Here is a 144,179-nt window from a genome sequence, read left to right as displayed (position 1 = left end):
GGATAAATAGAAAAATATCATTTGGTACTATGTACTACCTTGATAAACAATTTGAATTCACTAATCCCCGTATCACTTAATCGAACCATGGATCAATTATGCTTCAAGAACCCTTTCTTGGACCATTTCAAGCGTTCTGTCTTTCAATCTCCCCTCCAGGATTTGAATTCAAATTTGCTTGAGTCCTTTCTATCAGTTATAGAGTATTAATAACTATTATCCTTAACAATAATCAAGAATTTGAAACAAATCTCAAATGTTATCTGTTTTGAAGTTAATAGGTACTATTAACCTTTCCTAAGTGAAAGTCTCTAAGTAAGGTCAAAGATCACAAGTATATTACTCAAAGACTCACTGGTTAAATCAAAATTGAGAGTACAATATAACACCACCAAACCGTGTATGTATTGAGTTTATTGTCATATTGCTAAATATATTGTCCTTCCCAAACCTTTCAATTATGTTCTATATTGCGTTTTTATGACCTTAAAACAACATATTGTATATGCATCAAATATATATACTAGAGGGTGTTTCAATGCAGAAGCAAGAATTTTTAAAGAGTTTTATTTGGGTTCACTAAATTGCTTACACACGCATATTTTCTCTCTCTTTTTTTTGTTTAATATTATTACACTTCACTTCATAGAACATTTCGGAAATTGTTAGCGTTACTGCAAAAGGATAATGTAATGTATTCGTGATTCCTTGTTCTTCTTCTTCTCGTCTCTTATTTTCTTGTATATATATGTATATGTGTTTAAAGTACAGTGGTTTAACTAGTATAAATAGTCATGTATTTTATGTATTTATTAGAGTAGGTTTTTGTATTAATGAGAATACAGATGTCCTTATAAATAACAGTTGTATTATTCCTCCACGCCTTTCCTTCTCCTCACTTCTCTCAGTTGTCCTGGATCTCTCCACCTTATAAATAGTTTGTATCTCCTCAACCTCGTCAAGACACAACAGATAATAACTAGAAATAGGATTTTTCAACTATTTATTTGAGAGTTTGATTGTGAGCGTCCTCCCAATCCTCCACGGGATCCAGTGCAGAAGGAAGGGAATCCAAGGCGGTTTCGATAAATATATTGCCCAATCAATCCGTATTCTAGGATACTTCCCTGATAGGGGAAACCGGCTTGGATTGGACATATATTCATAGGAAAGGATTGATTCTTTTAGGGTTAAATATTTAAAAAAAAAATTCTTACTGTTCATTGAACGCACGTTCCATGGAGCGCCGTTCAATTTTGCATTCCGTTCACAAACCTGTTTTAAATAATAGTTAAAAATACTATTTTGCTATTAAGGCCGTCCAAAGGATTATTTTTTAGAGGGGGATTGTATTTTGGAATTATTATTAAAAAAAGTCCAAAAATTAAAATTATTATTAAAAAAAAAATCCAAAAATTAAAATTATTTTGGAAAAAGTTATACAAATCCACAACTATTCATAAAAATTGAAAAATTTAATTTCAAAAATAAAATTAAAATATGAAATTTTTTGAAAAAAAAGGAAAATATTAAATTTTCTTGTAAAAAGCCAAAAATTCCTGAATTTTGTTTGGTGGGCTATTTTTTGATAGCATAGCAAATTAATAAATAATTAAATACCAGTAATAAATATGTAATATCCGATAACGATCCCGATTCCAGAAAAAACACCCGATTCTCCAATGCTCGATTACTATTAATCATCCTATCACTGATTGCCATATAAGGTTAATACAAGATCTTAAATATATTTAAAATAATGACATTGATAGTTTAAATGTAATTAATTTTATACAAATTTATTAAATTATTTATTTAATTTTTAATTTAAATGCACTGTCGCCGTGATGTTTGAAGTCATTAAGAAGAGTCCTACAACGCTCGTTATGGAATTGTTGATGCTTTTGAGTGAGGAATTGCCCCCTTCAAACTTTTTTGTCTTCTCCCTCAGCAGCCTTGATCATTTTAGAGACGATATACATGTCTTAACACTTATTGTTTGCAAATTCAGCCCTAAACATGGGCATGTTGGCCTCAAAAATAGTGTTAGGCAGCTATGGAAATTAGCTTGACTACTCACCACTTCAAGAACGACCCTACAGGCCGGAACCATCTTCCATACTCTCGCAAACGTGGTAGATGGTGCGAGGGTTGACAATGTCCGAGGTGTCACGGCTGACGAGGATCAAAGTTGCAATGCACATATTTTTTGTGGTAAGACAGATGACGTCACATTATCATTTTCTGCCATTTCCCTCATGGTGTATGCAACTTTTTCTTCTCCACGCAGAACCTTAATAACTCATTTAAAAGGGTGAATTCTTGGAGGATATTTTCTTAGTTTTATTGTAATATTTACATATTCTCAACACTCTTAGCGCACCAAGGGAAAAAATATTAGTACAACCAGGAATCTACTAAAGTTATCAAGCGCGTTTTGGTACTTAAAAAAAATTTAGTTCATGTATGTATACCTTGCTTTATGAAACACCCTAATATGCACACATTTGATGTCAGAGGGACTATTAATTTCTATGTTAATTAGCTAACTATTTTTGTACAGACAGTGCTCCATTGTCTTCTTTTTTTTCATAGTACTTTCAAAGGATAAAGTCACCGCATTTCCTCCCATTTATGTGTTAATACTTTCCCTTAAAACACTGTATCATTGGACTTACTTACATTGTTGTAAAATACATAGACAATGGACGATATCAACTTTTGTTTTATGAAGCCAAACAAACAAACAAAAAAGTAATTGAAAGAGAAAATATTTTTATTTAGGTGGCCTTGATAAAGATTTTTTAAGTAGGAATAATATAAAAAGTAATATATTCATTTCAAATACTTTTTTTTTAAATATAATAAATGCTTTATTATTAAATTAAAATTACTTTTAATTAACAAGATTGTATAGGCGTAATTGCGTCACATTTTTATTGTATAGAAATATCTGTAAACTTATATAAGGAATCGATATATTATATTATCACAGAACAAAAATATACCAGGGGCACATTGAAATCTAAAAACATACTAACTTAATAATTATTCAAGCTTGAGTGATTGAAATAAATTCATATTTTGACATATTAGAGCATAAAAAAATTAGTTAACAAGCAAGACATACTTGAGCTCTCTAGCTAATGTACAAATCGTGAAAATGACACTTGAAAGGGATCGAAGAATTTCCATTAATGCACTCCAGGTAGTTGGGCATCTCCAGGGCCAAGATTTACGCCGTCAGCAAGTCTAAAACGTTAGAGAAGAAGAGGGGCTCCGTCAAAAATGCCAAACTAAACCCAAAGGAGTTCAAAAAAACAGCCCAGGTCAATCCCCTCAAATCCACGAGGGTCTATACAACAGATCTCGGGGTCTAATACCAGAATATCTTGAGAGCTATCAAAAAGTGGGTGGAAATAGCCTTGTGAGGGTAGAGAGGCCACTTTTGAAGGTAGCAATGAAAGAAAACCATCTCCTCCGCTGCAAAAATGAGTGTTTTGAGTTCTTTTGAGCTCTTTTTTTTTAACTCTTTTGGCCCCCTAGAGCCCTGATACCAACTCCCTCGACAACACCTTTTGGGTACATGTCCAGGGGAAGGCCTGGGGTGTCCATCCAAACACCAAGGCTCCCGAAGCCACTGTCATCCAGCATTGGGACTCCATCACCTAGGACTACTTCTTCAGCGGGTCCCAGGACTTTCGCTGCCACCTGTAAGCCATCATTGCCACTAAAGGCGTCTACATTAATGATTAAGAGGGACTATTTTTGCAACTGTATCTTGGATCAAAAAGTTTCATTAAAGAAATTTGTAGATTGTCAGTCAATACTGAAGCTTTAAAACCTATTGACAAAACGCGACTACTAGCTTAATTAGATTCATGGTCGCGCTGATGTGAATCGATCGTATGTGTCATATTAAAAAAGAAAAGGGAACTTTGTAGAGTTGATATTTTGTAAAGAAAGAAAGAGCGCAAGGCGAAGGCGAGAGCGAGACATATAGTACTACTGAATTTAGACCATTGTTAATACCAGCTACCTGTTTTATGATTTTGGGTATTATATATTATAATGCATTTTTAATACAATTTATCTTAAGATAGGCAAGAATGCTTACTTCAGAGAGAAAAGTTAACGCCAAGACGACCTATTAAATAATGAAGAAAAACAAAGAAACAACGTTTTTTATTTCTCATTTTTAAACGTAATTTTTTCGATACAAACATGTCAGTTATAATTGGGCTTGTGTGTTATTTACCTTCATTCGATTAAAAAACATTAGCAGTGAGTTGCATCACATTGCGGAAAAATAATAATCCTCCCTGAATAATAATTGTGATTATCTGGCAAAGTAGACTAGCTATAGAAAGACTTCAGGCGAAGTTGAGGAACTTGTGGACAAGAGTTGTTTAATTTTATTCCTCTTTATTATTTCAGCTTTATAAAAGTGATCTTATTAAGGGATAATTAATTTAAAAATATTCTTGACTAAAAGTGGGTCTTCCAAAGATGAGTTCGACAACCCAAGAAGTTAACTTCAAGATTTAAGAAAAATATGAAGACATTCTCGCTATTAGTCTTTGAATTACAATTTGGATTTAAATCCATTAAAACTAATCCATCTATTCGTCAATGTATACTATTGCAATGTTAAGCAATAAGAAAATAGCTTTTTTTTCTTCGGAAATAGTTTCTAAATGAGTATGGAGTTTCTCTCTTCATCCTCTTTTCGATGCTAATGTCAAATAAGCTCAATCCTGGGAATCTGTTTCTTTAGTGAGGAAGGACTGACTCACCAAGATGAGCAAGAGCTATCATCCTTTTGGATAGAAATCTTTCAAGATAATATGAATATAGTCCATTCATGGATCACTCATTCTCATGAAGTCGAGGAAAGGGACCAACATTTTTTCTCGTGGAAGTCCAGATAATTTTCATACAATTTATAGAATTCTAAATACTAGTATGTTTATCGGAGCCCTCTTATTCAATGGAAATAAATAAATATGTTTCAATATTTTGTAATAAATATTTGAGCATTTTTGAATTAAATACTCATGACTGATAATTATCACATCGACTTTTCTTTTTTTATGTTAATATTTAATACATACATGGTGATATTCATATGGTCCTTTTAAATATCTATTTGAAATCCATTTCAATTTATTTATTTAGTATTTATCCTGTAACTTTTTTGATTAATATAGTTATTTCCATATTACGCATACAATTTCATAATTTAGGAAGATGAAGTGCATCAGGAAAGAGATGATGATGATTACAACAGCTCTTAAAATGTTTATTGGAAAAACCCCAACCATTGGTAGCTCTGATATAGAGTTGTATAAAAACAGTATGTAAAAATGAATTAAATCTCTCGGGTGTTTAGGTCAATTCCTACAATTTGCTCTATAAAATTTGAGTTGAGAACTAAGCACAGCCAGGAAGTATTTTAGTCTCTAGACTCAAATAATCACATGACGGTAAAAAAAAGTTATCAAGCTGTAATATTTGTTTTTTTATTCTTGATGAGAGAACATCTTAATATTTTGTAACAACGTGTGAGTGTGATCATGAAAAACAGAGAGTAACCAGAAGGATTTCTTGTGGAGTTATCTTCTACATTACTTAACCAAAGTGTGTCTATTTGTCGATACCAAGTAACTCTGGCCAATGCTGTGGACTACCGCTAGTCCATAATAAAGTGGATTATATATATGGATGAACTATTTTATATTTGAAACAAAAATGAAATTGCGTATTTCTTTTTTCCTTTTAGTAGCTTACAAGGATTGTGGCACATAGTTTTAATTCAACTTAGCATCCATCCAAGCTTGGGCTTTAGCGGATGTTTCCAGTTCAATCCGGTATGGATTTGTTGTTCCAGCACACTACTTCAATTATCCGTCAGTTGTATGCATCATAACTAACTCTTGTACTTTTATGCTTGCAAATAAAAAGAGGAAAAAGAAAGAAAGATTAAAAAATATGAAAAAAGGCATAAAATAAATGGCAATTTTTTTATCAACATCATCACTATTACCTAGATCACTATCTTGAAAGTTAATATGAAAGTTTTGTTTCTGAATGGCGCTTCAACTAATTTTTTTTAAATAGTTTCTACATTTCTGGTAACTCATCAAATCATGCTGAATAAGCGTTCATACTTACACTCAGTGGAAGGAAATACAGAGAATTTCCAAAAAGTGAGTAATTCTCGGAAAATTCCGTTGCATACCTTCCATCATATGGGTGGGATCCGAGGTTCTAAAGGGCACCTTAATTCAAGACCATTTGCTGATTTCTGTGTAGCTGATATCATTTTTATTTGTTTAGCGTAGCTTGTCAAAGTCTTCTAGAACGAGTGAATAGAAGAAGTTGACGCCCCAGAAGATGCAGCTTCACTAACTCCCTCTTAGGGTTGAAAAAGGTAATTTCAGTTTTGGCCATTCTAATGACTATGTTACGAAATATTTCCATGCCTTTTTTTATTTTTATTTATTATAATATAGATCTGATGTGTTATTAATTGCAGTGATTAGGTTTTTGCACTTAGGAATAATTCCTAACCTCTGGATTTACGTCTTTATTATATTATACATATACACGAAATTAAAATATACGAAAAAGAAAGACACTGCAGACAATGAAACGCAACTTATATACATAAATGATCACGCAAATCCCCATGCTTCCCTAAGATTTTAAAGGAATATAGATAAGGTTTTAAATTACATTAAATCTTTTCTAAAAATAAAATATATATCCAGAACTTAGAAATCAATATCAAATTTAATAGTTTTCTTTCTATTCTGGTCACTCCTTCTGTACATTCTATGTTTCATGTTTTCTTCTCTCGATTTGAGATTCCCAGACAATATTATTCATTTAGCCTTAGGGGCTTCCTATTTCGAATCAACCCACGATTGTTCTTAATCAATATATATGAGCTCCCATGATCAAGGATGTCTTTGATCACGGCTTTGTGTCCCAAGTTTTGGAAATAGGGTTTTGTACCTGTGCATTGTCCCCAGCTGAAGTTTGTTTCCAATTTTTACCACCCTAATTTATTGATATGAACTTGAAACTTTGTTTCTTATTTCCTTCAGACAAGAAAAATGATTTGAATGATGTTAACGAAGGAATGAGAAAACTTGGAAAATTGACTATCTCCCTTTACAATTGATCTTCATCATTCCTGCCACAAATACTGAAGCTGAAATATCTTTTAGTGCTCTTTCTGTACTGAAAACATATTTAAGAACTTTTATCTAAGATTTGGTGTTACACTTAATGTCAATGATGTCTGCAACGAGTTGTTATTAGAAAATAATCTCATAAAAGTAGATTTTGGAAGTTTAGGACTTCTTGACAAAATTAATTTAATCTTTTAACTAAAAACACCATGCACAAATAGATATGTTGCCATTTTGTAAGTACATCCAAAAAAATTCTGCTTCAGAATGAGGAACTTTCCCCACCCTTGTCCTCACCTTAGACGCGGCAGTACGTCGTAAAAAAAATAAGTTTCACGAATAAAGAATCTTTCCATTAAATTAAGTAATTGAACAATGGACTCGGTTAGAACACGGTATTTTAATACTGTGTATAGTGTTATTTCAACACTTATGTATTTGGTACAGTCCAGTCATAGAACCGGTTATATCAGTCGTTGGGACTGTTCCTTAAGACTATCGGTTCTTCGGACTGTCAGTACTAGAACTGATGAGAAAAAAAATAATAGAGTTAAGTTTAAGGACTGATATAGAGGAATGAACTGGACCGGACTGCATTCTTCAATCCTAAATAAAGACTAACACAACATTACTCACAAGTAATCTGTAGCTATTTAGCCTTAATTTCAAATACCATGTGTGGAAAAAATCTTATATTGCAAGTACGAGTCGAGTATCAAGTCTTTACTCACTTATCCAAGTCAAGTCCAAGTATATTGATATCTTCATCGAGTCCAGTTAGAGTCCTCATATGTATTTTGCGCACATTTGAAGTCAATAATTATAATATAGGGTCCATAGTCTTGAAGCTATTGTTGAGTTCACTATAAAATATCTCCAGTTGAGAGTTTAAGCTATCTAGTACAAGTCAAGTCTCGGTTCCAAGTCCCCAGCCCTGAAAATTAACCTACAGAAGTGCAGAATAATGCACTAATGTGTCTATGTTACTCAGAGGTGATGTGTACTGTCTAGAAAAAACGTAGAGAAAAATTGGATTTTTGAGAGTAGAAAAGGAAAATAGGTTGGTACGGACTGCACTGAGCCGGATAAATAAGGACCAATATAATACTATTCCAAACAGAGCCTATGTAAAGGAAGTAATAGAGCATGAGCGTTGTTTATTTATATTAGTTTGTAAACAAGGAGCCAGTGAGTAATGCCGTATTGCGGGAGAAAATAATAACTACCTGAATAATAATTACCATTTTCCGGCCCAAAACGTCTAGCTATTAGCTAGAGGAGTAATTAAGACGAAATTGAGTCACTTGTTGACAGAAGTCCTTCAATTTCATTACTCATTATTATCTTAAACTTTATGAAAGTGATATTATTTTGTGATAATTAAATCAAGAGGATTCCTTAACGTAAAATGGTTCTTCATGAGATGAGTTGGACACCCCAGGAAGTTAATTGAAAGTCTCTACTCTTTTGAAGAAATAAAAAAGGTTTGAAGTACTTCTCGCTAGTACTTTTTGAATTACAATTTGGATTTAAGTCCATTAAAACAAATTCATCTATTCGTCTCCTTGCCTCAGATTTCCGAGATGTGCATGAACTGGCTCTCCTCATCTTCATTTAGATGATAATTACAAAGAAGTTCAATCCTCAGAATCTGTTTCTTTAGTGACCAAGGACTTTCTCATCGAAACAACAAAAAGCTTACATCCTTTTTAATCAGGATCTTTTAAGATAATACGAATATAGCACATTCATTAATTACTCATTGACACGTAGTTGAGGAAAGTGAACAACATTTCTAATAAATATAATTTTGTTTGATGAATGATTACTTTCTAGCTAACTCCTAAATTAGTGCTTTCTAAAGTGGGCAAAACCGCCCCTGGGGTCGGTAATCCAAAAAAAAATGTAATTGGGGGGGGTAGAGTAAAAAAACGGTGATTACATATTATTACATTAAAAAAAAAATTAATTGATCTACAAAATTTAAAAAATGTGATATTCAAGGAAGCAGCAATGAATATGTTGAATATTATCTAGTGGATTGAATAGAAGTACGCTATATTGAGATTGTATGAATGTACTTCATTATTGGTCCCTTTATATTTTATCCTATACTCAGTATACTATTACTCTCAAATACAAACAGAATAAAAATATATAGAGTATATTTAGAATAAATATATATACTTAATTTAAAAACTACACTAAAACCCAAATTATGTACAGACTTGTACATGAGTCACCAGACCAAATTATAAAGTCTACACCTCTCAGTAATCATTCAGTTCAAGGACGAATTGATGAAATGCCTGAAGCCATGGAAAATAAATTGTGCAACATAATTTAACTTTCAATTAAATAAGTCCATTTTACAAGGAAATGAATATGCCTTTCTCTCTTATGTTTGTATTTGTAATAGATGAAAAGTTGGCTCAAGAAACTTTATTTGGAAGAAATCTGATAATAAATACTAAGGGAGAGTTGGTATTTGATATCATTTATAATTTTTTCCAAGAGAAAAACACTCACTTGCTAACATTTTTGCTGTGTAATAGATGGTGCAACATTGTATTATTTCGGGTAGAAAAAGTAAATAGAGTCTCAAATAAGGGTTTCCTTGGCCATTTACAATGATTTGGTTTTGGTTTATGAACCTACTCGTGGCCATATTGACACATTGTTTTGTACTCTAAACCCCCTATTTTTCAAACGTTATTTAGTACTAAGAAAATATTAATCAAAATAGAAAAATTGTTTTCTATGCAGAGGAAACTCTGACAAAGACGAAATTCTGACGGAGACAAAATCTGACAAAAATCATGAGAAAAACGAAACGTAGACAAAACTGTGACAAGGATAAAATTTTGACGTAGACGAAACTTTTACAAAGACGAAATAAAAGATAAAAATGACGAAACAATGACGATGTCTGACGCTGAACTTATTATGACGTAGTTGAAACTATGAAGAAGACGAAAGCTGACGAAATGATGACGAAGACTAGACGAGACGAAACTGAAAATAGCTGACGAAGTTAATACTGAAGCGGACAAAATGATCTGACCGTGCATGATAGTGTCATCGTTGTTTCATCAGTTTCTTAAAGGCCGTATCTGGTGTACTTGCAGTGCTGTGTGTAATCTATAGGCATAAAAATCTTAGTGGTAGACTTAACAAATTAATTAATACTGTTATTACAGCATTGAATAAGATCCAGGCTTATTGTTCCCATTCTAAACTGTTTCGAAAGCTTGGTATTGATAGTGATGAAGATTTTTAATGTTTATTTAAACTTCATGAAACTTTTTTATTCTTTCTTCAGCTTTAAACATCACCCTAATTCAAAAAAGCATATGATATGAGTTATTTTAAAATTGAATCTTGTAAGAAAAAGTGTTCAGTGGATCATTTTCTACTCGAGAGGATAGAGATCCGAAGAGCTTGATGGACTCTTAACAACTGGCAATATAATATGATTTTTCAAATTAATACACACCTTCCCTTACCCCTAATCCATATAAAAACCACGCCTGAGATGTCATCATTATAATTCAAAAATAAATTTGGTAACTAGTGAGTTACCAAATAACTACGCTCACAAGCAATTTTTACTTATGAGCAAACGTTATAAGAATTAAGCTTCGATGAGTTAGAATGTGAAACTTGTCTAAATCCTCGTGAGTATAATTTAAAAAAGTAAAACTATATGTAGGCAACTTTGATAGGCAAAATATCTGCTGAACGAGATCATTATTAAAACTCTAGTGATCCTTGATTGTAATACGTTTGAAGTATTAAAATAGAGAAGAAAAAAATTATAAGAGCACTTATATCTTACAGGTTACCAATTATTACTTACATCCCTATCGATAATGCTCATTTCTACTCACAAAATTAATTAAAACTTGCAATAATAATAATTTTCATTGACTTTGGTTATTAGCCATTTAAAGGTGATAATTTTGATAGGCAGAATTTTTTCTAACACTTTTTTCAATCAAATGAACAAGCTTAGAATGACCAAACTTAGTGATATACTTCTTCTTTTTAGTAATTTTAAACTGGATTAGGAGAAACTATTATTAATATCTCTAGACCAAATACAACCATCCCATTGTGTTCATTTTGGAAGAAAAATTTATATGTGTTTATTGGAGGGGGCGCTAGAAGTTTATATTGGAGCCAAGGAGGAGCCTGCCAAAAAGAGTTTGGTAAATCTTGTCCTAAATAAAGACAGCGACAACATCTATAAGGAATTTATCTTCAAATAATTTATAGAAATCTAAATTATATGTTTATCGTAGCCCTTTGATCTCTTGTGAAATGGAAAGAAATAACTATGTTTTAATATTTTTTTGTAAATTTTCTAGCATTTTTGAATTACATACTCAGAACTCCTATTTATCAATTTTACTTTTATTTTTTAATGTTAGTTCAAGCATGATGATGTGTAGATGCCCCCTTTAAATCAATTTTTATTTTTGAAATCCATTTCAATTAATTTTTTTTAGTGTTTATCCTACCTATAATTGTTTTTATTAAGTTAGGAGTATCAAGGCAATCATTTATACTTAGAATATATTGGTTGTGGCTTATTTCAAATTAGTTGATTTAAGTTTATTTAATCTCTTGTTTGAATATAATAGTATTACTGAAGATTAGTTAAAAATAGTGGTTCCACAAGAAGCATACAATTTCATAATTTGGGAAGATGAAGTGCATCAGGAAAGTGATTATGAGAATTCACAATTCATAAATATTTGATTAGAAACGTATAGTACCTTTTTTTGATAGTTACAAAGTTTTGGATCGAGAATATAGGTCGAAGCAAGGTTAATAGAAATACAAGGTTAGACCATCATGTAATCTGGATTGCTAGAATTTTCAATTTGATGTATTGTACCAACTGCTGGGCAAGAAGGCAGATTTTGACAATACACATAACTACTCATAGTTTATGACGTAACTATCGCTAGAATTTTCAATTTAATGTATTGACCGACTACTAGCCAAGAAAAACAGATTTTGACAAAATACACAGCCACTCATCCACTATGACGTCAATCTTAAAAGTGTGGGGAAGACAAACATCAGTCGTACACAGGTTATGGCTTAACCTTGGGTCAAAGGAGGTCTCCTTTGCCACTGGTAGTTTAAACATATTGATCATTTGTGGACAACGGATCAGATTGGTCATCTTTGTCTTGTGTTGGACTTAAAATACCCTCGTTGATGGTCCCAGGCATTCCCTTCTCTACTAACACATCCTAGTATTGACCAGGAGTCATAATCATGATGTTGTCATCTCTAATTATGTTACCATTCTATACAAAACTACAGGTTTATAAATTAAAATTTCTTAGGAAGATTTAAAGACCTAAAACTTGCTCAATATCTTTCAATATTGATCAAACGATGATTTTCCTCAATTGGATTTTGACTTGCTTATTACCAATGAAAAGGGATGGCACTTCATCTCGTTTAAAATGCCGATATGTTTTTCCTTCCAAGTGAGCTAGAGTTTGCCTTACCACTCGGAAATTTCTTGATTGAAGTATTGTTCACATAACAAAGAGTATGGGGTGATGGTCTCCAGAGTGAAGCATTAACGTCTTCTCATCTCAGAGCAATCCACTATTTAAGACATGTACTTTCATTTGAAGAGAATCGCAATTATTCTCTCCTTGAGCACCCAGATAACAACACAAATAACGACATATTTATAAATTATATTAATCACTAACTTATAATGTAAATAATAACTATAAATTTTATAAGTTATAATAACTCAAGCATACAGCGGGGGCCCAGAACATTGGGCGTAATCTTACGTGACTCTGGTACCCTTTACCAACCAATACTTATATTGAGCCAGACGACAATGAGTTACGCCACCTTGCAGATTATATATTATTTTCAGTTTGCTTGTGCCCTATTAGTTTGCATTACTAAAAATTATATCACTCTCTGACCGGTATAAGATTTATAGACGGGAACCTAACACTACTTTGTACAATATTAAATTTTCTCCCAGATGTAAAATTGGAAAAGTGCACCCTGGATATTTAATACTCAGCCTTCATCTGGTCACACTAATATACTTGTAAGCAACACAGTAATCTTTACAACATGCTACAATGTTTAAAAAAAGGGAGTTTCAACATCATTAAAGATATAAAAGTTTATTTTGCATACGACTCTCAAATCCTATTTGCTAATGCAAATGTTAGGAAGGAGAAAAAAAAACCCATGAGTCATATATATATGAATGAACAAAAATAGAAAAAATAACTGTGCACTATTAGAACAGGAAATGCATAAATTTATTGATCACCAGAATCAATGAACTTTTATTTATATTTAGTTTTCATCATTTAATTTTATACTTTTATTTAGCCTTCACTTCTTATTCAAGGTTCTACTTTATATTCTATTATCCGTACATGCAGATAAAAAAAAGCTTACGATATTACAAGTGCGTTCGCAGGATGTGGGCTGGTGGGGCTGTGGCCCTCCTCTCGAATTAAGGAATTTTGGCTGTTTAATAGAAAATGTAATTTTTAAATTTAACATTTAGAATTTAATCAAAAATTCCAAAAAAATTAATTTTCTGTGAATAGTTATGAATTTTTGAAATTGTTTTCAAAAAGATTTGCAATTCGACTTTTGATTTTTTTTAAATTTACTTTTCATGGAATAGCTATAATTTTTGAAATTTTACTACAAAAAAAATAATGTTTTAAATTTTTCTCCAAAAAAAATAATTTTAATTCTCCTACAACTATATCTTGATCAAAATTAGAGGTAATGAAAGTCTAAGTAGTACATAAGAAAATGAAATTTCATATTTCGACCTAATTTTTCAAATTTTCCTTTGTCGAAAAGTACGCTCTTGATTATCTTAATTGTGTCACTCAACGTTTTCTCCAAAAAAATAAATTATTTGTAAAGAATTGTTCACAAATTTGCACGAGCAAGAGCTGATATGACCATTGCTGTGTCTCAACGAGGCAACTAGACAGAACATTAAACAAGGATCCAAAGACGGAGAGAAAGATAATTAATACACCACAGCCGTCTACGAAAGATTTGTTAACCTTTGATCCAAGAAGAATCTATATAATACATAAAATTATATAGCAACTACTTGGAATGCACCAAAAAATCGGCAACTAATTGGGAAATGCTGCTGATTAATCGGTAAATGTTTTTATTGAGCTTAATAAACTTTTACCTAGAAACTTGCTTTTGAAGATTCCGAAGAACTAAGAAGTCCTCTGTTCTTCACAATCTCAGGAGAAATCATAGATTTGGAATTGAAGGCAATTACGGAAAAATATGAAAGTAGTGGTTCTCAAATGGGGGTACGCATTAGATACAAGTGGTAACTAACTAATGAATTAATAAATTTTTGTTTAATACTAGAAAATCGGATATTTGAATTTTTTCCAAATATTTGAAGTTTAATTTAATGTTCTGTGAATAGCTATGGGTTTTTTTATTGAAATTATATCAGATGCCAAGGGGAGGAGGCAGACTTTAAATATCTAACAAAGGAGGAGTGTCAAACTCCTCTATATATGAGCCAACTAGAAATTAATTGACTCTGAGTTCCGAGCAAGGAAATTTATTAACAACTAATTATGATTGATAAAGTTATGTGGTTGTTTTTTTTTGTTTTTTTTTTGCAATCCGTAACTAATAAAAAGTTAAACATAAAAACAAGTAAACAATTTAGTTTTTTGCTTATTAAATTCCTTCATACATAATAAGGAATCGTCCATATTGATAGTATCGGACCCGGCATTGACTGAAAATTTGGTATCGGTACATCTCTAATAATAATTAATAAATATTCACTATATTATAAACAACAGTTAGCAACAAGAAAAATACAGAAGGCTAGCAGTCATTTATTTGTCTTTTTTCAAATTTTTCCTTTCCCTTTTGACTGTTGAGGTTGAGAGTGGATAAAAAAGTAAGTTTGAATATTATATACATTGATTATTTGTGAGTTCAAAATTTTATTTGGGTTGCAAGAAAAATAATATGGAATACCCTTTTTAAATTATTTATGTTATATCCCCATGCCACATTGCAGGTAATATATTTTTTTCATTTGTTTATATCGAATTATATTACTTTTATATCATTTTTGAAGTCTTGAAAGTCCTGGCAAGTCTTTCAATTAGACTACTGGTGGTACGAAGTAGTAAACAGCCCTTACTCGATCCCAAGAGTTGTCCTAAGTGATTCTATAGGAAACTGGTACATTAAGCTTCTGGATCTCAGTTTATAGTCTTAGAGACTCAAAATCTTGATACCCATCCGGGAAAAAAGTGACTCACTATCATTTCAACTTTTGGATCATACATCAGAGATGCTTCAGTCCATCTTGTAGACCTGGCAAACACAGTTATAAGGAACTTATGTCCTTTTAATGGATACACTGGGCACACGAAGTTGTTGTGAACAATTGTAGGACTACAGAGATCTTGATTAAAAGCTGATGTTTTTTTTAACAGGCCATACAAACGACTTCGTTATTCTACAGATAGTCATCTTAAATCCGGAGTGATAATGTGTCCCCCAAAAAATCGAATTGGTAGAACTTATCAAGGATTTTGTAGTAAAAATCAGCAATGAGTGCAAAGGATATGAATTGTAATGAAGTCCAAGATGGATTATGAGACTAAAGGGAAGTACCACAATCTTGGCATCAGTAAATATTATAAGTTTGACACTTTCCATGGACCAGAAGAAACGGGATAACACTTCTCCAACAGCAAGGAGTTCCCTATTAGAAAGTACAATTTTTTTTTGTTACACCAGGGTGAGGCATTTGTACAAAAAAGCTATTTTTTTGAAAAGCATCATTAAGTTTGGTGTAGCAATAAAATCTTGCGTAATGAAGGACGAAGCTGGCTCGTATATTTTTTGAGGTTGAGAAGAAGTCTGGTGCAGTACTGAACCCACCAATATATGCTTGGAGCTCCTTTTGAGACTTAGGAGGAGGAAGGTCCATGTATAGCTTCTACTCAATCGTTTAATAGATAAACTCGTTTTTCAGCACTACTACCAGGTGTGAAAAAAGTAATGAGACCTTTTAAAAATAGAGTTTTGAATAGGTGTTATTGATTAAATCTTTAAGTTCCGATTATTTTTGAATAACTTAGATTCGAAAATTGGATTGATGTACAAGTTGTAAACAAAGGTTCTATATATGTTGCGATAGAGGCAAAAAGAGCCATCATAGGCAATTTAATGCGTTCCAGGAGGACCACCTAGGACATCATGAAGCCCTTAAACGTCAGCAAGGCAACAGTTTTTAGGGACAGAAATCTTTTGGCTGATGGGGACAACCTTAAGGACAAACCTAAGAGTGGAATACCCACTAAAGTGAACCCTGAAGACATCATGGAGGCCTTTCAGGTTATCCCAACGAAGAAGATATTAGATTACACCAAGAAGAAGAAATTGCAATCATACTAATGTGGGCAAGGTCATCTTCCAGCGTAAAAAAGAATAACATTTCTTGAATGATCGGAAGCGCAATAGTAACTTTATATATTTTTTTTCTATGATGAAAGGACCTTTACCGTTACTCTGTCTACAAAAAGCAATATGATAGGGAGCTATGCTTTGTCCAGGCTGACAACTTCATCAGGACAGTCACCAAGACCAAACATCCGGCATCTGTGAAGATGTTGGGGTGTAGGGTTACAATTGTTAAAATACTGTTAAAAATCTATCCAATTTGTTTCCCTGTTTATAACCGGTTACCTGCTGCCGACTTCTTGATAGTGCTAAAGGAAAATGTGTTCCCATAGATTGCCAAGATCATGAAGAAGTCCAAAAAGGCCACGTACGTATTTCAGCAGGACGGGGCTCCGTCCCATACTGCTAATATTGTACAAGAGTGAATGGGTAGCAACATGAACTTCTGGTCCAAGAACCTTTGGCTCCATCATAGCCCAGATCTGAATCCAGAGGATTACTCCATTTGGTGGTAAATTGAGAAGAAGGCCTGTAAAGTTTGCCATCCAAATTTTGATGCCCTGATGATCTCTGTTAACCAGCAGTGGAGGATCATGAAAAAAGAATACGTTGTCAATGTGTGCAAGTGGTGCCGGAGGCTGTTGGAGTCTGTCATTGAGGCTGATGGTGGCCAAATTCATAATTAAAGTGTATTATTATAGTAAAAAATAGATTGAATAAGAACTAACCAGAATTTCGGCCCCTGTGAGATTTTTTTCTTGTTTTAGTCTTAAGTGATTTTTTTTAAAGTGTGGGACAAAATTTATGTGGTGGACCAAAATTCAAATTATAGACCAAAATGCAAGCGTTGGACTAAAAAATTTCGTAGACCGAAATACAATCAAAATTTTCTTAGTCTGAAATTAAAATCATAGTCGAAAATTTCGTTTGTTTTAAAAAGAAAAAAAATAACGGGAAAACTGGATCAACATGGATTTTTTTTGTAGACCGAATTTGTTAAAAAATCATGTCCAAACAGAAGTTGGACCAGATATTAAGATTATAACAGTATAAAACTCGTCTAAGATTTCTAAAGCTAGGCCCAAAACTATCATTTATGTAGCTTACGGAATTAAAAATTAATCTATATTCCTCAAAAAATTATAAATTCATTTATTTGCTAATACATTTGTTTGGATAAAGGCTTTAGTCAAATTTGTCAAAATGTTGTCATTATAAAAATGGGGGAGCCTACATAATTTAAGCTTTAATTACACTATATAAAAAAAGTCAATAATACATAAGCCAAGGTGTTTGCTCAAGACACCAATAATGCATTAATAGTACGAAATTATTTGAGTTTCCCTTCATATTTTGTTAAAAGAGCAATTTATTTGAATACTTGACTGGACATTGAAACAGAATTTATAGTAAGCATTGAATCAAACAGTTGAGGATACTATATTATAAACTAAACTCAAAGTTGTTTATTTTTTGACAGTGTCGAGCAAAGATAAATGTGTGGGGGATCTTGATTTTTTTAAATTTCAGTTTAATTTTGTGTGTTATTATTAGATTAGATAATATTTTTTTAAATGAATAATTTCGTTCCTAAAGAAAGAAACACACATTTAATATATTACATATTGAATTTAATTTCTAAGGTCAGACGGATTAATTGTAGTATTAAAATGTCTACTTATAACAGATTTGGGCAATTCCATATGACAAAAAAGTGCACAAAATAGTAATAATAATTATAAATCTTCATGTTTCTTAGGATAATTTAATGTACAATTATTTTTTTACAATTACTATTATTAACTAATGGTAATATGATATCTTGGAATATAACAAGTTTAATGAATACAAAAGTAACGGACAGGGATGTCATTTTGATATCACTTATGTTATTGATTAATTGACGAACAAGAACAAATTAAACCAAAATGAACTTCCTTTGAGAGAGGATTGGAAACAAGTATTGAGGAGAAGGCCGTTGGGAAATAAGAATCAAGAAAAAAACAAGTAAAAAGAACTTTAGGGAGCCCAAAAGAGGAATCTAAGGAAAAAAACACGGGAAATCAATCAACAGCACCTTAAAAAGAAACCTTTTCACAAGGAATATTGAATTTAATGAGTTTAAAATCTGTATCTACAATTTTTATTTCGGTATCAAAAGTCTTGAAAAGTAAGCAAGAGTGAAAGTTTGCTAGTAATTTCTTAGTATATTTTAATATAAAATGACATCTGCTAACTGTGCAAATAAATCTACGGAAAAGAAGTTTGGCAGGATATGAACTATTTAAGCTACTAAATGAAGAAAACATTAAAATTGCATTGATAACAGAAGCTTTTATGAAAATTGATAATTTCCGACAAATTAATGATGGTTATAATGTATTTACTCCCAGGTGTCCCACACGCACTGCTGCAAGGGTGAGCATAATGGTTTCAAAGGATCAGGATGTTATAGAGCTTTTGGAATATGGAAGTCGAGATATAATAGCAATTACCATGAGAATTCAACAAAAGCAAGTAATAATGGTATTGTATTAGGCAGATATAAAACTTACGTGCAGCTTCCTATGCTAGAAAAACTTTTAACTAAGTGTAAGGAAGAAAATGTACCCGTAATAATAGGTATGGACACCAACACTCACAGTTCTTTATGGGGCTTAGAAACGATCAATCGAAGAGGTGAGCAAATAGAAGAAATATGTGCTTCATTATAAATAAATGTTTGTAATGAGGATGGAAAATTCACATTAGTTGGAGGGGTCTGTCTGTCAAAAAAAAAGAAGAACCTTTACTAGAGAGCAAGAAAGGATACTTACTGAGATAAGCATTGAAAGTTTCTGTAAACATGTTATGGGTAAAGGGCCATAACAATAATACGGGCAATAAATATTTGGATGCACTAGCTAAAATGGGATCTAAAATGACTGAAAAATCTACATTGGAAGTCCCACTGGTCACAGTAAGAACTGAAATAAGAAAAAAAATTAATTATGTCTGGTTGAACGATTGGCGTGGTGATCCAAGTTGTCGACAAACAAAGTACTTTTTTTTCTCGTCTTTGTGACGGATGGAAAATATATAAAAAGTGAACAACATCAATTAAAAAGGTTTTATGCTTTGTGACTGGTCATATTCCCTTCAAGAAACATCTAAAGAGAATGAGCTTGTTGAAGATTGCAGATTGTGTGGAGATGAACCAGAATCTTCTGTACATCTAATAACGATATGTGATACCCTAGAAAGCGTGAGGAGAAATATATGGGGCTTTAGTTGAGATCTGCAATGGAACAAGCAAGACATTTTATCTATTATTGATAAAATTATTGCCACTAGTCGTTTTGGAGATATTTTTATAGAAGTTTGTGATTTTGACAGTAATCGCGAACTGTCGTGAAATGACATTATCTGTGTTGATTTTTACTTTAACAGAGGATCTTATTTTCATTGTGATGAGTTTATGTTTAGTTTATTTTTAGTTTATGTTTTGGATTGGAAATGGTGTTTGTTTTAAGTCTTTCATATAATTTGGATTTTATTTTATTTCTAACAATGTGATGATTGTATTTTGATATGAAATATACCTCAACTTCTGGGGCATATGCTATACGCTCGCGTTGTTGCATTAAATTGGAGTTTCCGTGACCTTGGGGCGGCTTTCATTGCATATGCTCCAGGGGTAAGAATAAAAGTAAAACAAAATCCAAAAGTCACGGACAGGGATGCCATTTTGACATCACTTATGTTATTGATTAATTGAAATTTTTTAAGGTGATATCAAAGTCACATTACACCTGGCCTAGCGAGATGGTATGCAACCACATCCGTTCCAGTGTTAAAATATTAAAAATTGAACGAATCAAAAGATCTGTATACTCTAAAGCCGGCACTGGTCTCTAGAGGAATTACTATGATTTGTCATAATTTTATTTAAATCCTAAGGATTCCTAGAATAATTTTTATTTTCCTTTTCATCGTAGAATCTTAGCCATAGCTAAGTTTATTTATTGTTAAGTTATTTTATATTTATTTCTTAGTAAAATACATCTTGATTATATATCTCAAGAGGATTTTTATCCAGTAACAATTCTCACATATAAAATTCAAAATTATCACATATAAAAATGGAATCCTCCTTCTTAATGTCTTTGATATTTCGTTTTGGTATAAACTGAAAGTCATCTTAGCATTGTTTTATTTGACTTTAATGTTGATTCTCAAAGTGAGACTATCATTGAATAATAAGTACCTATTTTAATTATACATACTCTTTTGAGAAGGTTTGTGAAATGAAGAAATGTAAGGAGAAAGCCATTAGTTTTCTTGATGGGATTTTCATAGTTTATTTTTGTGTCTTGGGTAGAGACTCAATAGTGCCAAATCCGAAGCGATGTTCCAAAAGAACCTTGTTCTTCACAATGAGTTTATTTGGAGCAATTGTATCCTGGTCTTATAATGCTGATCTGATATCCTTACTAACCACTTCAAATCATGAAATCCCTATCAAAAAGTAACATTAGTATTTTGTACTGTTACTCACGAGAGGTTTAGTATTACAAAGGGGCATTAGCAAAGTATCAAAAAATTCATAGCTACAAAATGTGGTAAATATATTAGTAAACCAACTAATAAGTAAACAACACTCATTTCCTATTTCTCCCTAAATTAACTAAGAGAGTACACCCATTTCTTTGACTGAATACTATATTTTCTAAAATTGGCATTAACATGAGAATCAACTTAGATTTGACAGTATTAGAATAGTTGATCGGTATTTTTTTATTTATTTTTGAACCCCTGATCGGAAAATATTGAACAATAAAGGTGAAAAATCTTTGAACGGTGTTCAATTAGCCGTCCATTTCTCTGAATCTTTTTTATCGTTCTCGAATTACACCTTTTACTCAAGGACCAAACTAAAACCAATTAATGAAGCGACAGGCTCGTAATCAATGTTTCCCCAAATTTGTAGCATAGCCAAATATATTTTGACAAATATTGAAAATATTACCTTCGCTTCACCACTCAGTAACTCTTACTAGAAATGAAAAGATTTACTACTTAACAAAGTACCCATCCACACGAAAATGATTCCTGAGGTAAAACGCCGAATAGATTTTTTCTATAAAGAAAAGAACATTGGAAAAAAAGCCCCAGATTTGATTTACTCAAAAAGTAAAAAAAAAAAAAGGCAAAATAATCGCATATTTTTCCTTACCATGTGCCCACTCATGCTAAAACCAGCGTTGTATATGACACTCCCCTTTATTATCCATTTTTTTTTTCTTTTTTTATCTAGTCTCAAAAAAGAAACGAATTCGATTCATTATGACATTTGTCAAAATAGCATCTAGGATAATAAACATGAGGTCTTCTAATATATTCTATTACTTCACTATGATCCCCATTTTGATTAGGATATATTGTCGTAAGAAAGCATAATGAGCTAATGACGTGGTACAGTGACATTCGTACCGTACTTACTCTCCATTAGTGTGCACTTGTATTAAAACTGGTTTATAGGGAGATGGGATGAGGCCAGAGAAAATTGCGAAAGTTTAAAACAACTACCATTTATATATTCTATATATTTCATAGAGTTAACATGAATAAAAACATACTCTAAATACTTATTTGTACGTTTAATTTTTATTTATAGCGTCTTGTCTTCTCTTTCTTTAGAGTATCTGTATGCCAAACCAGCTTCAAGTAATTGAGGCAAACCAAAAAGGGTTACAACTGCTCTCAGTTTTCACAATCGATAAAAATTATAGAGATAAGTATATCAGGATTGAGACTCGGTCAAGTAGCTTTTTTTTCAGTTCGGTACCAAGTTATTTGTATAGACTGATCTAGACTGATATTTTGGACTCCTCGTTTCTAAAAGGAAAAAACATAAATTTTTCCTTGCAATTGATGTACTTAAATAACAAATACGGAAGGGAAATATAATCAACTCACTAATGATACATAACAATGATTTCCTGAAAAAATGATTTGACAGAATTATAAAAATAAATACTGGATTCGAGAACTTTAACTCAAAAAAAAAAACATCTAACTTAATACACCAATAATTAAAAAGGTATTCGGTGATGTATCTGCATCTTTAGACTTTAAACTCTGATATTCTCCTTATCCTATTCAATCCTCAAAGCTCGACAACTCTACGAATCCATCGGGCTCTTGTATTTGCCATTTATCAACCACTAAAAAGGATGTTTTATATCGGAAGGGTCTTGAAATTATGTTTTTCTTCCATTTGTTAAGATCCAAAGTCCTCACAGTAATAGGAAGATGATTAATTGCCACATAGAATCACAAAAAATACATAAGATATAAACACACAAGATTGCAAGATAATTTACTTCCGAGGCACAGGGAGGGAAGCACAAGTAAAGGGTCGACGTGAGCCCATCAAAATCTATGATTGTGACAACTGATCATTTAATGAATTACGTTTATATATTATAATTATATCATATTCACAAATAAATCTAGACTTTCACAGACGAGGTCCCCTTCTTGATCTTTGACTCTAGTACAATCCTTGTTGTAAGTAGAGATTTCAATATCTCTTCATGGCATTTTGATGACGAAATGGACTGCATATGAATGCTGATGATTCTTTGCAACAGAACGTAGCAGTAGTAATAATAATTATCCAAGGCAAATAAATTCTTGAGGCGAAGACGTTGAAAGACAAAACTGAACAATGCGAAAGCGTCACAAGGAAAAAAGCATAAAGTCGAAAAAGTCATTAGGCGAATACGTACAAGGAAGAAATGTTCAAGGCAAATCCTCCTTACACGATTATATTTTTACTTAGTTAGTTTATTTTATTAAATAAGGGAATAATTAAAAAGGAAACCCACTCTCAATGATATCACAAGGGACCGATTTTACTTTTTTGAAGGGCAATCAAGTGGAGTTAGATTGGATGGGACCGGAATGGACTGGGCCGTGTTCCTAAATAAGGACCAACACAACACTACCGAACAAGGGCTTACTATCATTATTTTTTGTAGACCCACTTTTACTACGAGACCGGTCGAAACCAAATTTAGGTCGAATTAGTTAAAATTATAATGGTATTATACTGGTTTATTATTTCTAGAGGGAAACCCAATACAAATATTTAGTTACCTTAAAGAATTAAAAATTCATAAATAGAAGAACAGATATATTTTAATTAAAGCTTAGCCCTGTTTGTGAAATTTCACATTATGTTGCCTTTTTAAATATGTAGGTGTATACAAGAAGGAAATAATTTTCTCTATTTATAAAAAAAATTAATAATACATATGCCATAGTGTATTCTTAAGACATATAATTAATATTATGGGATTACGGAAGTTTTTTCATAACTTTGTGAGAGCAAAGAATTTTAATACTTGACTGGACATTGAAAGATAAAGTAAAGTAAGTACTCTATATAATATTATTGAAAAGAACCAAATAGTTTTTTAATCATTGGCAGTATCGCTTTTAGAGGAGGAAGCAAGGTCGATTTTTCTGCAAGTAGGTCCTAGGGTAAAGATAAAAGTCCGGGCCATCTCTTTTTTTTGTTTGATTTGAGTATAATTTCGAATTTTCTTATTCAATTAGAAAAGAAATTCCCTTTTTAATAATAATAATAATTTTGTGAGTTTCTAATTTAATATTATAATATGTAAATTTGAAAAAAGTTTGGAATTTATTATCAAAGAGTACTTTTTATTTTCCCTTTTATTCATGTAAAAAAGAAAATAACCTTCAATTGTCCGAAAAAAAGGTGCTTTATGGATGCATTTTGATTAGAAAATATGTAAAATATCAAGAAAAGAAATAACTTTTTCATATGGTTTTAAAAAAAATTGAATTGAATTTTTTTATATTAAATAATGCAGATAAGCATTCAAAAAAAATTGCTCCAATTTGCCTAACGTTATGACTATTTTAGTCCTAAAGATGTCGCAAGTAAATAAATATAGACTTTTGGTATCTCTGATTACGCGCAAATATTATGATTTGTTTCTTCATTTTTTCTACTCAAATCTCCTTTTAAGATACTAAATGTATAATATATTATGATCAAATATATTACGAGAGTTCATTTATGCCAAATAAGAAACATAATTATACCATGTATCATTTTGTTATACAAAAACTATATTTTAAATTCTTAAAAATACGACAGTTTATTTATAATAGCTTCATTAATAAGAGTTGATTAGTTGAGCATGACATATATATATTTATTTTTTAATCTTGCAAAATAGAGTTATGGATGAATAATTGCTTCTACTTGCTTCATTGTTTCATTAATAGGGATTTTGATTTTTGTATGATACAAACATCTCGTCTTTCGTACCCATAAACTTAAGATGAGGATTTCGTTACTTCTTTTACCACTAACAACTTTATGTATTACATGTTATTTTGGAAAGCGGAAGCCGTAAAGAGAAAAAACAAAAACGTTGACTTTGAAGAAGGGGTGTCGTGATAAAAGGTTCATTAGGGTAGTTCCAATCCTAGATATGCTTAATAAAATAGCATTAATGTGGATTATTTGTGATTTGTACATTTACATCCACGATTGAATTTATAATTATACCATTTTTGATATTTCAAATTTCCTACTTTCTTGTTCAGAGTTTGAAAGTAAAGATAGGAGAACATGTTCAGATGGACCATGCCACGCGCCTTTCTCCTCAAGTTTCATTTGCTTTGGTTTTTTTATTAAAGTTTATTTATATTTTTTTGGGTCTGATTTAAGCGTATTTGATGTAACAGCTTGCCGTTGTAAGCCATCTTGAATGCAAAATCAGGTTTATTTTAATTTTACAAATGTAATGTATTAGTGTTTTCTTCCCCCTTCTTCTCTTCTCTTATTTTCTTGTATATGTATATATATATGTAAAGTACAGTCTTTTACCTGATTTTAAGTATAAATAGTTGTGTATTTTATGTATGTATTAGAGTAGGATATTGTATTAATAAGAATACAGATGTTCTTATAGACAAGCCTTGTATCATTCCTCCACGCCTTTCCTTCTCCTCATTTGTCTCTCGGTCGTCCTGGATCTCTCCTCCTTATTAATAATTGGAACCTCATCACCTTCGTCAAGACGCAACATTGGCGACGAGGATGGGATCAGGATTACGTGACCTTCCTGCAATGGGATCGTCGGCGAAGCTAGCCCTGCTGGAGTTGAGTAGCCCTTTTTTGTCGATAGGGAGAACGCTCGTTCGTCTACGGAAGGCGGAGCAATACGGGCTGTGCCTCAGTTTGGGCCTCGTGGAGGAAGGAAGAGAACCATAGTCACTTACAAGAAGTGAAGTGTGTGTCCGTGTCAGGGACCACATCATTCAAAGTGGATTTAATCCTACGATGTTCTGGTTCTCTGTTGTTCCTACTCTCCCATTCACATCATTGGCTTATGAATGTGCAATGGTTTCTCCTATGGATCATCCAGAGTTGGATGAGGGTACATCGAGTGAGATCGATATGTCTCTCAGGGACGAGCAGGGTGATCGTGTCCCTAAAACCTCTATAAGGGTGAACAATATGTCTCCCGGGGACGAGCAGGGTGCTCGTGTCCCTAAAACCTCTATAAGGGTGAACGATATTTCTCCCAGGAACGGGTAGTGTGCTCGCGTTCCTAAATTTCCTTTCTCCGGTGCGCATGCTGAGAGCACGGCACGTCTATGGAGATAAATTTTATTTATACAAGAGGAAATGGTTTGTCCGCGCCTGGATATGGATGGAGCGGATTAATAAGCTTCTGTTCATGGAGCGGAACATTTTTAAGCACCGGCATGGATTTGGTGCTTGGAGGGTGGTGTACTGTATTAGTCCCCCTTCTTCTGTTCTCTTATTTTCTTGTATATATATATGTATATAAAGTACAGTCTTTTACCTGATTTTAAGTATAAATAGTTTTGTATTTTATGTATGTATTAGAGTAGGATATTATTATTGTATTGATAAAAATAATTGTTTTATTCCTCCACGCCTTTCCTTCTCCTCACTTCTTTCGGTTGTCCTGGATCTCTCCACCTATAAATAGTTTGTGTCTCCTCAACCTCATCAAGACACAACAACAAAGATCTTCGTATAAAATTCCCGATGTTTTTGGAAGAAAATTGGTCATTAGACAAAGACAGAGAAGAAAAAAAGAGAGAGAAAAAGAAAATATATATAATACAATTTGTTATAACGTTAAGCCTCGTGTCTCAAACTGTATAAATACATTATTTCAAGCTTCATGGACACAAGATGACACGTAGCATACCCGTAGTGAGGGATTCCAAAAAACGGACATTCAAGGAAGCCCTCCGAGCAAATCCTTTTTATGTTTCTCTCTTTTTGTTTCTATTTCTTTTCTGTCGTTCTTTCTATCTCTTCTAGCTAGGGCATACGAATACTTATGCACTTTTATTATGAGATCAATTCAAAAATGAGTTTTTCCTTGAAATATTGTCGTGGCCTTATCTCGAATTAACAACGATATAGAGCGTTTTTGGATAGATTCATTTTTTTAAATCAAAAGTTCATACTTTCAGCTATCCAATGAGATACTTTTAAATATTTTGAATCTATTCGTCTTGAAGCTATGTGTCTCTGAATAAAAATCACCTATTTCCCACTTTAAACAAGATGACTTGAGTTATAAATATGAAGCAGAAACTTTAAAACAGGATTTATAATTTTTTAACATGTAGCTTTAAAATATATTAATATAATTTATCCCTATCTTCAACACCGAAGGCTTAAAACAGCTTTGAAACTTAAAAAATAACAAAAAATGAACATAAAGCCTTTTTCTGAAGGCAACGAGGCTATGAGAGAAAAAGTAAGGGCATATTTGGAATCAAGGTATCAAACTGTACAAAGTTGAGCATATGCTGTTCTTGTGCATAAAAAAAAGTGTGAATTGTTGGATAGTGTAATTTGAAGAGAAACCATTTTATAGCCTTTTATAATGGAAATGAAGAAAAACTTATAATTGTCATTATCGTAAAGGTTCGACAGATTTTATACGCAAAGCGAAGCTCCTCGTACAGTTACCTTTCTGGCGTATTATCTGTTATGAAGCTACAAATAAATGTTTTAAAGCGGATATAATGTTTTTAGCTGCTTTTATTTTAACAATTATTTCCCTTAGAGGTATTTTTACCCTCTAGTATTGTTTCCATATTTTTGTTGAACGAATTTTATGGCGTTATCTTAATATATTTCCTATTTCTTTTCACATTCTACTATAAGTATGTATCTGTTTAAGTAAATCTGGTTAAAAATGTACTTATTTTGCAGAGTAACTCTTGTTAAGTATTTATATTTTGGTTGTTTGTGATGATTTGATTTTAAAATTTGAAATATAAAAACGCCTACTGGCCAAGAAAAAAAAATCTATAAGGCTAATCTAAAATCGTAATTCGCATCCTGTCGCACATTTGTTACAAAATTTGGGTATACAATCAAATTTTCGATATGACATAGGAATGCCGTTCCTTTTCATATATTATTCAGATGAAAACTGCTTTGTATTATAAGGTATAACTACGTCAGTGTCTCCCCCTCTCAATCTCTTTTAATTTCTTAAGCAGTTTTATGAATACATACTTATATTTGTATTTATCTATAAATACTCTGACAGGCTAGATACTGGCAGGTAGTATGACGTTTGTAATAAAAGTTACACATACTAAGTCTCCTCCATACCTTTCACTATCATTAACATCACAACAAAAACATTATAAGTCACAATGATTTAAAACTGGCGTCCATGTTAAATATATCATAAAATGTCATATTTTAAGAATTTAAAATACAGTTTTTGAAGTCCAAGCTACGGATAAAATAGGTTATAATAATATCCAAAATAGGGATAATCTCATTTCTTATGTGGGATATATGAACCCTGCAAGTATATTTGATAATAATATATCAGACAATTGATGTAAAAAAATAGATTTGAGTAGTAAAAAAGAAGAAACAAATCCAAATATTTGTGCGCAATACGCGGTACCATAGGAGTATATTTATTAAATTGGGACATCTTTGGCACTAAAATACTCATAACGTGAAGCTCATTAGAACAATACTAATCAAATATTGTTGAAAATATGTTTTTAATCTCCATTACTGAATAAAAAATCCTGAATCTCGATTTAACTCGTTTGTTTTAAAGAAAAAAAATGAAAATAGCTTTTTTCTTCAATGTCTAGATATACATAATTGGGACAATTTTATCCGACAAATAGATGGTACAAATAGTAATAATATATATTTTTTTAATGTTCCTTTAATTGGTCAGATGGAGATGCACTGATTAAGTATAAGTAAACATTATAGTATTACAACTACTCCATCAAACCTAAATAATTTAAAATCATCAGTTTTCTTTTTAGTTTTATGTGAGATCTGTTTTTAAGGTTATTATTATTAACTAATGTTAACTTGGAATATAAAAGGTTTAATAAAAAAAAGTCAAGACCAGGGATGTACTTTGACATCACTTATATTATTGATTAATTGAAATTTTTTAGGAGTGATGACAAGGTGACATTACATCTGGCCTAGCGAGGTGGTATGCAACCACAGCCGTGCTAGTGTTAAAATATTAAAAATTGTATGAATGAAAAGGCTCTGTATATTTTGCCGCCGGCACTGGTCTCCAGAGGAATTTCTATAGATTTCTCATAACTTTATTTAAATCTTAAGGATTCGAAGAATAATTTTTCTTTTCCTTTTCATTGTAGAATCTTAGCCATGCCTAAGAATTTCGTTTTGAAGACATTGATGGCATTACTTTTAATAAATAAAATCCATATAAACAGTTTTGATTTAAATATTTCTATGACATCAGAGTGGCTTCAAACTCACTTACAAAACCAAGGAATTAATCATGTCATCGTAGTTTTGGATTTTCAAGATCAAGAAAAAAGTTATTCTTTTAATGAATTGTGCTTCTTCTTGAACCAACAAGGTGTATCTATTGTCGTCACGTACATCATGTTTCCCTCAGAGTCACTTTCTCAAATCCTTAGCAAAAATAATGACATTCGATATTTGGTCATTGTTGAATTCTCTAGGATATTTAGCATCATAATGAAGTATTTGGATAGTATGTACTTCATTCGCAACAATTGGCTTTTCTTTGCAGAAACAACAGATTTCTGGAATGAATTTGAGAACATGAAAGGTATAGTAAATTTAAATTGATGATACAGTTATTATTTACATGTTCTTCTTATCAAATGGACACAGGACTTCGACAAAATTCAAGATTATATTTCTATGTATCAGGAAAGGGTATATTTGAGATATACAGACCTCATAGTAACACATCCATCATATATAATATTCTCTATGACTCAAATCTACAAAGGATTTCCTTCAATCATATCCATGATCGGCGAAAGAATTTACATGGTCTAAAGCTACGAGTTGCCTACTGTCTCTCATTAAGGTCCAGTTCTTTCAATACGAATGGGGATTGGTATTATGCAATAATTGCAATGTCGAAACATTTAAACTTTACTATTGAGTTTATAAAGTTAGATGATCCTATATTTGGTTCCCTTGTGGATAACTCAACTTTTAACGGAGTGGTTGGAGCTATACAAAGGGATGAAGCAGATCTAAGGTAGTCGGTCTAACCAAGGTCAATATAATAAGATCTGAGAAGTTGCAAATATATTAGTAATTCCATGCCATGTTAAATAATAAGGACGTCACGTCGTAATAAGTTGGAAATATCCTAATAAATTCTTAATTTTAAGTATTATTAGAATACAAAACGTTGATAAATGTATTTATCATTCCAAAATAATATTTTGTTAAATACATTCATTATCAATGGTCAGTACGATTTCATTAAAAATATATTCCCAACTTCTTAACCCCGTGACGTCATTAGAATAGTGTTTTCTAAAAGACTCCATTAAGTCCTTTAGTGTTTTTTTAATGCACAGACCCTATAATTATTATATACAAGATACTTAGAGACAAAGTATTTTTCTACTACGACAGGCAGACCTGACGTTAGGAAGATATTTTTTTTTATTTCTGCGTTGAATACCCAATGACAGGCGATATATGTTGTCTTTGCATATTTTGTAAAACTTCTACTTAAACGTCGCCAAATTGTGTAATATTTTTTTTATGAAATAGTATTTTTTTATATCTTGTCTATATATCTTGATTATATGGACCTTGGATCCAATATTTGAAATCTGATATTATTTTTATATCGTTTTTATAGTCCCATGTATTTTACCATTTCGGAGAGTCGTAGCAAAGTAGTTGACTTTTCTATTGAAACCAAAGTATCCAGGATCAATTTGTACACCAAAGTAAAAAATAATCACATTTGGAAATGGAATTCTCTTCTTAATGTCTTTGATATTTCATTTTGGTATTACCTGACAGTCACCTTAGCATTGTTTTATTTGACTTTAATGTTGATTCTCAAAGTGAGACTATCATTGCATAATAAGTACCTATTTTAATTATACATACTCTTTTGAGAAGGTTTGTGAAACGAAGAAATGTAAGGAGAAAGCCATTAGTTTTCTTGATGTGATTTTCATAGTTTATTTTTGTGTCTTGGGTAAAGACTCAATAGTACCAGATCCGAAGCGATGTTCCAAAAGAACCTTGTACTTCACAATGAGTTTATTTGGAGCAATTGTATCCTGGTCTTATAATGCTAATCTGATATCCTTACTAACCACTTCAAACCATGAAATCCCTATCAAAAAGTAAGATTAGTATTTTGTACTGTTACTCACGAGAGGTGTAGTAAATACAAGGGGGCATTAGCAAAGTAACAAAACATTCATAGCTGCAAAATGGGATAAATACATTAGTTAACCAACTACTAAGTAAGTTATCCCTTATTTCTCCCTAAATTAACTAAAAGAGTACATTCATTTATTTGACTGAATACTATATTTTCTAAAATTGGCATTAACATGAGAATCAACTTAGATTTGACAGTATTAGCATAGTTGATCGGTATTTTTTATTTATTTTTAACACCTGATTGGAAAATATTGAACAATGAAGGTGAAAAATCTTTGAACGGCGTTCAAATAGCCGTTCATTTCCCCGCATCTTTTTTATCGTTCTGGAATTACACCTCTTACTCAAGGACCAAACTAAAACTAATTAATGAAGGGACAGGCTCCTGATCAATTTTTTCCCAAATTTGTAGCATAACCAAATATATTTTGACAAAGATTGAAAATATGATCTTTGCTTCAGCACTCAGTAACTCTTACTAGAAATGAAAAGATTTACGACTTAACGAAGTACCCATCCACACAAAAATGGTTCCTGAGGAAAAACCCTGAATATATTTTTTTCTATAAAAAAACATTGGAAAAAAGCCCCCAGATTTGATGTACATAAAAAGTAAAAAAAAGGGGAAAACCCCGGATATTTTCTTTAGCATGGGCCCACTCACGCTAAAACCAGAGTTGGATATAGCACCCCCTTTTATTATTCATTTTTTTCTTCTTTTATCTAGTCTCAAAGACATTTTGGTGTATAAAGAATATAAGCTACTAATAATTAAAGGAACTTCAATCGCTGATGAATTTAGAACAGCTCAAAAAGAAACGAATCGTCTTCACTATGACATTTATCAAAATATCATCAAGGATAATGAACATGAGGTCTTCCCTTCATTGAATGTGGCAAAGGAAAGATCATTAAATGAGGATAATATTCTAATACTTAACTATGATTACCATTTTGATTGGGATCTCAGATTTAAGAAAATAGATTGCGGCTTTGGTGCGGATCATATGGGTTGGATATATAATAAGAATTTCGAATATGCTGAATTATTTAATCATCATATAATACTCATGAAGGAATTTGGAATTCAGAATAGAATTTATAAGAGGTTTGAAAAGAATTACGAAAAGTCTCACTCCTCTGAAAAATTGTATTATGAACTAGGATTTCAAAATGTTTTCGCGGTATTTTTTATTCTTAATCTGGGAGTGGGGATATCGTTCTTTGTCTTTATCATGGAGTTTTTCTATTCATTTTATCAGAAAAGAAGAAGTCACTCAATAATTATTATGGAGTTAAGGAAATGACCATATGTGGCCCCTCAACACAAAAACAAAGTAGAAGTTTTTTTGGTTTTTTTTTAAATGAGTGTTTATTTGTCAATTTCTATCAACAAATATTTCTTACTAACCCATTAGAGGAGCCTCAAGTTGCATTCAAAGTAACAAAAATGGATCGTCACAATAAAAAAATGAGAAATTGATATTTATTTCATACTTAAAAGACCATATTGATGTTAATATAAGTCTTTTAAATCAAATATAGCTTTAAAAAATTGACTATTCTATCTTATCCCTGGAATTTGAATAAAAAACCTATTATTAACTCAAATATTTCAAATGAAATATTGGGCTGAGTGTGTGTATATGTATATGAAGCAAAATAATTAATGAGATTTTCTCCTTTTCGTTATTTTTGTTAAAGATTATTTTTATGTTATTTTATGTATATATATCGATATAAATACACATGAATAAATAATGATAATGTTGATTGTTTTATTAATTTTAACTAAATAACTCTACGCAAGGAAGAAAGGATTTAGTAGTTCTCAATCGAATCGAAATACCCCCCTTCTCTATACACATCATTTATATGTCACATTCCATAATGTGTATCTCCACGAAACCATCAAAACTTTAATACTGAAATAAAAACAATTAAACTCCTTAAATACGGTGAATTAGTAATTACATCTAATTGTTCAAAGTTCGATTTTCTACGCTATCCGTCTCTTCTAATACTCGTAATATTAAGTTTTAATATATTTCAGTAAATATGATATATCAATTATATGCATCAATATCAATATTTTGAAACTTTGCATTACGAATATGCCGTTGATATTACTTGAAAAGATTTGGGATGATTCTACTTGACTTTTGTAATGTTGAAATAATACATATATTAAAAATTAGGTATAATTAACCTATTTTAATATATATTTTTTGATATGTATTACTCAATTTCACCGTATCTACGAAGTTATCCAAAAATCCCTTCTCAGACATTTAATATAATATCCTGTCCACACTCATTTAAAAATCGATCCCTATATTCATCTTGTAAAATAAACTACTAAAACTAAATGTTTTGCTAATTTTTTGTCATGGGATTAAGTAGATATTTATTGAAGCTTATTTGTCATGCAATGGCGAAACAATCAGGCCATGTATCTATTTTAATTTGGAAAATGTTTTTATTTTAGTATTAAAATTTTGATTAATTATAGAACTCATAAATACTTTCCGATTCGAACTTGAAAGTCACATTGTCCAACAACCGTTCCAAATAACTATAAATTTCATTTATGACTTTGGTCATTTACTAACTTGATTTCTCAATAATAATTATTAAAAAGTAGGGGGGTAGATGGCTGGGGAAGTGAAATGCTAGGTGGTAAAATAAAGGGGGATACTCGCTCGGATAAAAAAGAAAGGGGGTAGATGTCCAGAGTAGGGTTCAATTTTTTATTAATTGATATTACCTATTTTGTCTCTTGTTCGAGCTCGTTAGCATAGATGGGATGTGTGTAAAGAAAAAAGCGATTATAAAAGGAAAAATGTTTAATGCAAAAAAAACATCTCTGCTCATTAGTCATTATTAGAGATGTTTTTTTATAAGAGCATGAAGAGAAGGGGGGAGTAAGACATATAGTACACCTGAATTAAGACGATAAAACTATAGAACGATGAAGAAACATCCTAGGATAGAACACTTCAAATATGCTGTGTAGGTGAACTGATGGGCCCCAAGGAAAGTTACATTTATCTGCCATCGCTTCCTTGAGCATCAAGGAACCCTCCTTATATTCCAAAATACACCTCATTCCTCAGATTGTACATGGGAAGTGCTGGGCTTCAAAGCAGTTTAAACTCCACAGCCCCCGCGTTTCTAAACACCAATGAACCCTTCTAATATGCTATAATTAAGGATGGGCGCTTTGGTTAAATAAATTACTTTTTTGAGATTAAAAAAAGAAAACGGTTGTTGCGTGTTCTCTTTCTTCTTCTTTATTTTTTTTATCCCTTATTTATTAATAATTGTTGTACAACATTTCCCTCTAATAAAGACTACATTAGCCAATTACCTTTGTACAATATAGAATATAAATAATATTATTAGCTAAGTGCCTTAAAAAAGTTCCCCCTCCACCTGGATTGAAATTTATTGGATCAGCATCAATCCATTTCCCCTAGGAGTTCATATTTTTCCATTTGGATATCCTAGCCACACGCCTTCTGATCCTCTCTTCCTGTTCTGTTCAAGGGATCTCGTCTCTGTCTGCATTACTCGTGGATCTCATTTTCTTTAATGGAAGGATCGTTCATTGTGTAGATGTCCCTTCGCATCAAGGTCTGTGATAGTTACTTTTGACATAGTGAATCATTGCTTCTAAACTTAAAAATACATAAATTCCTCCAAATCTTATAAGAAATAATTGTATACTGCTATAAGAACTAAAGAGTTCCATAAAAAGACAGATTAATCTACTGAAAGCTCAAGTGAGGAACAGAAAGAGTTCTCCTCCTCCATCCACTGCTCCTTCATTAAAATTCTGAAGTTCTTTTGTTCTTAAGTCAACTCTGCTTCGTGTCTTACTCTAAAAAAAATTATTTCATTTATAAAAGTCCTTCAGTTTCTTTTATGTATATGACGCAGATATAACTTATCTCAATCACAATTCCATTTATATGGTAGAGTTTGTGATGTATAATCTATGTAGATAATTACCTGTATAACCTGGACCTTTGATTTCTTTATTACATGTGTGCATCCTTAGTTATTGGAAAACGAGAAGAAAATAATTAGACTCCTAAAGAGAATGTGCCTCTCTTTTCTCGATAGTTTTATCTGCATTGCCAATGCATACTCTATTCTGCTAATAAGCATATTTATTTCTGTATAAAAATGTCTCATTTCATTTTGTATATGTACATATAATGTCACTTATAATTTGTTGAATCTATTTGTTTTATTTTATATTAATAACTGCTATGTCGTGTCATTTTCCCTTTTAAATTTGTCTGATTCTCTGCTTATGACTTCTAGTTATAATTAATAAAATTGTTTTTTTCGCTTGTATTTTTTTTTTTTTTACCTATACTTATTTAATATACTATTATAAGCATACGTTATAATACTTTAATAAATTATATAATGCTGTTCACTATTTCAATGTAACAATAAAAACGTCATGCTTCGTAATAATTAATATTTTTATCCAATACCGTGCTTCGTACAAATTCAAATAAAGTAAATTATAATTATATTTGAAATATTGAAATTTCCTACTCATTGTGAATGGATCTCTTCAATGTTGCAATCTTTTAATCGCATTTGCAAGGAAGGAGTCGAATCTGCTCACTTTAGATGGATGATGAAGTTAGAAGTATCTTTTTTCGATTTCCTCCATCTGGTTTTGGTCTTATCTCTTTAAGAACATATATGAAGAGTTTTCTTATTTTCGTCTCAGTAAAAATACAAGCCCTGATTTCTGAAAGTGTAAGTTCAGTTATATCTGGATTTACGAACAACTTCATGAATGGTGTCAACTGGGATCATAGCTTCAAATGATGTGCAAGGTGTTTGTCTAACATCCGTTTCTTAGGGGAAACACTTGGGTATGCGTCATGGATTCGAACATGTAGATGTGGAATTTATTAAAGATAATTTTAATTATTTCAGTGCATTTGAAGTACGATAGGATGAAGGCGGGCGGCTTTTATTTCTATTAATAATTAGTATATTTATTTCTTAGTAAAAATATCTCATTATATTTTGTATATATATAATTTACATTTGTCGCTAATAATTTGTTAAATCCATTCGTAATATGGTATTTAATATTAATAACTTATATGTCGTATCATTTGTCATGATTAATTTGTTTGATTTTATATGTATAACTTCTATTAAAATTTATAATTAATATTTTTTGTAATAGTTGATCTATATTTCAGTTGTTTATTTATTTTACCCATAGTTTTTTAACTTAATATCACAAATATGGTATATGTTACAATACGTTAACTTATCCATTTTATAGTAATCCACTGCTACGGATAAGGTATTAGCCATTAGTTTTCGATTACTTATTGTATAACATATCATATGAGCGACTTTATGGGAAGAAATTTAGGAAATCTCAATGTTAATAGATCTATAGTATATATATATGAAAGTTCTTTTGATGAGTTTTTACGAATTAAATCAAGTATTCAAGAATTTGAAGATTTCGACTACCTTTTATATTAACTGTTCTAGTGTAATTTGAAAAAAGATTCTCATTTCTATAGTAAATCACGTGATATTATATCCTCCAAAACCATAACTTTAATCAATAGTACCATATGTCTCGCTCCCCCTTTTTACAGGCAGTCACTCAATGCCCATCCAATACACCCTGGCTGCAGCTTGTGTAGGTGAACACCTGGGGCTCGAGGCAAGTTAAATTTATCCGTTGCCGCTTCCCTGAGCATAAAGTGACCCTTCTAACATCACAAACTCCACCTTATAAAATATAAATGGAATTGATATGAGGGATTTCTGCGTTATATATCAAACACCAAAGAGACTGAACGAAATATTATTTTAAAGTAAGAGATGAAGCAGAGTTGACTTAAGAAGGAATGGACTCAACAATTTCAATGAAGTACCTGTGGATGATGTATGATAACTCTCAGTTCTTCATTGAGTTTTTCAGTCGAATATTCTGTCTTTTTATGTAACTCCTTAGTTCTTATAGAAGTATACGACGATTCCATAGAAGATCAGGAGAAGTTTATTTGTTCTTGTATAAAGACAATGATTCACGAGGTCTGAATTCTCAATCACTGATCTTGAAGTGAAGGAATATAATATGCACAATTAACTATTATTTCCAGTTAAGGAGATGATATACACCGAGTGAGGCACAATGAGGCGAAATCCCTTAAACAGAGCATGAAGTTAAAGAAACTATCGAAAGGTATGTAACTAGGATATCCAAATGGCAAAATATGAACGCTTAGGAAGATAGGTGGATTCAGATACCTTTAATTAAAATCCAGATGTAGGATATTTTTTTAAAGACATTTACTAGTAGGAGTAGTAACATTAATTATATTGTTCAATGTAGGCAGCAAACTATAGAGCGTTTTCACAGTACGTTGGGTGCCTAAACAAACAAGTTTTATAGAAATGAAAACTCTTTTTCAATTAATATTAAAGAAAATAGTGAACAATTGGACGCCAAAATGGAACCAACAAATAAAAGGACCTTACTGTCTATAAAAACGTTATCCCTCGATTTTATTATATATCTGACCATTATATGTTTTAAAATATGTTATTACGCCGTTATACAATCCTATTTCCGTATTGTAGATAAAAATTAACAATTACAATGGTTTCTCGAATGAACTTGTACATCATTTCTTGAAAGCATGCTACTCCATTCGTCAAACCAATGCATAATCGTTTGAACTGGTACAATTTACCATTTACTTCCAAAGCTATAAATAGTCTGTCCCTTCTATGTAAAAGTACAAGATGGTAGGTACTTTTAAGGTCTAATGTTCTGCAAAATGAGTATTCCTAGATCTTTGACATAAGGTTTTTTCTTTTTCCTCTGGGACACAACAACGATTTGAGTCATTTGAGTTTTGAATTGTATGGCTAGAGGCTTCAAATAAAAAATAAGGAAAGTAAGGGATGTGTCAGGCTCAACCTCTATAGCTGCTATTCCACACACTTTTAAGGGAGGCAATGGCCCTTCCAATTTGAATTTAACTGCAGAATGTAGTTGAAAAAAAGGATTACCTAGTATGAATTGAGCAGAAGGGGTTTATATCACAAGAAATCTGACGAAATATTTTTTTCAAACAACGGATATTTAGAGTGTACTGTCTCCATAGCCACTACACTTTTGACAGATGCTTAGCAAGTCTAATTATCTTCCTCTAGAATTCTTGCTCATATCTCTTAAGAGCCCACCCCCACTATCAGTGAATCCACCAATCAGAAATACAAAAGGAGGTTCAGAAGAAGTAACGAGTCCTGCTTTGTAATTTTTAAGGAACTATCCCAGACTTGTTTCCACAAGATAAAAATTCTCCGAGCTACCAGTATCGACTAAATCCTTTAAGATCTTGCCTCAACTAGAATTAATAGGATTGATCCCAACTTCTTTGCAACTGCATTCAAACTGTTTAGAGCAATTTTTTGAGCAGCACATTCTGTCATGAAGAATAATGTAAACGACAAAAATAACCCTTGATAACTGGTTTATTTTTGCAAATATTGCAAAAATTATGTAATAAAATGATTCGGAAATTAAAAATACCATATCGTGTTTTTAGAGTCTAAATTTTTATGTCCAAAATGTATCATTTTGTGGAATTTCTTTTTTAAAAAATTGAAAATTGACGTTTGATAAAAAAATGAAAAAAAAAAAGAAAAATTATTCTGAAAAGGACAGATATTTTAGTTAAACATCAATTTTTATGAGTCAAATTTATATACAAACGAATCTCTAAACACATTTTTACAAACTGCTTTCTATTTACTAATCCAATATTTCATTGCAATTTTCAACGATTTCTTTTTTTGCCCATAACTTTTTTGACCTAGAATAAATTTAAAAAAACGTAGTTATTCGTATATTGGTTTTTGAAACGCCTATCACTTTTTGATTGTTATCTTAACCCCCTATCTAGTCTCCTTGGGCTGGACAAAACAGTTTTTGTGTTATGGTTATAGCATAAGCCCCCTTATATGACCCCCCCAATCGAAACCCCCGTCTCCAGGCTCAAAAGAGGGGCCTACGCAAAATTTCAATATCCTAGGTTCAACGGTGTAGTACCTATAAAGGACACGCACACATTCTCTTTTAAATATATTCAGATGTCCCTTTCTTAAGAATTATATAATAGTGAATAGTGATACTAGCTTTATAAAATAAAAAAGCTGATCCCGCTTTCTACGTTATATTTTATACATCTCTAGTTATATCTTACAGGTAAAGATGTTTTTTTTGTAAGAGCGCAAGGAGAAGGTGGGAGCAAGATATATAGTACACCTAAATTAAGACTTTTATCAATATCAGCTGCCTGTTTTATGATTTTAGGTGAGAAAATGAATTACTGGTATAAAAAGAAGAACCTTCCACATTTAAAATAGCACTAGTGCAGGGAAAATATTGTAATTATATTTAAATTGATATATATTTTTTTATTATACATTTTTAAGTCAATTTACAGCAAAAATAGGCGATAATTCTTCTTTTAGAGGGAAATTGCAGTAATATTCAATTATACTCAACTTTTCTCGAGTAAACAAAAAAAGTTTTGCTAAACATTGATCATGTTGTGCTTCATTTCCCACATTGATTTTTATAAAAGAAGAAGAAACATTCACAGCTGTCAAACAGATACATATTATATTTTGTGTTTGAGAGGTAACGCAGTGTTAAAACTTGAGTCGAAATCTGGTCAAAAGGTATTTTTTTTATTTTTAGAATTATTGACTCTAGTTTTTTTTAAGAATACTTAAGTTTTATCTTTCAAATTAGATTGGCAATAGACAAACACAGAGATACAAAAATATCTTTGAATACGTCATTTGGCGAATAAAAATTTCTTTTAGACAAGTTTTTTAATTCAAAAATAAATCAGTGACAACAAACAATTTTCGTATAAATTTGTGTAAAAGCTGAAAACAAAATGAGAAAACATAAATGTTTCATCTAGGGTAAAAATATGTTAAATAATTTAAAATAACCAACAACAATAAATTCCAATTACAACAACTATGAATAATGGCTTAATTATGCCCAGCATCACCGCCACCAGTAGGTCTAGTTTCATTATTTCTAGTAAGCATATAACTATCCATATCAATTGTTCGGCAATGTTTTATAGCATAAATTAACCTGTTCCTCATAATTTCTTTAGACGTATATGGGGGGAGACGAAGCTGAAAAAAACACGTTTGGGCAGTTGGAAGACCATTTTCTGGACGTTCTACTCTAAGTATTTGAAAGCGTTGACTAACATCAAAAGCATGAGTAGGTAAGCGGGATCTTCCTGACACAAATATCAAAAACAAAATTTTAAGGTCATTGTTGAACTCCTCGAGAATTTCCCAGAGCCAAACAATAACTTCATTACTAGGGTCCATGTCCCTGCAAAAAGAAGAAAAACAAATAAAATAATGCTTCAACTATTTTAACCCTATAAAGCCATAAGTATCATATTGAGGGATGTGAATAGAGTCAAATTCCGGTGAGTGTACAAACCAAGCTTGAGATAATGTCCTAAAAAATATGGTAACTTTTAAAGACATCTTCTACATCACTGGTTCTGAATCTTGTTGAAGGTACTTTACCCCAACAGTTGCATATGAATATTCACCGAACCCTTCTTAATTTATCAAGTGGAGCGTGTCATCACAAATCATGTGTGTTTTGACTCCACCAAAGCCCTAGGATTCGATTAAACCCAGTTAAGAACCACTGTTCTATATTAATAATAAAAAAGTGTGCCTGTCTGTTGACGCCTCATTTTTGAATGTGTGCTTAGTATTTTAGAACTGCGGACTACTTGATCTAAGAAATAAAAATGTAGCAACGAGCTAAAGTATGGCATGTCATATTTAATAAAAATAATAATAATCATGATCAGTTATACGTTGATAGTAAAATATTTAACACAATACGGAAGTACAAAAACATTGTTTAAAAATATGTAGTTTAGTATCAGTGCTTACAATTTTGAATCATTTCTTTGATATAATTAAATATTAATTTTTTCTATAATTTTTGTAAAACAATTAAAATTAAAATGCTTGCTTAAATTTAAACTTGTACATAATCATTGATAAAAAGAGTTAAATTTTTCAAATTGACTGCATGACTAATGTGGGTAACATAGGCGTTGCATAACTTGATGTTATCGTGACTAAAAATGACTACAAGTAATGCCGGATACTTCCGCTGGTATTCTAATAGAGATCATTAAAGGCTACAAATATATACTTATCAATGAAACAGTTAAAAAATCAGTTGTTTAGGGATTTTGAGTTTTTGTAATATGGAGGCAAATTAATAAGTCAGATAAAATTTAATATTAATATTGTAAAGTTTGTCTGTCTGTGGAGGACTCACTTATAAAAACAAGCGTGTATAACTATAGCTCAGTGCGTCGACATATTGGAAAAAAAAAATAAGAGTAAATTTATAAAATACAAAATAGTAAATGAGACTTTAGATGAGTTTTATCAACGACCGTGTCATATATCAAAAAGCATAGATTTAGAATTGTAAATCTTAAGCATTTTTTAAGGTACAAGGTTGTTTTTTTTGTCAACCTGAGCAATGTCTTTAGTTTCCTCAAGCTGTTATCCTTATTCATTCATTCTTGAGGAAAGAACATCTAAGGATTGAATAACCACGCGTGACTGTACTCATGAAAATGGAGAGTAACACTGAGAATTTGTTCGGGAGTTATCTAATATGTTAATAAAGCAAGTTTATTTGTTCGTCGACACCTAATTACTCCAAGTAATAATACTAGAGCATAGAACTTCACATGTTTGGATGTGATATTGTTTAGATCACTGTTTCTTAATCTTGTTGGAAGTACTGAACCCCACCAGTTTCATATAACTATTCACCGAACCCTTCTTAATTGGTCAAGTGGAGCGTGTCATCAAAAATCATGTGTGTTTTCACCCCCGCCGAACCCCTGAGACTGGCTCACCGAACCCCTAGGGTTCTATCAAACTCAGGTTAACAACCACTGGTTTAGATGGAACTTACTGAAAATTACCTTTTCAAAAGAACAAACGACTTGTCTTATATGAACGCCTGTCAAATCAACACTAATTAAACTATCTATATTGGACCTCTTCATGTATTGACTTTTTTCATCAAACATAAGCAGACTGATAATATTCCCATTCTTCTATGTCTAAACTAACTAACTATAAAAATAACTTTGATTTTGGACATTGGATATACCTGCCGCAAGAGGCATTTAGTTTAGTGTTTATGCTTTTAAAAAAATGATTTAATATTCTAGAAATTATATCTTTGTTTTCATATAAATGCACAGATATTAGTGCTATTGCATTGAAAGTGGTATCAAATGAAAGTTAAGAAAATTTTCTAGAATACAGAAGTAAACAAATTTGTATTTGTTATAATATTAACTATTTTTAATGAACAAACATACATATTTTTTATTCATGGAAAGGATAATATCATATGATATGTAATTTTATTACAAAAAAATACCTATTAACACACATGTTAACAGTAAACATTTAAATGACAATGCACACTTCCTACAAAAATCGTGTTTTAGAATGTAGAGATACATACCAATATGCAGCAAGAATAATTCTTAATATTTTACAGTCTTTATATGAAGCATAAGAGTTCAGAATTAATTTTAATTTCTTAATATCCCAGACAACGCTGGGCAAACATAGTCTATTTTACAGAAATTTTCTGTAGTGTTTCTAAACAATGTTTTACAATCTATTAAAACCTATTAAACAAGTTCTATGTTCTAGTATTATTTCTTCATTCAATTTTATCTAACTTATCCATAGCGATGAAAATCCATTGTATTTTTTTAGGTCGCCTGTTGTTTTTTTGAATTGGTAATCTGAAGAATAAATTTTCTTTTTAATTGTCATTATTATTTTTCTCTTGATGAGTAAAATTCCTATTCTACTAAATTCAATTTTGTTCAAAAATTATAACAAAATTCCTGTATATTTATGAAAAATGTATATTTTTTAAGTAGATCTTTTTTTAAATTATAGATTGAATATTTTTCTATAATATAAGCTATGATACTCCTCATCACTAGAGTTATAAATAAGTTATAAGGGCCTAAAGAAAAGTGTCGTTTTTCATCATTTTTCAGCCTAAAAATGGAAATATATCGAGCATGAACAAGATAAAGAATCAACAAAAATAATTTTTAATAATAATTGAATTCGTTTGTACAAAATCCCCTGTGTTATAAAAATCAGAATACATTATTGATTAATGTTAATGTAGAATGTAATTAGGGTTTGTTATTAGAATGTCATCAATAATCTAATTATAAAAAAATCAGAACTTTCTGACGAATAGTTGTTATAAATAATGGGTATTATAGGGTTAAGTAGTATTATAGTATAAATCAAGGTACTACTTATATATACTATTTCACTACAGAAATATATAGTAAATCATTCAACCTACCTATATCTTGCAATTTTTTTAAGAATCCAAAGAGGAAAAGAAGACTCTCCACATACTAAAGATTCAATCGTTTGACTGGGTAACAATTTTAAGATAGGGTAAGGAGCCAAAGCGGAAAGACCTTTTCTGACAGCAAGAACTTGAGGCATCATTTCTTTGAATCTTTGGTTTAGTGCAGCTTTTACATACTCATCTTTATTTTCATATGAAAGTCTAATTTTTTCTGATCCAGGATATAATGGAACTTCACGTCCCGAAAAAGAAATTCCCATGAAGTAATCAGTTGGCAGAAGTGAATCTTCTTCATTATCAGGATTAAAACTTGTGGCCACATAATGAAGAGACCTGGAGTAAGATAAATCAACATCTTCTAGATCTTTCCAAGTTGTTTTAATTTCGAGAATTAATTTCCATACGAGTGGTGCCAAATTGATAGCAATAGGTTTTCTTGTTCTCAAAGCCACTCCACATAAAACACCTTTTAAAAACAGATTTATGAGTGGTTAGTACATGTTATAAAGATGCAAGGAAGCATAACATAAATTAACCAATACCTAAAAACCAAAAATGTCGCATATCAACCTTTGAATTTTTATCTGAGTTAAGCAAATATTTGTCCTGATTAGATCCAATATCTGAGATTCCATTAGGTGTAGGTGTAAGTAAATTGAGAACATCCTTAGATAACTCTTGACACATTTCGGAAATGGTATCATCGAAAACACCTCCAGCATCATCCGCTGCCTCACCGACCAACTTTACTTTCCATGAACGATATGGTAATCTAAGTTCTTTAGGATCAATATAAAAGACCTGCTCAGCAATTTGCGAAAAAATGGAAGAAGATCCGATGGGAAATAAACGCCGCACTGTTACTTGAGGTCCATAATTTCTTAAGACATTGCTATTCGTCATGGTTGACATGAGTGTTTGCATCAACGGAAGCGTTGCAACAAGAGGGGAGAGAGATTCTCTAACAGCATCATTACTCATGGCAATGTAAAAATCTTTAATTTTGGGGGGCCAATAAAAATCGGAATCAATAACAGGGAAAAGGCGCCACACATTGACGATATAATTTGAAATTTCATGAAGAAGTTTCAATCTAGTGAGACATTCATCAGCCGATGTTGTAGGTAACAAGGATACAAATTCATCTGGTAAAGAATTAGGACGTCCAATGTTATGGCGGGGTTTGGTAGGACTGCTGTTATTAAAATTAGTTGGCATGGGTGGAGATGTCCATGCTGCGGAGTGATTTTTACCCGCTGATATCTGTAAAATCCCTTTACCAGAAAGTTCTTCAATAATGATGGGTTCCTTATAAAAATATCCTGATTCATTCCCTAACTGACCCAAAAAGTTACATCCCCAACCCCATACAAATCCAGACTTTGAAAGAGCTAAAACATGATCTCCTCCAACAGCTATGTCGACCATGTTTTCAAGTTTAGGTATCTGATAATTTAATTAGTAACAATGTACGGATTAATATTTTTACTATTCTAATTACATACCTTTTTTGGACTTTGTATGTTCATATTAGACGAGTTAATATCCATCCCCGAAAACTTAGAATTACCACAAAAAAAGACGTCTCCTGACGTTAAAAATAGAGAAAACGTTCTTCCAAGGCAAATTTTTGTCACTGACTCCCTCCATGCAAAATTTATTTTCTGAAATATAAATTTGAATAAAAATACGAGTATAATGAAAAATTATAGAAGAGATCGTCCAAAAACTGTTTACCTGTGGAACTGATCTTGAGCCTCCATAACCAAATCCTAATTTTCCATATTCTTCATCACCAAAAGACCAAACATTAACTAAGCCGTTGTGCCTTGTAATACACATCTAAATGAATACAAATATTGAATTAATATTAAAACTCAGTGGCAATGTGCATCATTTAAATATTATACTGTATGCTCTAATCCACAGGCAACATATGTTACAAAATATCCTCTCAAACTTGATATTTGCTCTGGGCTTTTTTTTGTTTGAAAATTTCCATGCCCCAGTCGTCCTCTATCTCCATTACCAAAAGTAAAAATTTTTCCTTTATCTGTAAGAACAGCAGAGTGGGATGTACCAACTGCTACGAATGTAGCAAAATTTCCTGACAGAGATGAAATAATTTTGGGACGTCTACAACGCTCCGTGTTTCCATGTCCCAATTTCCCATCCTCTCCATCACCCCAAGAAAAAACTTCACCAGATTGTGTGAGAGCAAGAGTGTGACCACCTAAATTAATGAATGATTTAACAATTATATTCTATGTAAATAATGATGAATTTATAAAGTAGCTTTAATATAAACTTACATCCTCCCTGAGTTGATGTTGCCACTTGAGTAATAACAAACCCTCTTAGTGCTGATACCGGAGTAAGGCTAAAATAATCGTCTGAATTACCAAGCCCTAATTTCCCGTAGGACCCTTCACCACATGCATACAAACTACCATTTGGTTGCAGAGCAAATGTAACTTGAAGTCCACAAATAACAGAGGAACTTCCTCCAAAAGAGTCTGCATATTTCGGAGGGATTGAAGATGAACCTATTTATTTAGAAATACACAGAAACATTAATTCAGAATATATGCAATATAAACATTCTATGTAATTAAATTTACAACATACCTAAGTCAGCCAATTGTCCATTTTGCCCATTTCCAACAAGATAAACTGAACTTTTTCCACCGGGTTGCCAATCTGAAGGATACACAATATACCACTTCATTAAATGTGAATCTGCTTCTGGAGTCCAAACAATATCCTTAAGATTAACGTCTTTCTTTATTTCGTCGAAAAAAAGACTCTTTAGTAACTCATGATCACTTTTTGCATTCCTTTTATTTAAAAGACTAATGAATGTCATTGACTGTGTAAAACTGGACAACCATTTCCATCTGGAGTCCGGAAGAGAACATAAAACTGTATTCAAATTCAAAACAAAAGCTAAAAAGCTCAAATTTTGTAGAAACTGTGAGTAAATTAGCTGAAAACCTTCGGAAAGGCAAAGTTTTTCGTATTCGTATTGTTCTATTATAAAATAGCCAAATTGTTTGATGAAAGCTCTAAAATAAGGAGCAAATTGTTCGAAAGGTAAATGTTCAAAAAGTTCTGCACGACATTTTGAGGCAATGATGACATTATCCATTTCATTAGGCAAATTCATAAGAGTGACGTTCTAATAAATTAATACATTGTAATTTTATAGTAAACATTAAAACAAAACAAAAATACCTCAGTATTACAAAATCCAACAGCCAAAGTCTTAGAATTAATCCAATGTAAGCAAGTGATACCGCCATCGCCAATGAGAGTTCGTATTACACTTTGAGATAAAATACTCCAAATATTGACAATACCACCGGGGTTTTTAGAGCTTCCAGATGCCAAAATATAGGGATCTGATTTGTGAAATAATAAATAACTCACAATTTGGGAACCATAAAGATGTATGGACTCTTTTCTTTGGTCAATTTGCAGTACTAAAATCTCTCCATTCTCGTAACCAATTGCTAAATAGTCTGAGTTGGAAGACCATGACAGAGTCGTAATTGAAATGGACTTTAATGAAGAATGAAATGAGAGGTTCATTTTTTCATTATTGATAATTTTAATATCATTTTCATCGTATGAGTATAGTGCAAAGTAATCTTCATGAACAGATACAAATTTCTTTCTTTCATACTAGAAATGCGAATTTTTTAAACATTAAATATTTAGTGAGTCAACATTAAAATAATCTTGAACAAAAATCAAGAAAACGAGACAATGCCAATTTGTATGTTTACTTCATATATACATACAGCCAATATGCCATAGGCCTATTTTAGTCAATTATAAGTATTGTAGTTAAACTTGTGGAATAAACTAAGATACTTTAAAAATGTATATATAGCTTAGAACCTTTATTTGATTTAAGAGATTTATATTTATAAAATCTTTCAACTTATCTTTCTTTTATGCTGAAAATCAATTTTAATTACTTTAAGTGTAATTTGCAGCGCCTACAAATAATTTGTAGATATAAATTGACAATAATTTGTCGAAGAATACACATTGATAAAAAAAAACATAGCTTGCTTTTCTGTTTACAGGTTTGATATATAAATATTGTTTTCTAGATTTATTAGACCATCCATACTCACGCTAAGTTCATGCGAAATTGTAACAGAAAAATCAATGATGGAAAATATTCTAATAGTTCCATCGGAATAAGAAATGATGAAACAATTGTCTGGTCGAGTGAAGGAGTCAAGACAACATATATTGACTATCAATTGAATATGAAATAAATAAATATATTGAAATTAATTTATTAATCATTTTTGGATTGAGATAGTGTGTTCTTGATTGATTTTACCTCGAGAAACATGAAAATCACTTTTATAACCCAAAATTTCTGCTTTTGAGGTATAAAGTGTTATTGATCTTTTGTTTTTAAATATTGTTTGTTGTCAAGAGATGACATACAACTTCATAATATAAAAAGATTCCCTAAAAGATTAATATTTAAAAAATGTATTTCAGATTTGTCGATTAGATTTGAAATGTAGCCCTCAGTAGACCACAAAAGTATACATTTTGAGTTATAAAGTTCGTTTGAATGTGTCTCGATGTAAAAACAATTTAAGAACAAAACATCTCAATCCAAGGGTAAAAATTTGTAGGTCAGTGTTATTATAATAATTACCTTGACTTATGTAGAGTTCGTCCAGCTCCTTCATTTGTAACAAAGAGGTTGATATAGAGAACACTGTTCCATTTTGGCGAGCAGCTAAAAGTATTTCTATTTCCGAATTTGGGGACCAACATAAGTAGATGATGGGACTTAGTTGAGGAATCTGATTGCAGTTCTCTTCTGAGTCTGAAAGTAATTAATATGATATATATATATATGTTTCCTATGAGAGATAGGACAATCTCTAATGATAATAATAACCTTCCATATCCCAAATATAAATAATATTTCCAACCGACAAAACCAAATACTTTCCAGATGGAGACCAAGTCAAAATTTGATCACTCATAACAGATATTTCTAAAGTAGATTCATCATCAAAATCTATAATCAGTATTCTCTTATATTCATTATCCTTCCAAAGACGAATTGTTCCATCACATGAACCAGTTGCCAAAATATCATTATAAGATGTCATTGAAACAATTTTATGTGCGTGTCCACTCAGTTGATATGAATATATATCCTCTGGAAGAGCTCCCAAAATATCTGAATGGTTTTTGAAGCCCTTAATAGGTTCATCGGATAAATGAAAGCCAATGCATTTAACAATCATTTTAGCAGCCCATGTTTTACAGCTTGTCATACTATCAAGATCGGATAATCTTTGACTGAGGATCACTGAAGATAATGCATCTATTATTTTTGTTGGAACAATATTCCTTTTATCTTCAAGATATGTTGAATTCGTGTGTTGAGGTGAATTCTCTGATGATAAATTCTTTAATAAAGTGTAAATTTCTAAGCTTTTATCGTATAATATAGAAACAACGATTTCTGTCAAAATCTGCGTGATGTATATGGCTACTTTTTCATTGACTGTTAATGTATGTTTATCCTTAGACAAATTCATGAGATTTGTCACACAAATATTACACAGAGCCAAGAATGAGGGCAATTTATTTTTGGCTTCATACAAAATCACTTTTAAGACTTCAATGTCAGGTCCAAAACTACAGCACAATTCTTTTTCATTTTTGAAATAAAGGCCTTCCATGGGATCTGTATGTCCCATCATTCTAGCAAATTCAAAGAGGAAAGGGTAGCAAAAGGAAATATTTATAATTTCCGGGATAGGAATATGCTTTACATTTTTAAAGTAAGCCAAGAGCAAATCCTGAGTACATTTTATTTGTATAATTTTTTTGAGGTATTCAAGAGAATAAAACATTTCCTCCAATTTCATATTAAGACTCAAAAAGTTAGAATATTGCAAGTACATTCTATTATTAATTTCTTCAGAAATGTCTACCATAGATGAAGTATTCAAATCCCTCAAACCTGTGGTGAAAAGGGTAAGAACATAAACGAAATAAAATAAAATGTAATCCATTGTATTTACCATTTTTTAAATCCTGTTGACCTAATGGATCAGCTTTCACATTTATGGGGCCCAACCATCTTAGATCTTCTACATTGATTTTTTCTTTGTCATGCTCATTGAGGCAGTCATAGTCATATATATCTTTTAAGTGTTCCATAAGATATATATTTGGATTAACTTTAAGAATATCAGAACGGAATGTCCTTCGTACAGGAACTAATAATAAATAAATGAGGTTAAAAAAAATTATAAGTACATTGAATAATTTAATTACTCAATGGATTTATATAATTACCACTATTAGAAGCTATATTTATCATAGTATCATCTAAAGAGGATCTTCGACTAGTGAAATAGCTTCTGATATCGAAATAACAACTCGATACATTGGAACTGCTATTTGCAGATTCAAACTCAGAGGAAGAGGCCAATGAATTGTCTAAACTTGACATTTGGCTTCCTAAATTAATACAAAGGGTATACAAAATATGTATGTGGAAAAAATGTTATTCACTTTAAAACGTACCTTGACGATTTCTACGGAGATTATTCAAAATAGAAAAAGTTCTTTCGATTTCACTTCTATTTATAAGTCGACTAAAGGAAATATTATAGGACGGAGTTGACATTCTCCGTATCATAGATACTGCTTCATAAAATTGAGATTCATTATACAAAGCATTCGATGCATTAGATTCATAGTTATTAGCCAGGTACGTCATTGCTTTAATGGATGAGAATTGAAGGGCTATGACTTTGAAAAATACTTCATGAAGAGTAACATCAGAGTCACTTTTTTCTATATTGCCTTCACAATTATTGACCTTATTTCCAGACTCGGATTTCCCAGTTACTTCATCAATAATACTACTGACCAGTGAATCCGTCATATTTTCAACAGCTTGTGATGTCGAAGCTGGATTTTCCTTATTTTTATTTCTTTCTTCTTCAGATTTGTAAGAACTGAAAACACTTAAATTTAACTTCTCAGAAAAGGTGTAAATAAGAAGTAGCATATCGATGAGTTCTGATGAGTACTTGTACATAAAAATTTTATGCACAGGACTATCTATCTTTTTGATCAGCTTTAAGCATTGAATACTCCGAAAAGAAGATGAACCATCATCTTCCCATCTTATCTTAACATTGATGGATTCACCCCATCCCATACCAATAATAATTCCACGCTTGAATTCTTTATACCTAACATATGACCCTAAGCATAGCCCCGAATCAACATCAGATAAAAGAGCAAGAAGTGGATAAATCGCCTCTAGTACATTGTCAATGGAACCTGAAAAGGCGATAAGAATTATAATCAACAGCATGCACCAAAAACGTATATGAATTTGTTTTACCCCGTAACTTTTCAGATTGGCTAATTAAGCTTGAGAAGTCTTTTAATAAATCTTTGACAAGTTCATAAGACTTTAAAACAATGTTATGAGAACATGAATCAATAATTGACCTCCACATTTGAGATTTTCCATTGTAAAGGGATCTTATAATTTCAACAGTTTCTTGAGCAATGGAAATAGATAAAGATCCTAAGTGTGGTTCCGTAAGATAAAGAGTAGATGTACTTGGTTGAAGCTCATATAGGTTCGATATTGATATCTTAGCCTTGGTTGAACTAAAGGACACAACTAGAAAGAGTATATATTTATATGTTAATGACTTAAGTTTATTGTTAAAAACCTCCTCAGCTTACCAGGGTATAACTCAATGGAGCTAGGTAGATCACAAAAAGCTAATAATGTTGGGCCACCATTTTTAGAAAAACTTAAACTAGAGTCTTCTTTATTTAAAATACAAACAATGATATCACCCTTCGAAAAAGAAGGAAGATGAGCAGAAAAGATTCCTTCTTTATGAGACAATTGTCCAGAAGACATATACAACCACATGTCTTTAATAGACCTATTATTTATTATCCCAGGAGTCACACCAATGGATATACCATCAACCCCTTTGGAATCTTTTAAAATTGATATTTTCCAGTATACGAGACCTCGACTAATGCATCGATTAGCCATACAATATCCAAAAAGTTCACCAGAACTAACAACAGTTTTCGTGTCTTGTAAAATACAGTGGTAACTATTATCCAAATTAAACTCCATGTTATAAGACGTTCTTTGGATATTTGTAAAATCCAAATCAGAGGACTTACTATTCCAGTACGAGGTATAGATATGAGAAAAAAGCTTACGAACAATATGCTCACGATTTCTCCCAATCTCAAAATGTGATAAAATTTTACCCAAGCATCGTACAATGGATAACTCCAGTATTGAAGGGCACCCAGTAAGGCACTCCAACAAATTATTCACCCAAAATCCAAATTTGAACTTGGAAAGAAATGATGGAACAACGGACTCATTTATAGAAGAAGTTAATACACAAATAAAGTTAACAATATCAGACAGTATTTCATCATGACCAAAATTAACTTTAAGTTGATCCTGTATAATCAAAGATATCTTATAGCAACATGGTTCATTTAACAACTTTTTAGACACATTTCTGAAAGAAAAATGTAATGTTATATCTGTGTAGTTCATATTTCATTATTGGTATCGATGTGAATGATAATTACACACCTTGCTAAGAGAATAGATTGAAAAATCAAACGTAATACACATGAACGTAAATTGTTAGATATGTTGTTTGCCAGAATATTACATAGAGCTTTAAGAAAATCTTCAGATAATACTATGTCCACCCTTTCCGAACAATATACTTCGATTGACAAGCAGCAAATTTTTAAGGTTAAAAAATCTTCAAAATCTATTAATAGATAAATTTAAGTTTATGTATTAAATTAACTATGGACCTATTTGGGTATATTAGAGTATTTATAAATGTATTTCTAAGAAATTTTAGAAGAATATAGTCCAAAATGTTCCTCTTGATAAAAAATGATGAAATATAAAGTGTAAGCTATATTTAGAGTTTCCACAGAGCCCTTGAAGTTTCTAAATTTCCCGATTCCCCGGGGAAAATAGCATTATTATCTAAAAATGTCAATATAATTCAAAATAGAGTAACTGATAAGAAGTAACTATTTTAGATGAATAAAAAATATTTCAAAAGCTATATGTAATTATCCTCAAAAATAATTCTTATTTTATATTAAAAAACGACAAATAGATTATTGTTTCACTACGTATAGCACGCACTTTGTTTGTCCTGTATGTATAACATTTTTTGAAGTGCTTTTCGAAGTGAAAAAGTGCATATTTTATTGAATACATCTCTTCTGACATCCATTTGGCTAAATTACTATTAAAAAAACCATAATAATCTGACATCTTTCATGTATTGTTATCAGTAACTTTCCTATGTGTTACTCGTGGAAGAAGTACTTCTATCATTTTTATTAAAAAAAAAAGCATATTTATACTTTAAAAAACGTTTTAAAAAAAAAAAAAAATGTTTCAATCTTGTGCTATACCAACACGAAGGACAAAAAAAGAGCGCCCTATACGTGGTACAACAATACTTTATTTGTCCTTTTTTTATAAGAAATAATACTTTGAGGGAAAAACTATACTGTAACTATTGAAATATTGATTATTATCTAAGATAGTTATTTTCTACCAATTTCTTTTGACTTAATTTAACTATTTTTATGTAAAAAATGTATTAATTCAATTTTTTTTTTTTTGGAAATTTAGAAACTTTAAGGGCGAGGCGCAACCCCTAAATATGGACCATTATGGCTCAAACTTTATATTTCTTCACTTTTTTTCAGAAAGGAACAATTCACAACATTTAAAAAAATACAAATTTAAGAACCACTCTACTGTATATGTAAGTACCTAAAATGGCTTCCGAACTTTCTGAGGAACATTGAATTAATTGGGCTAACTTTATTCCAAGGCTGTCCCTATTCGAATTATATCTTGAGGAAGAATACACTTTTTCTGATAGATTGTTTGGATAAATTTTATCCAAACTACATATTGGCCTAATTGACATAAGTTCACACAATATTTGAATTGCTGCCTAGTTAAAATATAATATGGTAACATACAATATGAAAAACAATAGGAATATTTACTTACTTCATGAAATCCATGTTTTTTGTCCATAAAATAAACTTCCGAGAGTAATTGTTCAGCCTCAAAAATATTATCCGACAATTTCTGAAATCATTAGAAATTGAATTATATTTTTGAGTAATATTAAGAATCATACTTTTTTATGCAAATGTACACTTTCAAAAAAGAAGAGAACATCTTCAATACTTGGACTATCTGATTGAAGAATAATAGGGATCATGGATTTAAATTCCAAAAGCAATGTTGAAAAGTCGAGTTCATCATGGGAATTAGAAAATTCTAATAAATTCAATAGCAATCCAAAGAAAAAAAGTTTCCAGTAATCTGTAATTTCCATTAATATATACATACATCAAAATTTATGATGAAAATCCCGTCCAGGATTCAAATACAAAACTTACTTTCAATGTTTAATTCATCAGATTCTTCAATATTAATAAACTGTAATAAATGATCTAGAAGTGAACATATTTTGGGTTGAAAGTCATCTTGACTGAAAGTAAAAGATATTGAAATAAAATAGCAATAAAGGAAAAATTAAAAGTGAATTATTACCTTGTTCCACATTCAAAGGCTAATTTAGAAAACATTCTATAATAGATTGCATGAAGAATTTTAATATTATTATTGGATATTTGAACTCCTTCAAGATCTAGAAGTAATGTCTGAACAGATTGAATATAATCTAAATTGAATGATGTAAGAATAGATTCGAGTTGATTTCCAGTAAAATGACTTCTAGCTAAAGACACTAGAGTACCCAGAGTCTCAGAATTTAGAGTACATATATCACAACAGACAACGTTCTTCATTTCTTCAAAACAATTACCTATGAAAATATGTATGCATTTAAAATAAAATAATCAATCATTTTTTAAAAGAATATCTTACTTATGCTACATCGAGATTTGTATACATGAGGTATTAATATCACATATTTAAAAAAAGTTTGACTACACATATACAACACGGAACATTCTTGAGGTTTAAAAAAACTGATTTTTGAACCGATTATATGACCAGATAAGATTGATATTAAGACATGAATATCCATTAAAAAAGAGTTTTCGTCTTTTAAAATGCAATTAAGTTTAAGGGAAGTTTCTCTCAATTTTTTTATACTTAAAGGTGTGTATTGAGGATTATTAATTAAGAATAGAAGAGTAGACTCAAAAACCGAAGTGAATTTGTGTGGTGGTTTTGTATGGCTGATGATAAAAGTTGAATCTACTTTTACTTTTTTTATAAAACTTTCAATCAAGCACTCTCCTAGCTTGAGGACTTCGATGATATACTGGCGTAAATCTTTGAATTCATTGGAACTTTTTTGTGAAATTAAATATTGCCAATGAATGGAGTAGCCTACACTCATTTCTAGGTCAAGCATTTTAGAGTCACATTCGAATAAAGATTGAACAAAATCATGGTGCATTTTATAAACTAAATGCTGTAGTAACTTTTTTGCTGCATCTTTCCCCTCTTCACTTTCACAAATGAGTCCAGATATTATTCCGGGCTCATTTAAAGATTCAAGATCCATTTTTAACTTATACTGCTGACCTTTAGATAAATTATTCATTTTTAAAAGCTTGTAACACCGCCTGACACGATCTTTCAATTGAGGTTGTAAGAATTGAGCTCCGACTTCAATACACTTAATGACTTTACAATAAATTTCGGGAGAAATATTCTCTTTATCAATGAACTTAAATATAATGTCCTCTAGTTTGACTTTTTCGGCACTCCAATCGCATGAACGAATAGATGAAGAAATTGTTTCAAAATAAGAAATTAATAGAGTAAAAATGTGAAGAAGGAATTTCTGTTGCTCATCTTCATCAAAGTGAGAATTTAGTTTAGCATTAAAATCAGACAGTCCAAAATTATTTAAAATGTCCGATACTTGACTAAAAGTTTTTGCATCTGGTTCATTAGAGTATGGCCAGTGGAAACAACCCTTTCCTTTACGCATCGTCCATGCATAAGACTGTGTTGGTCCAGCACATATACCATCAATATCATAAATATCCAAACGCTTAGGATTCTTTACCTTCAATGAGGTGAGACCAAGACCACATTTCCCATATGTGTTTAATCCCCAGCTATATACAGACCTATTTTCCAAAATAACAATGAGATGAAACCCTCCGGTAGATACGTTACTGATAGAAGAAATTGAATTAATCCATTTAGGAACTGTGGATGATGTATTCCAAGGAGTTTTTCCCCAAATCCATAGATCTCCAGAAACACTCAAAGCCAGGGAAAACCGATTACTTGCAATAACTTAAATAATTATTAATTTAAATCTCATAACTAATCACAAGCATACAACTTACCTTTCTTCATTATGACACCGTCGAAAAAATTTATTAATTTGGGTGTATACAAACATCCTGTATCCCCTTGGCCAAGTTCCCCATTATTTCCACATCCAAAGGACCAAACCTGCATTCCGTCTTTAGAAACAATTAATGTATGCTGAGCTCCACAAGATACGCTCCCTACATTATGTAAATTTTTGACTAAAGTAGGTACAAAATGAACGATTCCATCTTTATGGCCAAGACGTCCCAAACTTCCCTCTCCCCACGTATACAAATACCCATCTAAAGTAATGGCAGCAGCATGATGATGACCTGCAGATATACACATGATTGGAGGCAAGGAAGATATTTCTTTAGGAAAGTTGTAATCTTTTTTATCTCCATGTCCCAAACGTCCATGAGAGCCTACACATTTTCGTAAATGCATTATGTACTTTTTTTATTCAAGAAAAACAACAACATAAAACAAATCTTACCATTTCCCCATGAATAAACCTTGTGATCCTCGGTAAGAGCCAGGATAAAGCTCTCATTATCTTGAGATAAAGATACATCAATAATTGGGCTTGGAAAATGAACATTACTAAAATGATTATCTTTCCAACAGGACACCTTTCCATTGGTGTGTATCACATAAGTACAAGATGATCCCGTTTCTATCTTTTCAACATCATTGACATCATCCCAAATTTTTGGAGAATGAAGATCACATCCCCAAGTGTAAATATCTTGTTTATTTCTTGATGTAAAATGAACAATCTAAAAAAGCAATTTATATTTTAATAAAAATAAATGGTTTTTAGAAACAAGATAGGAAAAAAAACCGCACTTGTTCCGTAAGATACATTGCTGCTTCTTTAAGGTATATAGTGTGGCTATCATAGGTTCGTCCCTGTGCAAGTTGAACGGCTTTATTAAATATCACAGGATTGATTGTAAGTGATGGATTTTGAATAGCCACAGTTAAGGCAGTATTAATCCAGTGCAAAACATCAGAACATCTTCCTCTTTGAATGGCTAGAGAAAGAAGAAGCTCATAGCATGAAGTAGATGCTTGAGGAATTTGGGCGGATGTGTGAAGGAATGTGGCTACATTATCGAGAGCAGTTTCTCCAAGAGGGGGTACAGCAAGAAGACTCAAGGGAGGAAAAGAGAGAAGCATGTTATTCGCTGTGGAGATCACAGTGCTGGAGAGTGGGTGCTGCTCATCAGGACCACTCCAATTTTGTTGCAGAAGGGAAAAAAGTAATGAAAGACCCGTTTGAAGGCCAAGATTCAAAAGGGCTTCATTTTGAAGCGATTCACTTCTGCAAGTGTCCTCTTCAGGGTTCGAGAAACTTTCGGATCTCTGCTATTATAAAAATACATTGAAATATTATATATAAAGTGGCTCTATTCATCTATTATAATTATTAGCATTATTCAATGAGATAATTAATTAAATTAATTCATTACAAGGTCCAATTTTAAAATGTCATCCTTATTTTCCACTTCAGCACACTCCTTATTTTCAAGGCCCTGAAGTTTGAAAATCAATCTATTTTGAAAATAGGAGGAAGTTCGAATTTGTTGTGCTTGAGCAGATGCAAGTCGGAAGAGGTTCTCTGTCTGCAACTGGAAATCCACATCTCCAAAAGCAGCAAAACCAAGGCATTTCCACCTACACACCTCTTCCTCTTTTTTACTCATTTTTCCCTAAATAGGACACACATTCGACAAAAGATTTCAGTTCCAAAATGCAATTTATAGTTTATTACTTAGAATTAATTGAAATTTAGTATTAAGTGTTTACTATTGAATCCGAAATCTCTATTTTCCCTAATTTTTGATTCAATAAATGACATATGATGACGTCACAAACCCCCAAAAGCCGAGACGCTGCTCCTTCATTCTTTTTTTTCTCTCTCTGACGTCATCTCACCCCAATCAAACAATGACTTTTTTAACAAGAATCCTATTATTTCCTACATGACGCAACCTCGTTATATACTTATAATTATGTATAATCAATTGGTTGTGAATGGCGAATGCGGCATAATGAACAAAAATATTTAAAAAAAAATAAATTATATTGAATACATATTATACAATAAAAATAAGTAATACGTATGAACAAAAGAGGCAATTATATGACAAAAAATTCGATTGTGGAAATTCTATAGTGTTTACGATAACAATTTTATAATGTGAAATTAGATTTTCTATATAATTTAAATTTTTTAAAGTATCAAAATAATTTATATAATGTTGAGCTCATGACAATACCTATGATTATACTTAGAAATATAATAGATTCAATTTGACTTTTGAAGAAAGTCTATAAAATTGGAACTAAAAAGATGCTAATAAAAGAGAAATGAAAAATATATAAGTTATAACCTTTTAAAATGGCCAAATTAGGGACATTGGAGGGGGGAAATGCCACACCGATTCTGCTGATGAGTGGTTAATATCTCATATTTAAAAAAATTGCCTACTGTCTGATTAATCATGAAAGTAATAGTAATAATTATATTTTGGCAAGAGTTCAAGACTAAATTGAAGCGTGAGAGAGAGGTTGCGTGCGAGAGAAAGAGAGCATTGACAATTTGGCTATTGTTATTACCATTAAGGTATTTTATATTTATATAATATTTACTTCTGATGAAGCTCTGAAATTTGTATAATAAATTTGTAAAGCCAAGGGTTCGTTCATCGCTGAGTATTCAAACGAGTGATCCTCTTCATCCAGTGATCATTTCAATTGGTATCAATCCGCAGATTTCACCGAATCCGAGTTTCTGTCATGGCGTTATTTGAATTTTCGAATCCTTTTAAATAATATACTTTGGTTGTCCTATAATTATTTCTTAATATTATAATAATTATTAACTAATTAGTAGTTATTGATATCTGGATGTTGTGTTCGTCGTATTGTTTAATTTGGTAGAAGTGGAAGAAGAAGAGGAATTGTCGGAAGGCTGAGCATGTCTTGGTGCTCCGAGGACGTTTGGACGATGCTCATGAGCCGGCTCTTGAGCGAGGAAGAAGAAGAGGAGGAGAATGCGAGGAGTGGGGGTGGAGTGGGAGTGGAGGTGCTGCTCTCCAAAGTTCTATTGGAAATGGACAATGTCTTCTCGGAAGGCAAAAAACTCTTATCCGAGTGCCTTGAGAGTGATTTCAAGAGTGCCCAGTGCCGCGGAGAGCCCCTTTCGATTCCACAAAACCTTCTGCGTGTATATGACCTTAAAGAAGAGGCCTATTGGGTCAAAGAGGGCATTTCTTTAGAGGAACTCAAATCCTATTTCCCCAAGGCCATCGTGAATAGCACTCCTCATTCCTTCAAAGAGGAGCAGAACTCATCGCATGCAACCCATCTCAGTCGTGAGGAGGAGGAGGAAGGGATGGAATTGGGAGAGGAGGATGATGAGGAAGAGGAGGAGGAGGATGAAGAAGAAGAAGAATATGACGGGGAGATCAAGTCTGGGATCAAGGATGAATTAGATGAAATGTATGAAGAAGGCGATTCGAGGGACTCTGATGGTGTGAGTCCCTCCTCTTCCAGACACTCTTCGTACTATAAAAAAAGAGGAAGTCGAGTGTGTCAGTTATGTAACAAAATATTTTCTAAAGACTTTAAAAATTTTGATGTTCATGTGACTCAGTGTGAGCTCATTGCATCCTATGGTGACGTGCGTGATGGTCGAACTTGCCCCAAATGCCATAAAAAAGTATAAAAGAAGTTATTTAATTGGTCGTCATTTAGATTTGTGTCAAGGGGATATTATGGAAAATGGGCAACTCTGGAGTCGTGATGGTGAAGATGGCAATTTATTTAAATGCGAGCGTTGTCTCAAAACGTATAAAAGTCGACATCATTTCGCTTCGCATCTGGCGACATGTGAGCGTAAGAAAAAAGTCTTCTTGTAACAAATGTAACAAATATTTCCCTACACAAGAGGAGTTACATCGACATCCTTGCCCAAAATATTCGGGAGACCGTAAGTTTAGTTGTCAGCTTTGTGATTATGCTTGTTATTACGGTCCTCAATTAACAAAGCATTATACGTCCAAACATGGGGGAAAACGTGATTATTGCTGTGAAACATGCGGCAAAATGTACGCAGATCCAAGCGTTTTAGCGACTCATAGGCGAACACACTCAGAGCCAAGCCACAAGTGCCAAGAATGTGGCAAAGCCTTTCATCGAAGAGCTACGCTCACAAGACATATGACGATGCATTTTTCTTTGAACTTACCTTGTGAAACATGTGGAAAATGTTTCTCTAATCAGCTGTATCTTAATCGCCATCGAAACTCTCAGCACCCTCCAGATGGAATCATAGTGACCCATCCCTGTCCTCATTGCTCTTCTTCATATAGAGAGAAAAAGTTTCTTAAAAAAAACACATACGGGACAAGCATACTTTTGACTCTTCAGGGAACCCAGAAGGGATAGTACAACAAATCAATCACCCTCATGGTAAGGAGCCTGAACGCCAAACACCAGAAGACTGCAAGGCCCTCCTAGGAATTCCCTTCATGCACACAATACATTCTTAAAGTGTGAATGTACCTCAAATACTTAAATGCTCACAAATGTATATCAGTTAGACTGATTTATATATATATCTAAATAAGGAATGGAGAATTGAGCCAATTTTTAAAATGTTGATGAACAACTATCGTAGTCTCTTTGTCCTGAAATATAATTGAGCTCACTAATTTATTAATTATTATCATAGTCATTTGCCAAAACCTTGCCATTATTTCAGTTAGACACATTTATCAGGCACTTTATCAAACAGATTTGCCCTTAGTTATAAATCAACTTCACTTTTTTTATATGATAAAAATGTATTTTAAGTTTGTGTTATAATAACAATCTAAAAGAAATTAAGTTCAGAAACTTCTCCTTCCCATCGTGAACAAGACTTATGCCCTATATTTTTTTTTTAAATACAAAATTGATTTGATTATAACCCAAAAAGAGTTTTACTTTTATGTGAGGACTGATTTTACGTCATTTGTTTATAGATAAATGCTTATATTAACGTATTCATATATAATATATATTTATAGAAAAAAAGTTAATTTTATGATAGATAATTTCATTGTATCCTAAGGATACTTACATTATATTCATGTCAAATTTATGAAATAGACTTACATAATATGTAAAATAGTACCAATCAGTGTTTAACAGTGCTTTATTTTAGAGGAGCAGATTCCTCTTTATTATAAATGCTCCTAATAAATGTAAAATACTCTAATAAACTTAAAAATAATAAAATTCAACGATGAGAACAATTAACGAATAACTTGGAATTTAAGAACATGAACTAAAGTTTACATTAATTTGAAAAATTCTCGAAATCGTCCACTAGAGACAGAATTAACTTTCCCTTGGCTCCCTTTGATTCAATAATGTCTTTGTGTGCGTCTGCAATATTTTCCAAGTGATATTCCTTATCAATTATGGGTTTTAACACTTTATTTTTGAAACCCTGCTGAATGGCCTTCTCCATCAGGTCCCATTCATCATCAGTGGAGGCTGTAACTGCGACACCCATAATCCTTGCCTCAGGAAACATAAGTAATCGAGGATTGATCTCTATATTTCCTCTACATCCGACAATCATTATTCTTGCACCTTGAAACAACTTGGATAATGTCACGTGTGTTTAGATAAATACATATAAATTTTCATTATGCCATACCTCTGGAAATCATATTCAAATCTTTTTGTAGATTTATATTCGAAAGGTTTTCAATGATAACGTCAAACCCCTTGAAATTCTCAATACCTACAATATCATTGATTCTAGAGTAAGAACTAGGATCTCCATGATTAAACACAGCGTCAGCTCCTACCTCCAGTATGAGATCCAGACCTTCTTTACTCCCTGCTGTTCCAACAACTTTCATTCCCAGAGATTTGGCAATTTGAATGGAAGCAATGCCCACAGATCCTGAAGCGCCATGAATTAAAACAGTTTCGTTTGGCTTCGCCTATGTAATTATTTTAAAAATGCTAATAGGATATACTTATTCATGAAATTATTTTATATTAACCTGAGCTAATAGAATGAGTGCACGATACGCAGTAAAATATGGGATACCAATGGCAGCTCCTTGTGAAAATGAAAGATCTGTATCTAATGGTAAAACATTACAAGAATTTGCAATAAGGTATTCAGCAGATGCTCCACTGTGTCGTTTTCTTCCGATAACAAACACTCTATCTCTAACCTTAAAATGCAAAAAAAAAAAATATATATATATATAATTAAAATTACTCAGATAAGTTATTATAGAAGATGCCTTTAATCCATCTCTTATAATGTCGGGACCCAAAGCTTCTATAATTCCAGCAGCATCATTACCAGGGACATAGGGCAATTGAGGAACATAAATATGCTTTCCTTCGCGGATATATGTATCCACAGGATTAACTCCAGCCTTGCATACGCGAACTAGGACTTGATCCTTATCCAAGGATCCTCCAGGGAGAGCTCGATTTCGTACCAATTGGAGAACTTCTGGTCCACCAAATTTCTTTACTATCACAGCTCTCATTTCATACAATGAATGTCTAATCAATAAAATGTATATATCAATGTAAAACTCAGGTAGAAATGAAATATCAATATAAAAAACAACACCGCAATACGTCTTGAGCCCTAATTCGGAATTCCTAAATGACTTTACCAAGGACAAAGTTATATATAGTGATTCATATGCAATCATAGTATTTTAAACGCTCCTTCATGCAAATAAACAATGAAACAAATATTTAACAAATTTTGAAAATAATTGATTATAATGACGAAGCAATTAAATTAATATAATTATAATATAGCTATTATGCACGAATAAATTAATTGTAATTTATATTTAAAGAGCTTACATTTTGTATTATGATATCAATGGGAAAGATAGAGTAACTATATTTTAATCACTTATTAGTTGAACAATTAGTTTGTTAAGTGTCACAATCACGACATTTACAATCATTTGTAACTTTGCTATGTAAATTATTTCAAGCTTTAATGCAAGCAAGCCATAAAACTAGTATTTAAGGTTGTTTTTGTTTTTTTATTTTTTTGACTTCATCATCTAATATAATTGAATAACCTAAGGAGAACCTATTTTCTAATTTGTTATATAATATAAATAATTATCCTGAAATTAACAATAACTTATTCTTAAAAGTAGCGATACATTTTCATTAAATGGCAAAAGATTCCCGTTTATATACAGTAAAGCTTTTAACTAAGTCGCTAAACGAGGGCAATAATAACAAACAAATGAAAAATGTTTTGGTCAGAATTTACTTTTTTTGTCCGCCAGAGATATTTTGTTATTATTTCTACCTTCAAGAAAATAACAACTCTAGATACTAGCTATAAACTAGAATATATTCGTGTATTCATAAAATATAGCTAGAGTTGAGTCACAAGTGTAGAAAGTATATTATAAATTATAATTTATATTCTGCTAACGCGAACACGCTATCTTAAAGATAGCCAATGAAAAATTAACAAGATTTTAATTATATTTAATTCGTTAATGTTAAAATTCTAAACTTAAACGATCAACTATAAATATATAATAGGTAAATTTCTATTGTATAACTTTCATTTAAACAACATTTTTTGTTGGTTTCTCTCCATTTGATGTAAATGTAATCAAACCTACACACCCTCCTGAGAGTCTTGAAAATGCAACATAAAATTGACCTTGTGATTTATTTATTGTCATTGCTATTGCTAACTTCCTATGTTCCTTCTTCAACCATATTGAAGATACATACTAAGATTAGATTACTAATCCTCTTCATAATTCCCTCTTTTTCCATATTTAATATACGTCTTTCAGTTTTTTCAATAATTCGTTTTTTAGATTGTTAATTTTTTTGGTGCATTTTCAAATTGACAACCCATATCTTAAAAAAACTTTAAGAAACAGGAAATTGATGTCGTTTTATGAAAAATAATTATTTTTGTACGAAAAATCAAAAATTGCTTAACGTACGCGACAAAATATTCTAAACAAATTTTATTTGTCTGAAGTCTGTATTTGTCTCCATTTTTGAAATAAAGTGTTTTTATCATTCACACACACTTAAATTATTTTAATACTATGTAGGATTCTACTAATTCTAGTATTAATAAATAATTATTAGTTAATAGTGTTTTTTAGTGGGAAATTATGTAAGATGATAAGATGAATTTATGGGAGTCTTCCGTGAATGACCTACTTTGAAAGCTCTGCAACTTGGCCTTATGGGAGCAGATGAGTCTATTGACCATATCAAGAGTAATTACTAATTTTAGAGAGGAATTTTGCAAGTCAACTGACCCTACAAATAGCCTTGCTGCCCACTCTCGGATGATACCTACTGGAACATTCCTGTCTCCATGTTTTAGAGGAGTTCCATTCTAAAATTCACCAGGAGGTCCTTGAGGAGGATTAATTTATTTTTATATTTCTATAAATTATTACGTGGAGAAATTGATGCACATTTTTTCCCTTTACATTTTTCTCTTCCATTTTTTACCTTTACATTTTTCTTTTCCATTTTTTCCCTTTACATTTTTCTCTTCCATTTTTTCCTAAAACTGTTTATAAACCTATTTGCACATACAGAACCTGTAATTTAAAACTTTTCGTGAGTCGCAATTTTGCCTTTATTTAGAAAATTGATAGCATAAAAATGATTCCAAGCAGTATATGTATTGCTGTTTTTAATTTTAAAATATATTAGATCATTTCTTTGTTGTATTTTTTATTTTTTTCTTATATATTTGTCAATATAGACTTAAAATCTTTATTTTTGATCAAAATAGTCAAATATCATAAATTTTTATTATAATTTCATATTTATTTATAACATTACTATTTATAATATATAATTGCGAAAAATGGAACTGCTCCTTTAAATTGTCTTATATAATACTTAAAAAATTCTAATTGTCATGAAAAACGTCAAAAATCACTCCATTAATTTATCATACCACAAATTATTTACCATCTTGTCCTTTTTTTTTTTTTTTTTTTCCAACTTTCACATAATATGTTTATTTTGCAATGATGAAATGAGCCTTTAATTGGTGAAAATGGATTATGCTTTTGAGCACAATATAGAATACGTAACCTGGTTTCAAGATTTTTTTCCGAAAGCATTATAAAGAGTCCGGTCTAGATTTAAAATAAGTCGAATTATATAGAATTAACTCTAGTTCTTTCTACCTTCAAAGCCGCTTTGAAGTCTATGTATTCAGCGGAGTCTGTAGGATAATATATTTTTATGAGGGAATATTTTTTTTTTTTTTTTTTTTTTTTCAAAAATCCACAGTTGTTTGCAAAAAGTCAATTTTTTCGGAAAAAAAATTATAAAATTAATTTAATAACAGCTTCTCACCAAAAATTATTTTTTTTTTGTAAATTTTTTATAAAATTAAACTTTAAAAAAAAAATTCAAATATTAAATTTTTTGGAAAAATTTCAAAAATCAAATTTCAAATTTTTTTGGAGACAAAGGACAAAAATTGAACTTCAAATATGAAATTTTTTTCAAAAAAATTTCAACAATCCATAGCTGTTCAAAAAAAAATTTGAAAAATCAAATTAAATAATATGGCTCCGTAGAGATGATGAAAAGGTTAGGAATCCCTTTTCTTGACTATCTACGTAATCTATATAAGTTACCGATTACATTGAATTTATCAAAGGGAATTCGGCAAAGAGAAGACAAAAGTATTCACCTGCGGCTTATCAAAAGCGACACCTTGCGGATGGGAGAAGGAAACCAAAACGAAATCTCATCAAGCTATCACGCACGTTTCCCCACTTTGATTTATAGTTTTGACCCATGTAGAAATAAATGTAAAGAGAAGTCACAGGATTTTCGAATGTTAGTTCGGCAATGTAGGATTGTATTAGTCTGCTAAAAATGAACAGAAGCTGTGGCAATCTGTATAAAGGTGTAGTATAAGTTATAAAAAATCAAAAATCCTATCCCTATTTATAAGTTATAATTTAGGATGTGTTTTTTTTTTGTAAGAGCTCGAGGAGAAGGTTGGAGCGAGACATATGGTACTACTCAATTAAGAGCCCTGCTAAAATCAGCTGCCTGTTATATGATTTTGGAGAAAGAAAATGAATTACTGCTATTACTACATTTAAAGAAGTATAATAACTTTTTTCCCTTAAAAAAATGGCAGAAATATTAATGCAAGCATGCAAAAAAATCACAAATATCATATATTTTTTAGAAAAACAAAATAAACAAAATTCATGCTTTAAATCATGTTTTAATATTTTATAGCTAGTTACATTATGAATCGTGGGATACAATTAATTAATTATTTTAGATACACAACAACGGTTAATAAAATAACATAGTATTTGGCTGAATATAATATATTGTACTATGAATGGTTACTCGTGTTATACATCTGAGATCGCTCAAGGTATCAAAAAAGATTTGGTGCAATATAATATTGGTAATATATTAATTATGAATTATTAGGAAATGAACAAACAAAAATAAATATGAACAATATGACGTCTTTGATTTATATAAAATGACGTAACTATACATTAACATTGAAGGTGAGTTTCCAGATCTATCCTATGCAAAGTTTCCAGAAATAAAGTGTTCATTTCAGCATAGAGAAAAGGATTTTTACTTAGCTTAGGCAGGCAGATAGAGAACGAATGTCCATTCTTTTCGAAAAGACAAATTGAAAAAAATCATAATAATCCCCTCCCCTACCGAAGGCACTGCAGATGTTATGTTTAGAATACTATTGTATTTTTTTGATATTGAAAAAAACTACCTTATTATCATGATGGTTGTTTATACAAAATACAATTTCTAAAGTATGTTAAAATCTGTAAAATGCGTAAACAACATGTCAGGAAAATATGGAGGAAGAAAAATATAGAGGTGACTAGGTATGTTGTTCTTTTGTCTTTAGCTGTTAACTTTGGTACGCTTTAGGAAAAGTGAATTTGCAGAAACAGCCATCAACGTAATAGGGGGATTTTTTCCTTCTAAATTTTAACAGAATATATGCATGTCTACTATGCAGTGGTGCCCGTACCATAAGAAACAAGAAGCCATTTTGAAGAAGTTTGATAGTTATTGCAAGAATATTTTTAATTGCCTAAATTTTCTTTTAAATCACAATTTTGGGAATTTAAAAAAAAATAAAACTTATTTATTAATTCTGGTATTTATATGAAAACAAAAAGAATTTATCCAAATCGTAAACAGAAATATCTATTTTTACGTCCCCCCCAAAAAAAAAAAAAAAAATCAATCAATTGGACACCCTTGATGACGTTACCAACTTGCAAAAAACATTCCAGCGTCGGTGATGCTTTAATACCAACATAAGTAAAGCCAAAATCATCCCCCACCAATAGTTGAGATTTGATATACCTGCAATATATTTGTCGTGTTTTAAGAATCCAAACAGCTGCTACGGGCTAAATTTATGTATTTGCAGTTTGATAAGAAGCCCCTCTCTATATTAAAAAAAAGAAAAAAGAAGTGCAACCCATTTGTATTACTTATAAGGGATAAAGATTTTGGAATTGCTTAAGTTGGTTTTATAGCACACATTCTAGTGCACACGTACGACAGATATGGAAACTCACCTTTATAGAGGCTAAATGCGACTAAGGATACTGTAATAATAATATTTAATAAATACGTATTGAGTCAATCAACAGCTGAAAATGAATATAATATTGTATAAATAAATGTATTTAGTTGTACTAGGTATAAAGAAATCGCAACATCATGTAAAAAGATCGTAGATCTAGGATTGAAACATGTCACAGAGTAGTTTTTCCATTTTAGCATTTCCAATGATTCGGTCAAAATATAATTTCTCAATTTTAAAGGAATTGGATTGCCTCAAATTGGAGAGAAGAAGAAGGAGTCTGCCAAATCTGGAAGAAGAGAGTTGACCACGACCTCCTCCTCCTCCTGGAAGCGTCGTTTCTACATGATTATTCAACATGACGAGTGCTTGATCCTGTAGATTCTCAACAAGAGCGTGATCCTTCAAGCCTTGAGTCTCTAAAAAAATGGACACAAATATATTTAAAAAAATGTTATTATAATGTTTTCTTATTGATGCCATAAAAAGTTGTTTAATGTCAATGAATAAGATTTTCATGAAGTTAGTAACAAATAAAAATTGCTAGGAAAAGAATTTCAAAAATCCTCTAGGATTTTAAAAATTTTTTGGGGTAACTTGAAATTTTAATTTTTTTTGATCTAGAGACTTAAAATTAAAGTAAACATAAAAATAAAAAGAGTTCTTTATTTTAATTTAACTTTATGTTTATTTCTATGCAACGACGTAGCTCGGGAGAAATTATTATCGTGTCTCGGTCGTTCCCAGAGAAGAAAATATATATTATGTATATGGATTTCAAGGAAGATTTCCTAGATCCGAAGGAGTAATTGTAATACAATAAAGTTTCCTTTGACTTAATCAGTGCAACTCCATCTGACCAATTATAGGAACATTAAAAAAAAGTATATATCCAACGATTTGTTTATATTTAAAAACTGGACATATCATGAATTTAAAAAAATGTCCCTATCACAGGACGTAAAAAGAGGACATGTTCGGGGAAGAGAGGCGGTTGAGTAACCCAAATTTAAGTCCCCTTGAGTCACATAAAATAAGTCACTCTTTAATTTGAGTTAGAAAATGGTATTATTACATTTTGTTTAAACAAAAAGGCAAAAGGCTTGATGTCCTTTTATTATCCTCCCACCCCTAAGGCATTCATTAATTCGTACCACTTAAAGTACATTTACTACAAATGGAGTAGCATTGCTCCATAAAACTTGAGTCACCTTCATTAAGTTGATTGACTCGAGTCTCAAGCCAGAATCAAGTTGTATTACTTGAACGTAGTTCCTAGAATTGAGAACCAAAAGGCCACTAGCCCCTCTTTATGAAAAATAATAAAAATGAAATGAATTCTGATTCATCAATATGCAATGCCATTTTTATGTATAAATTGAGCTCTTCCCCTTCAATTATGAATAGGTTCCATTGACCTTGTTCACGAGTCTATTGAGTTAAAAATCATATATACAAACCTCTGATGTTTAGATATCAGACTTACCAGGCTTAAATAGTAGAATTGCTTTCATGCAAGCAAACTCTGCTGGATTGACTGCCGTTCGCTTATAACGCCCCAATATCCCTGTGAGAACATCCACATAGTTGACAATTTCGGATGGATATAGCTCTGGATTAGGTAGAGAGAAAAGAGAGGGCTTCTCAAGGGGCATGCTCCATTGAATGGCACAAAGTAAGAACAATTCGGACCAGCTCTCTTCTAAGAGTGTAACCTGTAATTGGTCAAATCTTTTCATTATAATTATGTAAATTACATAAGGAAGAAATGATTGATTGATGGGATGGGATGGATTTATGTGGTCGACTTTGCTTCACTGATGTTGTTGTAATCCCTTGTATAATTATTTTTATCTTACAGAGGGAGAGGAAATTGATTTTTCTTTAGTACATATATAGGGTTTGGGTAAAGAGTGTCTCTATGGGAGAGTATTAGAGGATTATCCATATTCGATTTGAGAGTGCAATTGATAGGGATTTAAAGGGAAAATTGAGGGTTAGGAGTCCTTTTGGAAGAGGGGAGGAAAAAGGACTAAAAACATGATCTGATTCGTGTGCACTAACGTTTTGTTGACTTTGTATTCACTAATTTCTCATTACATATATTGTTACATATCCCATCATTAAGTTGTAACATGACGTGATATTTTAAAAAACTGTTTACTTATCAATTTAAGATGAGCAAATAGTATATAATACTACAAAACTTAACTCTCGTGGGAAATGAAGTGTTCTCTCAAAAAGTGTATTTTAATCAGGTTCAATTTGACGAATACATATAATATTGAGAGACGTGAAAATTGACAGAATCCTCATGAGCGTATAATTATTTAAAAAAAAGTTGGGTACCTGCAACTTAGTTGCCAATCCAAAGTATTCTATAGTGTGCAGGATTTTTTCTGGTGGGCAACCTATACAGTGTTTTTTTTTTCTTTCCCAAAGCAATCATCATTGCTCTTAACTTCTTGTGGTGGTAATATATAAGTATAAAGTAACCACATGGGCGTGTAGTAAGGAATATGGGAATGAAACACTGATAATTTCTTGGATGAGTTCAAGGTGTAATTACTTGTTGAGCTCAGAGTAGTGTTGATGATTGATATCTGAGTAATTTCTGCCAATGTCCTTGCCAAATACGGAGTAGGATTTGTGTTTTTTTTTTCTTTTCACAGCAACTCACAGCTAATTTAATGAAACGTAATGGTAGGGAAGCTGCACTCTTCTAATACATTCTTCACATTGTCTAGGTCACTATATCACTTTTCTCTAAATTAATTAGTTATTTAATACTTCTTTTGAAAATTCAAACCTATTAGCGAGTAAGGCTCACTTTAGTTGTTATAAATGGGATTTCTGTCAGCAAATATTTTGTGTCTCAAAGATAACTACTTTTTTCTTTTCTTTTTATAAAATTTACGCTTGCGAGAATTCCGACGATTTTCACATCTCCCCATATATTGTAATAAATAAATTAATAAATGCAAAAATGGCTCACTTGATCCCTAAACGGAAGACTTGCAAAAGAAGTCAAATTCTTTGTCCAACGGACGGCCATGAAAAGTAATCGAGCAGCAATTTCATGATTACTCTCTGTGAGTGGATATATTTTCAGATCCGGTATACTTGAATGATCAAATACGTTGTTGTTACTGTTAGTGGGGGTAGTGATGCTGTTTGTACTTCCTTGAGTTGATTTTGGAATTTGTTCAGAATCATCATACATGAAGGATGAGGCTTCTCTTTTATCTTCTCGAGGCTCCAAATCAAAGACTGGGGCTGCAATAAGAGATTCAATAAAATATATATTGTGTACAAATTAGAATTTATGTACATATAATAACTTGTATAAAGAAACTGTACAAGTTACAATTTCTTCGACTCATTAAGATTTATTATATTGCAACATTTGCTTTAATTACTTACTTTTAATTTTCCTTTTTATATATTAAAATACGTATTTATTATGCATTTACGAGTCATTTGAACCACATAATGTGTCCACGAATGCTTATCAAATAGTAAAGTTAGGAATGTATCAGTCCTAAAATGTTGACGTCCCGCCCGGCCCATTCTAGATATAAAGGACGAGGCACAAAAGAGTTTTTCCATTCTTTGAAATCTTTTATAAATGACGTCATTTTATATATTAGGTAGTGGCGTCATACTCCATGAATATTCACCAATTTGTACATTAATAATACATTATAATCTAGTTTGACCTAAATTTAAAATAATGGTGAACTCGTCTTGTGTTTGAAAGTTTTACAACTTGAATAAAATAATATTAAAAATAATGCCTTGCAGAGAGCTATCTCAGATTTGAGCGTTTTTTTAAGGACTGAAGGCGGGACAATACTGGACTGCACTGATTGATTTTAAGGACCAATATAACCCTAATCATTTTCATTAGAAATAATAAACATTTACTATCCTCATCACAAGTCTACTCTTCAACTCATTTTTTTGGTTGCAACTTGTACAAAATCGCAAATTGTACACGACATATCAACAAAAATAGATTTTTTGTAAACTCCTAAGAAACATCAAAGATATCACCCTATGTATTTCGTCGTATCACTAATTCGAGGTGAATCATTACATCATAGAAAACAAATGAAATAAAAATATAATAAATTTAAAATAAAAACATGTCAAGAAATGTTTGTAGCAATTGTATGTTTATGATGTATTCTTTTACTTATATATAAAAATCCATCCACTATCTGAAGCAATATAGCTAAATACAAGGTTGCTGCAAGTACAAACAAATTATATATTTTTCTTTGAAAGGATCCATGTCTCTGCCAATAATAACTCATCATTTTCCGACAGATGAAAGGGAGTATTTACATGAGTGTATCTGATATTATCTATTAAGTCAATAATATAATATTTTCTTTTTGTTACGTTATTATTGTATTTGTAAGAGTGATCAATTTGGTTTTGAAGGTCCCGTGATTTCAATTACTTAGATACATTTCAGCCCCGTCCAATCGTTACCGTGACGCTAAATATTTATTTCCTTTGCACTTTCCCACTGTTACCAAAATTGGTATCGGTATTTTCAATATATTTTTGACTTACAATTTATATCAAGAAAGGACCATTCAAATTCAATTACAAGAGACTTTGTATTACTTTTTGGGGAGGAAGGGGATTAGTTCAGTAATTTGAAGTCTTTTTTTTTATAATAAAAGATAATTTTCACAATCTTATTTTTTTTAAATTCTGGGATTTATTTATCCATAAATAAATCATTGTAATGTTGTTCGGTACACAGATACTACCTATTGTGAGACCAAAAGAGACTCTAAAGAAAAGGGCGACAGAGAATAGGGAAGAAAGTTATCCACTTGAATACATATAACTATGAAATGGTGTATTTGCGCTATTAACATCTTTTGACGCTTATTTTTAGGCATGGGATTTTATTCTTCTGGCATTCTAACACATTTAAAACGTTTATAAACTAAATTGTGTGGCAACTGGAACTTGTAGTTTCATATATATAACATCCACATTTCGGAGCTTGGCCATTTTATGGGCAATGGGAAATCTTTTAATTTCTAATTCTTTCATTGAGATGATGAATTTTGACTGCTATTAGTGCAACTTGTAGTGCTTTCAAATGATGAATTACTATAAGTGGTTGATAAATAGTTTGTGGCTCACAGAGAGCAACATTTAGTATAATATCAATAATCCATGATACCTTAAAATATATATACACAAAGCTATTTTTTCAAGCAAGAGATCCTGAATAACTTTAATAATATTAATGTATGTACTCTTTTGCATTAGGAAGTTGCATGTCTTCACTTTACGACAAATGATGATTTTAATCATTGTGAGGAATAATGAGAAACTTATTAGACTTACAAAGAAATGATTCATTTATCCTCATTTTTTTTTTTTTTTTTGTACTTACAGAATATTTTCTCCAATTCAGAAAGTACTTCCTTAAATCTGTAAACATTTACTAACCAACTATTTTGGGTACTTTTTTCTTTCATGTAGATTTTTGAAGATGAAAAGCAGCTCTTGGTCACGTAAATTTATGTTTTAAAAAAATGTATTTCTTTAAGAGAAGGCTGTTGACCCCAAAAGCAGAGATTTTGGGGTTTAAAGGTCATTTTCACGTTTCTCAAAGTAAAAGTAATCAGAAAGACATCATTTGAATCGAAGGGAAACAATTTGTTAACCAGTGGCATTTGTTAAAGAATACAAAATATGCAATCCAAACTCAATTTTGAGAAACATTCTTCTAGCTTTCTTTTGTGATGACGGGACATTATAATACGGATAAAAATAAATAACAGTTGTGAGAAGAAATCTATTAAGTCAATTAAAAAAATGAAAGAGGAGGGAAACTATCGTCGTCTTCGTCGAATGGAAGGGGAGGGTTCAGATTCAATTTGGTTTGATTAGAAAGCCAAAGTGGAAAATCTTTATTTTTCCTCCTTTTTTTTTTGTGACTACGTGATACTACTCTAGGATTAAGAGATTTAGAAGGGAATTCCCTCTGTTTATGGATGTATACATATATACATTTAGAGAGGAGTAGGAGTGAGAATAATGAGGACAGAAACTATGTAGAGAGTAGTTTTTTATCTACTTCTTTTATAGAACTCTCTTTTATCTATTGACGAAAAAAAATTGTAATAAAATAAATTTCATTTAGATGATGGATGTTCATAGTTTCCACAAAATGGCATTAGGGGATGAGCTGTGATGTAATCAGGGCCGGTTTGAGAGTGAGTGGGGCCTAGGGCAAAAATAAATGTGCGGGGCCCTTTCTTGTCATTGTTTTTTTTTTAAACATGATTTAAAAAATATTTATATATCTGGAGCCCCTTTTTTTCAAAATGTCTTATTTTGAAAAGGAAAACAAAACTATTTTAATAATCGAATGACGTTTTATTTTGTCTAATAGAATGATTTTTTTAAAGAAGACCAAGCCTTTCTATAGTTTTCTTATATTTAGATATCCAAAAATTATATCCAGTGTGGGGCTGCTACAAGTAAAAAACGGGGACTGGGGGATGTTAGAGCTGTTTTTTCTTTCTTATCATAAGATTAGATTTATTTTTAAATGGGGCCTTTTCTTTTTTCCTAAGGATTTTTTTTGGATGGTCTTCTTCAATAAAGTTTTGTCAATGCCAAATGACGTTTAATTTTATTTCATTTTAAAAATTACCTTTTTAAAAAAGACCAAGCCTTCATGTGATATTTTTTAATAAATTGGATACATATCTCTTTTAATGGTGATTTTTAAAGAATAATATCTCTTTCTATTTAAAAAAAAAAAAGTAGATCCTTTTTCTGTTTGTATGGTGTTTAAAAAAATCTTTGTTAATAAATTTATACAAATTATTTCATGCACAATGGCTTCAAGAAAGAGCGGGGTCTTGGAGAAGTGTCCTCCCTAAAACGTGCTCTAGATATAAGGAAGAAAAATCTTACGCTGTTTTAGTTTATTATCCAGAGGTGGTGTTTTCATTCTTAAATGCGGCATGGGTGGTATTGGACTCCCAAGATTGCTGGATCCGAAATCTGGAATGATGTTTTGTGGCTGATGAAGCGGAGGGGGATTGGGCTGGTGGTGAAGAGGGATCGTAAAGGGTGAAATTGGAATCCTGCTTTTAAAAAATAAAAATAATACTTCAACATGATGAACTTTGATTGTGGCGCTTTATAGTACCCAAAAGCTCCTACAGCTACTGAGGCTTCTCTGAGGAATCGATGAGAGTCCATGCTTGAAAATGATTCGGGTCTAAGTGTTGCAGTATTCCGAGGTTGACGCTCATTTTGTACGGCTTTAAATGGGATACGAGTAAATTGATGAGATTATAGAATACTTAGGATCTTTGAACAGTGCCGATTTCGGAATTTGTAGGGCTCGCTCCAAGAAACTTATGTTTATCCGTGTAATTTTGTATCTTAAATAGCATACTGGGCCGATTTTAACGAGAGTGGTGCACATGGCAAAGATAAATGTGCAGAATTCTTTTTTTTAAATAAAAATTTAATTCCATTTTTTTTTCTCTAAATAATTTCGTGCTGGGCTCCTTAGTTTTAGGTTAAAGTTCATAACATAGGGAAAAGATAAATGTACGGAGTCCTTTTAATTTCTTTCCTTTTTTAAAGTTAATTTCTAATTGTGTTTCTTTAAAATAAAAAAAAATGGTATATACGTTAAAAAATAATGTGCAAGGCCTTTTGTATATATATTTCTTTCAAGTAATCTTTCTTTAGAAATTGATTTTTTCGAAAAAAGATGGCACTCATTAAATTCTTTCTGGGGACCTCATTTTCCACAGTCAAGTGCAGGGCCTAGGAAAATGACCTCAATATCCTCCTAAAATCGGCACTGCATTTGAGCTCTTACCATCCTTATTCATTCCCATATGCAAACACTTTCTGAGTCTACAGGCCTGACACTGATTCCGATGCGCCTTGTCAATGACACACATTCCAGTCCCTGCTTGGCATCGATATATGAGCTTACGCCTCACACTACGTTTAAAGAAGCCAGAGCAGCCATTGCAAGCCAGGATTCCATAGTGTTTTCCTGAGGATGTGTCTCCACAAACCACACAAACACTTGTTTCCTTGATTGTATTGTTCATCTAATAATAAATAATAATATATCGAAAAAAAACTTGAAAAACTAATTTCATTCAATTAAAAAAAAAAAAAAAACATTTTAATATTATACCGTACAAAACCTCGAACCGTGAAGGTTGTACAGAATTTCGTACCCACCATGGGTATAGAATACCATCCCAACCCTAGTTATCATATATATATTTATCTATTTTCTATTTTTCAAAAAAGCCAAATTTAGACTTCAATTAGGTCTAAGTTAAGAGTAATCATTAAATATTCATGAATATTAAATATACTTAAAGTTTTATTAAACAAACTCAAATGGTAAACTGGGATACTCTTTATAATATTAGTGAAAAGTATGCCATGTAGAGGGTACTTTTTAAATTTAGGAGGTTTTTCAAGGACAAATAACAGGGACGAGACTTGGACAGGACCTAATTTCGTCCCAAATTAAGGAGGGATACAACACAACATTAATGAATTCACCCTTTTAATTGAATGAACAAGGTACATTCTGTAAAGTGACGAATAAATTTCAAACGTCCTTAGGGAAAATGATAATGTAACAGGGGCGTTGCGTCACTTGGCTTATAGCTTCGTGTCTACCTATTTGTTGTAGACGTCATCGTTTATTAAATACGAACCTTTGAATGTGATCGATGATGGTGAACGTGATGTGAAAGGGATGCAGACATGCTTTCCACAGTTCCGTCATCTTCGGAATCCCTTCGTAAAAGCCCCGATGTGAGAAATGGATGTGAGGAGGGTGGTGTGGACTCCCTTGAGACGGATATGTCTTCTAAACAATAAAAAACAAAACAAAATCATCATTTAAATATAAATATATATACCATTTAAAATGCAAAATACATAGAGCACTAAATCCTCTTGGATTATTAAGAAATAACAACAGTTGCATGATCCTTCAAAAAACTAGACGAATAGATCCGAAATATCTGTATTTTCCCTCTTCCCTTTGATAAATTAAATTTCTATTTTAGAATAGCACCTTCAAAAATAGATAAAAAGAAAAATATTTTGGTGAAAAATCTAACAAGGACCGATTTCGTTTCATCCTTCTTATAAGATGGTGTTCATTAGGGGTAATAAAGTAAAAGGATTTATAAAGAAATATCATGATTTAATCCCCCTTTTCTAGAAAAAAAAAAAAATATAACGATTGTTATGCACATTCCCTCTCTATAATGAGATTTCAAAATAACTTTTTTGTTGGAATAGAATGAAAAGAGCTTTTCTTTAGTATTATTTTACCAATAAAATTATTTAAATAATATTTTCTCAATTTTTTGTTTCAAGAGCTTTTATAAAAGAATAATAACAAATGTTTCCCAGGATATAAACTCCCAATAGAAGGAGCTGTTGATTCTTATGTATCCGTCTTGTTTATTTGAGTTATTAAAAATGATTTCAACTGAGTTTATTCATCAATTATACACTCAGTTTTTTTAAAACAAATATATAGAGGGTGTTTATATGACGTCAGTATTGTTAATGTATGTCATCTTGGGGGTCTAAAAACCAAGTTTTAATAGAGTAGGAATCTTTTTTTTTTCATTCAAATTAAGGAAAATTAGGAATAGTGTGTTTAGATATAAAGCGGGATTGACATAGAACTTAATGTTTATCAAAAATCTACATCTTTAACGTATAGTTTTATTATATATCATATCCTTATATCCTATTTAGGGTATATTTGATTGCATTATTTGTGCACACTTGCGCGTAGTTACTCAATTCTTACATGTTCTCTTCTCAAGGATAAAATATTAATTAGAATAGCTTGAGAAAATTTTTATAGGGATTTTTAATAGTGTTGGGTTATCGGATATAAATCCTAGACTGGTCTCAACCGGTCTAGAATTTTTTAGAAAAGTAAATTGAAATAATGGTCCAGATCAGTTTTGAAAAAAAAATTACTTAAGGTCAGACAAAAAAAAAAAGATTTGGTCTCGGACCGAGTCTTAAAACTAATTTTACCATCGATTTTAATGGTTTTTTTTTTTTCCTTTTAAAGCCATTGGATGAAGTTTTTATTCTTTTTTTGCATATTTGTCAATTTTGTATGGTAGAAATATCAAGTGTTAGGCCAAAGATAGCGTCGCTTTTTAGTATGATGCATTTTTAGCGTCAGATGAATTTCCATTATACCTGATTCTTATACCTCCGCCATGGTTTTCAGAGTTATTAAAAATGATGTCAAGTAAGTATTTTATTGAATTATAATTCGTCGAAGTATTCTATTACATAATAATATATACTAATTTCAAGTAACGTTTTCATTCTGGAAGTCAGACATTTTCATAAGATATAGGCAATCAATTTTCAAGTATTTTCCAACTGTAACATTACATTTTCTAAAAATTAAATGATAATACATTGAGTATAGCTTATTTCTTAAATCTGTAGGAAATTTAGTAAGAAATAGAAATATTTGTAAATATATTTTTCACAAAAATTAATTCAAATAAAAATAGACTGACATTCGCCACTTTGACACAAAGCGGTATTGGTCGTCTTTTATATGATATTATGATAGTCTTGATATTTGACGATAATTGAGTATTTATCCAGCATTACAAACTTTCTTTATTTTCTGATAAAAAAAAGAAAAGAAGATAATCTGATAAACAAATAAATTAGTTAGATTGTACAAAAATAACAATTTTCTAAGACTAATTTTAGCCTATTTCTAAATAGATTAAGGTATTTTTTTCTGGGGACTATGACGACATTTGCTCATAACTAATAGATATACAAGTGTGTATGTATATGGTTATGTGGACAATGAGCTGAGGGTGGAGGGGATTGGACTGAGAGAACTGGTAATTTGTCATCCTTTATATTTGTTAACATAACATGTGTCAAATGGTGTCTAGAGAGAATGGAAATGTACTAGTACATTAAAAATCCTGATTTTATTCACGCATGAGGGCCTACGTCTATAGAGAAGAAACGAAAACTCAATTATCTTTCTTTCTTATTTTGAAGATACAACCACTTTAGGATCACTTGAGGAGAAAAAAAAAAGATGTGGGCGATTTGTATTCTATGCAAATGAATATTACATCGATGATAATGGGTGAGGAGAGACAAGAAGGAGGGGGTTGAATAATGAACCTGTTGAGAGAGACAGAGACAAATATAATTCTTTTCAAAATCACTTTAAAAAGTAACATTTGTTACAATTTGTTGAATCCATCAAATACAAATTAAGATATCTCATTTATTATGTACGCTTCCTGCCCAACTTTTGGTGTTTTTTTCTCTATAAAGCTCACCCCATCTTATGGAATAGATACAAGTCACGTCTAAAATATCCAGAGGTGCGGAAAAAGCCCGTGCAAGTCCAAGTCGAGCCTTACGTCTTTGCTCACAAGTCCAAGTACTTGAATATTTTTATGAAGTCCAACTAGAGTCTTCAGATTTCTTTTGATTTCATTTCAAATACATAATAATAATAAAGAGTCTAAAGGGATCAGTATAAAACAGCTTTCGAGTCGCCAGTCTTGGCTATTGAGCCATAGTCAAGATGGGAGTCTTTGATTGCGAGATCAAATTGAGACGCAAGGCTTCAAAATAGGGACTCAAATTCAAGTCGATTTACAAGTCTCGAGTTCAAGCCCCCTCCTCAGACAAGATCATAAATAAAGGATTAATACCAGAAGTTTCATAAGCTATGTCGTCAAGGCCAATCCATTAGAAACCTCTAAATATATTTTAATAAATTTATTATTATACATGAAAATTGTATTGAAAGTATATTATTACGAAATAATAATGATGCTTAGTCATGAATATGTCCCCTTTGGTAGCAATAATATCTTACAGGTGAAGGAAAAAAGCAGAACATGCCCTCTTGATAAAGTTGGCGTACCACTCCTGGGCAAGTGCATACTTCAGGGCTCCCGCATTAGAGTGTCATCTTCTACAACCCTGTTTTACACTTTTAACTGCACATTTAAATACATAGGGTCGACATTTAGTGACTGTAGCATCCACGAATTTTGTCCCACAATAGTACTGATAGTATGCTAACCCTGGACCATGTGTGCTCATACATTGGATCCTGACTGCCCAGAAGTATCCATAGTCTAAGAGATGGATGGCTTTATCTTTGAATATGTTCAAGTAGTTGATATTCCGGCGCAAAAGAGGGTCGCAATATCCAAACATTTACGCTTTTGATGAATCACATATAAATATTTCCAGGAAAACAAAGTTATCAGTTGTTTTGAAATTTCCATAAATAGAACATTTAAATTGCACCAATAAAACCAAAGATAAGCGTTTAAATTTTGCCGACAAAACTTTCTCATGTTTTCCTTTGAGCCAGGGAAAAAGTATTTTTTTCCCTTAAAAATTTGGCTATGGTTGCAGGCTATAAATATAATATCGTAGATGCGAGAGCAAAGAAAAGGGAAAAATTTATATAAACTTTTTTTTCTAACACTTTCCCCTGACAAGAAACTCACACATGGCATTGTATTACAAATACGGATAAATTATAATTATAATCTATCAACTAATATGTACAAAGACACTTTGACCCTTACACGTAATGTTCTTATAAGGTAAAAGTAAAAATTATTCTCTAAATGAACTTGCTGCGTCAAATCATGTAAATAATTATTGTTGAGTCAGACAACAACAAAATCTAATACGAAAAACACTATGAATGATGAAAGTTCTTTATAAAAGTAGCAATCCTCTGTGGAGAATATAAGTCCATTTATATCTGGATGTTGGAGAACCGCGGGAGGGGGGCTGTAAGGAAACTTAGCATGACTAGTAAATCAGTTCAGAATCCAACATTAGAAAGAGATGATATTTGTTCAAAAGGAATCTTATGAGAAAGATTGCAAATAACCACAAGACTACTAAATCATTCTTCACAAGACTCATTGAATGTCGGGGTTTTGTTAAACCCCAACATTGGAAGGATCTACTTTCGAATGACTGTATAAAAAGTATTCACAGATCTTATAAAAAATTTCAAATCCCTATATTTTTTGTTTTTGATAAGGTTAAAAAAAGTCAGGATTTATCTTATTAAATCTCTCTCTAGATATAAATAAAATTCCGAGCTATTTAATTATTTCCTCAATACATCGCTTATTTTCAAATATTAAAAAAATCCTTCCCTGGGCAAACTGTGATATTTTAAAGTAATACATATTGAGTCAAAGAGGATCTTTGAAGGGATTTCCTCTCATCTCATTCATTTCAATTATTTCGTCTAGGTTCTTTTCAATTTTCTTACCAAAAATAAAAATGACTGATGGAGATTAGCATTTGAATTGCGTATAAATTGACCCATTGGGAATTGAAGAGATTGGAAAAGAAGAAGAGAAGAGCGGGAAAAAAAACAAAATAGAGGAAAGGAAAGGAGGAATGATGATACTATTTCCATGTACATGAAAAGGCCGCGAATAACCATTACCTTATAGGCCACATGGAAAGGAGTCTTTTCCACCGTGAAGAGGAAGGGAGAAACTTTCATTAGAATATGTAATATTCATAGGATTCATTCTTTTCTACATATTTTTGAAGGAACAGATGTGATTCTCTCTGTTTTTCTTTACTCCTTAAATCCAGGATAATTCGTCTAAGGATAAATTCAAGTTTTATGTACATATGGAGCCCTCCTCCGCCCATTCCATTCCTTTTATTGTTATCAAAACCATTATATATTTTTCGTTTCTTTTTGAAAAGAGCCTTTAATATCAATTTGAATCCTATGCAAAGTATCAAAATGAATCGAGACAACACAGATGGTATCCATTAAGTCTTGTAGCTATGTGTCCAAAGACACATACAGGGATATTAATCGTTCTATAAATTATAAGGAATTAGACTAATGTATAATGTAATGTTGTACTGATATAACCAGTATTTAACTTTCATAAATATATATGAGTATATTATATCTTGCGAGGAGCCCATAGGAAAATTTATACCCCGCATATTGCCTTCACAAAATTACCCTGCGTAAAATTACCCGTAATTATAAATAGTATAGTGATTCATCGACCGATTTGTCCATCTTCAGATGGGGTTGACGGTTCTAGGTATCTTGTAGCGATCATTTTCGCCGCCGGTAATTTTACCGCCAAGTTTTTATATTATAGGCTTTAATTTTTGTTGAAACATTCCTTTCTTTCTATCGACGGAGTTTCTTAAATTTCTTCTAGCCTCAACTAAGATCATGGCTTTGAAGAAAAAGTGCCTATAGTCGTTATCTATACACTCCTATGGATCTGCTAGTCGGAAAAATGAAATATCAGATTATAAATTTGTAATATACTGTGGAAAAGACAGCGGTTGTCTTGATAAATTTAGAATATTTAATAACCGAAAATGAAATGTCTTAAAAAAAATCTTTCTCCTTTTTTTTTTATAAAGAAATAAGTTGGTCAAAAAGAAATCTTTTCAAAAAAAAAAAAGGAAAAAAAAATATTGAAACACCATTTTTTATAGTTTTAACAACTACGGCCCCTCATATAAAAATATATATCATATGTATATTAGTATTGTCACGATACTAGTATTTTCGAACCGTTTCACTTATCAAAATTACTATTGGTATGTCAATCTATTTTTTCATAAAATATAAAACAAGCAATTATTGAGGTGGCTGCATGATTTTTGGTTTATTATGTTCTTTGTGAAGTCAGTGAAAACACTAAATTAATTTTATGCTTACAAATGGTAGTATATTTGGATCCAATCAATGGTAAGGACCAGACTAAAAATAAAAAAAAACTGTATCTAGTCCTAAATAAGTGTGAAGCTTCCAAGGGAAGTCGCAATATAATAGACAACTTCAAGTCTATTCCTAGTCAATTTGAAAAGGGAATCTAAGAATTGAACCAAGAATAATAGTATAATTTCTCAATTTTAGCACCGAGAACCAAAAAATTATAAAAATTAATGAATATTTTTTTATAAAAGAACCGAAACACCCCAGATTTAACATTATTACCTATGTCCATCACTACAAATATATCTATGGTAACATTTGTGGAAATTGAAGAAACTTCCTGTCTATGAGGCCATGAAATTATAACCAAGATTTAAAAAAAAAAAAATGAACTAGAAAAAATAAGTAATAAGTGGCTTTCAATAATTACGCTTACATAAATAAAAAAATTAGTTTTGTTTTTACGTTATATCCTTCTAATTAATTTTTTTTGTGTGTGTTAATAGGATTAAAATCAATCAGCCTTGGCTACAGGTATGTAAATATTATATCTATCGTAAACAAAGGCATTATTTAATTTATGTGCTTTTTAGAGGAAAAATATGTGGCTAATCAATACAAATGTTTTTCAAAATTGAATCTAGATAACATTTGTATTCCTCAACAAACTATTCTGATCAATCCTTTGGAGGCACCACAAATTTACCACTAATTAACAAAAGTTTATCGTCACTCACTCTCAATTTGTACCCAAAAAAAAACCTTTAAAAACATAAAATCTATCAGTTTCAATTTTTCAATGTGACAATGAATTTTCACTACTTTAAGTTCAATTTGAATGCCTCCAAAGAATCAATCAAAGTAATTGGTAGGTAGAATTTGACGATAAAATTTAAGCCTACCTTTTTTGCAGATATTTTTTACGTTAATGTTCTGGGTCGATTCTAAGGTTACGGATATTTGTCTGGATTCCTCCCAACATACATTTCAGAGATCTAATTTGGTCAATTATATACTTTATATTCAAATTAAAAGGTTGAGTGAAAGATACATAAGAATGTTAGCTATAGTGATTTATGAGACTTTATTTTGCCCGGATATGGCTGCTCAAATAAAATCATCCCATCCCTTGACAATGCCTAATATTGACCAAAATATGTCTATGTAATATATCACCCTAAATATGATGTAAAAAAGTTAATCGCCCATATTTCATTTTCTAGATTTTTATTCAAGATTGTTTTTGTATTAACTCGCCTCAAATTATATTCTTGATTTCCATTATTCCTGATTACATATTAACGCCAATACGGGTATACCGGGTGAGAGGAAATTAATTTTAAAATTTAGTTTTGTTTATGTGTTATAGTCGTATGTAGATTATTCATATTGAATCACAAGATAAAATTATTTGAGAATAAACCAAAAGATACATTTTGTTTTAATCACTGTTTACAAAACAAAACCTACCTCAACAACAAGAAAAAATAATCAAAGTATCTGTTTTGTAGGACCGTCTCCAACTAAGATTACAAAGCAGAGAGGGCTCACCTGCACGACCATCTACATCATTAAAAAGTGATTGAATGAAAGTAAAGGCATTGAGCAGAACCCTGGTAAGGTTTGGAAGAGGTTACTGGAGCTGGATAATTTCAAGAAGGCCTTGGAAATAGAGCCAAGAAAATAAATTGCCCCCCCCCATGCACCCATATGGGACTGCCTGAGTGGACACTTCGAAACACTCGTGGAAAGACTATGATACATGTTGACACTTGAAATCCGTACCAAATGTCTACAACGCTGCCGATTCCTTCTCATTGATAAGAAGTATACCCCAGCTCTTCGTTGCATCATATTTTCAGTGATTAAAAAATTATAGCTCACTGACTGCATGTCAAGGGAAGGCATTCCAATTCTAGTTCTCGAACATTGAGGCCCTGAAAGTAGCAGTCAATGAGGAGGGAAATGCAATGGACAAGGACTATGTGAAGAAGGTGTGCGTCAACTTCTGTAAGCGCCTGGAGGCTATCAACAATACTGGATTTATTGAATAATTTAAATATATATGAATCATTTGTCAAAATTTTAGTCAAGTATGACTTATTATTAAGGAAATATGTCTTTTTAATTATAAATAATTCCCCTTGTACCTCGTAATTCATTAATGTATTTTCAAACCAATTTTATTTAAAATTTACTTTAATCTATTTATTTCCTTATTTATAATTTGACAAAAAAATATTGATTTTTATGGGAAGAAATTAATATTGATTAAATTTCCTAAAAAAATAGATAGAAAAATGGAAATTAAATGATAAATATACTCAAAGTTGGTTACGACCACCTGTTTTATACGTGTCACCGCACTGAGCAGTCACATCCAGTTTTGAGATTTAGAATCGTTACAAAATCGAAAAATTTCTTTAAGAGGTCGCTTGCACTAAGCGGTCGCTTTTTCAGTTTTCCGTGAATAACTGCTTAATATAGAATTGATTGTTTATGGAATTTTTGTAATATGAGTAAAAAATCAAATGAGTTACAATTATGGAATAATTATCATAGGAGATTATTGACAAAAAAAAATTAAAATACTTTTTATAAAAATCACAATAGATTGAAATTAATTTTTACCATAATAAGTTTATTTATTTTATTAGATGTTTCGTTATTTTTTTTTAAATAATTGTAAAAGAAATAATTATTTTTAACCCATATCGTTTCACAAATTTAGAAGTAAAATATTTTTTTCCTTAAAAAGTTGCAAAAAAATGTGAAACTATATTAGTTTAATTTTTTTTTAATAGAATTTTTAACTAAAAATGTGTAATAAAAAATACATATTTAAGTAGTTTGATTAACTGTTTATTAGATTTATTTTTCAAAAAAATATATGCTGTAAAAAATCAAAAAAATTCTTGTAAAATTAATACAGCAATTTTTTTAAATAAAAAATCCGCCGATTTTTTATTTAAAAAGTGCTTCAGCCCTTTTAACTTTCTATAATTGCTTCTCATTTTAGCAACAAAATCACCCTTATTCAAAAAGTATATCTATGGAAATCAATTTAGCTTTTGTTAAGGGGAAAAAAATATATAGTAAGTTAAAATTATTTTATTAGATTTGTATGAAAAATTACGAATAATTTCAAAAAATGGATTTTTTTAAAACATGAACAAAATAATTGGTTAGGTGAAAGTGGTTTCAAAAATACTAAACCAATGTTAAATCTGGAAATTTGTTGAATTGTTATAATGCTTGAATTTTTAATAAGATGTGGTCAAATTTACTGTTTTTATTGTTAGTGATTAAGTAAGACTGATGATTTTCTCTAGAATTTCTTATAAAAAAACCTGTTTTACAATTTTTAAATACATATAACAATATACAAGTATTTTTAACTGTTATGTGATTTCTTACTCAAAAGATTGCCTAAACTTTTGGCATTTGATACTTTCATATGAAAGGACATGACTATTTGGTTCTATGACAAATATATAATAATATTTGTAAGTGAAATGTTCGTGATTTCTTACCTTCTATCCTTTGATCTTGATCCATGATTGGTTTCTGATGCTGAGAAAAAAAAATACCTAGTTTTTCCACAATAAAAGTCAAAAAACTCTCCCGTCATTTTTCATTCCAGGGAGTAGAAAGCAAGGAGCGCCAACAAGAAAGCAGGCTTTTAATTCGTTTGATTTGTTCTGAGAGAAGGGGGAGTGAAGGAGGGGGAGGAGTTGAGTTATTTCTGGTTTTTGGTAGGACCAATGAGAGATCCTCATTGCTTTCTCTTCTTTTTTGATATAAAAGATGATAAAAATACGCAGAAAAACCCTGGTTTACCTTTTTATACAAGGGAGGGAGACAATTTTACTCACTCTTTGTCTTTTTTTTCTTGCTTCTTTTTTTTTTTGTCAAGGTAAAAGAAAGATGGTTTCCATCCTCTCTATTTTGAAAGTCTTGAATTAAATACATAGATTTGATACTCAAAGTAGTTGCTCTCTACATATATAGGGCTATTCAATGTAGGAATACATCGATCAATCGGTAACTAACGGGTTAGTTAAACTGCTAATTAAGCTTATTTGTAATTTAGCTACTACTCGTTTAGGACCTTTCCTTTTGGGATAATCTGTTAACATTATGTTGTGACCAATACGTCACTACCTTTTTTTTAAAATAAACAGAAAAAAATAGACTAAAATCAGTTGGTAGTTAGACCATACTTCTAAACTGCTTGAAAATAGCTCTTTTAAATTCAACCAATCAACGTTCAGAAAACTGATTAGGAAAAACGAAGTTTAAACATCAACACCTAAATAAAATAAACGTTTTATTTTGGTATCAGTCATGCAAGGCCTTGCAAGAAGCAAAAAACCAAGTTTAGAAACGAGACCACGTGATTATTATTTGTATTAGGTGTTGGTCGTAGCCGCATTGTTTTTTTTCCACTAAAGGCGTTGAGAATACTTGAATATTATGCTACAACTAAGTATGTAACCTACATTAATTCACCCTTTTAACTGAATAAACTAGGTGAATTCTGTAAAGGGAAGAAAAAGTTGTATGATATGTCCTGTGTTAGGAAAAAATATCAGTACGACCAGGAACATCTTAAACTATAATCTAAAGCAGGGCTCGACAAACTTTCTAGTAAAGGGGCCAATGAATTATAATTCTTAACATAAACATATTTTCAAAGTTATATTATTTAAAAAGTTATATATTTGTAAACAAAGCCTAAAATATAAAATTTATAAGAACAGAACTATTGGTTTTACAGAATGGATCCCCAAACCATCAACAATTCTTATATTTTTGTAAATTTGTTTTCGATTTTCTACTTTTCATGGGCTTTTTTAGTCTTCTGAATATTGTTGATTTATTGAGCACATATAAGCTTTTGTTAAGCTGCTGTTGAATAATTCATTTCTATTAAATGAGGAATAGTTCCACAATTGTTGAAAATTTTGCAAACTATTATATAATTTCAGGTCTTTTATTTTTTGGATAGTGCTATGCGGAGAGATGCATTAACGATTGATAAGTGCAGTCTATACTATTTAAATGTAGAAATTTCATCTGAATCACATTAGATGATAATTATTGTCAAGTCAGTAGGGTATAATGATTGGATTATATTTTAAAGGAAATAGTGCTGGGTATTGCTAAGGAATGTATCAAACATTTCTTATTTTTTTGAGATAAACACATTTAAACCAACTTTTATAATAATATTATTAAAAATTAATATTTCGGATTCCATAATCCAGTGACGTCATTATATGCCATTATGTCGAGGAACTACTGTTTTTCTTTTCCACTATCCTGTCATTATTACATAGACCCGGAATATCCTTTGAGAGGAAAATAAACGATTTTTGTAGAATTATTTATTTATATATTTTATTCTTTGGAGAAAATAATTATTACAAACATCAAAAATCACTTCACTAAAAATACTTTTCATTTTTTTTAAAACCTTCATTTAGACAGAAAATAATCTATAAAAAATTAAAATTTTCTAATGAAGATGCATTTAAAAAAAGATAATTAAGCATTATAGTTTAAAATTTCTTCACCAGATTAAGGCCTTCAAACATAAAATATTCATATTTCTAAATGAAAAACGTTAGCATCTAAATGACCAACAACTAGTTCGGTTTTTTTTGTTTTGTTTCGCTCCTTCGAAAAAGTTTGAGTATCTTCTGCAAAGTCCAAAAATGTCATGATGCGTTTGATCAAGGATATCTAATGATATCATAGGCCCAGTCCCAAGTACCCTCGATCGCCCTAGGTATCTTCAACTCGAACGCTCCATATCTTACCACTGCCAAAATTAAAATAGCACGAATATCCTCCACAACCATGGGGTCTTTTTCTTGTATATATCATGAATAATTATAGTCTATCAACTTTCGGGAATATCTTGTAAGGAAAGCATCGTGTGCGCGAATCTATAATGGGGTCATCCGTTGCGTCACTTCACCTCACTTAGCGAAGTTATTTCCTCATTATTAAAAGGTTGTGATAATTGAATTTCAACTTTCCCCTTACACAGTATCCAATCTCGAGATAGAAAGATACGGATAAAGTTTACCCTGAGTAAAACGCTGTGATAATTGTTATGAAATGAAATAAGGAATTGAATTCCTCTATTTTATAATAAAAAGTGTCCCATTTGTTTTGTATGTAAGCTTTTGCCTAAATAAAAAAGCCAATAAATCAATAGTAAGGCCACCACCCACAATGTCTACCTGATGGAGCCCAGCTAGTCAAATAATAATGGTAATGACTGTCATAAAAAATTAAAATATTTTTTCTACGTCATCAGAATAATATTTAAGTCCGTCAACTATGTTGAATTAAGGTTTTTGCCCCTGTTTATTTGTTGGTCCTAGGTTTAAGGGAAAAGTTAAGGATCGATTTTGATCAAACTTAGTATGAAGATTATAAATGGTCACAGATAGAGGCCATTAAATTTTGAGAGGTCAAGGTAACGCAAAACGTAAAAAATTGCACAATCGACCATAATTTTCGAACAAATTGAGATACGTAACTCAATTTGACTTTAAACGTAGGTTTTGCGTTCTAGCAATTGGCCCATTCTAGTTAATAAATAAAGCTATTCTAATTTCTTAAGACATTCATTACATGAACGTAATAAGATATAATTCTCTTTTTATTTCATAGCTATTCTACTAATAGAAATAAAACCTTTAGTTGGTCAAAAGAAGGAAGAAAAAAAAGATTGTGTTCCATGTGTAGAGTATTTGTTGGATTACTTTGGAGTCAAAGGAATCATGTCCTCATCGTCAAAACATATTTTAAATCTTAAGATAAACGTATTTATATAATACTCTTAAATCCACTGATTCTTAACTCATCAGAAGGAGTCATTCTAAATCCTAATAAAGATACTCCTTGTTAATAACATAATATGTTTCACTAAGAGATATGCATTCCCTCTCTGATCCTTTCCTCTTAAAATATAAGTAAAAAGGTCGCAATAATGTTCTTAGTGAAACAAAGATTACTCGAGTTATAAAAATGATTCGGACATTATAAAGGGGTTGTGGAATCTTTGATTATTAGGCTTTGAAGTATATTCATATCATTTACCTTTATTTTAAAATCATCAAGCTCTTAAAAAGCTTTGAATATTAAAAACTAGTTAAAAATAAGAAAAACTTTATGGTATTTTTATGAAGAATCTAAGACTAATAAAGAAAACTAAGACCCTATAAGGAATCATGTGAGTAAACTCTACCATCTTGAGCCTATTTTTATTGAGATACATTTTTTATTGTTGTATAATGTAATTAGCCAATTATAGCATTGTCTAAAAATGCTCCCCCCCCCATTAAACATGACCTTATCTTTATTGTATCTCTCAACCTTTTCTCGAAAAAGAGAGAGGAAAAAAACCCCCAAAATTTCCAACTGTGAACTATTCTTCATTTTTCAATGTACTTATGTAAAAGTTGTCAACAGGGTTGCCCTTCGGCCCCCCTGCTCTTTGTAGCTGCAATAGAAGAGCTAAAAACCGCCATGACAAAAAAATATCTAGGATTTGGTGTAAATTTTGGATCTATTCAACATCTTATAGATCTTTATCCCAATGATGTGACCGTGATGATAGAGGCGAACTCGGAAGCTCAATTGCAAAGAAAAATAGAAATTATCATATCTTATTTTACAACTTTCGAAAAAAAGTCGGGATTGGAAATCAATAAAACAAAGACTGCAATTCTTCCGATTGGCTAATGGCATCCAGGAAAAGGTTTGAAAATTTCAAATTGTTATACCAAAGAAATGGTAACTGTTTTAGGCATTAAATAGGTGGGCTGTGGTCCCTCAGAATTAAATTGGCTGCAACTAAAAACGAAAATCAATAGTTTGAAGGGTCTGTTTTGTTTTTTAGGATAATAAAGTTAATTTGAAAATAATTTTTCTAACAGAAGTGATAATGGGTGGATTAAGGAACTAAATTATCTCATAATTGGCATGTCATCAAAAAGAAAATTCACAGCTCAATTTCAGAAAGTGTTGTTTTTCAGCACTCCATGTAAAGATTGTGGTAAATTATTAAATATTATTAGACACACTTTTCCTGAATGTCCATAATTACATATTCTGACATCATTTTATTAGTCGATCTGGAGGATAATAAAGAATGAAACTAATTCTATTTAAAAAAAGAAAGAAAGTGTAAAGAGTTACCTAGCTATGAATATAAATATTGGAGAATCCGTGGTTGCGGAGGATATTCGTGCTATTTTAATTTTGGTGGTGGGAAGATATGGAGCGTTCGAGTTGAAGATACCAAGGGCGATCGAGGGAACTTAGGACTGGGCCTCTGATCTCATTAGATGTCATTCATCAAACACTTTGCAGAAGATACTCAAACTTTTTAGAAGAGGAAAAACAAAACAAAAAAACGAACTAGTTGTTGGTTGGAAACAAATTTGCTATTAGTATTTTATTGATTTTAGATGCTAACGTTTTTCATTTAGAAATATGAATATTTTATGTTTGAAGGCCTTAGTCTGGTGAAGAAATTTTAAACTATAATGCTTAATAATTGTTTTTTTAAATGGATCTTCACAAGAAAATTTTAGATAATTCCAATTTTTTATAAATTATTTTCTGTCTAAATCAAGGTTTAAAAAAAAGCATATACTTTCTGGTTACAGAATGAAAGGGGAAGAATAAACTTTTAAGTTATAAAGATATTGGAAATTTGGAAATGGCATTCCTGTTTGTGTTGGGCTGTATGGGATGAGTCAATCAGGGGAGGGAGGAGAAGGCGATGGAAAGGTTTTATTTTTTTGGCTCTTTCAACTATTATATCACTCCCCCCCCCCTTTCTTTTAATTTTATCTAAGAGTAACCGCAGAGAAGTTTACGTTCCTACATTTGCTTGTTGATAGTTCTACATAATGTAAGTAAACATCGACAATACGCCAAAAAACCATCTCTTTGACAAAAACTAAAAAAAAAAAAAAAAATACAGACTACTATCAGGGAAGAAATATACTTTTACAATTAAAGTTTTCGAATATTTTCTTGTTTAATTTGTTCATGTTAATTAATTTTGACTGTGGACTTTTCTTTATTTCCCTCTATTCTAGATGCTTGCAGCCAGTCTAATCAAACGATATGATAGCTAAGCTACTCTCCACCAAAGAGCCAAACATTATTCAAATTTTCAGGGTTACCATGTTAATTTTCGGTTTTTTTTTTTTTTTTTTTACATTTTAACTAATCTTTACTATGGAAATGCAATACTGTTTTGTAATTATGTACAAATAAAAGCCTTATCGACTAAGGTAGAAAAAACTCGTGATGTGGCGTTTTTAAATGTTTAGGAAAAAAAAAAGACTAAGGTTTACGATATAAATATTTGAAATTCACAAACAAAAGCTTTAAAAGAACTAAAATGACAGATAATAAGATATTTTTATCGGTAAATTTTGACTAGTTCAAATCCCATTTGTTCCGAAACGGCATAAAGAAAAGCTATCCTTCTTCAAACTATATTGTAAAGTTTAAAAAAAGTAGCTATACGCCCCTGTTAGCTTGTGGAGATATATTGTCCATATATATATATGTCGCTTTTTAATATACCAAATATGACTTCACCTTATGATTTTTTGTCATTTTCCGTCATACTATTTGGAACTTTTTCTTCTCTCCCCGAATTTACCTAGTGAATTAAGTTAAAAGGGGTAAATTCATTGAGACTACGAAGAGTGTTATATAGTAATTTTCAACGCTCCAAGTGGACAATAAAGTGTGTTGGTACAACCACCACCTAATACAAATATTGATGATGTGGTCATTGTTTCACTACTTGGTTTAAAGCTTTGGTGTAGAGTGGTTTCATGTGACGTCATCATTCAACGGAAACCTTTGCTCCTATACAACATTGGATTTTTTCTCATTTTTAAACCCATTAGATCAGTGGCTCTTAAACCACTGGTGGGGAATGGTTGAGTCACCAAGTGGGTAATGACTGATCGGACAGAAAAACCACTGCTTCAAAATTTCAATTATTTCAACCGAATTTCAAATCCCAAGCATTTATAGAATGTTTTAATATGAAAAATACAATGTATTAGGTATTGTAAGCCATGTTTGGGTAAAATTGTCAACAGCAGTTCCTTACAAATTCACTCCTGTCGCATCTCTCCTTGGTATAACAGTTAGATAAAAGAGATTATTACATATAAGTGTATATATTCCTATGATTAATTTGTTTCGTGTTCGTGCGTAGTGATGATTTTGTATGTTAGGTGTTAAGAATTGTGAATGTGCAGGAAAAAGCGAGATAAGTTCGAGACTAGCTGCAGAGTTTTCAAATGTTGGTGAAAATCAGTGGTGGTGACGTCATCGATGTTCTCAAGAACGAAGCAATTATCAACGTCAATAGGCTACTGGACGGGTTTTACTACTATTTGCGGACTTCAAAAGCAACAACCTAACGATGGAATTCACGACAGATCCCTTCAATATTCGAGAAGACAACTTCCAAATGGAAACAAAAAACATCAAAGACCAGTTTTTTGACCTGGTGCATGACTCTGCAGCATAGACTGTTTTTGCAGAGAAAAGCCTGAATACATTCTTGGCCACTATGTATGGTTCATATCCTAGCATAGGTATGAGGGAGCTTACAATAATGGTTACATTTCCCTCTACGTACCTGTACGAGTCGGTGTTTTTGAGTATGGTTGAGATAAAATTGAATCTTTAAATCTCCTTATTCATCTTGAATCTGATTTGTACTGCACCATTTCAAAAGTGGAACCGAGAATTGAAGCACTTGTCAAGGCAAACCAATGCAAAGGTCTCATTAACCTCTATGTGTCTAGTGTTGGATTTTTTGTATGTCTTTTATCGACTGTTTTATATTGTGAAAAAAACGACGAATCTTTTCTTTTGTACTTTATTTCCATATGATATCTGTAAATAAAAAATATAATATATGCATACAAAAATTAAGGACCAAAATACCAAAAAAGCAAAGCCTATATTTATATGCTAAAAATAATTGAATTTGGTAATGACCGATGCTGTGGTGGGAAATAGAGAGTTGGCTCACAAAAAAGTGGGGAATTGGAAAAAATAGGTTATATGAAGTTTTTAATGAAATTTTTCCACATGTTTAAAAACTATATGACCAACTAAGTCTCCATTATGCCGTCCTTTTCAGATTTTTTATGCAATCGATATATACAAAATAACAGTTAAAACTTGTCTTCATTTTCAAGATAATTAATTCTATTCATGGAGGTCAAAGAATGAAAAGTAAGTTCTGAAAATTAGTTAATAATATAATATACATTTGCAGTTGCAAAGCATGCAACATTACATTGTTAGTTGAGAAGATATAACTGTTTGAAATTGAGTGTACTCTACGTTTGGAAACAAATTGCAGAAAAACACTTTTTATATCTCGGTAACCAATTCTTCGATTGACGGAAAATTCCTACTATATTGGGTATTTTCAGGTAACAAGTATGTTAACATATTAAGATGTAGTCTAAATATGTCATAAAACGGAGCTAGAGAATACATTTATAACAATGAAAATCTTTAAACAACATAAGATGTAATGAAATAAAAAAATTGAATAAAAGAAATATCTTTTTTCTTTTCTTTTTTTAAATAAGGTTATTCAAATATACTCGTATGTTTTTTAGAGAGAAAAAAAGTCATAAAAATAAACATTTATATAAAACATCTTTGATATTGAAAACTTTCATAATCTCAAGTTTGTATTAATTGAAGTTGTACTTCTAAAAATTTTTGATCTCCTACGCCTTTGTTAAGTTCACCCACTCTTTTCACCCTAAGACGAAGCAAGTTCATCACAAGGAAAATTCATCAGCAACAATACATACCGTGCCCGGAAAACTGCCCTGGAGAAAATTGCTCGTGGAGGATTGCCTTGGATAAAATTGCCCTTATTTGTTAAAACTTCTAGATGAATAATTACCCCGTTTTAAATTCGCTTAATATTATTTATGACGAACATTTAAACATATTTGTTATTTCCATCCCCAAGGGTGTACCTTCAAGTGTGAGTAATATTATTAGAATATAGAAAGGGGGGGGGAATAAATAGCTAAGGACCTCTTAAAATATGGTTGAATACTCTCTACCTCGGATGGGCCAGCATGGAATTGTTAAAAACCACACCTAGTTGATCCAATACATCCAAGGAACCTCTCTAACACCACAACCTAGTTAAAAGCCTTCAGGTTGGCCAGGATCCCGGGGGTAGTGTGGGATAGTTATAAGTCACTGCCAGAGCATCAACTTACATCCAAGGAACCCCTCCAATATGAAAAATAGTTCGAAGGCCTCGGGTTTGCGCGTGGTAGTTAAGGTTATCCCTATTTTGGTGTAATTTTTAAGGATCCAGGTGTACCCCAATGTATACCTCGCAACCTGAGGGCTTGGAACTATTTTTTTCGTATTAGATGGGTTCATTGGATGTATTTGCAGTGATTTTTAGTAATCCCACACTACCCCGGTCCAATCTGATGGCGGAAGGTATTCTACCATATTTTAAGAGGTTTTAAGATATTTATTGTCTCCCCTCCTTACCAATCCTCTCGATCCATTTCTTTCAAGACTGGATTAAATTAAAAAAATTGTAGAGTAATTGTATTGCAATAATATTACTCATGGTTGAAGGAACTCCCTCCAGGGATGGAACAAATAAATATGTTTCGATATTTTATTTCGATATTAAAAGAATTTATTAGTCATTTTGAAGTTTGAACAAAATTCGGGCATTTTTCATAACTGACAATTTTCCTTCATGTCATTTTTGTTTAGAGCAATCTTCCAAGGGCAGTTTTCCTAGTACCATATATACATACATATATTTGAAATATATCTTTAAAAACAAAACAAAACTATGATGTAGAATTTTATTCTCCTTATCAATTGAAAGATTTAATCATTCAATAGTATCCTTATTATCCTAGTAAAAAAGTTCCTAATTTAAATAAGAACTTATTCTTAAAAAAAACAACTTCTATTTAACAATAAATTAAAAGGTCAACTTCTTCAAAAAAAAATATTTTAGCGTGTGTACTGGTTATCCAATTTTTAGGGTAAACTCTTAGTTCTATCTTTTGTTGTGCTTCAATGGAAAAAATATTTTTTGCAAAGTTTCAGTCTTCAAAGGGCGTTTTTTGACCTTTAGCCAATGACTTCTTTTCAACAACATTCTCTATTTGCAAAGGGATACAGATATTTCAATTTTAAAATTATGATGTTGAATTTCAGAAGTTTTAATTCTAAGGTTTTTTTGTTTAATTAAAGTCCCTTTTCTCAATTGATACATAAGAATATAATCCTTATTTTTCATTTTGAAGAAAAATAAATTGTTGCAACAAGAAAAACTTTTGATAATCAAACGATCAGAACCACTGTATTGACCTCCATATCGAATCAAATAAGGATCAAAGCTCACTCCTTTTGAGTAGATTCTTTTTTCTGGAGTGCTAAAAATATGATCTTGTATCCGAAAAGTTGAGCTAAAATTTAATTTGCTCATTTTCATAGATAAACATTACGTTTAAGTAGATACGCATATATAAAATAATATTTGTTTAATAAATATTGTTATCTCCTCTTGATATATTCAACGTTTATCTAAAGTCTATACATACAAAGGATGTATATTTAAGTATGTCTTTATGAACATAATTGGTGTATGAAGAAATTTTAAAGAGATACGATGCCTGCTATGTACGAGGTCTGATCAAAAAGAAACTGTTAATTTAGTTCTAAAATTAATTTTTTTATTATCTTGGTCCGTATTGTATTGTTACTCCGTTTTTTTTTATCTTTTGACAAATAAAAAGATTAGACGTCTTTTGGTGCGATCCTCATTTTTTTTAATGCTCACAAAAATGTGAGAATTTCAATATAAAAGTTTAACATTTTGTAAATAAAACAACTATTTCAGAAGAATAAACAATATATAAAAAGGTTTTTAAAGAATATAACTCCTAATTGATTTTTTTTTTTTTTTTTTCAATAGAAGAAAATGGCGGAGCACACCAAAAGACCTGTCACCCTATTATCTGTCAAAAATAAATTATTTATGCAAAATGGTCGCTACTGTTAACATACGTCGACAAGATGTGTACTAAAATAGTAATAATAAAAAATCGAGAATGGAATTCGAAATTAGAAAAAACTGTTTCTTTTTCATCAGAGTAGTATGAAAATTTTTGTTAAGTGTTGAAACTTCAACTTTTGTCCAGATCATTTTAGTACTAAATTCAATTTTTTTTTGCGTTAAGCGATTACCATATCCGTATTTTATACGCGAACAATTAAGAAGTATGATTTAACTGCCTAGCAGGTACAAATCGTTAGTTTTAGGGTAATTAAGGGTCAGGTAAAAGACAAATTTTGCTTTAATAATATGGAAAGATAACTCCCCAAGAAATCCTCAGTGTTACTCTCCGCTTTTCAAAAAGTAAACAAAAAGAAACAGTGCTACAAATTCGATCCTACATGCACAAGCCTGCAATATTTCATTAATAGGACTACATTGATATTTTTTAGATAAAAAATATGTATATGATATGCATTAGGTATTTATATATGCAGTGCATATGATACTAGAAATGGAGTAGAAGAGCTGAAAAACTGATTAAGTCATTTGTTATGCTTTTATAGAGAAAAAAACCCCGGGTTATTAGATTCTAATAGCAAAAAGTGTAATTATAGCTAAAAAAAGAGGCCTCATCTAAGCTTGATATTGGAATTATATTTTGACTATTTAAATCCAATAAATACTTTTTTGTATATAAAAATATGACAAATGGTCGAAATATCGCCTTTTAACCTTATGTTATGTCATATTTGTAATTTCTCAGTTCTTCTACCCAACAGCCATCTGTAGTTGGCTTACTTGAGCCTGCGCTTATAGGCTAATAGTATCATAAAGGAAGACAATTTTTCTTCCCAGTGAGCTTAACCCAAGAAGAAATTTATCAGGGTGAGTCATCCCACGGTGGCTTTTGGAGATCCACATACACACCCTTGGTTACAATTTATACTTATATCAAATATGTCCTCTCCTCAAAAATGAAAAAATTAAATAATTATTCAAGCTTAAAAAAAACACTGCTCAGGTTGCCATCAACACCCAAACTCGCACGCTAAAATTTTGCAATGCTAGTACCTCTTTAATCCATTATTTAGGGCAGTTATTCCCAACTTTTTAATCGCTCCGGAGCCCCAATGTGTATTTTTTTTTGAGGGAATATCTTATTTAGCCGAATGTTTGGGTATATAATTTTTTGTAGAAATATTTTTTTTTATATGCATTTTTGTAGAAAAGACAATTTCTTGGAAAAATTTTATGAGTTTTCTTTTTAGAATATACATTTCTTGATTATTCATAAACTCGAACAATGCACTGCAGAGCCTTGGTCTGGAATTAATTATTATGAAACGCTTATCCTTGTATGCAACCTGTCAAGTGCAATTAAAAAAACAAAAACAGTTACCACATTGAAGAGTTAATTTTGTAATAACAATATGAATATAAATTTGTGATAAGCATTTATGTTAACATGAAAAATAAAGCGACAAAATAAGTATATTTGTCAATTTAATTACATACTAAATGATGGAATTAGACATTCCTTCAAAAGTATTCTTGTTTTAACATTTATCATTGTCTAATAAATAAGAATAACGATTGCATAATTATAGGGTTTTAAAGATGAAATAAGTGGTTTTCCTATCTCTTAAGCAACAAATGTATGTTTATTTATAGCTTTGAACTTCCTGAAAACTAAGATAACACCTTAATAATATATTGTTCTTTTATGTGGAAGGTCACCACATTGGACTTTTAAAAAAGTGCTGATTTTAATTTATTGAATATTAAATAAATATCATCAAATCCTAAAAGAATCGAACAACAGCGTAGTAAAATTTAAAGTATAAGATAAGACGTTCGTTAAATGGATTAGGAGGGCGTTACACAGAAGTATAGTGATGTATTCTTCGTAATCACTCTTTCCATTAAATTTGATATGAATAAGGTATCAGAAACGGAGTTGGGCAGTAGTGAAGAATATCAAAGCTTTCGTTCAAGTGTTGCACTACGAAAATTTGACTTGGGATCGTCAGCGAATCCAAAAGTATAAGCAACTTATTGTTCTTATTTGCATATTCGTTAATTAATATTTGTTTTTAGACATGGGCTTATTTCGATTGTGGTCCACGACATACAAAAAAGTGTCGATCACCAATTATTTTTATCCCTTCCATCTCAGGAACAGCGGATATTTATTACTTACAGGCTCTAGGATTATCAGCAAGAGGATATCGCATAATACTTGTTCAATGGCCTCCCTATTGGAGTATTTCCGCATGGTGCGATGGATTCAAGGAATTTCTAAGTCGACTAGAGCTGGAAAAAGTTCATATTTTTGGAACCTCACTAGGAGGATTTCTTGCGCAAAAATTCACGGAGCATACAAACTCTTGTCCCAGAGTCGCATCTCTGATGCTATGCAATTCATTCACTGATGCATCCATTTTTGACTTTGGCGAACATTCATCTCTATTCTGGTTAATACCTTACTCTTGCCTCAAAGATTTGATTCTTTATGGATTTCAGACGGATACAGATGATCAACGAATCCATCAAGCAAATGATTTTATGATAGAACGACTTGAGGGCTTATCTCATACGGATCTTGCATCTAGACTGTTTCTTAACTGTTTACCAACCCATGTATCTCCTCAAAAGGTGAATGATATTCCCATTACGATCATTGATGCATGGGACGAGTCGGCACTCTGTCATCGAGTATGTAATTAATACGAAAATATGCATATTTCAAATATTTAAATCAACTTATTTAATAATTATAGATCAAAGAGGATTTGTACAAATATTATCCTGAAGCTCGTTTAGCACATTTGAAGACGGGTGGGAATTTCCCATTCCTTAGTAGAAGTGACGAAGTCAATCTCCACATAATTGTAAGTTTTAATAAATAAATATTCAAAGCACACAAACATTAATATATTACTAATTCTTACAGTTACATTTAAGGAACTATGACAATCCAGCTTAGTTGAATTCGAACATACTTCTAAATTTTATGCTATCAATCATTTTGTACTTATTAATTCATCAAACATAATTTTAATTTGTTTGAAAAGAGCGTAATACGAAAAACATAAATACATCATTTTAATTTATATGTGAATAATTTTTAAAATTTCAACTCATTTCGTAACAGCTTCTTCACTAATGCTCGTACTTTTATCTCCTAAACCATCGGAAGAGGTGTTCACTTGTTCATTAGTTGTGTCATTAAAGGACTTATTCAAAATAGAGTCTCCTAGTACAGGAATCATAGAATCAGATTGAGAAACATGATAGTTATGAGAAGTAGAGCCCTCATGCTCGGTGAATGATCCGGCCAGAGATAGAAGTGAGTCTGAGGAGGGTTTAAAGGAACACCAAGGATCTTCCACCATAGAAGGATGATAGTAAGATGGGTTAGAAGAGTTAGGGAAGGAAGATGAATTATTTTGACGGTATTTGGGAAAGAAATATCGATTTGGTCTTCTACCTTTCGGCCTATAACTATTTACGCTGACTTCTGGGGTACCAACATAGTTATATCCTTTATTATATCTTGAACGAATAGGGGTTGAGGAAAATGACACGAAATCAGATTCATTTTTGGCTCTTGGACTTTCAAAATAATTACCTTCTGTGGACATAATTATCTTTTTGTTACATAAATCTAAAATATAGAGAAAAAAAATGGTTAAAATTACAAAAATATACATGAAAAAGTATATTCAAAGAGTTTAGATAAATTGAGTGGGTATACAATGTGCGGAGATTGCTCTCCCAAGATTTATTCCGAATGATATAAAAGAAAAACACCACAACGTAATAAAAACATAAAAAAAGTTTATGGAAATTATTGAATTAATAGTCCTATGTAGGATCATCAACAAAAGAGCATTCAAACAAAAGATGTCTTAATTATCACTTTCCTCTTCTTCCTCATCATCTTGGAGATGACTTAACTTAAGTGTACCCGTCTTCTTCGAAGTCTTATAATCTTCAGAAGAGGAGGGCTTCTTCTTTGAAACTATTTCTCCAACGTGTACTTCAGGCATTATCTGTTTGGAATAGTTTTCTGAACTTGAAGAAGACTCTTTCTTATTTCCTTTAATGATACGGGGCTTTTTAAATGAAAACTTAGCAGTACTCAAGTCTGCTGGAGGAGGTTCATTACTAGCATTTCTTTTACGAATATCACTCAGGAATGAAAATGCGGCTCTTGTATTCCCTTTATCACTTGAAACTTCAACATCACTTAAATCATATTTTGTAAATTTAGATGGATCCTTTTTCCACGAGGGAGGGACTCTTGGCTGTCGATGATTATTATTTCGAGAATGATAACGAGGAGGGCTTTTAGGCTTTGAGAATACGAAAGAAGAATCTTGAGACTCCTCAGTTTTACTTTCAGACGTGGGTACAATATCAATAAGGTCCTTGAATGCTGTTTTGACGCGTTTTGAAAAGTCTTCATCACCTTTGATATTAAATTCTTTAGACATGTTGTTTGGTACTAATTAAAATGCGGGTTGGATTGGATTATATGATTGACTTTTGTATGTGTTTATGTAATTGTATTAAAGAAATGAAGATTTTTTGGATCAGTCAAAGTTGAGTCCAGTGTAGATTATGATCCAAACAACTAAAAACCCTGCAAATGAAGTCGCAAAGCCTTCTTTCGTCAATTCCCATACACCGCCGTACTCCTAGAATAACATAAAAGATTTATTATTAAGTATATGTGGTTAATTATTCATTTTCAAGGTGGGATTATTTGATTTAATAACATACCTCTTCGTCGATCCCTTGAAATCCCGCAAAATAGAAATAAACGATCCCAAAGTTAAGAAGAGCAAAAAGCGCGAGTCCAAGGATGCCGTAGAGAGGAATGAGTCCCCAAATGAGACCAAGGAAAAGACCTAGAAACTGTCGACCCCAATAGATAACGTCAAGAAATTCTTCTTGGGCACCTGTCCAACTCGATTTGGCCGTAATGGCGCGAGATAGAATATCGGAAAATCCTAGGGCTAAGGGTGAGGAATGAGTCTCGGATTTCATACCTATGGATGATGGAGCAATGTCAGCACACTTCAAAGAAGAACTCACTCAGTTACGTTGATGCCGGATAGAATCAATAAGTGAAGAGTTGTTGTAGTCTTGTAAGTTGTAACTTGAAGTACTAGTATTGTCGCACTCTATGTTGTAGTTTTGTTATAGACATAAGGCAAACGTCAGCTACAAGCCAGGAGTTGTAAACGTAAGGTGCCGCCATCTACATTATATAGCACAAACTAGCTACATGCTATAATTTCAACAACTTCCACCTGCAGTTAATAATAATATGTAATTCATCATGATTCATATAATATTAAGTACGTACATATCTTTCATAATTACGTTATTAGAATAAGTCGTTCCCTAGTTGTTAAATACTAATATATAATTTTATTATTCATTAAAGTCGTTACGAACAATATCTACAATTTGTGGGGAAAATGCTACTATTCTTGCTAAAAAGTGACATAAAAGATAAGAATCAATTATTTGAAATAAGATATAATTAAGATAATCAACCATCTTTTTGCTATCAATATTTTTACTCTTTTTACATCCTGTCCGGAGCGTTTGGGGACTCTAAAAAAATCATAATATGCCCGGTTTTATGAAAGACAATGGTACATGTTAACAACCGACTAAATAGAATATTAAAAACAAAACAAAATATATTTTTTTTAAATACAAAATCTAAAATATATTTTCTGAAAAGGCGTTAATTTTTAAATATTAATTGAGGCGTTTATAGGGGGGAGGGCAGTTTAAATTTTTTAATAAACACAATAAAAAACATGGTTTTTCTAAAAAATATTAAATCTCTAAATATTCTAAATTTCTTCCAATTTGTCTTTTCTAAAGAAAAAGAAAGGTTTTTCGTTCAAATTAAGTCTTTATAAAATATAGTTTCGTTTCTCTTCTTACAAAATTGGAGAGATTTTTTAAAGATGAGATCCCCCCCACCAAGTATGTTTTTTTTTGGCGATCAAAATATGGTCACCTTATAGATATGTGATTCCCAACTGGAGCATTGTAGTACATCGTCCTGGGCAAGAATTGTCTTTTCTAAATATGTTTTCACCAAAGTTTTTTTAAATAAAAACATCCTAGACCCAAATATTCGGGGAAAAAAACGTAATGAACAGGTCGGAATGACTGCTATAGATAATTAAAATATAAATATAAAATAAAGAATATAAATTGTAATAATTATTTTGCGGTAGATGTAAGCTGTGTAGTCATTCTTTTACGTACTAAGACAAGATTGAAATTTTCTCAACCATCACGTCGTTCCCTTTATTGTATCACGCAGCCTTTCATCTATAAACAAACAGAAAGAAATCCCGAAATCATCTGGTAGTTAGCCAAATAAGTCACTCACACCAAATGCTATTTATTTTTAAGTACTTCCAGACTTAAGGGACAAAAAGGAAAAGAGGCGTCATGTATCAAAAATGTTTTTTCTTATCTCTAACTCTGATTTGACTAAAATTCTGTATTTACACTTGTTTTTCTCTTGTGCAATTCATTGTTATATCACGTCTTTTGACTAAAATTCATCTAATGTAATTTAATAGAAGTCAAGGTTTCGGAATGGGTTATGTATTTTTCTTTAGAATAAACCAGAAACATAAACTATTAATTAAAATCCTAGTTCATAGGATCTTAATCATAAGTATGTATTTCACAATATTAAAATCCTACATAGTATTTTATTCGATACTGCAAGTATCGTTATTTATTAAAAGTGTAGCTATATATCTATATTTCTATATGATAGCCAAAATTTATTCATAGAAACAATAAAATGGCCTAAAGGAATCTAGGCAAAGAGTGGACACTCAAGGCAAGGAAGGTAGGATTTAGTAGTTCTCAATTCTGATTGGCTTAAAATTAGAAGCTGCTGAAATGAGTCTCCCACTATCGAGAAGAGAAGGACATACATAGTCTTTTTTGTTTTTAGATTGAATTGTTTATTTTTCACTTGACTGCTCTTTCACTATGGTCCTTTAAAATGGGTAATATATATATATTTTAGTGCAATGTGGAAAATCGGGCAATTTGCAAAATGCACATTAGAGTGGGCAATGTGGAAAATGCCCAGGCAATCTAAAAAATTTCCAATAGAGTGATCATTTTATGCTCTCACTTACATTGTTTGGTAAAATGAATGTGGGTAATTTGATTATTAAACAATTCATTGGAAGCAATTTGATCATTAAGGATGTGATTATATAATACAATTTCATTGCAAGCAATTGGATAAATATTTCAAGTGGCAATGCAATTCATTATATGAAAAGCTTGGACATCCCACTGGTCCAAAAGGTGGATCATTTCCCACCGCCACCGCTTTCCTGATCATCAAGAACCCTCATAATTCACTCAACTCATGAGGTTCAACTTTTTTTGTTATTATACTTAGAGGGCTCTGAAAAGTGAAACTGGGGTGGTGGTTAATGGTCGTCATGCAGCTCTTCTGCAACCGTATGTTTCAGTTGTTTTTTAATACTAAAATGTAAGCCAAACAGGTGAGCAATTTAAATGAACGTGATAAAATGTGGGCATATCAGAATTACTAAAGCAACAAGTAATGATCTAATAAAAATTTACATTTGAATCGTTGATCGTATCTAATAATATTTGAATACACCGTTGTATATTTCATAAGAACTTTCTAATTTCTACAAAATTGACAAAAACAATAGCTTATTTAACTTTTTTTTCAACATCAAATGTAATAATTTGAAAACATTATCCCATTGAACATTTCTAATAATACCTAATTTCTTACGTAAATATTTTTGCATAATATATCCTAAACATACACGCATTAACCAAATAAGTCATAATACTTTTGCAACATGTTCTGCTATTATTGCATTTGCTACTACAATGGTGTCCTTTTTTTTTTTTGCAGATTAACTTATTTGTTTGGAATTTATGTAATTGCACCGCTTAAAGGGACAAGCTGACTACCTGCACGACCTGTTAGTCGATGTACATTTTGCAAATTTTTTTTTTTCTTGAAAATTTCTGATCATACAATAGTTTGATTGTATGAATACAATATAAATTTAAATGAAAATACACTAGATCAGGGATGTCAAAACTTTTTATATAATGGGCTGCATTGCCACTTGAAATATTTTAATGGCTCGCAGAACCTATTAAGTTAAATATCATGAAAATAGCTAATAGCTATATCAAACAAAACTATTATATACAAGTTTATTTTATGCCAAATTTAATTTTTAAAAGTCTAACTGCTTAAAAAGAGCCAATCTAGCAACCCTGTTGGAGTCTGATAAAATACAAGATGACGTCAAATATTTTTCAGTCTTTGTACGTATTATGGGCGTTCTACGCGTTTTGATGATATTGTTACAATTTTGCTATAACATACTACTTGAAGTGAGAATTAGTAGTAGACTGCACCTAAACATGAGGCAGGAAACAAAGACAGAGAAGAAGAAAAGAGATAGAAACAAAGAGAGATAAAAAGAAAAAGGATTTGCTCGGAGGACTCACTTGAATGTCCGTTTTTCGAAATCCCTCACTCACTACGGGTAATCTTGTGTCCATGAAGCTTCAAATAATTTATTTATATAGTTTGAGACATGAGGCTTAATGTTATAACAAATTCTATTGTATTTTCTTTTTCGACTTTTTCTTTTTCTCTCTCTTTGTTTCTATCTTAATTTTTCTTCTCTATCTTTATTTCTATCTCTTCTAGCTGGGGCATATAAATACTTATGCACATTTATTATGAAATTAATTCAAAAATGAGTGTTTTCCTTGAAATATTGTCGTTGCTTTATCTCAAATTAACAACGATATGGGTCGTGTTTGGATAGATTCTTTTAAAAAAAATTAAAAGTTCATACTGTCAGCTATCCAATGAGATACTTTTAAACATTTTAAATCTATTCGTCTTGAAGCTATGTGCCTTTGAATAAAAATCCCCTATTTTCCACTTTAAACAAAGATAATTCTAGGTAAAAATATGATGCAGACATTTTAAAAATTTGCTTTAAAATTTTTTAAAATTCGGTTTTAAAGTATATTAACTTAATTTATTCCTTTCTTCATCACCAAGGGCTTAAAACAAGTTTAAACCTTAAAAATAACAAACCCTTTATGGTCTTTTTCTGAAGGACACGAGGCTATGAGAGAAAAAAATAAGGCAATATTTGAAATCAGGAGATCAAACTGTACTATATTGAGCATATGCTGTTCTTGTACATAAGAAAAACTGTGATTTTGTTGGATAGTGTAATTTAAGACATAAAATAAAAATGATACGTAATAAAAGACAAACAATGAAATGGATTTTTACCCTTTATGTTTCCACTATGTAAGTTTTAATGTCATTTTCTTATTATCAGGGCTCTCAAGTTTTTAAATCGATTTACAAGTTTTTATATGTATTTGTTGTATCATGGAATCAATATTATTCGAAAAGAAAGGAAAATAAGTCCCAAAATTAGTTGGTAGTTAGCAGTTTCTTCCCAACTTTATAATTATTATTTAACTAGTGGTAGTACCTGACATTGTCCGGCATTATTAAGCGTCAACGAAGGTATATATTTTGCCAAAAAAAGGGCCAGGTAAAAATACACACTATTTAAATCACTAAAGATAACTCCCCAACAAATCCTTGGTGTTAATCCTCGTTTTTCATGACTGCACTCAAAAGTATATTGTAACTCAATACTTTGACATTCCTGTCTCAATTTAAGTGTAAAAAAATAATAACAGCTTGAAATATATATATATATATATATATGATGAGCCAGGGAGTACTTTAGATTCCGGCTAAACCTCATGTAAAGTCACATTCATTTTGTAAATTTTATATAAAGTACATTATGCTTATTATATTAACTTTATAATGTCTCCAAGTTTTAACAATAATTCCCTGGAAGTAACTTTAGTAAAAATATCAGTTATCATATGTTCACTTTTACAACTATTTACTCTTATGGATCTTACCTCCACTTTCCTCCCATATAGGGATATCTTATATCCATATGTTCCGTTCTTCTATCGTACAGATGATTTTTAGTTAAATCTATTGTTGGTTATCTTTAATGATGTAAATCGTGTGTACTTTGCATTTTTACAGGATCTTTTGATACTATTTAATAAATCTCTTAACCAAATATGTTCCTGTAAAACAGTCAAAAGTGTTGATAACGTAGTTGCATATGCCTAAGCTCATTTTTTTTTTAAATAAAGTAAAATTATTTTCTATACAATTCAATGTTTTGATCCAGGAACATCACAATAACGACCTATTGTTCCAACTAATATTATACTAAATCAGTTCTTCTTCTAGTTGATAAATATACATTAGTGATTAGAATGCCGATAATTGATATATATTAACTTGCATTCAGAACATTTTCATCCACAAAATATGTAGTTAACTTGGATTGACCAACTTGTTATAATTAAATCCATACTTTTTGTAATATATATTTTGACAATAAGTCGATTGACTTATCCAAATAATCCTCCTCCTGATCTTGTACACCATTAAATTCGACTCGCAAATTGACTTGAACTAGACAGTTAAGACTGATACTTGATTGGATTTATTTTTGAAAATAAGAGATTAACTCAATTCTGCTAACAGTAAAATGGAATGGACTCACACAAATTACACAAACTTGCTTTGCAAAAAATGAATGTGTTTTGATTAATAGTATTTGGTTCGAACTACATCTTATCAGAATTGTAAGCGTTCCGCTATTTTGGCGTTCTGTTCATTTTTTTTCTTCGTTCAGACATTATTTCCGTTCTGTCCCAAGTTCCAATCATAAGGTAGTACTATATACACTGTTTCACTTTGATAGTGTCAGGGAGGCCTCATTTCATAACTAACGTTCCGGAATTTTTGAATACAATAATCCGGTGAATATTAGTGTTCAAATGAGCTACAATTAACTAAAATCAGTTTATTCATTGTCGAGATGGATGCCCAAAGGCAAAGTATAGCCGATTTTATTCACCCCCAGTACAACAACAAGACACGAAAAACTGGACCTGGGACTAGTCGAGAAACTCCAGAAACGACTGCTACCTCGTCAGGTTTCGCTACTCAACTAGACTAAGTTCCCAGCCTCCGGGATGCTGTTGCTTAGAATTGCGGCATCAGACGGGAAGATATATTACTGAAATTAAGGATGGAGGGTATACAGGGTCAACGGAAAGTTCTGTTATATGTTGATTAAAGTATTAATAATATAACTAATTATATACATAGGTTGACACGAGCTCTAAAAACATGTCACATAACTTTTATTCGAAATGGTCACCCTTAGCCTTGACCACAACCCGAAGTCTCTCTGGAAAGGACTTGTATGCTGCATGCACCATGTCCACGGAGATGAAGTCCGAGACAGCCACCAGTTTGCCCTTCAGATCGTCCAAATTCTTGCGGGTGTGATACAGGCTCTGTTCTCAAGAAGGGACAACATGGAGTAATACATGACGTTTAGGTCGGGCTGGAGGGGGGCATACCGTCTTGTCCCAGAAGCCAATCAAATTGGACTCACGCCACCGCTGCGTCTCTTTGGATGTGTAGGAGGGGGCATTATCCAGTTGGAAGTTCTATGGCTAATTCCGGAAGTGATGTTGGGCCAAGAGGACAAGACCTTCCTCCAGGATGGTGATAATGTATTCCTTGGGGTGATCTTTACTTTGGCCGGCACAAACACCAAAGGGGACTTCCCTGTCTCAGTTTCAGCCACCCAAACCATCACAGACTGTGGCTTCTGCACTCTTTTGACTCTATGGTCACCCAGCTCAACATTTTTGGATAGAATATGATCATTTTGGCGGTTAAAAGCCTGTTCCATTGTGAAATTCTTCTCATCACTGAAAACCATATTGGGAAGCGTACCATTCCTGAGCTTTTGAAGAATGGCATTGCTTATCTCAAGTCTTTTTAGCCTTGACCTTGCTTGCCTTTAAATTCGTAGTGATACATCCTAAAGTCATCTCGGATAAGTTTCATTATTGTTAAAGCCATGTTGATATCTTCGGCTATCTTGGTGAGATTCCTCCTGGGATTTCTTGCAATCCTTGTCTTGACGACTCCGGGCGTCCTTTTTGAACATGGTCTGCGTGATTTGTATCTCCCCTTGATAGATTGAGTCTCCTTATACTTCTCAATGGATGTCTTGACGGATATGGGGGTACCTCCAGGCTCTTCAGGCTTCTGAAGATGGCTGATCGAGATTTGCCCTTCAGCTTCAGGTACTTCTTGATTATAGCCTCTCTCTTGGCTTCCATTATGGTTAAGAAAACTGTTATATTATACCTTGTATATAGAAGTTTTATTGAATGATCATAATCTGCACAAAGATAGTATAGTAGCTGCGATTAAAGCTCTACTAAAATATGACTATCCACCTCATTTATCATTTTTTATATGTGAAAAATCAATGACCAGCAAATATGTAGAAATTGGAAGTAGTAATATTGATTAATTGGTCCTAAAATGTAATAATTATTTTATGTCTTAGAAAAAAAGATATTAAAAAAAGGGAGCTTTGAGGCTTACAAACCTTTTAGTTTATACTTTTTATAATTCATTGTGTATCAGGACATCAGAGAAAGAAATGTTTTTCTTTCTCAATGATTGGATATTGTTCACAACTTAACAAGGGATAATTTTAATTCCAATTTAACAATTCAACTTTCTTAACATTGATTAAAAGACAAGAAGCAGAAACATCAACAGCTGACAACTAAAATTTAGTGTTCGTTTATTCATGGGGGTTTAGAAATGCATTGTATTTTTTGTATAAGCCGTGTTGAGCGTAATATTTAATAACTCTATACAACCAGACTCTAAAGTCTTATTAACACGTTGACACCATTAACACTTTTTTTCAAGGCATTCCCAGCTAACATACTTGTTATATGTGATTTAATTTCGAACTTGATAACATTTCTTAGGGGGTTTAAAATTAATTTTGACTCCCTGGTTAACTATAACGCAACAATTATAAAAAACTGTTTATACACTTTTAATTTAAATATTGAAACCTTATTTAATCCATGAGCCTTTAAAAACGGTTATTTAAAAGCAAATGTGTACCAATTGTGGTACACTTAACCAGTTTTGAATAGTTATTGTGCACCACATGTAGTACACATTGCAATCAACGTTCTGAAAATTAATGCCGAGCAATACAGGCAATAGAAATGATTTATCGACTTCAAATTAATATTTACTGCATTTGTAACTTGTTTTGATTACCATATGTTTGGGGCTTGAAAGCATTAGGACTTACGTTTTTATACATAACATATTTTCATAACCGGTAAAGGAGGGGGGATGACCATTTCTTTTTTTGATAACATAAAATTACTATATAGCAGCAAGAAATCTTCTTTCTCGTTATCACAGATATTTCCACCCCACTTTTTAAAACGGTACGCGAAGGCTACATTATAGATGTTAAAACTTAAAGTAAAAAAGTTATTCATTGTAAATCTAGCTATTTTCATTTACTGACTAACATTATAGCCTATAGAAAGATTAGTCAGAAAAGAAAAAAAGAACCCTTCTTTTCGAAAAAATATTATAATTTCTAACTTAACATATCAGGTAAAAACCCCACTTATGTACTCAATCAATTCTTCTTTTTACAACAAAATAATGTACTAAACATTTTTTGGGGTATATCTAAAAACCATGGTTGTAATTGTATATAACATTCAATGATCTGCTGATGTGATATCCTAAATGAATGTAGTATTTATTCAATTATTACCACTAGTATATATTTTTGCTTCTTGCTATGGAAGTGAACAACCTAATTATATACTTTCAGATAAGGATAGCACCCTTGTTCTCGATCATTACATGAACTATCCGTATCCATATATAAAGCCAAAACAAGATGATACGAAATCCCCACCTCCAATCTATGGTGCAACCTTACAAGAAATAAATCATTATTTCTACAATGGATTTGGAGACCTTGGGAGAACTGGAACGTTTAGAATTCTCATTGCAGGCGGAGGTACAGGATCAAGTCTCTTACATTATTCCTATATATTTCGCAATTTAAACGTACAAATAGTATATTTGGATTTTTCTAAAAAATCCTTGGACATTGCTCGTGCAAGAGCTGAAAATTATGGATTTTATAATATTTCATTTATCCATAGTTCGATTTTCAATATACCAAAGTTGAATTTGGGTATATTTGATTATATCGATTGCTATGGCGTTTTACATCACTTGCCTGATCCAAATGTTGGCTTAAGAGTACTCAAGGATATTCTTGCTACAAATGGAGGTATGTTCTTAATGTTGTATGGATATTATGGTAGACAAGGCATATATTCAATGCAAGATACATTAAAAATTATGGGAGGAAACAAAAGCTTAACACTCAAAGATGAAGTTAAGATCGGCCGAATTGTTTATAATAATCTTAAAGAAGAGGATTGGATTAATGTATCAGGTTTGGGTTCTGAGGAAGCAAAATCGGATGTAGGATTCTATGATTTATATCTCAACAAGCAAGATCGAGCTTTTACAATTCCTGAGTTGTATGAATACATCGAGGATAAAGGTGGACTACATATTGTGAATTTCTATGGAGATCAGTATCGAGAATCATTAGATTATTGCCCAAAACATTTAAAAAAGTTGAATACAAGGGCAAGATATGCCGTGAATGAAATCATAATTGGACATGAATCCAAGCAAGTGATATTTGTGAGTAAGAAGAAATCATCTAATGCTTCTTTGGATGATTTGGACAACATTCCATTCTTTCAATTTTCAAAAATAGGACCCATTCTAGAGGTGTTATCTTCAAATATTAAAAATGTTGACATTCGAGTGACAATGAAGTTAAGATATACCATTCCAAGAAGATTTACTTTCCCTATTTCAAGGTTTAGTCTCTTATATTTGAAGCTTATACTTAGAAATACATTAACGGTGAAGGACATAATAGAATTTGGAATGAAAAACTTCAAATACAAAGAAATAGATCATCATAAGTTTCGTAAACGATTACTCAAGGATTTTAATAGGACAATAGGATCTCTAATACTACATGGTTTTGTTCTTTTAAGACACAAAGATTTTCCTGTAATGGAACAACGTGAAACACAAGATGAAATAATCAAGGTAGAGCTACTCAATACGTCGAACATTATCAATTAGTTTAATAAAAATGATAATTGATTGTCGATAGTCGATTTAAAGATACAATATTAATAAGATAATCCTCCTCTATGCACTATTTCTCTAATTTTCTTTAGTTAAAAAAGAATAAAATAAAAGAACTAAAATCTCCCAAGAATAGCTATCATATCCATTAATTTAACATATTATATACAATGGATTCCATCAATAAAGTATTTATTCGCAAAAATACATTTTCTATTCCCTTTGAGTTTTGTTAAATTTTATCACTGTTGAATTACAACCCCTTATTGTTTTAACTTGTCATTTAAGTTATGTATTAACTATTAATCAAAAAATTATTGAACCAATTCGCTTTTAGTTATAAGGAGTCAATAAACATTCAAATTTTGCTTTAATAAGATAACTCCCTAACAAATCCTGGGTGTTACTCCGTTTTTCATGAGCACACTCACACGTACCTACTCACTGAATACTTTAAAGTTCTCTCCTCAAGTATAAAAAAGCTTTTATTTTTTTAAAACATGATTTAATGAGAGAGGGAATACTTAAGCTTGTTGATAAACTTAATCTAAATTCACATTCAGTTTTTCTATTCTTATACAATACTTCATTCTTTTTCTTTTTTAATATGAGTTGAACTAAACGCTGGCAAGATTTAATTTGTTTTATACCGTGTTCCTTATATATTCTACTTTTTTTTACTGGAATAGTATACGATATCATAAACCATTACATTTAGTGCATTTGGTGACGTCTTTTTATATATACATAAATTATTTTATATTATGGCTCTTAAGTTGAATCAATCTTATTTTTAAAGACTTTTTCACAACAAATAGGAAGAGTTTTTGAAAAAATGATGTATTATACTCAATTCCCTTAATGAAACATCATTTTACTTGAAGGTAATAAGAGGGAATGTTATTAATTATTATTAATATCTATGAGTGAAGGATTAATGGAGATTAATTAAGATGTATAATGAAAAATCAAAATGATAAATAATGTAACAAGGTTGCGTGATACTTTAAACAAAAGTATTCCGTTTTCTAAGTTGAAAAGTTGAATGAATTATAAAATAATTTTAATAAGCTTATTACACACGAGAAAAATAGGAACAAGAGGATACATTTTCTGAGTGCTCTACATGAGGCGTCATAATATTTATTCGCTAGCACCGGAGTTATTAGAATTTTTCGACAGAAAATAAAACGAGGTAGACGAAATTTATGTATATTAAGAAAGTATGTTAAAGTATTCAATTTTTAAAGATTTGTAGGGGATAAATAACTTTGTTTAATTGAGTTTTTTTACCTAATTTAAGAAATACCAATAAATAAACTAAATTATAACTTATTAAAGAGGGAAACATAATTTCTGTCGAAAAATTCAAATAACTCCGTCGTAATTGAATATATTGGCATTTCTGAAAATAGAAGAAACATTTCCATCATATAAAGTTAATAATCACATACTAATCTTAAAACATAACATTATTTAACATACCTTCTTAATATTTACAGTTACCCATTGAATGTACTATGAATGGATAAGTAAATATATCATTTTATAGAGCTGTATCAGTCTTAAAGAGTAGTTAACTTTCGATTTTAATTTTTTTTTGAAGATGCTAGACCGTTTTTATGCTACAAGATGTAACCTTTAAAACAGGTCATCAGGGTTATGAAAAACCGACAATATATAATGTTGTCATTAGTTCCCATTGAATTTCAACGAAAGATAAATAGATAAAGTCCAATATAAGAGTTAAGGACATATAGACTAATTCTTTGAATACCAAGAAACATCTAATGGTACCATTACTATGGAATTTTAAGACTTAATAAATATAGTTGTCAAACAAAAATACAAATTTGGTAATAGTTTCCGTAACAAAGCAAGCATCATTACTGGGAATAAGTTATCTGTATTATCAAGTGACTTTGTTATAGAAAAGATGGATCATATTCAAATTTTTCGGTTATAACCGAAAAAAACAAAAAAATTGATTAGAAAGATTGTACTACGCACCAAAGAAAAATTGAATGGTGCTTTTTAAATATTTATTAGTACATCTCATATGAAAGATAAATGTAATATTATTTATTAAAATAGTTTGAATTAATATTGTTTTAACAGTTTTTTTTCTATATTATATATAATCGTTTATCTTTTAGAAATCATTATCGATCATATAATTGATCTCAATTCTCGAAAAATCTTCAAAATATACAGATTAAAAAAATCAACCATGATTTATTTAGTGTATGTAGGCTATGACGGCTGATATAGTTGTTTATTTTGGAAGTTATATACCTTGTAACTGGTAAATGTATCCTATGCTAATAAGTTAATTTAATAACCTTGCATGTTGAATAAAGAGGGACATCATATGGTTTTGGGAAGAAGAAAAGTATATAAAATGAAATCTGCGTTGTACGTGGACTATTTTATAACTGTTTTTAGTTTTTACGCTCCAGATAAAAATCGTATAACACGAAGCTGATATTAAGAAGGGTAAAAAATCAGTAATATTATTTGTCTAGCTCCTACCTTGCCAATGGGAATGAAATACTCAAAACAAGAAAATATTTTAATTTTGGTTAAACCATTAGAATTTCACAGAAACCATTTACTGTATGTAAAAGTATATTGAAAGTACTGTATGTTCTTCTATGCAAATATTTGTAAATTAAAATAACACATAAATTTGTAAGCAAGGCCAATAACAAAAACCCATTAAACTTATTATGTTGACGAAATTAAGATTAGGAAATAAATTATTGATTATGTTATTTTAATTTTTAATAACTTATAGAAACTAAATTTTTTATCAGAAGTCTAATATAACCCTTTTTTATGAAGTTTCAAAAGTGTTTCCCTTTAAAAGTACAACTTGAATTGAAGGTGTTTTTTGATTTCATTTCATGTCTTCTCTGGATACAATATTTTTTAAGATCTTTTTTTTCTATGATAACAACAAATTTATAATTCTTATGAAAATTGACACTGGATGGAAACAAATCCGAGTATAAAGTGACAATAATTATCTCCTCCAAGAAGTATATTGATAGATTTTACTAAAGGTTTTACAAGAGGCGAAACGACGATCCTGGCATCAATATGTATCTAAAGTTAACTAACTACAAGAGTACTCATTTGTCCAAGAGACACTGAGGGTATGACTTTACAACTAACTGCATCTATCGTGCGTGTACACGTTAAAGTGTATATACAGGTATATCAATACATATAATATATATATACTTAGACGTGTACACGACGATAGATGTGGTAACCCACCTTTACAATACCACCTGTATAAATTGACAATGTGAATTCTGCCAAACAATTTGCATATAATACTGGGGAAAATGATTAAGTGTCGTCATTTGTGTTAAATCAAAAGGACATCTCACCAGTAATTTTTTTTTTTTTTTCGTAGCCAACTAAATTTGGGCAAAAAATAATTTCGTGGGCGTCGTTTAATCTAAATAAAGCACCGTATTAAAAATGTTCAAAGTACCAAAGTTCATCCTTTAAATCATAAATTTGATGAATTTTTCTTAAAGACATTACAAAAAAAGTATCCGAATAATATTCTAAAGTGTTTAAACTATATTGGTATTGCAAAAATTCATGAAAAAGTGGCAATATACAGCTTCATTTAATAACTTAAATTGACCTCCGAATTGGCTTCGACGTTTTGGGCCAATAATGGCCCTTCTAATTAAAAGATAATTTTTTGTTTAAACGTAAGGAAGCTTCAACATTTTTCTATTGATTAGTGAAAAAAATATAAAAATTGATTGAGAGCATCACTTTTTATGAGATGAAATAGTTTGTAGACGCTAATGAATAGAAAATGTAATGAACTGCAGATTTTTTTGGTAGTTTGGGGCAAAAAATTACCCTTCCAGCTAAAAAAGAAATTTTTTAAAAACTCCTGATGAAGCTTGAATATTTATCGATTCATTTGTGATAAAAAAAAATGATTTACGGAATCCATTTTTATGAGATTAAGAAGTTTGTTGTCCCTAATAAATAATAGGACTATTTCTTTATCTACAATTTTACTTAATAGACAATTTTTTTTAAACGTAAGAAACCATGAATATTTTTCTATTCATTAGTGAAAAAAATCTAAAAATTGATTTAAAGCATCAGTTTTTATGGAAATTTGAAATTTGTAGGTGCTAATAAATTATAAGAGGAATGCCATGTTTGTGTTATGCTTATTCTTTCTGGTCACTGAACCTCATACAATTCACATCTGGGAAAGTGTAGGGTTCGTGGTTCAAACTACGACAGTCCTAAATGTAGAAGTTCATAATTTGAGTGAGATAACAATAACAAACTCCGTGCGTCATATTTAATATATCAGTCTTAAGAAACCAGTTCTACGTACGTACAATTCAAGGAGAAGACGGATTAAATTTTCGACCACGAATCTCCAGATTTCTCAGTGAATAGCCATACATTAATATTATACGTCCCGATCCCGCCTTTTTCTCACGCTCATACACAAATCCCATCTCTACTCATATGATATTGTAGTCTGCCAAACAAACGATGGCTCCGATTTCAACCCCATAAACTACTGCAATAACATACTGAAAATGAGATAGGGGTCACTTTATAGGTATATGATGTATTAATTTCTTACCTCTTGTCATTAACTAATTATCATTATCATAAATTGGAGCTTAATTTTAATATACAATATATAATAAACCAAAGCTACACATTCACGAATTATTTTCTTCAATTAAATAAATAAAATGATCAGTGAGATTATGCATCTTATAAAGGTATAATCGGATGATTTATGATCCGCTATCCATAAAAATGTAATAATGGAATAAAAATACTGAATATGTATATGAACACTCCTTTAAATTGCTAATAAGATGTACTATTGATGAAGTTACTTGGCTATGTAAACAAGATGGATTTGTTTATTTGGTGTTAACACAATACTAAATATCATTAAAAGAGATTGGAGTGAAATTATCATTTTTTTTTCATGGGAGTGTTGGTATCTAATGCTTTGGATGTAATACGCAAAAGAAAAATATATCTAAATATAACATATATCCGTTCATTTTTATGTACCTGAACGGAAATCAATTTAACAATTAATCACTAGAAAAAAATCTTTGAACGAAGAGTACTTGTTCGCTCCTTTTTTTATTGGTATTCAAAGAAATATTCTACACCGGGACGACTAAAGATAAAAGTAGTGATGTGTACCGAGCTGAATATTACTACATGAGTATAAAAGAATAGGCATTTCTCGTTTGCGGATGGTCCACGACTCAATATTTTCATATTCTTTAACTTCAGGCTGATTGATGTAGTTTTTAGTTTTTGCCACTCTTTATTTACTTTGATGGTTGTTTCATTTTGAGGAACATTGTCTTTTTAGAAAAAAATCGTTCCAAACGTTAATAAGGGCCTCTTTACAAAAACAAATGGCATTTCATCCATACCATCAACGATCTCATTGATTTTTTGATTTGTGAGAGTGTAACAGATTTAATCATTTTTTTTGCATTCAACAAAAATTTCGTTTTTCTTTGTTTCATGTTATGGAAAGTCTTTTAAAAATCACAGAATCTCAGATTCTATAGAGATTAGCATTGCTCGCCGTGTTTAATATCTGTTTTCCCATATTGATAAGCATATCACGGACAAACTTTCACACATATGGTTCTTCAGAAGAACAGGCATCTACACAGAGGATTATGTATCGAGTTAATAACAGCTTTGAGAGTGGGACAAATGTACTTTTCTCAAGTTAGGTCTTTGACTCACCTTTTCTGGAGCTTCTAAGAACATTTTGAAAGAACTTATAAACTGTTCTCATCGAAGATAAAGAGTCTCCTTAATGTTTATAATGCTTCTTTTGTGTCTTCTGAGGTGTTTTACCTCTCATAAAGTAATGTTTAATCAACACACGAAATTATTTTTCGTCCATTTTTTTGAAAATCACTCCATATCCTCGATTCAAACGAATACCAAACAGAAAGAAATATACCGATCTGGCTGAAAATTGGTGTGTGTTCTTCCAAGACATGCTACTAACTAAAAATAACCTTGATATACGCCATTAGTGCCATCTCCTCGACTTTACACGGACTTTTCAATCGACCTTCGTAGAAGTCGATTTTTTCGGACGGCAAATTTTCTAATGGCAAATTTTCCAAGATCCATTTTGCTAGTATGACAAGTGGCACCACTATATTTGGGGGACAACCCAAACATAATTTGGATGAGTCCTGTATCCAGTTTAGGATCTTTTTCAATAATTTAATGTATCCATCTGAATTTAGTATTTCATCAATACAGACCGAAGTAATTCTTCCTATTAGATGGTATTAACCAAAAACCATCGATTTGGACGTGTTAATTTTTGCCCCAAAATTCTATGTTGTACTGCTGAGGTATCAGTCATAAAGTCTGTTTGGTGCATACAAACAAACAAAAAAAAATCGCCTGACAAATAAATACTTACAGTTTCTCTTTTTCAATGTACAAAAAAATTAAATAATTCTCTTGAAATTTACGAATTTATTAATAATTTCATTTATTTTTTTAATATACAATTATGTTAATTCAATGAAAACATGTATATTGTGTACCTTAATATATGGGTATATAAGTGTATTAAAATATATAATTGTGTATATTTACATATATCTACCTTCCCTAAGTATATAATGTTGCATGATTATCTTTTGTACCAACAAAATATATATATAATTATTTTGTGAAAATGTTAGATTTTTTCAATCAAGTTATACCAACATAATATGCATGAATATTTTAAACTTAAAAAAATATTCTCGCAATTGTGTTACGCCAGAAAGTTTGCGGACAGTCTTTGAAATTCATCTAAGATTCCCTATAGTTCTTAAATATACATATTTATTGACAAATATTTAGAACAAACTTATTCCTTAAAATATCATCTTCCTTTTTATCCCTCAGTTCTGGAACCTTGGGCGGAAATTACCTTCTCCAAATGTCCTCTAAAGACGTGGTTAGCAGACATCGCCTCCTACCCCTTTTCAATGTACATACTTAGCTCCGCCGCCACAGATATGTATCGATTTTTGCAAGCCTTCCCCTCAATTTGCGACCAAATTGTGTAATCGAAGGTATTCAGGTCTGGTCTGTAGGAGGCATCAACTCCTCTGACCAGACTCATCGTTCAGAAAATGATTTTCCAACAATATTTGCGTCGTCTTTGTGATATGGGTGGGGTCCCATCTTGCTGAGAGATGAAGAGGCGGTTCTCAAAAACTTGCTGAGTATGTGGCAGCACCTCCTCCACGACCATGGTGATTTAGTCAGTTGCATTCAGGTGATAAAAACTTGGTGCATCTTTTCCCCAGCAGATGCAGCCATTCCGAGCATCATGATGGCTGATGGGTGATACAGCTGCTCAACAAGCTCTTCAACAAATTAGATAGTGCTTTATTCTACACCTTTTTGTCCAACAACTTTAGTCGGATTTAGTTCAGTGGGTAGTAGTTATCTCCATTCATTTTGGCAACATTTTGTAGTTGTTGTTGATCAATGCTAATTTCTTATTTTTTTAAAGCTGTAACTTATATACAGTACTCAAATTCATATTTATTAATCGGTCTCACAATATGCTAAAGAATGAGATATATCGTGCTAAGTTGTGGATATCCGAGAACATTCTGTCAAGTCAGTATTGATCTATAAGGGTTTTATTTCCCAGTTTTTTGGGATTTTGGGGGATTTCCCCTGGGAGAAACACCTTTTTTAATTATTTCAAAATATAAGATCATTTAAATATTTATTAAATTAAACCTTGAACATATATAAAATGAAGAAACGCAAGGATTTAAATATATCAGAGTGATGCAAGAGTAGACTCAAAGTATTTATTTCACAATTATACAAAGAGGTTTAAAAAAATGAAATTTGAAGATCGTGCTATTTTTGTAATTGCTAGCTGAACATAATTTTTATTTATCAAAGCTGTCATAATTCCGAACGGGCTACGGAGTTCCAAATAGCAGGACCCACAGATTCTAACAAAAAACAACGGGCTCACTATTAGTAATAATGATAAAATGAGAATATATGAATAAGACTAACTTAAAGTTTCTTCTTTCTTCTTAAAGTATACAAAAGAAATACATAAATCTCAGAGTATTCATTGTCTACTAACATGATCCTGTAATTTCCCGGGATCTCAAACTATATATAAAAAAATTTCTAATTATTCCCCTCAGCGACAATGTCCCTGGAAATTAGAAACCCTTGTAACTATTATGATGGCAGCACTCGAACATAAAAGCTAGTCACATCTAAAGGGACCAAAAAGGAAAGAGTAGAATATATGGTTAAAAAAAAGTAACAAAAACTATTTATATGAATTATGTTGAGGATTCACGTAACCTCGATTAAAAAATACAAAATATATAAATACGTTTCGTAGATGATTAGGGTTTTGATATGGTTTTAGTAAAATAGTTAATGTTTCTGGTTTTCTGGAAAAACGCAAAACCCTGTCCAAAAACGTTGACTTCTGTTAAATTATACTAGATGCATCTCGGTCGAAAGACGTGATAACAATAAACTGCGCAAGAGATGAAAATAGCGCATTTACAGAATTTTGGAGAAATTGGAATTAGAGATAAGAATAAACATTCTTGATGGATATTCATGATGCCTTTTTCCCTTATAGTCTCTTTAGTCACATCTATCTAGCATCTGTTGACAGTTACTCACCAAAGTTTTTGTAATTTTGGACGGGAAGTTGTTATGTAAGAGTTGTTTCAATGAGTTGATGTGAGTGCTTTGTGAAAGAAATTCGGATTTAAAAAAAAATAGTCTACACAATTCTCCCACCACGTTACAGACGGAACGAATTACAGAGATGGAAACATTGCTGGGAGACGTGTTTAGAGTTACAAGGAGATACATTTCTTAACAAAATAGAGGGGGCTTCAAATATTTGTATCTTCGATCGTTACTCTATTTTGCATTCGATTACATTTTTTTCATGAAATTTTTCAGTTTTTATAAGAGTATAGGATGATTAGATAAAAGATTGGGAGTGATTGAAGTATAAATAACTATATTTTCCATTGTTTTGGTCAAATAACTTTCGGCTTAAAAAAATTAACTTTCTTTTGCTCAGCGTAACTACTTTATATTTTTTTATCTCTACGATCAATAACCCAGTACCACTGATATAGGTACTAATATAACAGTGTACTAAACAACACTAATAAAATACAATCTTAAGAATGTGTTATTTTTTAAAGGTAGGGACAATTAATTATACTCCCACAATGATTTGAACCATTTATTCAAAAGGCAGGGGATTTTTTTATAGTATTTAATAAACTGTTGATATTATTAGTTGCTTTCTTTTAACACCCAAAAATACATTTTATCATATTCTATCAATTGTAAAAAAACTACCAATGCTTACATTTTTCTATTTACCTATATTTTAATATATTAAAATTTAGAATTAGAAACTGTTTAATGATAATAAAGTTAATACATATGTAGATGTGACAAATAGTGGTGCGATTAAGACAGAAATATCTGGACACCCATAGAAATAAAATACATAGAATTATGATACTGAGTAATAGCAAGGGAATTTATTTGACGTCGCAACAGCAGACGAGAAAAAAAAAAGACAATTGACCAGAATAATCGAAAACATAGTATTTCCTGCTATAAGTTCCAACAAGATTATAGTATTAGTATTGTAAAAAATATCCGATATAAGACAAAAAAATAAATTGGGTTTTCAATCTATTAATGACCATTCATCTCCTGAATCAAATCATATATTGACACTAATTAAATCAAAATGTTATGCAGGCATAAAATTAGATCTTTTTGGGAATGTGAAAGTTAGAGGATTCAAGGGACCGAAGGTTGGAGCAAAGCGACGAACCTTATTTAACTTATGAATCAATAATTATATATTTTTAAATGGAGACTAATCTAACAAATCTATCATTAATATTTTGAAAAACTAAATAAAAATATATTTAAATGTAAAGATTGGAATAAATATTAATATACTTCATACAATAAGGTGTTTAAAAATCTATATAAGCCTATTGATGTTTCTAAATTCAAATAACAGGTCGTCGATAAAAAAAATTTCAAACAAATTTGTACCCTTATATTTCGGTTTAAGGTTAAGTAAAGAGGTTATGTGAATTTCTGCAGAAAGTTCCAAGGATTCTGATTTCTTTTTGTCCATTACGTTAGTACGATTCGCTTTCTTATGGAGTCCCGATGATCTCCACTCTCCCCGACACACACGTATCCACCAAAGAGATCCCCGAACAGCTCAAGTGCAACTGCAATACCGTCTATAGCATTGAAGCTGGCAAGGCCCTTAAGCGAGAAAGTAAAAAGTGTATCCGACGAGGTACAAGGAGGCCGTGATTGCCAACCCGAACTCCACGATCACATTTATTGCAGGATTTGGGAGTGGCAAGGTTGACCGCATTTCTTTGGATAAAAAAAATCAGAAAAGTTGAAAGGCACTTATTGTTGAAAAAACAGCGTGACAAAAGGCTTGAGAGGGCCAAAAAACTTTTTGACGTTAGGAAGCGAAATCCAGCAGACATCGTTGTATTTTCAGATGAGAAGACTCTCACGGTAAATCCGGTGTTTAACCGGAAAAATGACCGGATATTGATATTCCTTATGTATCCCTGTATTACTCTGCCAGGTACGTGACCACCACAAAGCATGCTGTGTTCGTGATGATAATGGATCTCGTTGCATCCAATGGAAAAAAGATAAAACCAATCTGGTTCCCCAACGGATATCACCTTAATTTGATCTATTTTTTGCGTAAAAGATATTAATATTTTCGAATGATTATACTAAGTTATTACTAAACTATTATTGCTAAACTAGTTTATCAATGACTTATTGATTGTTCTAAAATTTCTTGAATTTGATAAGTCTAAGTATTCATGAGCAATAATAAAATTCAATCATCTGAATTATAATGAATTGCACTTTTTCAATTCCGAAAACTTGGACAAATTGATAAAATACGAACCTCATAAATCCCAATTGTAATAGACATTACTTGCTTTTTTGTAATAAGGGATAGTAGATAGTTGATTATCAATTTCTTGGAAATGTTATTTATTTAACAAAAATATATAACTTTTCATTTTTCTACGACATTTATTAGTCTTAACCTAGCAAAATACATTACTATTCAATTTCATGCATAATGATATCTATAAAAAATGACCAAACAAAGAGTTTTTATTATGAACGTGAATTCAATTTAATATTATTCTATTTTTGGAAAGTATTTACACAATCTTGAACCCTGTTGAATTTTTTAAAACGTTATCCAACATAATACAATATTCTTTATACTTTTTGACTGCTGTTGATTCTTGCAGCTGTAATTAATGCAGGTGGCTGTAATTGATGCAGTTTTGTATTGAATTTCTTTTCAAAGTTTATTAGTATTTGTACAATTTTACAAAATTTCATTGAATCATACGAATTGACCATAAAGTTATTAATAGTTAAATGTTTCATTGCTTAAAACGTCATGTTGGATCGTGCAACCTGTACTTTTTTTACGCTCACTAGTGTCCCGACAATTTTCATAACTATATTTATTATATTTTTCAACTCATTCTTCAGAAAGAGGAAGAAAAAAGTCCCAAAATTATATTGTGGTTGGTTAATTATGTAAGTTTCCCGAATGGTTATACTATTTAATTATAGGATCATTTATCAGGTGAGTCTGCAGGATTATATTTTGAGGGGAGCTTTGGGTTTGAAAATTTTATGAAAAAAAAAAAAGTACAAAAATTAATTTTTTTTTGGAAAAAAATTTCAAAAACTAAATTTCAAATATTTTTTTTCTTCGAAAAACCACAGTTATTCACAATAAAATAAATTTTAGGAAAAAAATTCAAAAATCCAAAGTCGTTCACAAAAATTAAATTTTGAGGAAGAAAATTTCAAAAATTAAATTTCAAATAGGAAATTTCTAATTTTTTTATATATTACATTTGCAAGTAAAAGCAATATTCCTTAATTTGAGGGGGGGGGGGTACAACCCCTGTGGACGCCCCTGTTAATTTCTGAATTATAAATAGTTCATGCTAATTTAGTTAATTTCATTAACAATATCGTTGAAATAAAATTTAGTGAAAATTGGATCTGAAAACATCAACCGATATGGTAAATAACCGTATTTACCACAAATTAGTGTTGTTTAGTAATCTAAAATTTTGAGCTTCCCACTTCCAAAAGCTTGTCCCTTGTAAAAAAAAAAAGTAAGGGCAAAAAGTTGCCCTTTATAAAAGAAGTCCTCAAACTTCTAAGCTAGCCCCTATTTTTGAGCAAAGAAATATCGCAATTTGAAGCTTTTTCATGAAATTCAAGTCAAAAATGGCTTAAAATGACCATTTTTTCCGAAAAAACTCTAAACAAAATCTTGTAGTCGCCCTTATAAATGTATTAGAATGGCCCCTTGATGACAATTGGTTTTTATACTTTTAGTCGAAAAGTTAGTATCGAAAAGTAACGAAATATCGAAAACTATTTTTAGAGTTTTATGAAGTATGACCTGCCGGGTATGAAAATCAAATAGAAAATCTACATGGTACAAGTGCCAATTTGAAAAATATTATGTAGGAGAGAAGCTTCGGTGTCATGACGTTGTACAAGATTAGCTGCAAGCAGCTGTTAGAGGAAGTAAATAAATGCATTCCTACTCCACAACTAACAAGGCTGTACCTAGACAGGAATTATTGCTATGTCGATCCTCAATTCTACTCTGAGTTCAAGGAGAACTTTTACTTAAAGAAAAGATGAAAATAATATTATTCATCGGTAAGTTAAAAATTAGGAAGCAAAAATTAATATGATCACCCTGAAAATATGAAAAATGTTTCGGAAGTTAGTAGCTTAGCTGCCATGACGTATTATTAGATCAACTGAAAGCAACAGCAAGGAGAAGGGAATAAACAAAACAAAAATCCCATACCAAATATAGCAAGTACATAATAACAGGAATTACTTCAATGTCGTTCCTCAAATCTATTCAGAGTACAATAAAAATTTACTCTTATACCTCCTCAGCGCTACTCTCCGTCATTCATAAGCACACTCACTAACTATAGCTTTATGCTTATATGTTTTCTCGTTAAAGACATCCTTAAAATGTTGGATTGCCAGCTACACAAAGTCTCAACTCGTTCTCGTCCATATTTTACACAACTCTACCTATATTAGTACCGGAAACGGTACAAAAGTATTAATATCGTGATATTAATAAAAATATTTACTTTAACATCCTTTGAATACTCCAATTAATTAGAAGTAAGCCTAGGTTAAAGTCTTCATCTTTGAATTTCCCAATAAAATGAAGCAATGCAAACAGGAAATGTACATTTATGTAAAGAGTTATTCCCATATGAAGAATCATGTTCATTAAATACTTCAAGGATAGTGTTATGTATATATCCGTCATTTATCCGAGAATTACCATTAACGGCGCCCACAAGCCAGGTAATTTACAAAAAGGAAGTGAATAGTCAATGAAAAATAAACCCATTTTTTTTTTGCAAATCATTCAGAGAGTTATGTTTGAATAAAATATATTGTAATATATTTACATGGAAGGCATGAAATACTGCTAGATTGAAGTTTAAAATGAATTTATTGTCTAGGATTTTAATTTTAGATATTATTCCTTCCTAGAAAAATATATGTATGTACTTCTACGAGCTACAAGAGGGATAATGGGATTGCATTTTTTTATCTTCTATAGGTTACATGTATTTTAAATTGCAATACAGGGTTCTATTATATTAATGATCCTTACTTTGATGTATATTAAATGCCTTTTACCTTAATTAAATACATTAGGACTAATAAATGATAAGAATAAGTAGATTTTTCTAAAGTACACTAGTCGTATTCTTATATATATAATTAGTAATGCTAATCAGGAGCATTTTGGGCTTGTTAAAAAAGCTGACAATCAACATGGTAACCCTGACAATTTGAAGAACGTTTTGGAGGAGAGTAGCTTAGATGTCATAAATTTTCTTTAGATCAGCTACAATCAGCTGTAATGAGAGGGAAAGGGAGAAGGAAATAATAAAGGATATAGACAAAAATTACTCTGATCCTCAATTCTTCTCTTTGTTCAACAACGACTTACAATTATAACTCCGTAGCAAATCCTCACGATTAGCCTCTGTCTTCCATGAGCACAAACAAAGGTCCAATCAGAGTTTCATTAAAATTGAACGTAGTAGAAAAGGAAGTTCACTCCTCAGTAATTCAGTTATTAATTTTTCATTTTGCAAACTAAAAAAAAAAACAAAAAATAAAAAAATAAACATAAAAAAAAACAAAAAAAAAACCAAAACGGATGAGCTATAAACTACGCCTGATTTTCATCACAACATGAAGTACAGCTGAGTTTCCACTTCTAACATACGTGCTACGTGGATAGAAATGGACATCAATTTTCTAACCATGTTTCGATTCGTTCACACATTTGACGTTCATTTCTGAAAAGTTTACATTCAGGCATTCCTTCGTTCATTTATTTAACGCAGGGAAGACCATGTGAATAATAAATGTTCAAAGTTACTTGATAATGAAAAACTTATTCTTTTTAAGTACCGGGCCGTGCAAAATTATTTACCGATGATGTAAATATACTTTTTAAGAGGCTATGTGGCAAGCAATCTGATTGTTTCGTATTTTTACTGTTATTATCTACAAAAATCCTTCCTCTGAGAGCGTAACAACTTCCACACAGGAATCAGGAAACAAAGAGGATCGAAATTGCAGCCCTCCTCCGAGCGTGAGTGCCTCATAACAACATTAAGGAACAGGTTGGAGCCTCGTTGAAGACAATTTACAACGTTTCCAAGCGCTTGGAGGCTGGGGGTGATCCCAAACCTTCCCCTGGGGCTGGAGGAAGCCCACTGTCTCAACAAGGCAAGTAAAGGCAGTGTTCAAGAGGACTCCCAATAGGTCCATTGCCGACATAGCCAGAAAGATGGAACATCGAGATCAACTGTTTCAAGGGCATTGAAAAGGGCTGGAGGAAAGTCCCTGAGGCGTACTGAACGCCCTCTGCTAACTGAACGTCAGCGAGAATTCAGACTTGAGCGTGCCAAGAAAATCTTGAATGATATCAAGAGCTCATCTCGACGCATCATCATTTTTTCGGATGAGAAAACTTTTACGGTCGATCCTGTTTTCAACAGGCAAAATGACCGTGTTGTGAGCTTTGGAGATGTTTGGAGATCCAACGGGAAGGCCATGAAGCCGGTATGGCTCCCCACTGGCTCAGATTAACAGCGGAGGATTATGTGAAGATTCTTGCGTCCAAGGTCCTTCCGTGGATCAAATCTATTGTCGGCAACTCTCCTTGGGTTTTTCAACAAGATGGAGCACCCACCCACGCTTCCAAGAAAGCTCAAGAGTGGCTCAAGGACAACATGAACTTTTGGCCAAGGACTACAGGCCCCCTCAGAGCCCAGATCTGAACGCACTGGACTTCTCTATCTAGGCGCACGTGGAGACCAAGGCCTGCACAAAAAAACGTCACAAGAACATAAATGCCTTAAAGGCTGCTGTCAACAAGGCCTGTGCCTCCATGGACGCCGATTACATCCTGCTAGTCTGTGGGAGCTTCAGACGTCGCCTGACCAGTGTCATTGAGTCAAATGATGGCTACATTGATTAAACTTGATCACAAACTATTTTATTATTCTAAAAATGTATGAATAAATTGTTTCTCAAGTCATTCGAAATGTCATTATTGTCCGCAATATGTTCTGAACAAAAATCGGTAAATAATTCTGCACGGCCCGGTAGACAATTTTAAAGAACCACAGATAACGTCTCTTTATCATTTTTTTTCGTTCCATATGCAATTTATTCTCGTATAATATTCGAGGAAACAGCGTTCCTAGCAGTAAAAAAATATCATTGTAATCAATTAAATTTGGCTGTCGTTTTACAACTTGGTTTTAGCTTTGGTCCTTTAGTAAGATAAGATTAAATAAATGAGCGTCGTTCCAAGATATTTCCCGTTAATTACTTAACTTTTTTTCTATTAAAGCACAATGGTGTTCAATAACGAACATACAAAATTAACATCACTCACTTTCCCCTCAACATCCAAGCCATTATCTAATCATCTTTCTTCTGAAAATAAAGAGATTTTGTGATTTAAAAATGTTTCTTGATTGTAACGGCACGACATTTGTAACCATATTTGTAATTTTTCGTGCTTCCAGAATTTACTTTATGGTGGCTTTTTCAATCCTACAAACAAGAAACAGTTTAGATCCCAAATTTCTTCCTTTTGAAAGGAATATTTATGAAGATTTAGAACTATAATTGTTAAAAATAAAGTGTTTTTAGGTCCATTACACAATTATATACGTAGATTACCTTGATTCTTTCAACATTTCTTCTAATAACGTCATTCTCTCCAATCGCTGAACTATGTATGAATTTTCATTATTTAGTAAGAGTATATTTATGCCTGGTCTCAACTTTTCATTCAAAAAGAGAAATAAATAAGCTCTATAATATATATATTTAGCCAATTACGTCATTTTTTATTTGACAACTATCAATATTTATTGAGCAGGGATATTAACAACTTCACAAGATTGAATTCATTGTTCAGAAGATTGACATTCAAAGCGGTATTAAGGAGGGGACAAATCAAGATATGGTGAAAACATAAATACTTATTAGAATAACGTTATGGCAAAAATAACTCATTTGTATTAGAAGTAAGAGTATTAATGATATTTGAGTATTAGGTCACAATTATTAACCAACTTCTCAAAGTTAGCAGAGAAGTTAGCTGTGCTGATTCTTAAAACTGTGAACCTTTGAGACTCTGACTAGTAATCTATTCCATGATTTATTAATTTTTAGTCTGCTTGCAAATGTACGTTGAATCAAATATCACAAGTATTTTTTCAATTTTTTTACTACATCTAGCAGGAATTTCATCTTTTCCGATCATTTTAAATTTCATCAGAACAATCTCAAATCTATCTTGTTTATATATAGTATAACAAATACCATTGTTTGATTGATCATACGAAATGTAATAAATATTTTTGGGATTTTATATATTTTTAATAATTTTTAACATTTTTTCCTAAAAGGTTTCGTGGGTTGCACAGAACAAAGCTGTCCTTTTTCCTTCTTTGCTCTAATCCTTTGTTTGAAAAAAAAAAAAAAATATGTTGAACTATTCAATAATTTGTCTATTACATGATTATACCAAAAATGTTGCACTTTTTTTATTTAATATTAGGAATATTTCAAGTCCTTAACAAGTTTCATTACACCAATAGAAGGTATGAACTTAACAAAAAAAAAAAAAAAAGATAGGAAATATTGATATTGTGCACACCGTTACCTTAATTGTATATTGTAACCTTCTCCTAAAAAGAAACAGAAAAATCTGAAAATCAGTCCGTAGTTAGCTAATTCTTCCCAAATATGGAACAGTTATTTAATTATTGTTGTATATTGTTCACAGCTTAGCAAGATATAATTCTAATTCAATCTATCAATATTTAGAACACTAATTAAGGTAAAAAAAAGGAGAATTGTCAACAGTTAACAGCAAAATACAATGTAGATTTTTGTGTTAGTTAGGTGATGCTGTTGAGCGGGAAGACTCCGTCGTGTAGTAAAAATATCACATATATATAATTGTTTTGTAATTTATTCTTAATAAAACGATTATGATATTTCCTTCAAAACTTATTTAAATTTCTTCAGAAGCTGTCCGAACAATAGTACATGAATTGATAAAGGAAATAAATTAGTAACATATTTGATTATTCTGATGCATTTTTAAATTTACATTTTTTATTCTGATGTCATTTATGTCAAAATAGATCTCTCAAACTTTCTTTCTAAAAGTAAAAGTAAAAAATTAATGATAGTTGGCCAAATAAGATAAACTACATATGTCCCCATTAATTATGTCACATTGTACATAGAGGAACCTTTCTTAAAAGAACAAATGTTCTCAAAGCACAAATATGTAATTATTATTCAATAATTGTTGTGAAGTATTCACGCTTAACAAGAGTCATTTCAAATTCAACCAATCAATGTTTAGAACACAAAAAAAGGGGAAATGTAGAAGAAAAATTGATTGCTGATAACAAGTATCTAATAAAATTTTATGTTTGTGAGATTACGCCGTGAGACCGTATAACCAACTAGCAAAGACTAATTGGCATTATTGCTGTAGTTGATGAATGTATCATTTTCAAATCACTAAGTTCAGTTAGATTTCAATTGGTCATGTTGTGGTATTTGAATAATATTCCAGAATGCATCATATATACAGAAGACAATTTTAATACCAATGCATTATATTAGTAGAGTATTGCAGGAGTTGATAATGATCTATTTGCTTAGACAAGACTGTTTCTAATAAATATTTTAATTTTATGGTGTCTTCTTTGATACATAACTCTAATGAATCGAAAGAAATACATTAAATATATGTACACTTGAAAAATAAATCTACTTCCTCTATAAGTCATTTATGATTCCAAGTAAATTGTATTGTGTAGATATATTATTGATTGCGTATAATTAATTCGACCTTCAAACCAAAAAATATAAATTTATATTGCTACATGTTGTACTCGACGAATCATCATCCCTTTATTTCAGTCAATAAACCTCCATTTATTCTTCACTTTTTGATAGAAAAATCTAATCGTATTTCTTGATTACTAATTAGGATCTACTTCATAAGAAAAGGAATAAAATCATATTTTTGTCCGATCTCAATATCTGAATTTGACACGATTACCAAATCATAGTTTTTTAAGAATAAAAATAGTTAATATTTTAATATTTTTTGGCCTTGACTCATTTCCATTCTGGTGCTTATTAGTTAGATTCTTTCAATTTATCCGTCCCGTCGTTTACTTTTTTTTAACGAAATGCCGACCATGTGACCAATTTTTGTTCAAAATTTATTCCGTTACAAAAAAACATTTTTTTCTTGTTTTTAATGTGCTTTGATTTATGAAGATATTGGATAGAAGCTTTACGGGAGCTTTTAATGATATTGAGTCTGTTATGAGTCAACAAATGACGTCATTAATCCATTAGACGTATGCAATTTTATTTCCTGTGCAGAATTATCCTTGGATGAATTTATAAAGCGCCTCCTAGCTGAAAAAATATTATCATAGCCAACAAAATTTGTACAAGATGTGGTCATTCTTTCCCCACCTAGTTATAGCTTTGATCTTGGAATTAAATGTGTCTTTGGAGATCAATAAAAATGAGCAAGAAATGGACAGCTAAATATACGCTATTCAAAGATTTTTTTTTGTTCAGGTAAAAATTTTTTACCTCAATATCCAAGCTTGTTAATTAGGAGCTCACTTCCTTGGAAAATAAATAAATACTTTTTGTCTAATGTTATTCTCTCAATATGTTCGTCGATTATCATATAAAAGTTTTTCGACAAGAAAATATCTTATATTTTAATAGTTTTTAAAGTGGCTTTGATTTATGAAGATATTTGATTGAAGTTTTTTTAATAATCTTCCTTCATGATATATGAGCATATCAAATAAATACCCTGATGACTGCTCTAATTTATATAAATAAATAAAATATCATTCATATTTTGACGTGAAATTAATCGACTAAAAAGTAATTTAAAGGAATTAATTTGTAATATTTAACTCTCGTATTTGACACCATTAAGAGTTAATATAAATATACAGTAATTTAACGACACATTAAATTCCTCCAGTATAGGCTCGCTTTGTCATTAGTTACACCTGCATAATTTTGAGATTTCGTAAAAATAATTGTTATTAAATCTGTAGCATATTTTTCGATAAATGATATGCCTAATCAGAGCTAAGAGAATGTACTTTTTTATTTCGGATTCTAACTTTTTATACCTACTGTCTAACAGGCTATCTAAAACCTTTTTTAATTTATCAGAACAATCCATTTTCTTAATTTTTCCAAAATTTCTAAAAATGTACGTTAAGGTAAATGTGTTATCATTTGCACTTTAATAGAACTGTCCCACAAATGGACCAGTTTATATTATTTTCGAGCTACAAAAGCTTAAGTAGTTCCTACCCGAACGCTTAATACTGATTTTTAAATTTTTTGAGCACTAGCAATATTGGTAAATGAAAACTATTGGTCAACACGTCATTACTTTGATTGTGTTTCGGCTAGTCATAAACATTGAGCTGAAAATGAGTATCGTTTAGTTATTTTCTCCAGGAAGGAAAAAGTTGAAAGATTAAGTGGGAACATGTTTTGAATTCTTACTTAAAAATAAACGAAGTGGCGAAACGACTACATTCTAATCAACTTTGGCTCAAATTTAGTTGGTTTCAAAATAACTTTTGCATGCCAGAGGCGCTAAGGGTATCCTAAATTACTCTACAGTAATCTCCATGAATTACCAACTTAAATTATTCGAAAAAATTGTATAAATTAGGAGAAAAAATAATTAAGTGACTTCATTTGTGGTATCTTAAAATTTATTTCATGGGATAAGTTTTTATTCCCCAATTTGAATTGTACAAAAATTCATCACTTGGTGATTGTTTCGTATAGAAAAATAAACGAATGGGAAGGAAAGAAATTAAAAAAAAAAAAAAAAAAATAGAAGATAGACAGTTATTCCCAATATGGAATGATTATTTAAAAATTATTGGACATTGTTCACAGCTTGACAAAGGCTAATTCAGAACCTTGATATAGGGAAAGGAAGCAAAATAAAATCGACACAAATATATAATATTTTTTTATGAAATAGTGCGTTATCATCATGTCAAAAAGTTTTGTCTAGATCACAAAATTATTAAAAAAATAATATAATTTTCAAGAATGAACGATACAAATCATAAAATGTTGACGTGTTTTTCCTTGAAAAAATATCATGAATGCTTTAGGTATATACTCAGGAATATAAAAAAATATATCGTTTTAAATATAAAAAAAATCTCAAATTGTTTATCATGACGTGAGAATATGCAAAACCCTTTCATTAATAAAATAAATGATACAATCACTATACTAAACTCATTCATTATAATACTTTTTGATTCGATTGAAATGCTTGTGTTTCTTCAAAAATGAATAAAATAAAAACTTACCATTCCGATAATTTATAGTTTGGTAGTCTATATACACCTTATGTAATTTGTGAATGTTTTGGGAGAGAGCAGTGCAGATGTCATCACGTGCCATAAGATTAGCAACAAGCAGCTAATAGAAGAAAAAAATTAACGTTAATAACACTGCGTTTATAGCTAGGACTTATGCAGAAATTACTCCGTTTTTGATTCCCTCAAAGTAATATTTGAAAGTTTTTCCAAAAAATTTAATTATCTATAAATAGGAAGGGATTTTTGAAATGTTTCTCCAAAGATTTAATATTTGAATTTTTTTCTAAAAATTTAATATTGAAAATTTTGTTGTAAACAACTGTGGATTTTTGTATTTTTTTTTTTAAAAAATTTACCATTGGAAATTTTGTTTTGAACAGGTAAAGATTTTTGAAATTTTTTTCAAGAAGATTAATTTTGGAATTTTTTTGAAAAGTTTTATTTTTGTATACAGCTGTACATTTTGATTTTTTTTTCTGGTAAAATTTAATTTTTCAAATTTTTTTCCCACAAATGAGTGTTTTTTTTTCCTACAAAATTCCAATAATCAAACCCCACCCCCTCCCTCCCCAATATAATCCTGCAGACGCCCCTGGATCCTCAATTGATTCAAACAAAGACTTATTACCATACCACCTCATCAGAAATCACAAATCATCAGTTACAGTCTAAGTGTATTAATGAGCACATACACTCATGGGTTACGTTGTACTGTTTTGGTAAGTAAGAACACTGTTCAGATTTCCAATTACCCATTGTACTATCTATACCCATCCTAAGCCATTAGCTTTTCATTTGTCGTGTTCATAAAACGATCATTTTTCGCCCAATGTGACACTGAGTGAAAAATGATTATTTTTTGTTAACTTTTTATAAAAAGAACCATATATGTTTGTAGAGTTGTCATTGGTAAAAAAGGCTAAAAGTCGAGCGTGTCCTAAGGCACTTATTTTCTTTTCTCATTTATAGTTTGAGACAAACCCTAATTATTATACCTTATTATAGAAATCTATTTGGTTCTTCATACATGGATCTTGTTGACCTCATTGTTCTCAATACCTATTCTATATTGTCTCTTATTCCTTTGTTTTAAAAATTCAACATGAAGTACTTATTATAAATTTACAATCGTTGTAGCAATGATTTTATAAATATTGCAATGTACTTCTTATATAAAATCGTTACTTAATAGGTTACTTGCATTTGTCTTGAAAATATATTCTTAGCACGAACGAAATTTGGAAAAAAAGAAGAAGATAATTTCTGTATCACGGTATGTACAGGTTCGCTTATCACTTTTTCTTCCTATTCCATTCCAAATTTTATATCTACAGAACAAAAGCACAATAAGATATTACTGAGATGAGGTAAAGTTTTGATTTTAGTTTCCTTTTGTACCATAATCATATCAATTAATTATTTTTATTCAAAAAACTGAAATAACATTAAAAATATCCATTTTTCATATCTGGTCCTTGAGGCAGAGTTTCCAAAACTCTAAACAAAAAAAAACAAACAAACAATATCCATAATTTTGATACCCAAAAGCATGTGTAAATGTACAGGAGCGTAATACATTATGAAATATATTTTTTTTAAAGCTAGTCTGATGTTCATAACTGAAACCCAAGTACCATTAGACTGAAACTACAATCTCAGCAAAAGATGGCAGACTATGCACTATTTTTGATTGAAAGAACCATTCAAGCATCAAAAACTTAGAAAATTAGACTGAAAAAAATATTTTCAGTGAGGCCAAGTGGAGTGAGACTCACACAATTCCACCTAATTTACAAAATACATAGTACTTATCATGCATTAGTACTCTATCATAAGTCATGACAGTATAAATGACTGAATTAGAATCACAATGCTTCAAATGGAAGCCAACCAACATCGCCATAAATACCTTGAAATAAGGCACATTTAGTTCTACATTTGAGGTCGGTTTTGTTTGTTCGTATTATTTGTCAAAAAGACTTGAGATCCAATTTAAATGAAGTCATAATAATGACGACGTCATCAAAATATCTAACACTGAATTAATTTCAAAACTTAAGATCTATGTACTCTTGTACTTTAATATCTTTTAATCTGCTCCTACTATTTTTATGACTGGCTTGAAATCATTTTCCCTGTATACAATGTACTAAAAATTAAGGTATGTAAGCTTGTATCTATGTATTTGACACCCTGGTCAGTCCTGTGAAATCCTTAAGATGCTTGACATCTCAAACCAGGGTGGTTAGAGAGGCAGTTATTTAGTGAATGGTCTCATAATCAAGCAATTTTTCAAAAAGTGGGGGAAGACAAAGACCATTTAACTTTCACAGCTCTGGTACCACTGGGTTCAGACGACTTATTTTTATGGTTAAACCTCTTTCAAAAGGCGGAAAAGCATATATATTTTTATGTTTAAAATTAATGCTCACCAAAATTTCGACAACTTTCAACCAAAACATTCCTAGCCAAAATAGTGTAATCCGAATGGATACTGAATATACAAACATATATATAAATACCAAAATATACCCTCAAAGTTATCTATTTCCAAAGTGAAAATAATATCAGCTGATGATAACATCATGACTTATACATTAAAAATTGACTACCCACAAATCATTCCTGTATTTGTAGCAAGACGCCGAACCATTATATTTATCGAATCCTCATACCCTAAAATACATATATAATACCCTGACCTATATCATTTAACCTCTCCAACTTCTCCCCGAACAATAATGGTTCCAATATTACCTATTACCTATGTTTATTATATGTAGATACTCATGGAAACCAACAATTACATCGCTGTGCAATTATTGAACATTCTTATGTATCAATTTCTTAAAATACTGTTGGTTTGTTACTCATATGAACACGCAATTAGTAGCCTCGATGACTTTTTGTAGACTATAATATAATTCCTAGATGATTATTTGAACATAATTCCAGTTCAAATATCTATAAAAAAGAAAATATGAAGTTAAGCATATTATTGAATATGATTTTGACGATCAATGCATTGAAAACATATTTGATCATATTTTGTTGATCAAAGGATGGGTATGAACAAATAACAAAAAATAGTCTATAGATATAAATAATTATCATATTAATTAATTAAAATCTTACTAAGAAAATAAAACCTTAAAAGCATATACAGTAATTCCTTGGGTTACGAGCTAAATTGGAATTGAACTAAAATCGTATGAGCCCTCAGCTTTTACCCTGGGTATTTATCTATCACAGAGAGTGAAATATCATTTTTATATCTTTTATGTACCACATTACTTTTTCTATGTATATACTTACTGTATCCATTTTTTTGGGGATGCCCCTCCTTAGTAAAATAATTTTGTAATCAATTATTGAGGTTTCAAAGAATGTTTTTTATGGGTTCTTATTATTTGTCTAGTACTTGTAGCTGTTGATCTAATATAAACATCATTACAGCTAAGCTGCTCTTCTCTATATCATTCCTCAAATGTTCAGGATTGAAATATTAGTTTTCTGTTTCTTTTATTTTTACCTATCGGAATGTCATATTTGATATCACTCTACACATAGTTGAGAAGTTATCAAATTTCCCGAATTCATCTTATTATTTCAGGTAAAAGGATGAACTCAATGAGGTTGTATTGTTATTCCTGTAGTAATATGTAAGTATACTCGACGGCCCTAGCAGACAAAAAAATTTTCGTCGACCCCAAAGATGAATATAAAAAAGGGTGATAAAATGGATGTCTGAATCTGTATAAATAACGAAAGGTTCAACTGCAACTTCAGAATCAACTTATGCTCAAAGTGAACTCGAAGTTTAATAATGTTGCTGACTGAATCCGACAAGAAACTATTGTGACTTCTAAAAATACTTAATGTAAGATTCTACTTCAGTCAAAAATATTAACATAAATAACGTGTTTGAAATCTTCAATTGATGTATTTCTATGACTCTACATAATATAATTCTCAAACATCAACTAACTCTCATTATGAAGGTGAGAAGGTTCTGTAATTTAAAATTTTCCTTGCCTTGTCTTGAGAGAAAATGACAAAATTTAATTTAATGAACCATTTTCACTCCTGTAAACAAGAAACTTTTAAATCACATAACCTCTTCGTTTTAAAGAAAAGAGAATAATTGAGGTTTGAGGTTTGTAATATTCAGAGTTCTTAGAAATCCATTGGTTTGTTCCAAAATTATACTCGATGTCACATAAATGTAGATACCAATCTGAGATTAAAAAAAAAAACCATGGACAAAATCCCCAGTAGTACAAATATCTCGAAAAAAACAACTCTAGAATAAAATCCTCGATAAAAAAGACTGCTGAAGGACAAAAAATATACTATTTTTGTATAATGATTTAATCATTTTGAAGCTCGTCTAGAATATAAGCAAACAGGATGAAGTTTGACTCCTGTCTATAACAGGTGAACTAAAAATTTATACATATATAACGATATAATTAAGAACCAAACCATTGGTCAAATCGTACTAATATTGTAATATTTAATAAGTGAAATATTTTACCTAATTATTTCTTAATTGCGGAGGGAATCATGCATCCCCCTCCCAGATATTTATATCCTTGTCGTAGATGCTAATTACTTGTAGTATAGTTGAGAGTTTTCAATCGTAAAAATTATTTCAGATAACTTTGTCGTTAATTTTGTACTTTTCAACTAACAAGAATTACAAATCGTTAATGATCATAAAAAAATGTAATAGCTTATTGGAAAATTGAACAGAAATATAAATTTCCCCCTTTTTTTGTCTTATGATTTTTTTGTCCGTCGGGATTTTTGTACCGGAGGGGGAAGGGGGATGGAGTTGTCCTAAAATCGTAGCCCAAAACCCTCGCTCACCATCTCTGTAAAATCATTGACATTTTACCTAGTATATTATATCAGTTAATATAAAAATTTACACTATTTTTACTCTTTAATCCCCATGATTATAAATTTATTACAAGTCCTGCATGTTTACTGATATTTATATCACCAAAGTAGTGCATTTATATGTAGTAGATATAAACTATAAAGTCTGAAAAGTTTTTAATTTAAATACAATTATATAATAGTTTTTGAATTAAGAAAATAAATTAAATTAAACGACAATTTACTAATTTCTTTTTGGAGTTTTTTTAAAAAGAAATTAAACTGATTTTAAAAAGAAATGCTCGTAAATAAAATTTTTACTTATGGTAGTACATACATGGTTAGTTTGAGCTATGTGTTTAAATATATGCCGACGAGGAGTTCTTTCCCTAGATCTGCAGATTTCTCTGGGTTTTACACACCTGTGGAAACTTCTCAAGAAATCTCACATTAATTTATTTAATAACATTATAGAACATTCACAAATTAAATGAACACTTACGGGAGATCCGGTAGCTGGAGTTAATTTAAAACCACGTAAACTCGAAAAATGTCCCAGGATAGCATAAATGACGTTATAGGGAACATGGAAAAACATTTTTATATAATATTTTCTAAAAAAAACCCGCCATTAAATGATATATAGAACAATTTATTAAAAATGCCATATAAAGGCCTATCTAAAAAAGATCAGTCAAGAATTAAATATAACATTATATCCACGGAACACCATTTTAAAAAGACCACAAGAACGCCTTATAAAAAAAAAGGTCAATTTAAAAAATAGATTGAGTAAATAAAATTTAGTAGAAGTTTAGGTGAGTTCATATTTCATACAACCCTATACTATAAAATATGAGTTGAGGGCTCATTTTTAACAATACACGTCTGTAGCTAAAGCTCATATTAAAAAAATAAAGGAAGTACATAATAATAAATATCACTTCTGAGATTTAGCAACGAGCGCGTGTAGCTAAAGCTCAGGCAGGTAGCACTTTAGAGACTAAAGTACTCCCAGGATCATCAAATAATATTATTTTTACTATTAACTTTTTCATTCATAAGGAGTGAACGTCCAAGCATTGAATAATTAATTGTAGTCTATAGATAAAGCTCATATTAAAAAATAAAATGAAAGGTAAGTACATTTATTATATAAAAAATAAGTAATGAATGTGAGCTTAGATGAGGTTTAATAACGAGTCTGTGTAACTAAACCTCAGCTAGAGAGTATTTTAATCTCTTAAGTAAAGTTCTCCCTGGCTCATCCTGACATAGTAAAAAATCCTTAAGTTGTTATCATTCTTCTTTCATTCTTGAGGAGAGAATAGCATAATATTGAGTAACTACGTGTGAATGCGCACATAGAAAATGAAGAGTACTACCCAGGATTTGTTATTATTAAAGAAAAGGAGGTCTGTTGGCCGGTCCATAATAACTCCGGATAATACTACTAGGATAAGATAAGACTTGCATAAAAATTTATTAATTATTATACTTACATTTGACAGTATTTTTTTGTTTACTAAAGGGATCTGGATATTTATTAATATCCCGAAATTTAAAAAAATAAAAAAATTCCCTGGGATACGGCGAAATAAGAAACCCTAATTACTACCTACTTAAATGCATGCATTGAATATATGTGGATTGCTCGTTTATATAACAGGAAACAAACACATCCATTAGTTCGGGTTAAAAGGTTAATACTTTTTACCTTTGTATTACCAGATTTACTACAACAAATAAGTTGAACAAGAAATTGTTTATGTGTTTCTTGTTAATTGTATTTTTTAATTTTTATAATTTTTTTTTGTAATTGACTACCTTTGAAAGAGTAGGAGGTGTTGAGGGGGGGGGGGAGAAGGACTTCTTTGATGAAATCCATAGCAGTTGAGGAAAAATACACCACTTATTTTAATGAGTCACAGGAATGATCCCTTTGTAATTAATTTTTTATAAGAGGGCGTGGATAAATCCCAAGACTGGAGGGGGCGTTGTTTATTTTTAGACACGGACAAAAGTTTAATTAATTGCTACTTTACGAGAAGTGCAACTGTGGTAAAGTTTGAAAAACTAAATATTAATAATAAAGTTCATATATGGTGAGTTGACACAAAAACAACCTTGATCAAAAATCCAGAAACGTCAAATGTCTAGCTTCTTTTGCGAATATAAGTTTTGTATCTAAATTTATTAGATGAGTTGAGATACTTATTGTTAAGGTCTTCATTTGATTTATGATACTGTATTTGGCTCTTGTCATATAGCCCCTTTCAAATAAAATCTGTCAATTTATAATTCTTCAATTTGCTCCTTTAAGTGCAATTTGCATCACCTCATTCATAATATTTTAGTGATTCGTTGGGCATCATTGATTGTCGATGCATATACTGCATCATTTGCAAATTATCAATCGTAAAAACATTAAACCCAAATGATTTTATTTTATGTATTAAAAGTTTCATAGAATGAATAATTAATTGAATGAAGGTTATATTATTAAATAATGAAATGCGGAATTTCCTATTGTTGTAAAACCCCAGGAAATTCTGGAATAACGGGATCTCCGGAGAGAAACTATTTGTTACATAGAAAGGATCGACTCCTTGGTAACTAAATTTCCAAATAAATTTATAATTAGATCATAAATCCTACTATTTTCTACCAGTACCGGTTCCTGTAACAAAATTGATCTCGTCATTTCATCCTTTTCAATATTTTTTCCACTAATAATACCGTCCCAAAATATCATTAAAGGCAATCATTAATTTCTAAAAAAAACATTGATCAGACAACCTTTTGTTTGACTACTAAAACATACTTTGTTTACATACAGCTCCTTCTTTAAACTCATGAAAAGAATAATGGGTGTGGATTAACCTTGGAGCTTTTGATCCTTGTTTTTTGGTCTAGGTCCTAGGGTATCAAGAAAATTAATTTCTCTGATTTATAACGTCTTCCGTGACGAAGGGTTACTCTCATTACTTTGAAGCGTAAATGAAACATTGCTATAGAATGGATGATAAATACATAGGGAAATTCACATACAATGGAGGAAGTAAGTATTTGATTACTTCCCAATTTTGTTAGTTAAGCCCCTGATAAAAGTTTTTTTATAGGTCGGACGTCTGGAGACTGGCTAAGTCACTCCATGACCTTAATATGCTTCTTCTTGAGCCACTCCTTTTTGTGGCCATGCCTGTATATTTTGGGCGATTGTCATTCTAGATGCCCATTTTCAGTAACCTGCCCTGAGGGAAGGAGGTTGTCACCCAAGATTTCTCGGGGGATAAACTAGGCTTCTATGTTCTCTTTAAAGCGGAAGTCATCCTTAGAGAAACAAACCCAATACATAATGTGTTCACTCCCATGCTTGATGGATAGGATAGTGTTCTTAGTGTTATACTCAGGATATTTCTTGCTCAAACACTTTTTTTTTTTTCATAGAATGTCTTTCACTGCTAAAATAAACCCACCAATAAAATTATAGTACCTTTTTTCTTTGTCAGTGGGCAAACTATGACAAAAATGTCATTAAGGTCAAACCACAAAATCGGCAAGGGATCAATTACTTATTTTCTCCGCTGTATAAATATTGTATATTGATCAATGCCTGCAATTAAATTACGGATCTTCTTATATGACCCATTTCTAAAAGTTATTTTTGTCTTCATACATACATATATACAAAAGGAAACAATAAAAAAACTTTCAGACAACCTCTAAAACGATTCTATTTAAATATGTACTTTGTATATACTCAGACAATTTAAACGGAATGCAGTAGTTCGAGGAAATCCACTAGCTATCAGTCACACAACCAAGAGTAGTAGGATATATTACTTACGTCTACATACAAACATCGTTTTATGGTCAGGTAATAAAGACGTAAATTAGTACACCTATATAAGTTGTACATAATTTGTGTACGTGATTTTAGAAAAATAATTATAATGAAGTGATTTGATACATATAACAGTTCAAGTAGTTGGAAAAAAGGTCTCTTTTATTTACGTCTTGTACCCTTGCTTTTTGTTTTGGCTCTAGATTCGTAGGTAGCATCATCATTATTGCCTCTATAATTATGTTTAATTAAAGACTTAATTATTTAGTTACTTCACATCATTAGTCTCATTTTAGAATGGATCTTTGATAATTAAGAAGAGACACGTATCTCCGAAAAAGAGAGGGTATAATATTTTGTAAAATGAATTTATCTTAATAGCTTTATCTTATATTTAAAAAAATAAACTTTTGGATCTTGCTCCTCCGTTTTTTTTCCGCCTAGCAAAAGTTTTTGTTCTCTTCTCTATATGCTATTAAAAAGATTTCATTAACTAGTTATTTCGTCCTGGATAGCTGCAATACAAATAAACACTTATAACAATTTAATCTTTTCAATAAAGCCAAATAGTGACATTGTATAACTAATTATACATATTACTTGGATAATATTATGAAGTACCTATGGCCCATAAGCATTCTATTGAAGTATTGGATATAACACAGTATAATTAGTTATTTGGAGGTAAAGTAATTTTAAAGTTGTTTTGGTGTTGGTGCATGTATTAAGCGATCTTTACTTTAGGCAATTCAGGAGTAGGTTAGTTTATTGACATCACATCCCACTTTTGATTTTCATCCCCTCATCGAACGTAAAACGGGCAGGCTCTTACGTTTACTAAGTATTTAAAAATATTTTTCAAGCAATATATCTTAAATCCTTTTGAATATATGAATTTATACGTACTATTTTTTTATTTATTAATTTGTACTTGACGACTAATAATAATTGTCCTCAGTGTGAAAATTATTACACTTCAAAGAAAGTTTTCATTTTTGTCATTTTGTTGTAATAATAAGCCTACAAAAATAACTAAACTATTTTTTGAATTTGGAAACATTTATGTACAAGCTGTATATTTCCCTTCGATATAAATCTTTTAGGGCTAAAAATAACACTAAATCATTTAAAATATCATACCTCCAATAATTCATGTCATTGACATATCTCTGACTAGTATTTAAGACTATAAGGCACATTAAAGATTTACCTGATTTAAAAAAACCTCTTTTTTTATTCGTAGTTATTCTAAATATTAAGTTCCGCACGCGTATATCAATAGAATACATTTAAAAAGATGTGTAATCGAATATTTTTTATACGTTTAACATATATAGTTTGAATATTAATCTCAGGAAGTTTTGTTATTTTGCCTTTAAAAATAAGGTATTTCAAGTAAATCAAAATTTATTGATATTTTATTAACTTATTAATCTCAAATTATTTATATGACCATAATATTTTATAACTATTTAAAAAAAAAACTATACTCCTATTTCGAACATTAGTCTCAGAGAGTTTTGTTATGGTCACATAATTAACTTGTTTTTGTATCTCACAACCTTTCCAACAAAAAGGAAAAAAAAAGTACCATAAACAGTTGGTAGTTGTTAGACAATTCTTCCCAATTTTCAATATATTGTTAGGAATTTGTTATAGTGTCACAACAGCTATTTCGAAATTCGAATAATTAACGTTCAAAAAACTGTTATGTGAAAAATAAGTGGATAAAAAGATAGTTAAAAACAAAATACTGTGCCAATCTTTTTTGTAAGTTACATAACGCCTTCATTAATATCAAATTGATCTATATAACTATAAATATTTTATTAACTTTGTTA

The 144,179-nt window shown here is 31.1% G+C and overlaps 8 protein-coding genes across 12 annotated transcripts; 3 read left to right on the top strand and 5 right to left on the bottom strand.

Moving 5' to 3' along the window:
- The first annotated feature begins 24,071 nt into the window (after nucleotides 1-24,071).
- LOC139905050 (glutamate receptor ionotropic, kainate 4-like) lies at nucleotides 24,072-33,252 on the top strand. Its single transcript, XM_071887478.1, has 6 exons — nucleotides 24,072-24,116; nucleotides 29,442-29,884; nucleotides 29,950-30,328; nucleotides 30,947-31,157; nucleotides 31,216-31,445; nucleotides 32,216-33,252. The coding sequence occupies exons 2-6, from the start codon at nucleotides 29,452-29,454 to the stop codon at nucleotides 32,793-32,795; spliced, it is 1,833 nt and encodes a 610-aa protein (XP_071743579.1). The 5' UTR covers nucleotides 24,072-24,116; nucleotides 29,442-29,451; the 3' UTR covers nucleotides 32,796-33,252.
- Nucleotides 33,253-40,385: 7,133 nt separating this feature from the next.
- Nucleotides 40,386-58,348, bottom strand: LOC121116934 (uncharacterized). Of its 2 annotated transcripts, none has more exons than XM_040711248.2 (28): nucleotides 57,932-58,348; nucleotides 57,306-57,827; nucleotides 56,953-57,235; nucleotides 56,489-56,881; nucleotides 55,041-56,435; nucleotides 54,705-54,978; nucleotides 54,551-54,642; nucleotides 54,286-54,473; nucleotides 54,153-54,233; nucleotides 53,907-54,093; nucleotides 52,686-52,872; nucleotides 51,794-52,608; nucleotides 51,441-51,728; nucleotides 50,609-51,376; nucleotides 50,378-50,542; nucleotides 50,101-50,298; nucleotides 48,960-50,039; nucleotides 48,711-48,884; nucleotides 48,166-48,290; nucleotides 47,255-47,704; nucleotides 46,649-47,198; nucleotides 46,333-46,566; nucleotides 45,931-46,253; nucleotides 45,758-45,862; nucleotides 45,526-45,684; nucleotides 44,563-45,466; nucleotides 44,009-44,486; nucleotides 40,386-40,933 (listed from the first exon to the last, which is right to left on the bottom strand). In XM_040711248.2, exons 1-28 carry the CDS (start codon nucleotides 58,163-58,165, stop codon nucleotides 40,573-40,575), a joined length of 11,013 nt encoding a protein of 3,670 aa, XP_040567182.1. In that variant the 5' UTR covers nucleotides 58,166-58,348; the 3' UTR covers nucleotides 40,386-40,572. The 2 variants fall into 2 exon arrangements, with proteins under 2 accessions (XP_040567182.1, XP_071743775.1); XM_071887674.1 differs by having other exon boundaries at nucleotides 57,306-57,824; nucleotides 57,932-58,311.
- Nucleotides 58,349-59,098: 750 nt separating this feature from the next.
- Nucleotides 59,099-61,647, top strand: LOC139905156 (uncharacterized). 2 transcript variants are annotated; one of them, XM_071887672.1, is made up of 2 exons: nucleotides 59,099-59,306; nucleotides 59,359-61,647. In XM_071887672.1, the coding sequence occupies exon 2, from the start codon at nucleotides 59,443-59,445 to the stop codon at nucleotides 60,190-60,192; it is 750 nt and encodes a 249-aa protein (XP_071743773.1). In that variant the 5' UTR covers nucleotides 59,099-59,306; nucleotides 59,359-59,442; the 3' UTR covers nucleotides 60,193-61,647. The 2 variants fall into 2 exon arrangements, with proteins under 2 accessions (XP_071743773.1, XP_071743774.1); XM_071887673.1 differs by having other exon boundaries at nucleotides 59,113-59,306; nucleotides 59,356-61,647.
- On the bottom strand, nucleotides 60,857-63,714 carry LOC121116933 (zeta-crystallin). Its single transcript, XM_040711246.2, has 5 exons — nucleotides 63,366-63,714; nucleotides 62,780-63,050; nucleotides 62,531-62,707; nucleotides 62,176-62,467; nucleotides 60,857-62,108 (listed from the first exon to the last, which is right to left on the bottom strand). The coding sequence occupies exons 2-5, from the start codon at nucleotides 63,032-63,034 to the stop codon at nucleotides 61,810-61,812; spliced, it is 1,023 nt and encodes a 340-aa protein (XP_040567180.1). The 5' UTR covers nucleotides 63,035-63,050; nucleotides 63,366-63,714; the 3' UTR covers nucleotides 60,857-61,809.
- A 2,975-nt stretch (nucleotides 63,715-66,689) lies between these two features.
- LOC121116568 (photoreceptor-specific nuclear receptor) lies at nucleotides 66,690-86,842 on the bottom strand. 2 transcript variants are annotated; one of them, XM_071887670.1, is made up of 8 exons: nucleotides 86,503-86,842; nucleotides 76,893-77,047; nucleotides 76,025-76,265; nucleotides 75,338-75,452; nucleotides 75,100-75,275; nucleotides 71,132-71,412; nucleotides 69,623-69,851; nucleotides 66,690-68,555 (listed from the first exon to the last, which is right to left on the bottom strand). In XM_071887670.1, exons 1-8 carry the CDS (start codon nucleotides 86,525-86,527, stop codon nucleotides 68,293-68,295), a joined length of 1,485 nt encoding a protein of 494 aa, XP_071743771.1. In that variant the 5' UTR covers nucleotides 86,528-86,842; the 3' UTR covers nucleotides 66,690-68,292. The 2 variants fall into 2 exon arrangements, with proteins under 2 accessions (XP_071743771.1, XP_071743772.1); XM_071887671.1 differs by having other exon boundaries at nucleotides 75,100-75,272; nucleotides 86,503-86,771.
- Nucleotides 86,843-98,823: 11,981 nt separating this feature from the next.
- On the top strand, nucleotides 98,824-100,231 carry LOC121116931 (maspardin). Its single transcript, XM_040711239.2, has 4 exons — nucleotides 98,824-99,159; nucleotides 99,216-99,833; nucleotides 99,899-100,009; nucleotides 100,072-100,231. Exons 1-4 carry the CDS (start codon nucleotides 99,052-99,054, stop codon nucleotides 100,102-100,104), a joined length of 870 nt encoding a protein of 289 aa, XP_040567173.1. The 5' UTR covers nucleotides 98,824-99,051; the 3' UTR covers nucleotides 100,105-100,231.
- A 641-nt stretch (nucleotides 100,232-100,872) lies between these two features.
- On the bottom strand, nucleotides 100,873-101,617 carry LOC139904680 (uncharacterized). The gene has a single exon (XM_071887669.1). It carries the CDS (start codon nucleotides 101,615-101,617, stop codon nucleotides 101,030-101,032), a length of 588 nt encoding a protein of 195 aa, XP_071743770.1. The 3' UTR covers nucleotides 100,873-101,029.
- On the bottom strand, nucleotides 100,873-102,382 carry LOC121116932 (GEL complex subunit OPTI). Of its 2 annotated transcripts, XM_040711244.2 has the most exons (3): nucleotides 102,230-102,382; nucleotides 101,907-102,175; nucleotides 100,873-101,821 (listed from the first exon to the last, which is right to left on the bottom strand). In XM_040711244.2, exons 2-3 carry the CDS (start codon nucleotides 102,171-102,173, stop codon nucleotides 101,717-101,719), a joined length of 372 nt encoding a protein of 123 aa, XP_040567178.1. In that variant the 5' UTR covers nucleotides 102,174-102,175; nucleotides 102,230-102,382; the 3' UTR covers nucleotides 100,873-101,716. The 2 variants fall into 2 exon arrangements, with proteins under 2 accessions (XP_040567178.1, XP_040567177.1); XM_040711243.2 differs by having other exon boundaries at nucleotides 101,907-102,332.
- Nucleotides 102,383-144,179: the final 41,797 nt, after the last annotated feature.

Source organism: Lepeophtheirus salmonis, chromosome 4 (genome assembly GCF_016086655.4).
Source record: "Lepeophtheirus salmonis chromosome 4, UVic_Lsal_1.4, whole genome shotgun sequence".
NCBI classification, from domain to species: domain Eukaryota; kingdom Metazoa; phylum Arthropoda; class Copepoda; order Siphonostomatoida; family Caligidae; genus Lepeophtheirus; species Lepeophtheirus salmonis.
The sequence above is the reverse complement of the archived record's forward strand: the minus strand, read 5'-3'. Positions and strand labels throughout refer to the sequence as shown.

What these genes read in the sequence shown, in the direction of transcription:
- LOC121116932 (XM_040711244.2), bottom strand. Translation starts at nt 102,173, where the DNA reads ATGAAATCCGAGACTCATTCCTCACCCTTAGCCCTAGGATTTTCCGAT. An exon ending in TTCAAGGGATCGACGAAGAG is followed by an intron (nt 101,822 to 101,906) that starts GTATGTTATTAA and finishes ATGTTATTCTAG; the next exon opens with GAGTACGGCGGTGTATGGGA.
- LOC121116931 (XM_040711239.2), top strand. Translation starts at nt 99,052, where the DNA reads ATGAATAAGGTATCAGAAACGGAGTTGGGCAGTAGTGAAGAATATCAA. An exon ending in AGTCGGCACTCTGTCATCGA is followed by an intron (nt 99,834 to 99,898) that starts GTATGTAATTAA and finishes TAATAATTATAG; the next exon opens with ATCAAAGAGGATTTGTACAA. An exon ending in AAGTCAATCTCCACATAATT is followed by an intron (nt 100,010 to 100,071) that starts GTAAGTTTTAAT and finishes TAATTCTTACAG; the next exon opens with TTACATTTAAGGAACTATGA.
- LOC121116933 (XM_040711246.2), bottom strand. Translation starts at nt 63,034, where the DNA reads ATGAGAGCTGTGATAGTAAAGAAATTTGGTGGACCAGAAGTTCTCCAA. An exon ending in CACTCATTCTATTAGCTCAG is followed by an intron (nt 62,468 to 62,530) that starts GTTAATATAAAA and finishes ATAATTACATAG; the next exon opens with GCGAAGCCAAACGAAACTGT. An exon ending in TTTGAATATGATTTCCAGAG is followed by an intron (nt 62,109 to 62,175) that starts GTATGGCATAAT and finishes AGTTGTTTCAAG; the next exon opens with GTGCAAGAATAATGATTGTC.
- LOC139904680 (XM_071887669.1), bottom strand. Translation starts at nt 101,617, where the DNA reads ATGTCTAAAGAATTTAATATCAAAGGTGATGAAGACTTTTCAAAACGC.
- LOC121116568 (XM_071887670.1), bottom strand. Translation starts at nt 86,527, where the DNA reads ATGGATCAAGATCAAAGGATAGAAG. An exon ending in GTCTTCCGTTTAGGGATCAA is followed by an intron (nt 69,852 to 71,131) that starts GTGAGCCATTTT and finishes GACCAATTACAG; the next exon opens with GTTACACTCTTAGAAGAGAG. An exon ending in AATTCTACTATTTAAGCCTG is followed by an intron (nt 68,556 to 69,622) that starts GTAAGTCTGATA and finishes CCATTTTTTTAG; the next exon opens with AGACTCAAGGCTTGAAGGAT.
- LOC139905050 (XM_071887478.1), top strand. Translation starts at nt 29,452, where the DNA reads ATGCCTAAGAATTTCGTTTTGAAGACATTGATGGCATTACTTTTAATA. An exon ending in TGAATTTGAGAACATGAAAG is followed by an intron (nt 29,885 to 29,949) that starts GTATAGTAAATT and finishes AAATGGACACAG; the next exon opens with GACTTCGACAAAATTCAAGA. An exon ending in AGGGATGAAGCAGATCTAAG is followed by an intron (nt 30,329 to 30,946) that starts GTAGTCGGTCTA and finishes TCGTTTTTATAG; the next exon opens with TCCCATGTATTTTACCATTT.
- LOC121116934 (XM_040711248.2), bottom strand. Translation starts at nt 58,165, where the DNA reads ATGAGTAAAAAAGAGGAAGAGGTGTGTAGGTGGAAATGCCTTGGTTTT. An exon ending in GCCTTTGAATGTGGAACAAG is followed by an intron (nt 54,643 to 54,704) that starts GTAATAATTCAC and finishes TTTTACTTTCAG; the next exon opens with TCAAGATGACTTTCAACCCA. An exon ending in AACATCAACTCAGGGAGGAT is followed by an intron (nt 46,254 to 46,332) that starts GTAAGTTTATAT and finishes TCATTAATTTAG; the next exon opens with GTGGTCACACTCTTGCTCTC.
- LOC139905156 (XM_071887672.1), top strand. Translation starts at nt 59,443, where the DNA reads ATGTCTTGGTGCTCCGAGGACGTTTGGACGATGCTCATGAGCCGGCTC.